Raw genomic sequence first — 144,179 nt, 5'->3', positions numbered from 1 at the left:
AAGGAAAAATGTAAAGGAAAAAGTGTCCAATCAAAAGTCAGAGATTGGCAGAATGGATTAAAAAAATCAAGTCCCAAATATATGTCATTTACTTGTAAACTGAAAGACACAAGTAGGTTCAAATTAAAAGGATTGGAAAAAATACAATGCAATAGTAACAGCACACACACACACACACACACACACACACAATGCTGAAATAGCTATACTAATGTCAAATAAAATAGACCTTAAGTAAAAAACAAGGAAAAACTTTAAGTAAAGGCAAGGAAGGACATCATATGCTGATAAAAATTCAATTCAACAAGAAGACACAACCATTATAAATATATATGTCCCTAACAGTACATTTCCAAAAATATGAAGCAAATATTGACAAGATTTGAAGGGAGAAGGGGGCGGCTCTACATTAATAGTGGGAGACATCAGTACACCACTTTCAATAATGGATGGAACATCTAGACAGTAGATAAATATTGCCATGCAATGGAGAGGTAACTATCACAGGGGCTATGATACTTTGGAATTGCCAATTTAAGACTTATGCTCTTCTGACTTTTCTCCAACCACATAGACAGGGACTTCACAAGATCCCGTGGAGAAGAGGCACATAAAGACTTATTCCTGAAATCTCCCTGACACTGAGGGCACATGTACTAGAATCTAACACAAGTGATGGTAAGGGGCAGCAAATACTTTTCCTGATTTAGAAGTAAATATGGAAAACAATGGATTACAGAGAGGGGAAGGGGAATCGGGGTGTGAGAAGCAAGTGATACTAGTTCATATCATGGTAACAGCATTGAACTTGTCAACATACAAAGAATAAGCATGAAAGAATACTAAAGACTTTGGCATTTTCAAGTGAGACAGAAATGGACTCTGAAACTATATGGTAACTCAAAGACTCTTATCCTGTTAGGAATTAATTCAGCCTAGAGTGAGAAAAAGATGACACAAATGTGGTGGCCAGGAGATCTACATTTAGGAGCGCACAGGAGCCCTTTGAGAATGTCATCACATAAGCAGTGCTTGATCAAGGCTGGGTTTCTATCAGTCTGGATAGCAGGGGGTAGGGTGGTATGATGAGGAAGCAAGAGATGGTCTTGTGACTTGTTGTTTGCTCTATTTTCAAGCTGGTGTGGATTAGCAAAATACAAGACACATAAGAAAATAATAAAATAAATTACCCTAAATATAACCCAAAATATCTCCATGCTTTACACTTTGCAGAAAGAGAAGAGTTCCATTAATATTAACACTTGAATTTCAGTAGTTTGGAGTCCCCCATCTTGCTGTTACAGGATTTCAGGTCTTTCTCAGAGTTCTCTATTTACATCTGGGGAATCCTCTGAAGTTTTCTTTTTCTCTTAGAAGCCAAGGCCAACAAGCAGCTTTTTGGGAATAAATGACCACACCCACCATGCTAGTTCCCCATGGGTAAGTTGTTTGTTTAGCCAGATATCATGATATTCCCATGATTCCATGGAGCAAAGTGGATAGCAAAGGTGACAGGTACTCAGAGCATCAGGTTGGCAAACTCTGTGATAAACTCTGGTAGGATGGAGAGAATAGCCCACTTCTCAACTGTCTTAAACATTCTCACCTGTATTCTAGAAAGTAGCACTCCAATATATGTGTGTTCCATTTCCTTTGTCAAACTCCTTTAGTGTTAGGCAATATATATTTTTCCTATAATAGCTCATGCCAAGACTCTTGAGTTAGATGGTAAACATAAAACCATCCTTTTCTTCTTTTCCAGTCATCTTCCCAGGATGCCTAAGGAGAAAAGCTTTTATGCTTTCTAAATAAGAAGAACATCAACATTATCATCAGCAACAACCTCCACCCCCAACTCCCTCTCCACACACGTTTTAAAGAAATCCAAAGAAAAACAAGTAAAAATGAAACAGGTCTTCTCCATTACAACTCATAAACAAAACAAAACAAAACAAAACAAAACAAAAAACAAAAACAAAAAACAAAAAGAACAAAAAACAGAAAACAAAACAAAACAAAAAAACCCACAAAAAACCTGTGGAGATGGGAGTTACATTCTTTCAAACCTAAACCCACCTCCGCTAAGGCTCAATCAAGTTTACCTTAGCTACCTAAAGTAATACTGAAAAACTGATTTTTCTCACAGTGTTTATAAACTAATTTTATAAACTTAGTCTTTGATTTCCTTGATTTCAATTCCTTTCCTGGTTGTCTTATCCTGCTACATATTCTACTTAACTTAAGTTCTCTCTTTCTCATTTTCAATGTATTGTTCTCTCTTGCGTGAGTACTTAAGAACAACTTTAATACGTGTGCCTATAGAATAAAGGATTCATGTTTATGAGGAATGTAAACAATTCAAGAATTCTTGGAATAAAAAGAGATGAGGCTGGAAAAGCAGGCAGGAAATGAAGCTGTAGAGTGTTGGGCAGCGGGGCCAGTAACCAAGTTCAAGCTGCAGGAAATGTCTAAATTAATATGAATTTCTCCTGTGATGAACATGATCTCCAATCACTCTTGCTGTTACATAGTCTATTCAAGTCTCAAAGTCCAGAAGAAAGCCTGTGGTTGGCCTAGCCTCAGTTATATGTCTGCCACCCGACAGCACCAGGGTATGAAAAAGTTGTAGCAGCCTTGCCCCTCCATCTTTCTATTGTAAAATACTATAAACCTATCAAATACTGTCCGGCGCCGCCCCGCTCGACCCCTGTTCCCCGGCCGGCGAGGGGAGAAACAAGGGATGAGAGAGAGAGAGATGCAGACCACGCAAACTGACCTGGCTGGAAGTCACGACTCGAGCCACACGGCGGTTGCGAGAGCAAGTCTTTTACTGAAGCTAGATAAGCATTCTCTGTTACAGGTTTCCACGCGGGGCAGAGTGCCTCGCGGGAGAGCAGCCTCGATGTGGCCGTCAGGTACGGCTCCTAGTGGGCTGTCTCCCCGAGGCTAGCCCGGGTAATCTCTTATATACAATAGTCACAACCAATAAGCTGGCACTACGTAAGCGTGTACAATAGGCTAGCAGCAACCGCTGCCTCATGCGTCATATGCGGAAGCAGGATGTGAGCGCCATCTTGGCTCACTCGATGGGAGGGGTGTACTCTAGAGCAGGCTGCAGCGTGTCCACTAGGCCCTAACCCGGAAAGCGGCTCCCCACATCTCCCCCTTTTTATTTATTTCAACCCAGTGTCTCCATTGATGAGTGTACTCCCGTGGGCCTGAGTGACCCACTACATGTTTTGGTGCTTTGGGGAGTCTGGACTAGGCCCCTGCCATTTTACGGCGGAACCTCTGGCACCGACCAGAATGCTTACCTCATATAGAGACCGGAGAGCCCGTGAGCTGGAAACAACGTGACTCTCCGTGCAGTACTTTACCTCGCAACTGGGGAAAGACGGTTGGGGCAGGAGAGTGGCAATCAGCGTCAAGGACGTCACTAGGCGTCTCTGTGCAATGGCCAGAGTCCAGTCTGGCCACAACTGGAACTCCACCTAAGAGACTCGCCTGAGACAAAATTTAAGACTGCTGGAGTCATATGCTATATCCGGGATACGGCCATGGACTTTGCTGTGAACCTAGCCCCAGAGCGCCCCACCCCGAGTGGTTGGGATGGGGATTGATCAATATAGAAGCTACTGTCAGGAGTATTATGGGTTGAAGACATAGCCATCATAGCGGTAACGCGCAGTCGCTGCTGTGCTTGAAACAAACGTTCTAACAGGCATTTAACGATTACTAAACCCACCAACAATCCTATAGCGAGGAGAACCCAAGAAGTCAGATTGGGCCATGAAAACCAAGAGGTGACTTGGTCCCACAGATTTTTTACAGTCTCGCCCAGTGTGGAAAGGTCGAAACTAACAGGCTTCAATTTCCTAATGTTCTCAAGTCCCTGAAGGTCGGATTTCACTTGGTCGGAGAGATTGGTGAAGTTGGGGAGATAAGTGTCCTTGAGCCACTCGGCGACATCTTGCTGCTCCTCTGTCAAGTTCACCCTAACCGGGGTGACACAAAGCCTCCCGAATAACCATCGGGTATCACACGTCTGCTGGAGAACTCTCCAGAGTCCATCTATTTCTAGTCCAAGTTCATCTATCTCCGCTAGGAGTTTCTGAATGGCCTGGAAATTTAAGTTCAGCATCTGATTGTGGCGGCGTAGCACGTCTCGGGTAAGGTATGCCTCTTGGACGCCTAGACTTAGAGAAGGGGATATTGTTAAGTGAAACAACTTGAGAAACAGGGCCAACCCAGTCGGTTGCCTTGACGGGGAGCCAGACATAACTTGGGCGATACACTAGGATAGCGGGGCGGCGAGGCATCCGGGTCTTTGGAACGGTTGCAGACTGTAGGAGCAAACCCCGGAAGGAAAAGGCACCTTTGAGTCTCATTTTTACTCAAGATCCCTTCACAAGACTGGCGGCTCTTCCCTGTAACGTTAAGAAATTCAAGCAAGACTCCCTTACTTAACTCGCCATTACCAGTTTCACAAGTAGCATTCGCCGCAACTGTGGTGTTGACAACCTTGACAGAGAGGTTAGCAAAAGAGAGGATCAGTGTGTCATTGGTGAGGGGGAAGGACTCGTTGAAGCTTGTGGAGGAAATATTTCTGTCAGAAGGCAGGTGGTGGAGACCTAGAGACAGGGTACGAGTGAAAAACACAGGAGAGGCGGGAGACCCAGCAGAGAATGGGGCCAGGGTCGGGGGATGATGCCACAGGCCCCAAAGACCACTCTCCTGCGCTACCACAGTTCCACTAAAAAAAGAAAAAGGCAGCCTCTTTTTGGGCAACCGCGGGGTGGTCAGTCCTACTATTATCGTCTTGTCGGTCGTCGCCATCATCAGCAGGGTCGGAGGCTTGGTCTAATGGTTCAGGTTGTATATTCGTTGGCGTTTCTGACAGCTGTTCCTTGGCTTCTTCAGGTGATGTCACGGTTCTCACCAGTCTTTCCGGAACCCACACTGGTTGACGTCCTGGTTCCTGGGGAAAAACACAAACAGAGCCTCTGGCCCAGCTGAGCACCGGGTCAGGGCCTTTGTACTCGGGCGGGGGGTACGGCAAAGGTTGCCCCTCCCCTGACCGGCCCATCGGGGTTTCCGGGTCTGGCAGCAAAGGATAATTACATTTACTGGGCATGGCCACTAGAGGGAGCTCTCGGCGAGGTCCTTTGGTGGGACCGCCCAAGGCGTCAGTTGGGAGCTGGGGTGTCCCTGGGGGTGCAGCGGTAGACATTGGCGGGGCGGAAGGCTGCACGGGTGTGGCGGGAGGCTCCTCCCACTCAAGTAGCGGGGATGCTTCCGCCTCCTCGCCAGTATCGCTATCTGACTCTGAGTCAGAGTCACTGGACTCCGGCGGTTTGCCCTTATAGGAGCCGTCCGCTGACGAAACTGACTGGGTTTCTTGGAGCGCGCACCGTGCTTCTTGCAAGGCAGAGGACGGGCTTAGGCCGGCAGCCGATTCTAGTTCAAGGACCGCACGGACGGTCTCCCATATGGGTACTAGAATCGGGTCCATACACACGCCCGTCTGGCGCGCTCGGTCTATGTCGCGACCGAGCTTCATCCAAGAGGGTAGGCTAAGGCTGCCGGTGCAGGCAAACCAAGGGGCAAAAGTATCAACATCATCAAGAAAACGCTGAAGGGAGCTTTTCCTGACCGAGATACCCCGTTGTTTCAAAAGGTTCTTTAAGGGAGCTAAGAGAGGTGAACTTCCGGACTGCCCCATGATTGCAGTCGGCACTATACTTCAGTCACTCGGAGAGCTCTTCCGAGTCCCCCGGGGTCACCTGAAAACCCACGGGCCCTAACTATCATGTAATAAGACGCACTCACCTTCTCGCGTTGATCAGGCGCGGGAAGTCCGCCGTAAGCTCGATGCGCAGCGCTGCTCTCCTCACAGAGGGACCGTCGAGAGCGAGGCAGGAGGAGGAGCGTTCCCCGTACGGGCCACCACTTGTCCGGCGCCGCCCCGCTCGACCCCTGTTCCCCGGCCGGCGAGGGGAGAAACAAGGGATGAGAGAGAGAGAGATGCAGACCACGCAAACTGACCTGGCTGGAAGTCACGACTCGAGCCACACGGCGGTTGCGAGAGCAAGTCTTTTACTGAAGCTAGATAAGCATTCTCTGTTACAGGTTTCCACGCGGGGCAGAGTGCCTCGCGGGAGAGCAGCCTCGATGTGGCCGTCAGGTACGGCTCCTAGTGGGCTGTCTCCCCGAGGCTAGCCCGGGTAATCTCTTATATACAATAGTCACAACCAATAAGCTGGCACTACGTAAGCGTGTACAATAGGCTAGCAGCAACCGCTGCCTCATGCGTCATATGCGGAAGCAGGATGTGAGCGCCATCTTGGCTCACTCGATGGGAGGGGTGTACTCTAGAGCAGGCTGCAGCGTGTCCACTAGGCCCTAACCCGGAAAGCGGCTCCCCACAAAATACTAATTACTTAAGAAAATGTTGGTCAATTTCTCTGTCATTAAAGCACTAGATTTTATAAGACTACATTTATCTACATGGACTAAATAAGGTTATGCATGACTATTATTAGACTAAGCAAAATCACATTATAAGCTCCTATATATATATATATATATATATATATATAGGAGCTCTTCATTTATTCTTCATTTTAATTAATTTAATGGTTACATTATTTCATCAAATAGATAAGTCCTGCTTTATTTATGACCCCCTTCTCTTCCCTCCACACACTATTGGACATTTAGGCTATTTCCATTTTATCAGCTAATATAGGTAATACCATAATGGATGCCTTTACATATGTAGTCCTTTTTATGCTTTTGAATTATTTTAAGATAAAATCCCAGAAAAGAATTTTAAGTTAAATGTTATAAACATGATAACATATCTTGATCCACATTAGCATATATAGTCCATACAGTCTACTTTTTCAAAGGTTGTTTTGAATAACTCAGTGGAACATAAGATTAGCAAAACTTGCATTAAGAAACTAGAGGTAATATAGAAGAATTTAAAGAGAGAAGTTAACAGCCCTATACTCTATATAGGTGTCAAACTATTTGCTTTGACTTTGTTAATGCCAAGCATCCTACACAGAAACTCACACATCCACACATAAACACACACATTAAAAAGCAAGATATATATGTATATATTGCATTAAAATTATTATATATATAATATATTACATATATATTACTCAATTAGGAAATAACAATATACTTTGTATATTTATTACTTTATAAAGAAAAATTACCTGACTCTGATGTATGGCATAGCTCTGCAAAAATCTAGACAAAATCTGGCCTCAAAGCTCAGAAGTAGTAGCAGGCTAGCCTGCTCATTCATTACCTATTATTGTCTGTCACTCATATTTGCTGCAAAACCCTTTCCAGAATCATCTGCAACTGAAGAAAATACTCAATCTGTGCATTGGGAAAACTATAAACAGTAACTGCATGAAATTAAAGAAACATCTGAGCTTGCGGGATTGCTTATCACGTTTAAAGTTGAAAGTATGCATTTTAGCATTTTAGATGGCAGGAGAGAGCTTAGGGTAAAACACTGCAACGAGTGACGGAATTTAAATGCCAAAGATCATTTTAGCAAACAAAGAGGTAGACAGGGTAGCTGAAACTAAAGGCTATCGCTCCCACTTAGGGCCTTGTTACTTCAAAGCAGCTTCCATTCTTAATATTTCTAAAAGTAACTACTCTATAACAATCAGTAGATTGTTCTATAGGTTATTCAATTGTGCTAAAATTATTTTCAGTCTCTCTCTGCACTCAAAATAGTTGGATGTGTCCACATAGGATAGGGCAGAGAGAATTTCAAGTCAGTTTGTTGAGAGTTAATTGTTCCTTTTAACTCCAGAGTTTGCCTTTCTGATTATGAAAATGGAGTGAGACTATGGGGTCCTTGAAAACAGGGTCTCTGCCTTAATCATTCTGGTTCTCCATATATAGTTTCAGACACAATAAAACATGCCTAATAAATATTTTTTAATGAATTAATTATTAGATATCTAAAGGTATGAATGTAAAAATATGGTTTTCTTTTCAACACCAGCAAATTGTCACTGCAATCTACAATGGTAGATTATTCATGCCATTTGCTGTTCTTAATCACTGTTAGAGAGAGATCATTGCAGTCCAGTCATATTGCTAATATGTTTTGGTCTTCTTTACCAACCCTGTAATGAGATGGGAAATTTATGCAACTGGGATTAACTAGATGGTGTCAAAATAGTATTTTCAAAATATAAAAGCTTATTTTCACTAACAATATTTATTAAAAACATCACAACTAATTCATTGACCTCCCTAAAAAAAAAAACAAAGAAAAAAAATAGCTCTTCATTTTACAAACAAATTCTAAAACTAATGGTTGTAATAATTTCACGTTCTGTATAATTTTTTAATCTCTGTCAATGTTATTCCTTATTATTTTTAAAAGATATAAAACATTTATTTTTTACTATTTTGGCATGTGTCCTCTTGGACACCTTAACCTGGCCAAATTGATACATGGACTTAATCATCACACATGGTAAAGGAAGTGACATGGTAAAAAATGGTTATTATGATTATCAAATACAATGATGATGTGCAAGTTGATTTGACTTTGAGAATTAAGAGATCTTATACTTTCTACATGTGAATTCATCAGAGCTGGATCCAGGATGAATTCATGGAAAATGTGAAGAAAGGGTTAAACAGTGGAGATGTTATTAATGAACTTGATTTGGTGGTGTCTTAGTTAATACAAATAGAGGGGAGTAGAGTCAATTACGACTTCCACATTTTCTGCCTGAAGTGTGGGGTTTCCAGTAATGAAGTGAGAAAATGGGGAAGGAACTGCCAAGAAGGAAGGATACTGAAGTCAGTGTCTGAGCTAATGAGATGTAATTAGGGGATAGCTGAGGGAAAATGTTATAAAAACAATTGTAAATACAAATCAGAATGAAGTTAGGATGGAAATATTGATTTGGGAAAGGGTTTCAAGAGGAAATATTTAAGTGAATAAGCTCATCAAGGAGTACAGCACAGAGTAAAGAAGAGAGCAATCAATGAATGTGTTAGTCCTGTCCACCATCTGTAGGATAATACATAAAAGGGAAGATGGGTGGAGAAGTGGGAAATGTTCCAAAATAATGTCATGGATGTCAAAGTGGGAAAGAGTTTGGGGAAGGTGTTTGGTTAAAAGTATTGGCCTTTTGATACAAAGTCAAATAAAAAAGAGAAAGAAAAGTCCCTTGAGTGAAACAGAGTGATACCACTTGATATTTAATAAGAGTTATTGAATATAATTGTGGTAACAGAATAATTGTTTCATGGTGTATAGTAACAAAGGCAAAGTAAGGAGATGGAGGTACTAGAGGAAACATATTTGAAGGGGTCTATTAAAGACGTGGAACAATTACTAGAGACTATATAAGATAATGAGTAGACTTTTTTTCCCTAAAATGATAAAATTTCTTTACATGTTTGAAAGTAACAATTGAAAGAACCTCTGAGAAGTTGAAGGATTTAAAGCACAGGCAGTGGGATGGGTTATATCTGTTCCTCTTTGCCAGTTTAACCTTTTTATCTGAGGCCTTCAGTGCAACATTCTCCATGTCTTCCCAAACTTTTTCTCATCAGTTATTGCCTTTGAGGCTTGCATCCTCAAGCAAGCTTCTGCGCCGGCTCTTTGACTGTGTCTGCAAAAATATTCTGGTCTCCCCGTCTAAAAGCCAGTGTCTCTTACTCGTGCTACCCTTCAGCTACAGGCTATTTGTCTTCTCCTCTTCAAACCAAACTTCAAGAGATTTTTGTCTCGGCTCTTTCTGCATCTTCGTTTCTATTCCGAGTTCCGCATCCTTTACTATAATGCCACTCCACGGACACTGCTCTTGGCAGATTACTAATGCCCTCTTTGTTAGCAAATCAAATTGCTGACATTTCTTTCCTTATTATAACATTCTTTCAGTTTGGCTTTTAAGATACCATGCCCCAAGGCTTTCTTCTTATCTCTCGGTTCCCTTTGCTCACTCCCTTTCTGCCCTCTCCTCTTCTCGTTCAGTCTATACTTCTGTGCTTCCCTCCAGTATCTTTAGTTATTGTTCTTATTCATGTGTGGTGGTTTGAAGCTGCATGTACCCTAGAAAAAACATGTTCTTAAGTCTAATTCATTCCTGTGGATGTAAACTCATTGTAAGATTGTAAGTAGGATCTTTTGATGAGGCTACTTCGGTTAACATGGGACCCTTCTCATTCAGGATGGGACTTAATCCTATTACTGGAATCCTTTATAAACAGAATGAATACAGAGAGAAAGAGAAAGCCAAGGAAGCAAGAAGCTGAACACAATGAACCTGGAAGAGAAGGAAGAGACTAGCAGACATTGCTATGTGCCCTTCCATATGGCGGAGGAGCCAAGGATCACCGGCAGCTGATCCTCAAGAAAAAAGCATCACCTTGATGGTGGCTTGATTTGGACATTTTTTTCAGCCTCCAAAGGGTAAGCTAATATATTCCTATTGTTCAAGCCAAACCACTTCATGGTATATTTGCTTGTAGCAGCTTAGGAAATTAAATCAGCATGTGAATCTCAATTCTGGAAGATGGCCAAGCTCTCTCTCCTGACATTCAGACTGTATAGCCACTGCCTACAGATGTCCACAGAAGTCTCAAACTCAACATGTCTGTGGCTAAAGTCATTTTGTTCCAACATCCTCAAACTTGCTCTTTTTCCAGTGTTCTGTTTCTCAGTAACAGCCCACCTCTGCCAAGGAATGCAAGCCAGAATTTCAGTTTTCATCCTTGCTCCTTCATTTTCCCTGTCTCTCATGTCCCATCATTAGCAAATCCTCTTGGTTTTATTCCCTAAATATCTATTAAATCTATGCATGTCTTCCTACCTCTACTTCCACTTGACTTATTCAGGCCACTACAATCTTTGCCCAGATTGTTGCAGATAGTCCCACGACTGATGACCTTGATAATGGTTTTCACCTCTTTCCAGCTCGTTCCTTACATACCTCCTTCAACCCACAAGGCAGCCCTAAAACATGAATCTTAGGTCAGGTTATTTATTCCCTTGGATAAAATATTTCCAGCGCTCCCTACTATCCTCTGTATAGCAGGCAAAGTTCTTAACGTGGCTTATAGTAACTTTTTTTTTTTTTTTAATCATTTTATTGAGATATATTCACATACCACGCAGTCATACAAAACAAATCGTACTTTCGATTGTTTACAGTACCATTACATAGTTGTACATTCATCACCTAAATCAATCCCTGACACCTTCATTAGCACACACACAAAAATAACAAGAATAATAATTAGAGTGAAAAAGAGCAATTGAAGTAAAAAAGAACACTGGGTACCTTTGTCTGTTTGTTTCCTTCCCCTATTTTTCTACTCATCCATCCATAAACTAGACAAAGTGGAGTGTGGTCCTTATGGCTTTCCCAATCCCATTGTCACCCCTCATAAGCTACATTTTTATACAACTGTCTTCGAGATTCATGGGTTCTGGGTTGTAGTTTGATAGTTTCAGGTATCCACCACCAGCTACCCCAATTCTTTAGAACCTAAAAAGGGTTGTCTAAAGTGTGCGTAAGAGTGCCCACCAGAGTGACCTCTCGGCTCGTTTTGGAATCTCTCTGCCACTGAAGCTTATTTCATTTCCTTTCACATCCCCCTTTTGGTCAAGAAGATGTTCTCCGTCCCACGATGCCGGGTCTACATTCCTCCCTGGGAGTCATATTCCACGTTGCCAGGGAGATTCACTCCCCTGGGTGTCTGATCCCACGTAGGGGGGAGGGCAGTGATTTCACCTTTCAAGTTGGCTTAGCCAGAGAGAGAGGGCCACATCTGAGCAACAAAGAGGCATTCAGGAGGAGACTCTTAGGCACAAATATAGGGAGGCCTAGCCTCTCCTTTGCAGCAACCGTCTTCCCAAGGGTAAAACTTATGGTAGAGGGCTCAACCCATCAAACCACCAGTCCCCTATGTCTGTAGTCATGTTAGCAACCATGGAGGTGGGGTAGGCGAATACCCCTGCATTCTCCACAGGCTCCTCAAGGGGGCACTACATCATTTTCTTTTCCTTGTTTTTCTTTCTTTCTTTTTTTTTTTTTTAACTTTCCCTTCTTTTTTAAATCAACTGTATGAAAAAAAAAGTTAAAAAGAAAACAAACATACAATAAAAGAACATTTCAAAGAGACCATAACAAGGGAGTAAGAAAAAGACAACTAACCTAAGATAACTGCTTAACTTCCAACATGTTCCTACTTTACCCCAAGAAAGTTACATAATATAGCAAACTTTCTGTGAACTTGTTCCTACTATATCCATCAGAAATTAACAGACCATAGTCATTACTGGGCATCCCCAGAACATTAAAAAGCTTATCTGTTCTTCTTGGATTATTGTTCCCCCTTCCTTAATTACTCTCTACTGCTAGTTCTCCTACATTCTACATTATAAACCATTTGTTTTACATTTTTGAAAGTTCACATTAGTGGTAGCATATAATATTTCTCTTTTTGTGCCTGGCTTATTTCACTCAGCATTATGTCTTCAAGGTTCATCCATGTTGTCATATGTTTCACGAGATCGTTCCTTCTTACTGACGCGTAGTATTCCATCGTGTGTATATACCACATTTTATTTATCCACTCATCTGTTGAAGGACATTTGGGTTGTTTCCATCTCTTGGCAATTGTGAATAATGCTGCTATGAACATTGGCGTGCAGATATCTGTTCGTGTCACTGCTTTCCGATCTTCCGGGTATATACCGAGAAGTGCAATCGCCGGATCGAATGGTAGCTCTATATCTAGTTTTCTAAGGAACTGCCAGACTGACTTCCAGAGTGGCTGAACCATTATACAGTCCCACCAACAGTGAATAAGAGTTCCAATTTCTCCACATCCCCTCCAGCATTTGTAGTTTCCTGTTTGTTTAATGGCAGCCATTCTAACCGGTGTTAGATGGTATCTCATTGTGGTTTTAATTTGCATCTCTCTAATAGCTAGTGAAGCTGAACATTTTTTCATGTGTTTCTTGGCCATTTGTATTTCCTCTTCAGAGAACTGTCTTTTCATATCTTTTGCCCATTTTATAATTGGGCTGTCTGTACTATTGTCATTGAGTTGTAGGATTTCTTTGTATATGCAAGATATCAGTCTTTTGTCAGATACATGGTTTCCAAAAATTTTTTCCCATTGAGTTGGCTGCCTCTTTACCTTTTTGAGAAATTCCTTTGAGGTGCAGAAACTTCTAAGCTTGAGGAGTTCCCATTTATCTATTTTCTCTTTTGTTGCTTGTGCTTTGGGTGTAAAGTCTAGGAAGTGGCTGCCTAATACAAGGTCTTGAAGATGTTTTCCTACATTATCTTCTAGGAGTTTTATGGTACTTTCTTTTATATTGAGATCTTTGGTCCATTTTGAGTTAATTTTTGTGTAGGGGGTGAGGTAGAGGTCCTCTTTCATTCTTTTGGATATGGATATCCAACTCTCCCAGCCCCATTTGTTGAAAAGACCATTATGACTCAGTTCAGTGACTTTGGGGGCCTTATCAAAGATCAGTCGGCCATAGATCTGAGGGTCTATCTCTGAATTCTCAATTCGATTCCATTGATCTATATGTCTATCTTTGTGCCAGTACCATGCTGTTTTGGCAACTGTGGCTTTCTAACAAGCTTGAAAGTCAGGGAGTGTAAGTCCTCCCACTTCGTTTTTCTGTTTTAGAGTGTCTTTAGCAATTCGAGGCATCTTCCCTTTCCAAATAAATTTGATAACTAGCTTTTCCAAGTCTGCAAAGTAGGTTGTTGGAATTTTGATTGGGATTGCATTGAATCTGTAGATGAGTTTGGGTAGAATTGACATCTTAATGACATTTAGCCTTCCTATCCATGAACATGGAATATTTTTCCATCTTTTAAGGTCCCCTTCTATTTCTTTTAGTAGAGTTATGTAGTTTTCTTTGCATAGGTCTTTTACATCTTTGGTTAAGTTGATTCCTAGGTACTTGATTTTTTTAGTTGCTATTGAAAATGGTATCTTTTTCTTGAGTGTCTCTTCAATTCATTCATTTCTAGCATATAGAAACATTACTGACTTATGTGCATTAATCTTGTATCCCGCTACTTTGCTAAATTTGTTTATTAGCTCTAGTAGCTGTATCGTCGATTTCTCAGGGTTTTCTAGATATAAGATCATATAGTCTGCAAACAATGACAGTTTTACTTCTTCTTTTCCAATTTGGATGCCTTTTATTTCTTTGTCTTGCCGGATTGCCCTGGCTAGCACTTCCAGCACAATGTTGAATAACAGTGGTGACAGCGGGCATCCTTGTCTTGTTCCTGATCTTAGAGGGAAGGCTTTCAGTCTCTCACCATTGAGTACTATGCTGGCTGTGGGTTTTTCATATATGCTCTTTATCATGTTGAGGAAGTTTCCTTCAATTCCTACCTTTTGAAGTGTTTTTATCAAAAAGGGATGTTGGATTTTGTCAAATGCTTTTTCAGCATCTATTGAGATGATCAATTGATTTTTCCCTTTCGAGTTTTTAATGTGTTGTAATACATTGATTGTTTTTCTTATGTTGAACCATCCTTGCATGCCTGGAATGAACCCCACTTGGTCATGGTGTATGATTTTTTTAATGTGTCTTTGGATTCGAATTGCAAGTATTTTGTTGAGGATTTTTGCATCTATATTCATTAGGGAGATTGGCCGGTAGTTTTCCTTTTTTGTAGCATCTTTGCCTGGTTTTGGTATTAGATTGATGTTAGCTTCATAAAATGAGTTAGGTAGTGTTCCATTTTCTTCAATGTTTTGAAAGAGTTTGAGTAAGATTGGTGTCAGTTCTTTCTGGAAAGTTTGGTAGAATTCCCCTGTGAAGCCATCTGGCCCTGGGCATTTATTTGTGGGAAGATTTTTATGACTGATTGGATCTCTTTGCTTGTGATGGGTTGGTTGAGTTCTTCTATTTCTTCTCTGGTCAGTCTAGGTTGTTCATATGTTTCCAGGAAATTGTCCATTTCTTCTACATTGTCCAGTTTATTGCCATACAGTTGTTCATAATATCCTCTTATAATTTTTTTAATTTCTTCAGGATCTGCAGTTATGTCACCTTTTTCATTCATTATTTTGTTTATATGGGTCTTCTCTCTTTTTGATTTTGTCAGTCTAGCTAGGGGCTTGTCAATCTTGTTGATCTTCTCAAAGAACCAACTTTTGGTGATATTTATCCTCTCTATTGTTTTTTTGTTCTCTATGTCATTTATTTCTGCTTTAATCCTTGTTATTTCTTTTCTTGTACTTGGTTTAGGATTGGTTTGCTGTTCATTTTCTAGCTTCTTCAGTTGATCCATTAGCTCTTTGATTTGGGCTCTTTCTTCCTTTTTAATATATGCGTTTAGTGCTATAAATTTCCCCCTTAGCACTGCTTTTGCTGCATCCCATAGGTTTTGGTATGTTGTGTTCTCATTTTCGTTCGTCTCTATATATTTAGCAATTTCTCTTGCTATTTCTTCTTTAACCCACTGATTGTTTAGGAGTGTGTTGTTTAACCTCCAGGTATTTGTGAATTTTCTAAGTCTCTGATGGTTATTGACTTCTAATTGTATTCCATTGTGGTCAGAGAATGTGCTTTGAATAATTTCAATCTTTTTAAATTTATTGAGGCTTGTTTTATGTCCCAGCATATGATCTATTCTGGAGAAAGTTCCGTGAGCACTAGAAAAGTATGTGTATCCTGGTGATTTGGGATGTAATGTCCTGTATATGTCTGTTAAATATAATTCATTTATCAGATTGTTTAGGTTTTCAATTTCCTTATTGGTCTTCTGTCTGGTTGATCTATCTATAGGAGAGAGTGATGTGTTGAAGTCTCCCACAATTATTGTGGAAACATCAATTGCTTCCTTTAGTTTTGCCAGTGTTTCTCTCATGTATTTTGTGGCACCTTGATTGGGTGCATAGACATTTACGATTGTTTTATTTCTTCTTGCTGAATTGCCCCTTTTATTAGTATGTAGTGGCCTTCTTTGTCTCTCAAAACATCCCTGCATTTAAAGTCTATTTTATCTGAGATTAATATTGCTACACCTGCTTTCTTTTGGCTGTAGCTTGCATGAAATATTTTTTCCATCCTTTCACTTTCAGTTTCTTTGTGTCCCTATGTCTAAGATGAGTCTCTTGTATGCAACATATTGACGGTTCATTTTTTTTGATCCATTCTGCGAATCTATATCTTTTAATTGGGGAGTTTAATCCATTTACATTCAACGTTATAACCGTGAAGGCATTTCTTGAATCAGCCATCTTATCCTTTGGTTTATGTTTGCCATATTTTTCCCCTCTGTCTATTAATATCCTTTATTGTACCCATACCGAATCTCTTTAGTACTGAACCTTTCTCCAAGTCTCTCTGTCCTGTCTTTGTTTCTCTGTCTGTAGGGCTCCCTTTAGTATCTCCAGTAAGGCAGGTCTCTTGTTAGCAAATTCTCTCAGCATTTGTTTGTCTGTGAAAAATTTAAGCTCTCCCTCAAATTTGAAGGAGAGCTTTGCTGGATAAAGTATTCTTGGCTGGAAATTTTTCTCACTCAGAATTTTAAATATATCGTGCCACTGCCTTCTCGCCTCCATGGTGGCTGCTGAGTAGTCACTACTTAGTCTTATGCTGTTTCCTTTGTATGTGGTGAATTGCTTTTCTCTTGGTGCTTTCAGAACTTGCTCCTTCTCTTCTGTGTTTGACAGTGTGATCAGTATATGTCTTGGAGTGGGTTTATTTGGATTTATTCTATTTGGAGTTCGCTGAGCATTTATGATTTGTGTATTTATGTTGTTTAGAAGATTTGGGAAGTTTTCCCCAACAATTTCTTTGAATACTCTTCCTAGACCTTTACCCTTTTCTTCCCCTTCTGGGACACCAATGAGTCTTATATTTGGACGTTTCATATTATCTACCATATCCCTGAGGTCCATTTCGATTTTTTCAATTTTTTTCCCCATTCTTTCTTTTATGCTTTCATTTTCCATTCTGTCATCTTCCAGGTCACTGATTCGTTGTTCAACTTCCTCTAGTCTTGTACTATGAGTGTCCAGAATCTTTTTAATTTGGTCAACAGTTTCTTTAATTTCCATAAGATCATCCATTTTTTTATTTAGTCTTGCAATGTCTTCTTTATGCTCTTCTAGGGTCTTCTTGATTTCCTTCATATTCCGTACTATGGTCTCATTGTTCATCTTTAGTTCTTTGAGTAGCTGCTCTAGGTGCTGTGTCTCTTCTGGTCTTTTGATTTGGGTGCTTGGGCTTGGGTTATCCATATCGTCTGGTTTTTTCATATGCTTTATAATTTTCCGTTGTTTTTGGCCTCGTGGCATTTGCTGAACTTGATAGGGTTCTTTTAGGGTTTGTAGACCTATTGAAGTCCTTATCTCTAATTTATCAGATCTACAGCTTCGTGGAGTACACTTTCTCTAACTAACCAGTAGGTGGCGTCCACGAGCCACCTGTTCTCCACAAGCCAGTTCTCCCCTGTTTAGCCTCTTTGGTGAGTGGGGGAGTGAGTCTTGTGGGGCCCAATTGGTGTACCAAGCTTGCGTGTGTAGTTGGTGTTGCCTGCCCTGTATGTGGGGCGTGTTTCTGGGCAGTCGGGGAGGGGGGGTGGCCCTAACAATCAAATCTCCCTGGTGATCCTAGAGTTTTAAAGCTGGTGCAATAGTCTAATCCTTCAGTTCAGTCCTGCCACAGTTTGTCTCTGCCACTGACCCACAAGTCCTTGGTATTGGCGTATGGCTCCTGAGACTTGCAAGTGGGCCCCTCTTCCAGGCTGTGCACCCCGGGTCCTCTGTTGAGGGATGACTGTGCTATGTCACAGGTGAGTGCTGTCCCCTCAGGGCAGTTCTGGGCTGCTGAGCTGTGTAGGGAGGCTCCCAGTCTGCTCAAATGATGGCTGAATGGGGCTTTGTTAATTCACACTGCTCCACCTTCCCAACTCTGGGACAATCAGCTGAGGTTGCAGGGAAGGCTAATGTCCACGCCCAGTTTTGTGGTGTGTGCCTGTTATTTGAAGCCCTTCCGTCACACTGGGTTGTCTGGGGCAGCTCTGGGCTATGGGGCTGGCGATGGGCAGGAGTGTTTCCTGTCCACCAGGATGGTGGCTGTGAGCGGACACCCCCGTTTACTTGGGAAGTTGTGGTGTTTAGTGAATTTTCTCAGCCACTGAATTATTGCCTTTTGTCTCAGAGCTCTCTTAGTTCTGCTCTTGACTTGACGTGCCCAAATTGAAAGTCTTTGAAGCTTTCTGTATTGGGCTTCTTAGAGTAATTGTTTTAGAAAAAGAAAAAAGGTTTAAAAAAAAAAAAAAAAAAAAAATGGGTCCTCCTCAGAGATCTAATGGGTTATTGAAATGCTAAGAGACAAAGCAACCAGGGCCATTAAGGAAAGATCCACAGGGCAGAGAGATCGGCTTTTCTTCGGGATTTGCATATGCGCCTTAGGGCCTGAGCTCCGCCCTTCCCCTTTCTGTGTTCATCAGAACTCTAAAAATCCTCTGCTTTTATTTTGGAGTTTTTCGTGTTGTTTTTTTTTTTCTATGCCTGTCTCCTCTCTGCTTTGCTGGCTGCTCACAGATTCTCTGGTGTCTGGTCTCAGTCTATCTATGGTTGGAGTCTAGATCAGTAGAATGAGTTTCCGATAAGAGCAGCCACTGCAGTTCTCCCTTCTCCTTCCCGGAGCTGACAGCCCCTCCTCCCATGGGACTGAGCCTGGTAGGGAGGGGCGCGGGTCCCCTGGCCGCAAAAACTTACAGATTTCGCTGATCTCACCAGTTCCACGTTTTCATGAGTGTTGTATGAAGTATGCTCAAAGTCAGATTGCTCTGTGGTGTCCAGTCCACGCAGTTCCTGGCTTTCTACCTACTTTCCTGGAGGAGTAACTAAAACATACAGCTCACCAGTCCACCATCTTGCCCCGCCTCCTATAGTAACTTTTTATAAGTATCAAATACCTATGTGCCAGATATTATCTCACTTAATCCTTAGGATAACCCTATGGATGATTTGAACCAGATCTCTGTGATTCCAGGGTCACTTAAAAACTGTGAGTTTTACTACTTTCCATGATCTTTACAGCAGACCTGTGCTGATATCTTCAGACACATTTCCTATCACTCCACCTTCATGTATTGTGCCTCAGGCAGATTGAATCTCTTGTCATTCTCTGTACATGTTCTCTCTTGTGAACATTGATTTTCCTTACGCCTGGAACCCATCTCACATCACATCTCACCTTCTTTGCTGGAAAAATACTTAATTTTCAGATCTTAATTTGGATGTCACTTACTCCAGCAAGCTATCACTAGCATGCCACAGCTTCCAAGCTGGGTACAAATACTATGTGCTTTCACACCATCCTTTATAGTCAACTCATGGCGTTTATGATACTTCAATGTAATCACTTTTGCATCCCATTGGAAGGGGGTTCTATGAGGGTGTTACTTATCTTGTTCAGCATTATATCTCCCCAAACAGTGTCCAATACAGGATAAGTGCTCAGAGAATGCTCATGGAATGAGTGAATGAATAAATTATATAAATGCAGATTTACATCAAGATATATGAAGGGAAATAAAGAAATTCATGTGGAAATGCTCTTCACAGAAATATAAGTTAACAGAATCTCTTCAGAATAAAAGTTTGACCACTGTTAAGTGTTAACAAATTGGAGGAAAAGGAAAGCTCTGGATGGCCTTAATGATCATAGAGAAGAAATATGATTGTTAAAAAAGGTAAAGAGGGGCAAATTAAAATTGGTTAGCAAAGACCAAACAGTGATTTCTGCATCCTTCTCTGCATCTTCGTATAGCTGTTTGTGTTGTAAAGAAAAAGTGAGAAGTTGGATGATAGAAGCCCAAAGTTGAGAATCCACTCAATGCTTTGGTGGCATATTGTGAGGTGGAGGCGAATATCTGTGAGTTAGGGGTTAGGATGGGGGTGTAGGTGGTTGTGGAGTTAGCACCTACCTAATCAATCCTAGAATTTGTGCTAAAACAAATGTAATATACTGGGACAAAATAAGTGGTCTGTGTGAACCAGAGTTTTGGAGTGAATAGAAGTTTTGGTGAAGGCAGAGGAGGTGGAGTGGAGGAATTTAGGAGGAGGCAAACATAGCAACAGTAAAAAAAAATTATTAAATTCAGTATTTCTGAGTTGAGTCCATTGCCTGTAAAGATAAGAATCTAATTTTCACAAATATATACATTGCTATCAAGAACAAAACTGACCATAAGTTATGGCAATGAGAAAAAGTTGATGATTCATTTGGAAATTGTAATCAATATGATGGTTAGAGTTTCTTCAAAAGGCAAAATGTATCAACTGAGAAGCACCTTCCTATATTCTCTTCCTTGATTTCAGTCATTGTGGAAAACTAACAGTGGGAGACACTTTCCCTATGGCAACTAATTAGCCACCTAATTCGCTTTTCTGGGGATGGATCAATCACTCTCCAAGCATTTTCTTGATCTCCTATTGTGTGCTCAACAGGATGCCAAGTGCTGGGAGTAAACAAGAAAAATATAAAGCTTGATCTTTACCCTGCCAATCTGCCAGTGTGCCTCTGTGTCAGTCAATCTGCCCTGAAATCATTGTTGTTTCATTCTTTTACATTAGTGGTAGTTGCAGTGACATAATGACCTTTATTGATAATTCCTATTTAGCTGTTCTTTTACAATTCTTTTTTGGGTCACCCATAACTCTTGGCTCTTTTAGGTAACCAGCTCTCATCATTTTTTCTCCAGTAAAATGCTTATTTGGCCTTATTTCTCAAATTAAGTAAACTTCTTGTGTACTTGTGTATTCTAATATCCCTTACGTTTCTGAGTTAAGGAAACATCTGTAGTTTTTCTTTCCTGAATTTGAATTTTGATCTATCGTAGCTTTTGTTTCACTGTTTTTCCAAACTACCTCTTTAGTCTTTCCTTTTTTCCCTTCTGATAGTTCTACAATTACATTATCATTATTTATCATTAATTTATGTAATTTCTCCTTAAACAATTTGCTTTCTCTTCCACCTTAAATGCAGACATCACATTCATGATTTAGAAATATTTTCCCCAAATTTTACCAAGATCTTCCTACTTTTAATGTAGCACAATTTCAAAATAAGTCCATTGAATGACATTTTCTTGAATTCATAATTAAAAAATATAGCCGGAGGACCATGACACTGCCTTTCATTTATGAGCTGATATAAGGTCTTAATGAGTCTAGACTGAGAAGTGCAACTTCCATAATCAGTAATAGAATTTGTATGGAAATATTTCTTTTGATCCATGGACCAATGTCACAAGCCACAGAAGATAAATGACAGATACATTTGTTGCAAAACTCTATTAGGGACTCAGATGACCAGTGCTGTAGTTAATCTGTGAAAGAGTGAAAATAAAACAGATTAAAAATACCCCAGTATAATTTCTGCATTAATAATATTTTGCACTCCTGCTCTTAATAGATAATGCACTGCACATCTTTTCTCATAGTCGAAGTATCATCTCTGTGGATGTCTCCCCATGGAATTGTAGAAATCTGTAGTACTAATATGGATTGCTCAGAAGCCAATGTTATTCTGTCTGTGAAAAATATGCTACCTGTACACCCATTTGTGTACACAAGGTTACGTGAGATTTAAGTAGAATTTTTGGACTCTGCAATGTTTCTGGAAATGTCCTTATTTGTCTCCTGTGTTCTTCAATATTTGGAAGAACACTGAATATGAATTCTTAGGATCAAACTTTATGTCTTCCCTTTCCTTGACTATTCTGTTTTGATGGCTAAATAAGAGATAACTCCCTATTGCTCTTGGTGACCAACACAATAGAAAAATCATTGGTGATCCCATTCAGAAATTTGTAACATGTAATCTTCCAGAAGTATTCAAAACGGCCACATTCACTGATTATTCTCTGCAACACCTGCCTTAATTTGAAACTTTTTACCATCTGAAGTCATGCAGCCATGTAGTTGGAAGCAGCTCCCATCAGTCCCTTGCAAAGCAGGGAACTTAGGCTGAATATTCAATAGGAATACCCCATGGAAATACAATTAAGGATGTGAACAATGGATACACTTTTGAAGTCTGGCTGATGTATCTATTTTTATTTTATACAATAGCCCATACATACTTATATGTGCCATACATTTTCTGTTTACTTTCAACACTTTACACTTATTTCCCCGCTTTGCATAGTGGTTCAACAGTTTGTACTCAGCATTGCACAGCTATATAATTATAAATGCTGGGCAAGGTTTGTAGATTTATATGCTCTGCCCCACAGGACAGCATAACAAATTAGAGATTATAAATCAATTTAGCTATCTTGAGTTGGAGACTTTTAAAAACGCATTTATCTATGCAATAGAATTTTATGTGAATATTTTAATCCTTTTCCTTTGGTAAATTTATTTTTCAGGAAATATATGGAGGTATTCAGGGAAAGGAAATGCTTATTTGGTGTTCAATGGTTTTGATTTTTTATACTTAGAGCATCATCTGGAAATGAAGTGTAAATGTTTTTAATGAATAAACATTGTTTTCAATCTGTCAATCAAATAATCTTTGAATAGAAGAAAAATGTTAATTTAGCCATCATCTTTGACACATGACAATTTTGTGCAATTTTAACTTCCAGTAAGACAAAGTCCAGAAATTAAGGAGCTATATCTAAAACATGGATTTAGAAATCCTAATGGAATTATCAATTATGCAAACAAACAGAAGACTTTCTGATTGTCAAAAGACACAGGGCTCCATATTAAAAATCATTTTTTGCCTAGTAAGTACTGTAGCAAATTATAATAGTCACTTCAGATATGATCTTTGAGGTTCTAGGCACGTCCTTTTGGGCACATTTTCTGGTCTATGCAAATAAGAGCACTTTTAACTATGTCTCATTTTCAGAAACAAGTTCTGAACATCAAACACACTGATGAATTTCCTAATTAGAATTTGTGGTTTGTGGGTGTGGAATAAACAATCCGATGTTACATTAGCCACTTCCAGGCTCCAGCAATAATGATGGGTAGGTTTGTTTCATTTTTAAGTCTCATATTTTTTGAGGATGTTAAACTCTTGTAGAGATTAGTTGTTCAACTCATCAGTCATTCACAAAATCAATTTATTGTGAACAACCATATTTAAATTTATAAAGTAGATTGCAATAATATAAATATAATATAGAGTGTACAGCAACGAGTATTAATAGTGTGTTTTTTGAAACTTTTAGTTACACTGGTTGAGTATGTGTGTTGCACTAGTTGCAATTTAAAATATATACATATATTTAGATAAGTATATAATACACACAAATATACATACTCCTCTTTTTAACTGTGGATAAGCATTAAAAAGTTCATAAGCAATTGTTTCAGTTATTTCTTCTTTTAGTATCAATATCTAACTGATATTGCACAATATTATAAATTGTATGAAGTTAAGTGAATGATTATCTACTGAGTAACAACTACTCAATGTGTACTGTGTGAGTGCTTTCCAATTTGTTTCTGTTTTTCAGAATTGATAACTCTATGAGATGATAGGTAGAAATAAGTCCTTGTGATAAATTAAGAAATAAAACATAGAAACACAACTGATTAAAACTTGGAATACTGCAGCAAATACACCAATACCAAAGTTTCCTGTGTTTTTAAAAGATGCTATTTCAAATAGCTGAGTTCCATGGTTGTATGGATTTTGGAAATGTTGAGTTAAACCAAGTAACTTTACTGCAGCAAGTCTTTGGAGCTTGACATTAATATTATTGCTATTGGACAGCTTGAATTACCAAGAGAGAAGAGATGGAGGTAGCATGCATTTCTCAAACTTATTAAACCATAGAACCATTTATAATGCAATTTCTTCAGAATATTGTTGACTAGGACACACTTTGGGAATTGCTGAATTAAATCATGTGAACTAAAGTAAATGAATAGAGTCAAGCCTTTGTAAATGAAGCTGGAATAGTGTAATGATATCAGATACTGTTACCATGAAATCAGACTGAACTCTAATTTTCTTATTAGCAAGAATTTGAAAATGAGAGGGTTTGGTATTTTCCAAGACCAATATTCAACTTAAATGTATATACTCTGGTCCACTCTGTGGGAATTTATTTTAGTGAATTTAGCAATAGTAAAGGTGTTGTGTTTATTTGCCCTTGTTATAATTAATTAATCATCTAAGTTAATCTTGACTATTTGTATTTTGGGGAATCCAAGATCATCTCAGTGCACCAATCGCCAAAGGGGGAAGTCCTTCTCCCTACCACTTTACTGCAAACATTATACCCTCTTTTACTTCCACCTCTGTTTTAATATACATGAGAAGATTCTACCAAATGAGTTTCTGCATTGGTGAGGTTTGGGTAGGGCCCCAAATCTGTTTTTTCTGAAGAGTTGTGTTTATACCGGAAGGAGGACCATAAAAGCTCTCTCCCAGTGACCAGGCTCACCGACTTGACCACTGGGACTCATAGTCCCTGCTCCTTCCACCCTTCTGTCATGTTGTGTACCGTGCTATTCTTCTGTGGTTAATGTTTCAGGGTCTCTCCAATGAGGTTTCATATGAGCTGACCTTAACTTCAGTCCCGTTTGTGTGCAGCATTTCTAAAGTGACATGTCTACATTCATAGAGGCATTGAGTGGACAGCTGTCTGATTTCCACTGTTTCTTTCTTATAAACCTCTCTCCCTAGGGATTGGATGAATGCCCATCACTGGGAATGAGACCCCGGTAGGCTACAGTGGCTAAAAATTGTTCTTTCCCTTAAGAGAGCAGCTCTTGTCTTTGGACAAAGACTATGAGGCTTTGAGGCCCATTCTTGCTGATTGTCCTGTGGCAGGCCAGAGCAGTTCATCTTGTAGACATTTCTGGATGTGCCTGCTTCTGTGGTTTTCACAACCCTTAGGATACAGCACCGAAATCCTAGATAAAACAAAAAGTATCCGTTAAAATGCTACTACTGCTTCTGCTCTCTCTACTGTTACAACTAACATTGAAATTTGCTTCACAAAATTATTTCACTTGAGCTTAACAGCACATCTTTAAGATAGGTATCTGTATGCTCATTTTTCAAATCAGCCAAGTGGGACACAGAGGAATTAAAGAATTTTCACAGAGCTACTCAACCTAAATTCGAAGCAAGAGATATATAATTCTTGGATTTTGGTATAGAATGAAGCTAATTTAGTTCCTAGGAACTCCCACTCAAAGCCTCACTAGGTCAATGCTCTAGCCATGTGACAGCCTTATATGTTCTCTCATTTCAAAGAAACAGCTCTAATGTCATCTTTAGAGTCCTGTTGGGGTCAGGGAACAGGGCAAGGTTGGCCAACTCATCTAATTGACTAATAATTCATGTTGGGATATCAACAAAGGTGAAGGAAGTGGAATACAAATCTGAGGGAGAAGAAATTAAGGGAGGGTTTGCATTTTGGGGAGGGTTTTAAGTATTATGTGAGTATTATGTATGACACAGGGAGGAAGAGTCTAATTAAACAGGAAGGAAAATGAATCAGTTTGGTATTGAAGAGAATAAGATTAGAAGATAAAAAGGGGAAATGAGAAGGAGAAACTGTAGGCTAAATGCAGATATTTTGATAAGACCCTGAATTTTTTTCTGAAATTCTGGAGTTCATTTATATTTATATATTCAGTTACCTTTATAAAAATACCAAATTAATCACAGGAATTATTCTACTATTATCAGTACCACACATGCAACACATTTATTTAGCATATATTTTTGAGCACTTACTATATAAAAAGTACTGAACCAGTGTGGGACAAAACAACACACATATACACACACAATAAACAAAGATTTCACTTCTGACAGCTAAAAATCAAGAAAAAAAGAAAGTTCATACATAAACATACACTCACCATATAATTCTAGACCATTGAAGAAATTATTAATTGTTGATCCTAAACTTCCTATCTATATAAAAATATACACATATAAATGTATATTCTGACAGGTGCTGGCTTAAGGATAACAAACAAAATGCTCTGATAGGGTAGTCTAAGGAACAACTCCTTCAGGAAAACTTGAAGGTATAGGTGGAACTTGTTCTTGATCTTCAAATGACAATTAGTTTTGGGGACAATGAATAATTCCATTTAAATATAAGTCATATATTGGTTAGAAGTAAAAGCATAGGAAGATACATCATGAAAACATTAATTATAGGAAAGATGAAGTGGCTTATATTAGTATCCCGCAAAGTGGACTAAAATACAAACCATCACCAGAAATAAAGAGGGTCATTTTAAAACGATAAAAAGGTCAAATCATCAAGAAGACATAACAGTACTGAATGTGTAGGTATCTATAAACAGAGTTTCAAAATAAACAAAGTAGAAAGTAAGAGAAATAAGTTAGAAATAGAAAAATCCACAAATGAACAGATAATTTTAACACTTCTTTCTCAGTAATTGATAGAACAGATACACTAAAAATCAGTATCAGCATAGAAGATTTGGATAATATCATCAACCAACATGATCTGATTGAATAATTTAAGTATTTATTTATATAATGCTACAACCAACAACAAATGCAAAATACATAATTTTCTCAAGGTTGCATGAAAACATTGATCGATAGACCATACATTCGGTCATAAAACAACTTTCAAAAATTTATTAGCATCAAATCTTGTAGAATATTTTCACTAACCTAGATGAAACTAAATTTGAAATCCAAAAAATCTACAAGAATGGCCACTTTAAAAAAAACAGAAAACTGCAAGTGTTGGAGAGGATGTGGAAAAATAGGAACAAATATTTCACTACTGGTGGGAATGTAAACTTGTGCCACTGCTATGGAAGATGCTTTAGTGGTTCCTCAGGAAACTAGCAATAGAATTGCCCTTCTATTTGGCAATCCCTCGAGTTAATTATATGTACAAAAGAACTGAGAACAGTGACTTGAACAGACATTTTCCCACCAGTGTTCATAGCAGCATCATTCACAATTGCCAAAAGATGGAGGCAACTCAAATGCTCATCAACCAGGAAATGGATAAACAAAATGTGTTATACATATATACATATATATGTGTGTGTGTATATATATACATATATGTATATATATAATGGAATATTATTCACTTGTGAGAAGCAATGAAGTCCTGAGGAATGCAACAACATGGATGGGTCTTGAGGATGTTATATGGACTGAAATAAGAATAGAATTCCTCAATTTGATAAAGGAATTTATAAATAAAAACCTATATGTAACATCATTCTTAATGGTGAAACCCAAATGCTTTTTCTTTTTAAATGCAGCAAGGGTAAGAATGCTGTCTCTCATCAATTCCATTCAACCTTGCACTGGAAGTTTCAACTCGTTCAATAAAGCAAGGAAAGAAACACAAGTCCTAAAGTTAGAGAAGAGGAAATAGCATTGTCTTTATTCATAGACTACATGATTGTATTTATGGAAAATTCTAGGGATTCTACATTAAAAAAAAAATCTTCTTCAATATGAACAAAGAGAAGCAGATAATTGGAGGCCCTGCCCAACATCCAATATCCAGCGAGTCAATAACAGAGCTGTGACCAGAAAACAGTTCCCTTTGGGCCCACTGCCTGCTCTAGCTAAGGACAGTCACCGCATTAAGATGACATGCCTTTATCAGAGACATTGTGAGAGCTTCAGGACACGAGTCATCTCAGCATCTCTGCTGCCAAGTGATCCCAAGGCAGGACAATAGGAAGGAGGATGGACATGCCTAGCTACAGCATTCCTCCTTTGCTTTTGCATTCTCAGTTTTAGCTTTAATTCATTTAATTCTGCATTTTATGTACTTTCTTTGATAGTTGGTATTTTTCCCAGAGTGATCCCTTCCTATGTGTCTACCCTTTCCTTCATGTCCTAATTTAAATGTTGTAGTCCATTCCAAAGTCTTTCCAATGCATTCTTCTTTCTACCAGCCCTGAACTTTTTATTAAAAGCATATACCATGCATGTCTAAACTCCTCCACCGAATTAAAAGCTCTGTGGGAGAAGGCACCAGTACTTTGTGACTGTTGCCTAACTTGTTATTCAATAACTGCTTCTTATATGAATGTGTTAAGTGAACTTTGAATGCTATCCTTTGTAGTTCATAGCTTCAAGTTACTTGTGCAGACATGTTTTACAAAGTGTTTCACATGTGGCCTACATATTTTACAAAGACGTGCTAAGAAAAACTGAGTTGATAATTTGGATGAAATTTGTTCTGAAGGTAACATTTAATTAACAAAATTCAAGTGGGATCTTGAACCAGGGAGAGTGGAATTTAAAATGCTCGCAAGGGAAGCATTTCTTCAAAACTGTGTTTCAAACTTAGTTTCCACACTAGTATCATCACATTTTACATTAAAAAGTCACTGATACAGTTTTCTTTCATGCAAAGCTTAGGACTCTGTTTTTAGATGGTTTCTATTCTTTTCTCATGAAAGAAACACTTGACTAAAAGTCAGGAGTTTGGGATTGTAGTATCAAGTTAATGAATAAAGAATTGTGAGAATTGTGTCATCATAATGCTCTGAGATTTAATTTCTTCCCCTGTAAAATGAGAAGTTACACTAAATGTCACCGAAGGCCCCTTCTAGCTCTAATATTCTTGTTCTTATATAGTTTAGATTAGAGCCTTGCATTTGATGCACTGTCACAGACCAACAACACTGGCATCATCTGGGAGTTGTGGGAAATACAGCATCTCATTGAAGACACTAGCCCAGACCTAGTGCATTAGAATTTGCATCTTAACAAGCTTCTCGGTGATTGGTATGCATACTACAATTTGAAAAGCACTGTTCTAGAGGATATAAGCTAAATTGCATCAAGGCAAAGCTAAATGTGTTGCATATTTTTCTTTCAAGTTACGAGAGTTAGTCCTGGGCACAAACATCTTGTCCTTCTTTCCTATATCCTCACTGGCACCCCAGAAAGTGACATGTCAGAAGGGGCGCATTATTCATGGAGTTTATAATTATCAGCTTGATTTTTTCTCTTTTCATTTTATGCATGGGGAAGTACAGCATATTACTCTTCCAGGCTTAGAAAAGAGAAATCCCTTCATTTGCCTATTGCAGATCCTGGGATTCTTTGGGGAATTTTACTCTTGAAAGGACACAAGCACTACATAGAGATGGCAATATTTTATAGTGTCAATCCAACAAAGGCTGTCATCTCTAATTCTTCTTCACATCCTAAACGAATAATAGACTAATATTATAATGACATGTCTTTCTGAACTGAACAAAATATTTGGTTTAATTAGTTTTTCCTGTTGCATTTCTTTACAATAGCTTAAATTAATGCATTAAGCTAAATGTTACTTTTTGGAGTTTCTTAATAAACAACAGACTTGAAACTCAACCTTTTTTTTCCTTTCTTCTAAGACAGAATGCTTTGTTAGGTACTTAATGTTGTTGGTGATTTTCATCATGTTATGTTAATTCCCACCCTATATGACATTTAGAAATATAGTCTACAGATTTCTTGAAGGATGTACTGCATGACATTTAAAAAGAAAGGAATTTAATTACACATTTATTGATTGCACTGTTAAAAAGGGATATTCTTAAATGAGTTATTTATTTCATTGATTGAAACAGCAAATTGATTGATGAAATATTTTGACATTAAATTGACACAGGCTTTGAAAGTTAATTTCTTCTTTACCACTATCACAAAATAAAGTGAGAAAACTGTGCTTCATCCTGGCTATATTTTTATCTTTAAATTTTTCATGTTTGTCAATTTGTTGACATTTTCATTATTCTTCAGTTTATACCACATTGTTGCTATGCAGTCAAGTGAGTTAACATGTTTCTACTACTAAGATCTTCCTCTTTCACCAAGTCCCCCTTCTATCAGTTCAAGTGCAAATGAATTTGTTACAAGGCACAGTTTTCTGTGATAGACAACTGTGAACATTGTAGTTTAAAATGCTGGGAAAATTAGATTTAGCTAGTTCCTGTACCATATACCTTCTCATAGAAACAAAAGGCTAGGATCAGTGGGCCACTGTTCCCAAATAATCCGTATATGTAGAATTTCTTTGGCTTTGGAATGAGCCTCTTTTTCTTTCTTTCTTTTCCTTCCTTCCTTCCTTCCTTCCTTCCTTCCTTCCCTCCCTCCCTGCCTCCCTCCCTCTTTTCTTCTTTCTTTTTTTCATGTCTAGAAAGGAAATTGTAGTCTTCCATTTCATTAGGTATAGCAGGCTAAACAGTCACTTTTATTATCCACTCCATCACTATGTAAATTAAATTGACATCACTCACTCAATGTATATTATGTCCACTTGGACTTTGGAGACAATGTTTCACATCACAGGAAGTGAAAGAAAAGAACTCCAAGTACTGTCTCTACTTGAGTGGCCAGTCATTTCTACGTTCACAGGTAATAACTATAATGAATGGGTCTTGTCCCCATTTTATGAACAGGCTTATAAATAAACATAAAATAAACTCATTCTAATTAACAAACAGAGATAAAATTTAGTTCCAAACTTATGCAATAGAGGTGCAGAGAGATGGAACCCTCAAAATACAGAATAATAGCATCATCTTTCTCCTCTGTTACAAGGTAAAAACCACAACTATATGATGATACAGTTATATACAATTGTTGTATACATTGGATGTTTGTATGATATGCGACTATATTTCAATACAATTGCATTATAAGTAAAAATTTTTAAAAACGTTAAAAAGCATAAGAGATTGATGATAGAGGTCAGTGGTTTCAAATCCTGAAAAGAACCAGCTGGTAAGAGAGGCTTACTCAACATTTGGGAATTGATAAATGAGGTGATAATTCTAGCGGCAATTGTCTTCAGTTGGATCCATTTTCGGTGTCCTATTTTCATCCTAATTTAGATTTATAGTGGCAGCTGGCTACAGGCTTTTCCTTTGCAGAGTTGTCATATTTTCCCATGTGGTTCCACCCAAATTAAAGCCCATCATTATTAGTATCAGATAGTGGGCTTGACATATAAAAGAACTGATCATATCCTTTAAATGCTTTATTTGAGGTATATGGACATTTCTGAGAATAGTACAGTGGGAAAAAATCCATTTTCTAACTTATAGATTTTGAAGTATATGGAATTTTTAATATATCCTGGAGAAGAATCCAGCTATGTATATAAGGTACATTCAATTTTACGCATTTTTTAAATCACGTAGGCACTTAGATGAGATACCTCATGATCAAAACCTTGAGTATGAAATACAAGATTTTATTATCATTACTTGGAAGCCAAATTAAAATAAATAGTGTTGAATGGGAAATACAGAATTTGAAAATTATAATTGCATTGTTTTACATGGTGTAATTTTGTGCAGCTCACAGAATATTTCTCTCCAGAGCATCATCTGCAACAGCAGTGGTTAATATCATCGTTAAAGAATTCTCCCTTTCTATAAATCCTCAAACTATATACAACTCCTCCATTTCAATAACTCTCACCCTCCATTCCATTTTATTGTCTTCTGTGTACAGTCATTGCATAGACTTCACCATCACTTGAACTGTTTTCATATCTTGTACCACAATATTCTTCTATGCTAACAGTATCATAAACATAATTTACTCTCTTTCCCCCCAAAACAAGGATTCCCGTCTCATTGTGATCTTCACTTCTTTTATAAGTGTTTTCCTCCAATGTTTTAGGTCCTTTCTGAATTTACTTCTCAATATCCTGGATGTCATAATCAATCATTTCAGCAATTATTTTACCAGGGATTTAGAATCCCCTATGTCCTAACTTTCTGCAATATCTTACATGTATGTGTACAATCTTGGGTAACTATTCTTTCATATTGTAAAACTGTCAAGCATTCCTGTAAATAAAACAATGAAAGTAAATAAATAAACCATCAATAAGCCACTGACAATGTCAATAATCATGACTTTTTAAAAAGTTAGCAAGAGTCTTCAGGTTTTCTCAGTAATTCCATTGAATCCCTGTGACAATTAGATGATTTGTTACTCTGTTTGCCTCAGAAACACATAACCCCAAACATTACTGATTTAAAATGACAAATTCTACAGGTCTCACGTTAGTTCATGTGGGTAGGGGGTAGCTCTGCTGACCCAAATGATGGAGTCTTTGCCCTTTAATGGTGATTTCATCACAACAAGTCTTCAGAGTTCTCTACCTCAGGGGTGGTGAGCCATAGAGATGTGAGCCAGGAGGAGAACTGCAAATGTTGGCAGTTGCTAGAAATATCTTTCCCAATGTTCTGACTTTTCCCATTCTCTCTAAACTCCACCCCAATTTCCATTCTTCTCCCTCTTAGCAGAAAATGTTGTTCCTCACTTTATTTGACAAGCAGATGCCAAGCAGCATGTCACCCAATTTCTTTCCATTCCACATTCTTCTAATTACTTCAATTAAAAATATTTAGAACCAAGGGTATGAATGATTGATATTGGAACATAGTGACTGGCTTATAGCATAATAGGACTAGTCCATAAATCAACAAGGGAAAAGAACAAATACAGTGTACTATAATGATGTCACTAATAAAACCATTTAAGTGACATGTAAAAGCTGTGATCTGTAACAGGAGTAAATAAATGTCAGGGACTGAGACATCTCATTAATGTAATTAGAGGCAGGGACAGGGGGAAAGTAAGCACTGTAATATCACCTTTGCAATAGTAAGCAGTGGCACAGAAATGGTGTTAAAATTTGTAACAAATTCTTGAATTGACTCTGCCAATATGCATTCTAACCCTTTATAGAATGTACAAGATAGAAGATAAAATAAAAAGCTCCTTTTATCACTTGTAGCTAGCTAGGATTTGAAATCAGGTTTTGATACCACCTTACAGATGGACTTACATGAGACTTAGAGTAGGAAATGAATCACAGAGACAAGCATGGAATGAAGTTTCATTTGGTTGGGTCAGATCAAGGCAGAGATGACATGTTTAGCAATTTTGTGATTTATCAGCTTATTGAAGCTGCAACAGCTTTGCCAAACATCATAGACATAATGTGGTTTAACATTTAGCAGAAGAGGCAGCTTCCTGATTGTCAGCTTCCCACAGTGGAGATGGAAACTTCAGCAGAATATGAATGAACTGGAGGTGTTTGGGTTTTTTTTTTGTTTCTTTTTTTTGTTTTGTTTTGTTTTAGCTCTACCTAATGACTCCTCTAGCTTTCCAACAACTTTGTAAATTCTTGAATATCCATATCAAACACACATTTGTTTAAACCAGCTAAAGTAGATTCTATTGTCAGAAGCTAAACACTGATCAACAGACGAATTGACAGAAGAATAGATTGAAAACAATAGCCCTTCAGCAAAATGGATATTTGGAACTGGCTACATTAACTCTTTGGATCTGAAGGCAGTGATATACCACTTGCTCTTAGAACACAGGACTTTGGAATCCTAAGACAATGATATGAGAGACCTAATAAAGGCAAGTCTTTGGAGGACTACTAGGACAGATAATTATTGTGGTCACAAGGAGTTGGGGATTGAATCATATCCACCATAAAAGACATATTCAAGTTTTAATCTATGTTCCTAGAGGTATTAACCCATTTGTAAATAGGACCTTTGAAAGTGTGGACTCTGTGAATAGGATCCTTGAAGACTGTTTTTGACGAAGCCAAATTGAATCAGGGCAGCCTTAATCCGTATGACTGATATTGAGATATTCTTTAATCCAAATGGCTGAAGTCTCTATAAGGAGAGGAAATCTAGATGGAGACACAGATGACTGAGCAGAAGTAGAAGCCAGAAGGAGAAGCCAAGTGATTGAGGCAGAGATGCCAGCCAAGGAACTCCAAGGATTGTGGCAAGCTAGCGCCAGAATGCTATGCTGCTGGGAGAAAAAGCTTGGCCTACTAAGACCTTAACTTTCAACTTCTAGCCCCCAAAACTGTGATACAGTAAGACTTGTTATTTAAGCCAACTCATTATGTGGTATTTTTTATAGCAACCCTGGAAAACCAAGACACAAGGCATAGGACTGTGGGCTGGGACAGAGTTTCAAGATAGAAAATGACAAAGTCAACATTTTAAATTCTTGACCCAAGGAATTATTAGAGAACTTAAAAATTTCTAAGACTGATTTAAAGAATTGAGTTAGGAAATATGAATATTCCTTTCTATATAAATTCTCTATGTTCCCTATTCCCAAACATTCCTCATAGGAATTCAGGAACTTTCCTTATCTGATCTTATTTTTTAATCTTCAGGTGATTCCCTTACTAACTGAACTCTTGCTACTCACTAGACAAAACTCATGAGACTATTCCTTCTATCCAAATTCAGGAATTAAATATTTTTGAGGGATACTTATAAATTACATGTTAGATTTCAATAAATGCTTTGTTGATAAAGTACAATAGGAGTCAATGACTTTTGGGGAAGGAATCACAATTGATATTTCATACAGGGTGTAAAAAGGGTATAAATTAAGGTGACATTTGAGAATGTGACATTTGAGTAAAGGAACTGGAAGAGTGATCTATAAAGATATCTGGGTGGGGGTAGGGAAATCACATTACAAGCTGTGTGAACAAGTGTAAAATTCTTGAGTCAAGCATGATTTATATGTTATAGGAAGCAAGAATTTAATGTAGGTCCAATATTATAATCAAATAAAATTAGTAGCAGGTGATGTCAGAGAGATTTGAAAGGACTGAGATTATGAAAGACCTGAGAAACCATTGTAGAATAAAAGTAAATGAAGAACTTGGGACAGAGAAGTAATATAGTTTTTTTTTTTTTTTTAATTTATTAAGCTAACCTTTATATACCTGACATTTATACTAAGCTCTTTACATATATAAAGTAATTTATTCCTCATTATAACTCCACATATTTATAATACTTTTATTCCTGTTTTATAGATAAGGGAATAGAAGCCCAGAAACTAAGTGACTCATCCAAGGTTATATAGCTGGTGTGGCAGAACCCAAAAACTCAGCCTCCAGAGTTAATGCTTTTAGGCACAAGGCTATGCAACTTCTCTGATTTGACTTAGGCTTTAGAATGTTTACTCTGGCTTCTGAGTTGAGAATAACATGTAGGGGAGCATGTATAGAAGCTGGGAGTCCATTTAAAATGTCACTGACAAAATGTAGTCAAGGAAAACTGGTAGTGTGGATAATGTGGTGGTGGAGACAGGGAATCATGGTGGCCAGATTTCAAAGGTGTTTTAAAGATGGAGCCAACAGAAATTGCTCAAGTACTGGATGGGAGAGAAAGAGCATTTAAGAATGATTTCATGGTTTTTGAGCTGAGTGAGCAGAATGGAATTGCCATATGCTGAAATGAGACTGGAGGAAGAAAAAGCTTGTAGAAAAGGGAGAAGTAGGAAAATCAAGGGTTGGATTTGGAAATGTTAATTGTGAGATGCATATTAAGTATTTGATAGAAGGCAGTTTTCTATGTAAGTCTGGAGCTCAGGGGAGAGGTCTGTCTGGAAATATATGTTGAGGTATTCACAGGATTGATGATAATTGAAAACCATGGGAAAGGAGAAGAATGCTTTAAAATATAGTAAATGAAGAAACTAGAAGTCTCTAGAACTCCAATATTTAGAAGATTAGCATATGAGGAGGAACAAAATAAAAATGAACCAAGAGACTAAGATGGAACAACTTAGCAGACAGGAGGAAAGCCAAAATAGAGTGGTATCTGGGAAGCCAAATGAAGAAATGCTTAAAGTTAGTGAGAATGAGTGACCGAGTCACACCTGCTGATAGATCAAGTGAGATATGGACTGAGAATTGTTCCCTGGAATAGCAGGTCTTTACAAAGAGATTTTATGAAGTGGTGGAAACAAAATCCTAGAGTGGGTTCAAAAGGGAATTATAGAAGTGGAATTGGAGGTGGAAGGTATAAAAAATATTTTCAGGTATTTGCAGATAAATGGATAGGAAGCTGGAAAGTGATACCAGAATCAAAAGAAGCTGTGTTCTAAATGATTTTTTTATATTTGTTTTAACATTTTTAAATGGAAGATACAGTATATTTGTACACTGATGGGAATGCTGTAATGGAGAAGGTAAACATGATAATGTAAAAGAAACAGAGGGAAATTTCTTGAAGCATTTTCTTAATTAGGCAAGAGTGGATAAGATATAGAATGCAAATGGAGGGGCTTCTAGCAAAATGGACAGTTTATCAAAAGCACAGAAGAAAGCTCATATGCAGGAAGATGGTAATTGTTTTGAGGAACTCCTGGAGATTATTTTCTGATTATTTTTCCTTGAGCCAGACTCTCAACTAAGACTGGAGAGGAGAAGGTAGAGATTTGAGGGGAAAAGAGGTGGGGAATAGTCATCCAGGAAAGTGAGAGAGAAAAGGACTAGGGAAATGCAGGAGGGGTTCTGACAGCAGTAGAGCCCACCTGAGGTCATGAACCAAAAGTCAGACCAGTCAGTGTGTTTAGAGTGTTTATATGTCTTCCTCAGCCTTGTTCAGGGGCAAGGACAGGTAGAAAGCAGGTGGAGAGTTGAATTTAATTACACTGGGACTTATCCAAATGATAATAATGAAGCAAGGGAGTGGCAAATTATTTAAAGGTATGTGTAATAGAGTGATTATAGAGAAGGATTAGGGATAAGCAAGAAAGTGAAACAATGAAGGAGATGGGTACAGTAAAAATACAGATGATCAATATATAGATAATTGTGGTGCTATCAAATAATTGTTTGAGTTAGGGAATCATAAGGAATGAGCTGGAATAATAGATGATAGTGATTAGAGGATGGAATTCTTAAAATTGAGAATGCAATTAATGGTAATGGTAGGTTCATGGTGTGACCATGAGAGTCAATGTCAGAGATTTGGCAGAGGACAAGATAACCAATTAAGATGAGATTAAAAATCAACAACAACAACTGAGAAACTGAAGTATTATATAGGTATCTGTGCTAATATTGAAATCAAAGAGAATTATGAGAGCAGGAAAGTTGAGAATAACGACAGTGAACAGGAGATACAAATTTTCTAAGAATGCGTATGAGTGACTCAGGGGTTTTTAGATGACTACAAGGTGAGGGAATTGGTGATATAATCTGAACATGAGCTTTGGAGTGAGGGTTTTCTGAAATGATGAAGGGATGATGGTCTGGTTGGCATATCGGGGCAAGGAGGCCACCTATGGAACTTGCAAGGTGGTGGTACAAAGGGTGTGAGAAAGAAAGCAAATTTTACTTGACAGACTGCAGAGAAGTCAATGTTTTATAGGTAGAGCTTCATTTTAGTTAGAGCAAGAAGGTAGAGGGAAATTTAGAGAAAAGAGTAAATATAAAGTATAAAGGTTTGAGAAGTTTGGAGAGATGGAGATGTTTGCAACTGAATAGGGTCACAGGAGGATATGGGCTCGGTAAGCATGGAGGCCTGGAAATAATAGGCTTCTTGAGGTGCCTGATGTACACAGAGGAAAGGTGATCTGGTGGCTTGTCCCAATAGACTCCATGGTCAGTTGCATTTGTATGACTTGGAGTGATGGGTGGATGTGAGGGTCATTACCAAGATACAGAGTTCTGTAGCCCCAACTTGATTCTCAGAGGTGGAGATCTCAAGGCCAAGTTTAGAGTGGTCTTACATAAAGACCACTACTTCTTTCTTGCTTTGTTTATATTTGTTCATATCAGCTGATTTAAAAAAAAAAAATTCCCTTTTTCCTCAACTATAATCTTTGAGTTGTATTGGTGATAATTATTTAAAAACAATTTACTTCTTAGGTTATGGAAGACCAAGGTAGTATTGTGATGTAATTAAAAAGGAATAAATGCCATCAAAATATGGAGGCAGCATGTCTGCGTCTTCCATTGTGATGGTAGGGCAAATGCCTAGTTGCATTACATTAAGTGAGAACATGTTGTTGTTGGCTGGAGTAAAAAGTTCATAGCAGGTAGTCTTAAGAAATTAAGTTGGAAAGGTAAGCATATGCCAGATAACTAAGAGCTTACTGTCATTTGACAAGTAGTTTGGACTTTACTGTGATCTCAGGGAGGAACTTTGGAAGATCTTAAGCTGGGTGATGACATGATTAAATTTTTATTTTTAAAAGAAAAGCTATTTAACCTATAGTGTGGATAAAAGATTTAAAAGAGAGAAGGTTGGAATCAAAGAGACGAATTGAAATGATAACGTAATAGTGCACAGGATATATTCCAAAGACCCAACTGAGGGAGTGGCAGTGGAATTAGAGGCAGAAATGGTTTCAAGACATATGTAGGGTGAAGACTTGACAGGGATTGTTGATTGATTGAATTGGTGAGTGTGAGAGTGGGAGGAATCAAGGAAGTTCTTGATGTCTGTCATGTGTGATTCAGTAGAAGGTGGTGTCATGCAACAAGTTAGGGGATAGAGTAAGAGGAGCAAGGTGGAGGATACAAACAACTATTTCAGTTATGCGCAGGTTGAGTTGATAGTGCATGAAGGATATCTAGATGGATGCGTCTAGCGGGCATATAGAAATATCACTCTGAAGCTCAGGAAAATAATCTGTGCATTGAAAGGGATTTGGGAATGATTAGACCACTGGTGCATTTGAAGTAATTGGTGTAGATGAAATGCCTAGAGACAGAAAGTAGAAAGAGAAGGGGGGTCCCCACCCCCAAAATTTTGGTGAACACATTAAAAGGCTGTGGGAAGGAAAGAAGCCAACTAAAGGAAACAAAAGGAATGTGAGAAAGGTCAAAGAAGATCCAAGAGGTATTTCGGGGGTGAATTTTTATTCAACAGTATCAAATGCTGTCTCACAATGGCGCAAAATAAAGATGGAAAGGTGTTCTTTGGATTTGATAATCTTACTGTCAGTAGTTTCACTGGCACAGTAGAGGGTAGAAGTCAGATTACAATAGACAGAAAAGGGAATGGGAAGGCAAGAAGAATAAAGAGCCACAGAAAAGTTAGAATAGTTTTGGCTATGAAGGGGAAAAATGTTGGGAGAAATGAACAGAGATTTTTTTTTTTTTTTAGTTATGGAAGAGGATTGAGTATATGTATATGCTCATAAAGAAAGGAGAGGGAGAAATTAAAGTTCCATGGTACAAGGAGTATAATTAATGAATGGGGACTTGGCAAAGTCTGGAGGAGGTGAGATCTGTGATATTTGTGGAGATGTTAGCCATGAATGAGATGTGATTCTCTTTCTTTGAGATAAGAAGTGAAGGGTAAGAATAGATATCAAAGGACTTTAGGTAGAGGGAGAAAGTTGTGAATGCTGGCAAAAGAATAGTAAAGAAGGAGGTAAAAGCAGTCTAATAGTCTGGGGGTAAAGGGAGAGGTCAGGAAACTGGATGAGCAAAAAAACTAGGGGTAGTAGAGTCAGCAAGTAATTGAGCTGCAACAATAGAGTTTTTACATGTAAGCCACAGTTTTCCTCTCTGTGTAAATTTATCATTCTGATGTTTCTAATTTAACTGTTATTGGCCCATAAGCACCTACCATCATATGACATTATTCTCTTTGAATGCAATAACCTTTACTATAGATAGAGGTGATGGTGGTGAATACATAAATATGTGACTATACAGGGAACCAATGATTCTTTACTTAGGGTGGAATGTATCGTGTATGAACAAAAGTGTCCTAAAAAAAACATGTGTTGATGAAGAAACCATGAGGGCACTATATTGAGTGAAATAAGACAGATACATAAGAACAAATATTGAGCAGTCCCATTGACATGAACTAATTATAATATATAAACTCATAGACATGAAATATAAGTTTCCAGGATATAGAATGAGACTAAAGAATGGGGTGCGGTTGCTTATTATGAGCAGAATGTTCAACTAGGGTGAACTTAAACGTTTGGAAATGGACAGAGGTGATGGTAGTACATCGTGAGAATAACTAACAGTGCTGAATGGTATGTCAGTGTGGTGGAAAGGGTAAGTTCAGAGTTACGTATGTCACCAGAAGGAAAGTTGGTTGTTAAAAGATGGGAATGTATAAAACAGTGAATCTTGTGGTGGACAATGTCCATGATTAACTGTACAAATATTAGAAATCTCTCTCATGAACCAGAACAAATGTATGACACTATAATCAGAAGTTAATAATAGAGGGGCATATAGGAAAAAAATATATACCTATTGCAAACTATATACTACAGTTAGTAGTATTTTAACTTTCTTTCATCAACAGTAACAAATGTACTATACTAAAACTATGAATCAATAATAGAGGGGGGTGGTTAGGGGTATGAGAGGATTTGAATTCCCTACTTTTGTCTTTATTTCTTTTCTGGAGTAATGAAAATGTTTTAAAAATTGAAAAAAAAATTATTTGTGGTGATGGATGCACAGCTGTATGATGGTGCCGTAGGCAATTGATTGTACAGTTTGGATCTTTGGATAATTGTATGGTATGTGAACAATCTCAATTAAAAAAACATAAAAATAATAATAATAATAAACTTAATTTCCTCTCAACCAGAGCAGGCCTAATCTGTGTGCCTTGTTGGTCTTTGTCACCCCAGATTAACTCAGTGTGTGACATGCGTAAGCTCCTCTCTCTCTCTATATATATGTTATATATATATATATATATAATGAATTAAATATATATATGACTATATATATGTTATCTATCTATCTATCTATCTATCTATCTATCTATATATATATAATGAATTAAATATATATATGATGATTTAATGAATGAAAAAATGTGACAGAAAAGTCAAGGACCAAGGAATGCCAGTAGTCAGCCCCAGAATACCACGGTCCAATGGAAGAAAGTATTTCCTTGCTAATGCCTGGATGTTGGACTTTTCATAACCTCAAAACAGTGAGCCTATAAATTCCCATTGTGTAGGGAAACCCACTGAGTAGTGTTTGTTTTAGCAGCTGGGAAACTAAAACAGGTATATTCAATTAACTGGAATAAGGGAAGTCAAAATACAGGTCAGTAATTAAAACTATTGTGCCAAAGGTGGCCACAGAGCTACCTGATGGCATTGGAATCATAGTGACGTTGGTGTGGCCAATGGGGTCTACAAATTCAAAATATGCAGATGAGAGAACTGCTCCTGCATAAATGACAGGGATGGGGAAAGGCAAGGTGGAATTCTTAAAATATCATGAGTCTCAAGAAAGGTGACTTTATTTGTCTGAAAGTCAAAAGATTTGAAACGAGCAATGGGAAAGGAGAACCATGGAGTTTAGGAGAGTGGACAGCCACCTAAAATCTCCAACACAATGACTCGACAGGAAATCTGGTAACTGATAAAGAGAGGGGGTGAATTTGGGACCATTTCAGGAAGAAGCTAAAGGTTTGGATTTTAAAAGTGCAGTGAAATGTGTTGAAAGGAAAAACAGTGGATCATGGACGTGTATGGAGATAAGGCGACAAGAGAAAGAAAAATGACTGGAGGGGCTTGCTTTTTGGTTAGTGGTTATAGATGGTGGGGATACAAGGTACAGCGAAGGTTAGCTGGCCTAGAAGTTCTGAATTTCCTCTGAAGCAGAATTGCTTCAGTCTGGATGACACATGGATAATTCCACATGGACTGGTGAGATCTGAATGGTTTTAGTGGCCTGGATCTCAGTTACCATCCAAGACCATGGCATATGTTCTAAATAGCTGTTAGGCTAATTCTTACAAGTTCCTTCTTTGGGTGGTTTGAGCAAAGCATTAAAAATCCAGGGTGGACTAAGAAGAGGTGTCATAAAAGAATGCTGATTTTTTTTTTTTTTTTTAATAAAGTCTCTTTCACTCTATTTTTGCAGGACAGGTCCCAGAATTTTAAAACATCTTGTCCTTAATTCAATATTTCCACCAACTACTTGGTAATTCTTTTTTTTTAAATTAAATTATGTTTTTTGATCAAGGATTACACGAGCTGATCTGACGTATTAGATGCTTCAATGGTATAATTGCTGTAATACGGTTTTGCTTTTGCAATAAGCAAACATAAATTAAGTTTATATTTTATAATTTTCATTCATTGAAAATATCAAAAAATGTGTCTCTGAATGAGTAAGAAGGAATATTACTCTACTTCATTTATTAATAATTCTTGGCATAATTTTCAGCTGTATAAATTCAAATACTGCTAATCTTTCAAAATATTTAGGTAAAATATTAGAAAGTTGATAAAAACCTATGAAAAGTAGTTATGTCAAATGCAAGGCTCTCTGTTGGTTTAAAGCTCTTTATCACTTCCCCTGTTTTAAGCACAACTTGTTTTGGTCTGTTTATTTCCTTTGACAAAAAAGGAAACTGTTTCTGTGAACATGTATAACATGTCATTAGACATGAAATGGTCTCAGACTCAAACCTGATAAATGTAAATAAATGAGATACTTACCTTAAAATATGCACTATTGTGCATATTTTATTGTGCATATTTAAAATATCCACTATTCCTAAGTGGGAAATTACCAAAAAGATAGCTTGACAGGCAAAGACAATTCTGAATAGTAAAAACTGAGACAATGAGTAAATTATCCTGGAATGTTTGAAAACACCTGGCTGGGAATGCTTCTTTTCTCTGGCTCTCTGCCTTCCGCAAAAGTCAATTATCTATTAAGTCATCTGTGTTCATTTCCCAGGTTAACCAGGAAACCAGGATTGCCTGGGGAACTGCTTGCATCATGCATACCAGGAAGTTTGAACTGTAGCCAGCCATACAATTAAGATGTTCTAGTGTAGTTATTATTCTTGGTTTAGGCAAATTCCACTGACACAAGTATTCTATAGGTGGAACACACCAAATAGTTCATGTGTTAACTCACAGTTACTGTTTTCACTGTTCATGTTTTTGCTCATAGTTTTTGTCAACTACTTTGTGTTTTGGCTCACAGTTTTCTCTTAGTGTTTTGAATTTAGAAGCCTGGGGTGATGATAAAGGAAAGTTATGTCCTGTGTTATAAAGTTATTATTTTCATGAAGTTTAATTAGCAAAGAAAATAATCTTATTTATGGGGTTTGCTACAATTGTTCTGTTTTTATCTAGGTCAAATTCCCATGAAGTCTAGTTTGTAAATAAAGAAATGCTTACATTGTTACTTCAGCAGCTCAATTGTCAGTATGGCTTATTGAGAAAACCTCCAATTTCTGTTCTGAAAGCCACCTGGAAACTAGCAAAAACACAGTAAAGTTAAAAAAAAAAAAAAAAAGAAAATATTCTGAATACCCTGTGGTAATAAACAGCACCTCCATTCTAACACTACCTGCCTGAGTTAAGAACACAGGGGATGGAGCTACTAAGGACTCCACAGAAGTACTTGGTGCAGCTTCTGCATAGATTTTCTGAGGGATCTGATTGGCATTCTCTGCCAATCAAGATGATGTTAAGATTTGGGGCATTGCTTATTAATTACCAAATCTTTCATTCATACTAGTTCTGTCATGCTTGTTAAAACTATTCAGGTAATGAAAAGAGAGTGACTCTGAGGATCTCACCATAAAAAGAATCACTTCTCTAAAGCAAAGGAAACTTTGAAATATTTTATATTGCAGAAACACTCCAATAATTTATGAAGAGAAAATGAATGTCCATTTTATTTACATACTAGTTAACTAAAATGCATTTGGCTGCAATGTTTAGACATGTAAAGAACTAGATTATGACCAGAAAAAAATATAATGAAAGAGTACAGAAAGGACCAAAAAAAGATTATAGTAGACCGAAATAAGAATTGCTTTTGACTGCCATATGTATTTTGTAACTTCTGTTGCTTGCCCTCCATGCTTTAACCATAGGATAGTGTGATGGTTTTTCATGGCTAGGTTATGTTGTCCAGTTGTTTGGCCAAACACTGGCCTAGATGTTGCTGTGGGGGTGTTGTGTAGATGGGATTAGCATCTACAATCAGTTGACTTTAAGTAAAAGTTTTCACTCAATAACGTGGGAAGGCCTCATTCAATCAATTGGAGGCCTTAAATGCAAAGAATTGAGGGTACTAGAAAGAAAAGGATATTCTTTGTTAAGACTACACTCCCTACTTCTCTCTGAGTTTCCAGTCTGCTGGCCTATGCTAAGTGTTTCCGACTCAAGACTTTAGCATCAACTCTTACTGCAATTTCCCTGCCCTATATGGAACTTGCCCTACAGAATATGGTCTTGCTGACCCTCACAATTGCATGAACCAAATCCTTAAAGTAAATCTCTTAAATATGTTTATAAATTTACTATATATTATATGTAAATGTATACATTAACATGTGTGTTAATGCATACACACATACATGCACATATCCTGTTGGTTTTGTTTCTCTGGAGAACCCTGATTGATACAGATGGCTACATGGATCAAGTCCAGTCATCATATTTTTTCCCACTCCCCTTGGCATGATTACTGGTTCAGAGGTGGGCATTTGAGCCAGGCTAGATTAATAGGTTCAGATTTACTGTACCAAAACTTTAGGTTGTATGGGCTTTTCTTATGGAGCTACAGGGCTAGCTGGGTGAGAACTTAGGGCCATATTGAGAAGACTTGTCTGAAATTGTGTAGAATAGAAATAAGCAGAGGCATGCCAAAATGAGAGCAGCATAAAGAGAGTACTGCAGCCTAGAGGCCCAGTCTGGTTCCTGAGGCCCTGGTTTATTGCAGCACTTTCCTGAATTCTATCAGCTCCCTCAGAAGCTTTCTCAGCTATTGTTCCAGTTTGCTAAAGCTGCTGGAATGCAATAAACCAGAAATGGATTGGCTTTTAACAATGGGGATTTATTAAGATACAAGTTACAATTCTAAGGCCATGAAAATGTCCAAATTAAGGCATCAACAAGAGGATACCTTATCTGAGGAAGGGCAATGGCATCCAGGGTTCCTGTGTCACATGGGAGGGCACATGGCGATATCTGCCTGTTCTTTTTCTCCTGGGTTCTGGTTTCAGAATGGCTTTCTCCTGGGGAATTTTCTTCCTAAGAAGCTCTTGGCTTCCTGATATTCATCTGCCTTTTATCCTCTCATAAAGGACTCCAGCAAGGAGATTAAGTTCCACCTTGAATCCGCTGGGTTACATCTCCATGGAAACAACCTAATAGAAAGGTGTCACCCACAAAAGTTCTGCCCCCACAGGGATGGATTAAGAGAACATGTCCTTGTATGGGGTACACAACAACTTCAAATCAGCACAGCTGCAGAAGCCGATATAGAGCTAGTCCAGGAAAAGCAGGGGTGGGAGAGGACTTAACATCTTCATAAATTTGAGGAATTGCATTAGTCAGGGTTTTCCAGAGAAGCAGAATAGACAGGATATGTAATAGTTACAAATATATAGTTACACAGATAATTATAATATATGAAATATATGATTATAACACATAATTATAATATGTAAAGTTATATATTATATAATGTAAATTTAGTTATGTGTATTTATGTGTGTGTATGAGAGAGGGAGAAAGAGAAAGAAAGATTTCCATGAAGATACAGTTGAATCCGCCAGGAGAAGCTGGCTGGCTGAAGCTGAGGCAGTATTCTTCTTTCTGATTTCTGAAAAACTCCGTTCTTGCTTTTAAGATCTCCAACTGATTAGATGAGGACTCATTGTTGACTGTAGATGCCAACTGACTATAGATGCAAATCCATCTACTAAATACCCTTACAATGATAATCAGGCCAGTGTTTTCTTGATCAAACAACTAGAAAACATAATCTAAGTTGGCACATTAAATTAAGAATCATAGGAATATCATCAATGAAATAATGCGAGAGCATTTTCTAAGGATTGTTCTGATGTGTGTATTACTAGTCCATTAATCAATTTTACTAAAATATTGATCATTGAGTCAATACAATTACATTCATACTTTTGATGAATGATGTGTTATTTCAGGTCCAAATGGAAGATGTCCAGTAAGAAGTCAGTGAACCTCTCTGTTTATACATCTTTAGTGACAGAAACTCATGCTCTAAAAGGTGGACTTTTAGTTTTTCAGGAATGGCATAAATTTCTTACTTATGTTGAACTGAAAAGTGTTGCATTGTAACTTAGAAGTAATTCTATTCCTGGGGCACCAGTAGAACCATTTATTTCTTCTGGCACACAATTGTTTTGAGATATGTGAAAACAGCTCTCATATCCTCAAGTCATCTCTTCTCCAATGTAAATATCCCCAATTGGTCCAAACATTTCTTGAATACACAGGCCTTAAAACTAGACTTCAGGTATTCCATTTGGGTAAAGTCCATCATAGACTACTGAATTACTCGTTTCCAATTATTAGCTACAGGGATGTTGGATAACTAAGATTTTTGATGATTTAAATGCTTGAGTAAGTTAAACAAATAAATAAAAAGTTATGTTTTCTGATTATTTTAATGTGGGCTCATTGGAGAAAGCTTCGAAAATCAAGAAAAGCATTCCAAGGCACTTAAATTGACAGTGCTAGTTAAACTTCATTTAACTACCTTAAAGTTATATAAGGGAACACTCAAAGTTATATCTCAGACTCCCGCTCTAGTGCAGAGAATTATAGCTCAGTCGAAACCTCCTCCACTCTTAAACTTTATTACAGCCACACACATGTGGCCAAAATTTTTACTGCACCTAGGCCATCTCTTTGCGTCCCCGTTTTTCTTTGAATCATCTAATCTCTTCCTGTCTCACTTTTTGGCATTTATAAATATCCTGTGATTAAGATTCTGTAGGGGATATTTTAGGATACTGGCTTACAGATAGACAATGTACCAAATATATCAGATTTGATACTAATATCAATTATCTGTTATTGCAGAAAAAATTACTCTAAAACATTGCAGCTGAAAACAACAAAATGTGCAATCACACAGCTTCTGAGGGTCAGGAATCTATTAGAAGTTAGCCGAGTGGTTCTGACTCAGAGTCTCTTGGCTTACAGTTAAGCTGTGCCAGCCAGGGCTGCAGTTTCACCTTAATCCTCAATTTGTGCTAGAGAATCCGTGTCCAAGCTCACTCACATCGTGGCTCGGAAACCTCAGTTTCTTCATGGCTTTGGCCAGAAGAAGCTTCATTTTTCCCACAAAATGGTAGTGTGCTTTTCCCAAAGCATCCAAAACAGATCCTTTGAAGTGAAAGGCTATCACTTGTGCCATCCATTATTGGTGACACAGACCAATGTTGGCACCATATGGGAGAGGACTAGGAAGGGTGCACATATATATGTCAGGATGGGGAGCAGTGAAGGCCGTCTCAGTATCAGGCTGCTCGCATACTGAATAAAACACTGATTTTTTAAACTATGCCAGGAGACCAGAAATCCATTTAAAGTTATGGCTTTCACATGAAAAAGTTAATTATTAATCAGTATTTATCTTTTCTCTGATTTAAATAGTCAAATTATACTCCTCCTCACAAAACTGTGGTCCCCAAACCATAACTTGAAAACTAATGAATAATTAATCTTTAAAAAATAAATACATGGAACACCATTACATGTTATCAAAAAGATACATGTTTCCTTTGTAATTATATATATATCTATATATATATATACATATATGGCAATGCTCTGAGAAAAACAAAACCATTTATTTATGAAATTTTAAATAATTTAAAAGCCAGAAATGCAATGGGCAAATCTTCAAAAGTGAATTCCTTTCTGAGCCTGGATGTTTTACACTTAGTCTGTATTAAAAACTAATTTATTTTGTTGGTCTCTTTAAATATGGTGTCCAGCATTTACTGAGTGCTTGTGCTTTGCAAGACACTTGCTCTGCTAAGCTTCTCAGTGGCTCATCATTTCCTTTAATCACCAGGCATACTAGAAGTAAGGCAGGTGATTCTAGAATAAAGCCAACTCCTTGCACCACATCAACCAGTGGCAGAACTGGCAAATACACCTTTTATCCCTGCTCTCATTTCCTGTGATTGACAATATATAGCCTTAGATTTGATCAGTCTTAGTTATCAAAAAATGGGTCTTATTATTCATCTTTTACAGGGAGAAAGAACCACAAGGACAGATTTCAAAGTTTCCCATGGTGTGTTAAAAAAAATAGGAGGTCAGCCGCTAGAGCTAGTGTGTAAGGAACAAAGAGAACTTGGGAGATGAAACTGGGGACGTAGTCAAGGAATAGATCAGTGGGAAAATGTTGATCAGGAGGTTGATAAATCTGATCTTCATTTTAAAAAATGAAAAAATATAAAAACAAAAATCTTTCTTGACTACACTATGGGCAGAAGGGGCCAGAATGAAAACCATGGTGTCAGAGCTATAATCAACTCGTGTATGTCATTCAGGAAGACAATGGAGGAAATTCTTAACTCATCTGGGAAGGTCCAGGAATTATCTGAGAGAGGAAACATTTGTGTTGAACATTGATGGATAAGAAGACAATGCTGGGGATGGCAGAAGGAATAACTTGTACAAAGGGCTGAAAGCTTCAGTCAAATTTCAATAATTGTGAGTAATTCAGCATGCTTAAGTTCAGGGTGTGTTTCAGTTCACCAGGAGATGACATTAAAATAAAAAATAGATAAGGTGGAACTCATAAAGACCCATGGATGCTGAAATCGGGAACTCAGGCTTTATTCTGTAAAGGATGGATAACTGTGTGAATAGTTGAAAGTAGGGACATAATCAGATTTCAGTCTTAGAAACATAATTGTCATTAAAGTGAAGACTTTGAATTGTGAGGGATTAAGACTGGGTGTGGGGTGGGAGTGAAGGATGGGAAGGGGAAAAAATATCCAGAGGCTATTTATTTGTCCAGTCAAAAAGATAATGAAGGTCTGGTAGCCATGTAGCATAGGAGATGGATTCCAAAGTTATTTAGGAGGAAGAATGGACAGGAATGGAAAATTCATTAGAATATGAGATTCATAAGGGGCAGAGATTCCATTTTATTCCCTGCTGTATCTCTAGAGCCTTGAAAAGTGCCTATCACTTAGAAGAAGCTTAATAAAATATTTGTTGAATGAATGAATGGATGAATGAATTATAAACCAATTAGGGGGCTGCATTTTGTATTAAATTAACAAATATTTATTGACCGCTTACTATGTGCCAAGCAGTGTTCCAAGTACTAGAAATACAGTGCTGCAAAGGTATGAATCTAGCTAGCTAGCTGGGTTATATCCATCTTCTGTTTCATTCTACCCATCTATACATCCATCCACCCATCCATCCATCTACCATCCAACAGAGCATCCATTTATTCATCTCTGTTTTTATTCACTTTTCTAGGTATCAACCCATTTATCTCTATTGTGGTAAAACAGTTATTTAAAATCAAAACTGTTTCTCACTTGCAAAGGCTGGAGAGAGGAGATGGAAGGAATTTTTGGAAATGCAAAGTGAAGCCTAGAACTGAGGAGTAAAATCTCACTGTGAAGCAAAATCCCCAAGAAATGAGGGGAGATCTTGGAAATTGAAAATCCCCACAGATCATGTGAGTCATAGGATAGGGGTGAATGTGGAAGGTTGGAAGCAGGAAAGAAAATTGGCTGGTGAGACATTTCTGCTTTTCAAGTAGTTGCAGTGCTTCTACCATGGAGGGGTAGCTGATATTAATTTTTTTAAGGCTGGTTGTTTGCTTCTATTTTTGTTACCCAGAGCCTGTGTTCTAAAATCTTCTGTATGCGATTTTTTTTTTTTTTTAGTGATTCAGATGGAGGTGAGGGATTAAGGAAAATGAGTTGTAATCTACATCTGAGTTAGTGGAGAACAGAGAGAAGGGAATCAGCCAAAAGAGGTGAGATGTAGAATGCAGCTATTGATCAAAGAAAAAGAAAAAACAAAAATAACTCAAATTTGCAGATATCTTATGGAGGATAATCAGCTTTCCAAGAAAAACACATAATAGGAATTTCTTTCCAATTATATTTAATTCTCAACAGACAAAGTAATATCAGCAAATAGTTGAGTTACATATCTTGGTTGTTCCAGAAGCTAAATGATTATGTCTTGCTGGAATGTATGATACTGTAGGTGTTTGTATATATGTGTCAAATGGTGTCAGTGGTGATATGATAAAGGGATGTGGCTTTCCAGTAGGTTCCAGTGGTTCTTACTCATTAACAATATATATGCATACTGGCTGCCAAAAATGCAGGAAGAATTACAACTCTGCAGTTAGTAAGATTCCACCAAACCAGCCATGATTCAGGAATCCAGTGCTGTTCAAGCACAATCCAGAGCTAAGTGCTAAAGTTCCTGTCCCAGAGACCCATGTGTTTGAACCACTCCCCTAAATTACGGCTCCCACAGCAGTGATGCAATAGCAGACTTTATGGATAGATATCTGCAAACATCAGTCTAAAGTCTCTCTCCTAATGGCTATAAGTGGATGGTGAAGGTATTGTCAAGTGTAGTTTTGCACCTGAGACCGTGTTTAAAATACAGTAACAATTTCACCAACAGCACGGGGCAGCAATAACAAAGATGGTTCAAAGGAATTCCCTGAAATTCAAAGTGGTCATTAGACTGATACCTTTGACAACACACAGGACCTATTTCATCTGCTTATAGATCATTACTAAATGAGAAAGAACTCAGGTTTACACATCCTATTGCCTGCGGAAAGGCTTCTCAAACTCTAAGTTATATACAAAAGATTACTCTGGGAGTGCGTATAAAATACAGGATCCTGGACCCCACACCAGATAATCTAATTCACTACATCTAGAGCGAGGTGCAGGAATGTGCATTTTTAACAAGTATCCCAGATGTTTCTGATACAGTCGGTTCAGGGAAACACAGGTGATCAGTGAGATTTCAGAAACTTAACTGGTAGACTTATTCCATCTCTTTCAAAAGTGCTTCCTCTGTCAACCCACAAATGCTTGAAATTCCTTTAAGGGGAGGCAGCTCCTTTCAATTCACAAGTAAAGATGAAACTCGGTCTAGTAATTTCCAGATCTAATGAGATATAAATGTCTCATAGTATACTGTTCTAGGCCTATGTCTTAAGAGTTGTGGAGAATATGTGTGCTCTGAAAGAAAGAAGCCTTCTTGTAAACAGCGGGCACTAAACTCCCTAAAACCATGATGCTGAGGACACAGGAAGAATGTGAGAAGAGCATGCATTTTAATAGAACATATGAAGAACATAATAGAACAATTGTATCATGTAATTCGCTCCAGCAGTCAAATAGAGTTTCCTAATACGTGTTCCCTTGTGCTTCACACTCTGAATAGACCATCAGAAATATGCACAAACATTTATTACATGCAGAAGATTGATTGAAATTTTAAAAATAAAATGAAAGTTACAACTTTTATCATCAATAGCTATCTTTTTATTATAGGCTATATCTCTGGAGATCTAGCTGGACTGTACATTTCTTGAAGAGCAGGTGTTTATTTTTGGTTACAAGTGGTTTCGTTTATAAATGCCTCACAACCTCTAACTTAACTCCTTGACTACTGCATGCTCACTAATATGTCATTGTTAATATACTGATGGCTTGAGGTGCTTACTAATCAATGAAGCAGACAGAGTACCATTTTAATATTTACATATCAGAAATAAGAAAATGTATTGTGGGTGTAGAATCAAAAAGTCAATTAAAATGCCAGAGAAATCTTCCTAAGAACAACTATGACATTATGATTCTGTTGTGCAAATTCCTTTGAGAGCTCACAAAAGAAAGTAAGAACTCTAAATCCTAGTTTTCATGGTCCTCTGTGTTATGAACACTTAACATTCCCAACCATATCTCATTTTGCTCCCTGTTATGTATGCCTGGTGCTCTTGATCACATTTCCTTGGACATCCCTAGAGTGTTTCCCCATTTGTATGTCCAATTGTGCCTTATTTTAAAAATCTTCTTTCACTTATTCTTACCTGTGGGAAATCCATTCTTCTTCAAGGTCAGTCTTCAATCACTGTCACCGACAGAAGTGTTCCTTGCTCACATTCTGAATCCGTGTTATCTCTCTCCTCTCTGCAGTCCCAAAGCACTTTGCTCTCCTGATAGTGGTTATTACAGATGGCACTGTATTATTTTGTGTCTTTGATTTATTTTGTTCATATGGTTTGTCGGAGTGACTTCTCTAGGATACAGGAGACCTTACAGTCCTAATAGTACACTATCAAGAAAGATTTATTGCACAAATTATTGAAATAACAAAATGAATTATTTCAATTTTGATATAAATTATTTATAGATAGAAAATGTTTATTCTAATTACTTAATATCCTTAATGATAAGAATCCTTATCCATAAAATGAAAATCAAAACACCTACCTTTGCAAGATTTGTGCAAGGATTAAGTGAGAACTTCCATGCAAAGCATTTGTGTACCCTTAAAAAATTTCAAAGACATCTCTGCAGGTACAAAGAAATAGGGAGAGTATAAAGCAAAACAAATTATATTGACATAGATAATAATATTAGAGGAATGACTGAAGGAAAATCAAGTGAGATAGATTTGAAAAAGCTTAATGCATCACTCATTTGCTCACAATTCTGTGGATTGGGGGTTTGGAATGGGATCAGCTGGGATGACTCTTCTCTGCTCCACATGTTTGGGTGGGCCTCACCCATATATCTGGGGGTTGGAGGAATTGCTGAATGACTGGGATGGCTCAGAAGGCTAGACCTCTATTTCCCCCTGCCTGCCTTCTCATTCTTCCAATATCCTGGGCTAATAACATGGTGGGAGCAATCCGAGAGAGCAAGACTGCAAGCTGCAAGGCTTCATGAGGCCTAGGCTCACAGCATGCAGTGTCACTTCCACTGTATTCTGTTGGTCAGAACAAGTCACAAGTCCTGCCCTGTTTCCAGGGGTAGAGAGGTAGACTCCATCTCTTGATGGGGTCAACTGCAAATGTTTGGGGTACGTTGCAAAATACTAAAACAAAGGAGATAGTGGGGAGGAGGGCAGGACTTGAAGAGGCAACAGTGCACCCCAGACTTGGAGTACATAAGCATATGTATAATTAATGGAAAGTGGGGCAGGTTGAACCAGTTACATGTACTGTAAATAGTAATCATAGCTGTAAAGAGAAAGCACTGAAATAAGAAAAGTAAAAGAGAAAAGGTATAGTTGAAAGTAGACATTCAAGTTTAAGATCAAGAATTTAAAAGTTCTATGAAAGCTAATGAATGGAGTGAAACAATGATAACCATAGCTGGAGATGAAAATCCATGTTTCTCTATGTATGGAATATGAAAGTAAACCATTCATCACATGAAGAAAGGAGTATGGGGTCTATCTCAGCAATAAGAGCAAGAAAGCAATTGAATTAGCATTAAGAAATCTAAATGGGGGAGAGTTAGGATATTTAGTAATGTTTTGAATAAGAAGTGAAGAAAATTGGGAACATAGCATGAGGCATCTGAAGAGGTCTTAGGTGACTACATAATTTATCATTCAAACCAGGGTGTATGAGATTAAAAAAAAATGGGTGCTAGTAATTATTATACCAGGAGAACAGGAGTTAAACCAGGATGTACACTCTGTCATATCTTAGGGGACTAATGGATCATGGCACTTAGAAAGGAAAGTTGGTGAAACGTGAAGCTTAGGAAAACATAATGAATGTTATTTTTGCCTTGGTTTAAGGCCATCAGGGCATACAAGTGAAATGCTTTATGGATAGAGAAAGCAAGAGAACTACAAAGAGTTTAAGACTTGTGCTGCTGGGAGACAATAACAATAATTACATATTAAATTTACAAAATGCTTTATGATTAAAATGCTTTCACAGGTGCTGCCTCATTTTATCCTCACAGTAATCCTTCCAGGTAGAGAGGGTGGTTATTATCCTCATTTGTATAGGAAGGACATTAGATGGAAGAGAGCATGCTCTTTCAAAATGTGTTGAAATGACAGAGGGACAGTGACCCAGCTGTGTGCCTTTGAAAAGTGTATGCAATCTCTTTGAACATTAATTTTCTAGCATGTGAAAGAAAACTAGGATGACATATATGTGTGTGTATGTACATATATACAGAAACGCACACATAAATATTATGCATAACTATAAATAGTTTTATGCATATAATACATATTGAAAAATTTCTTCTCCACATTTTGCAGATAAGAAAACTAAAGATTAGATTTGATGGACTCTCCAGGTGACAGACTCATATCTCCTAATCCAGTGCTATTTCTATGCAGCCATCTGTTTTTTACTGGCAGTTGAAACAATAGACATGAATGGATTCTCAAAGAAGTAATGTATATGGAATTTAGTGAGGAAAATAGCATGTCTATAAATAATCTAAAAGAGAGAGTTAGTCAAGATAATAAAAAGAATTGTGAAGGCAGGGAAGATTAAACATCAATGAAAAGACTATTGAAACAAATACCTTGCAATCTTAATGAGTTCAACTTCATTGGGATGGTAAAAATAAGGGACATTTTGGGGGCATGAAGTGCCCAATGAATGGTTGCACAAAGCTAGAGTGAGACTGATCTGAGTCCGAGTTCAGAATGGTGGACTAGGCAAGGAGGAGTCAGAGTTCATGTCAGAGAAGGTGGGTGCCAAGTTGACAGGCAGGTCTTTCCTAAGGTGTGCAATTTAAGACTGAAGAATAACTCACGGAGTGTAACAAGGACCTGAGTCAGACCAGACTGAGGTGAGGAGAGGTGACTTGGAAAAGCTTACCATTCTTGGCCTCAAAAATCCTCCATGATTCTTTTCAACCTTACAATTCTGTGATTCTCTCAGTTGTAATTGATCAGCTCTGAGGAGGAGAAGATGGAGAGGAGCTTTATAAATAGAAGTAGTGTCTCCACTGTTTATGAGAATATGCATCACCAGTTGAGTGTCACTGCTTTGAGAATTGTTTCCCCACAGAGAACTGCATGTTCCTTTTATTCCCCGCTCTGTACAGATTGAAATTTTCCCTTCCAATCACCACATCCTCTTCTTTTTTATTTGACCTGTTTTCTAGTTGTAGCTCTCTTTGCTCCCACTTGTCTTTTATACTTTTACTTCTTCTTTATTATATCATTTCCTTTTCCAAGAAGCTATTAAAAAAAATCTATTTCCATCAAATCCATGTCCAGAATCAACTTTGTTATGCAGAATGTGTTTGGCAGAGCAGGGGGTTGTGGGAATGGTATATATTTGTTCCCCAATGAAAGCTTTCTAGTCACTTTGCTTTAGTCATGTCCACTTTCAGATTTGCTGCTTAAGTCTTAAATATTTTCTTACTCATTTCTACCAGCAAATTCTGAGCTTCACCATATCACATTCTAAACCTTTTGCTCATCTTAAAGATATTTTCTTTGCCTCACCATTTTGTTTGCAACAATTCCTTAATGAGCATTATTGATTTATTAAATAAATAATCCTTTGGAAAGAATCCTGCTAAACAATACCCAGAACAGAAAATTCCTCTAGACCCATTTAGGAATTCAACCCTTGATTATCTCTAGATAAAGGACCTTATATCATGGTTTGCTTACAACAGTCTTCCTTCATTCATTTACCATTCATTCATTTTCTTGGCAAACATTTGCCATCTCCTGTGTGCCAGGTGTTTAACATGAAAAATATCTATATATGTATATATGCCTCCAAGGTATGTACAGACATTGGTCTATGAAAATTAGAGTTGCTTTGTAGTTTCTTGAAAGATTTTCAATTTACATCTGATTCAAAATAAGGATCTTATCCTTAACACCCTCAATTCTCACCTTGGATTCTGCTGAGATGCCCCCATTTCAGGATGTTTTCCAGTTGTTGTATCTGTCATGACCATCCCATCACCTTCCTGACAGAGTGGTTGGTTTAGCTTCATCCAGGGATCAATCATATAGCAGTTTTGTTTAAAATTAGCACAATTTTTTTTTACATTTTTTTTTGGCACGGGCATTTGAATCTGTGAAGTCTAGAACTGCTGTGATTTCCCACTATGAGAGGAGATAATTTAAGAATGAAGCTTGTGCACAAAGGAGGCATGAATCAAGAACTACCACAAAGAAATGGATTTGAAACTTGATCAAACTATGCCTGAAGTCCATCCTGCTTCTAGATTTCTAGATTCTTAAGACAGTAAGTTTTGTTTGATCTTTAAGTCTATTTGAATTCTTTTTGTTTTTATTGTTCATGTTGATTTGGTTGCTTCTATTATTTGGGATCCAATACATCCTACTTGTTCAGGAAGAAAGATTCTTAATTTTTCCAGAATAAAATAAACAGTACAAAATATACTGGAAATTTTCCCTTGAAAACATAAATAATAACATTATCCTAAACATCTTATCTAAAATGGGACATGCCATTAAAATATTTCAAATTGATTCATTTGGCATTTCTTCAAATGCATATAAAATCACGGATATGACTGATCTTAAACTCCAGGGTACAATAAAGATCCCTATTTTTCAAAACTGAACTTAATTTTTGTTTCAAGCCCCCACAGAATGCGAATTTCATCTTATCCAGTGAGGGTCTCTAGTTTCCTCAGGACTGTATCCAAGCTCTGTACACTCATACAGAGCCAAATCATTGATCAACACAGGCAGTTGTTCATCTTGGGTCCTATTGAGATACCATCTCAGGATGACTTTCATTTGTGATATCTGTGAGGTACAACTGGCAAAATTGAAATCATTCTAAAAATTCAGATTAGTGGAATTTTATAGACAGCTCATTACAGAGATCATGGGGAGAGTTGAGAAAACAAAGAGAGGACAATGGGGCCTTCTGGATACTAACAACAGCAGACAGCTGCTACAACTTCAAGGATGGAGAATAAAAAGAAAAGCAGTATTACTGGATCCCATGGATAAGGTCATTGGCAGGAGTGGGAACTAAGGTGGGCCCTTCTGGCAGAGCTAGGGAAAAGTCACAGTCACCAAGGGAGACATCACTGGAGACAAAAGAGAAGGGGAGACATACCCTGCCCTCCAATTGCCTCCTGTGAGTAAAATCAAGCTGGAAGTAGCTAAACACAGGAGACTGGAAAGACAGCCTCAGTGGCCCATCTAGCATATTTGACACTCAAAGCAGACCATATTTTTTAAAATATACCACTTCTCTCTAAGAGGAATTGACTTAGGTAATAAACTTCAAGTTAGGACATTTTTATAGTTTATTATTTAATAAACATCTTATTTATAGACATTACTCTGGAAGAATTCCAGTAGGTTCATAACAAGTTAGAATCATTCCAGCTAGCTATTATATGGTTGGTACCACCAATTCCTGTAGCACAGAGATTATGAGGACACAGTAGGAGAACATGAGTTACTTCAATTCTTCCATTTCATAGTGACTGGGAGTTTTTATTTGGATTTAAAAATTAAAACAATAAAGCATTGTGCCTGGAGAGTGATTATTTAAAAACCATGACTTCCTGATTCTGAATCTAGGGGAAAGCTCCCACAATTACTCTTGAAATAAATCCATGTAGTCAAGTCCATGTGTTTCGGGGCTCACTGTAACATAGACAATGTCCCTCTATAACCTATCATCTATCTATCTATCTATCTATCTATCTATCTATCTATCTACCAATATATCATTTATCAATCATTTATCTGGCATCTATCTGGCATCTTTCCTCTATCTCCATGTATCCATCATCTACCTACCAATCAATTTTAATACAATTTTATTGAAATATACTCACATACCATACAATCATCCAAAGTATACAATCAATTGTTCACAGTATCATCAAATTAGTTATGTGTTCATCACCACAATTTTTGAACCTTTTCATTTCTCAAAAACAAGAATAAAAAATTGAAATAAAAGTAAACATGAACACCCAAAACTTCCTATACCCTGAATCCCCCCATTATTCATTTACTTCTTATCCCCATTTTTCTACTCATCTGTCCATACACTGGCTAAAGGGAGTGTGAGACACAAGGTTTTCACAATCACATGGTTACAACTTATAAGCTATATAATTATACAGTCATCTTCAAGAATCAAGGCTACTGTATTGCAGTTCAACAGTTTCAGGTATTTCCTTCTAGCTATACTAATACACTAAAAACTAAAAAGGGATATCTAAATAATGCATAAATATAAGCTCCAGAGTGACCTCTCAACTCCTTTGAAATCTCTCAGCCACTGAGACTCTATTTTGTTTCATTTGTCTTCACCCTTTTGATCAAGAAGTCATTCTCAATCCCATGATGCCAGGGCCATGCTCATTCCCAGGAGTCATGTCCCACATTGCCAGAGAGATTTACCCTCCTGGGAGTCATGTCCCACATCGGAGTGGGGGGGGGGGGGCTATCAATCAATTTATCTAGCATCATCTTCCATAGCTATTATCAATCTACATATCATCTATCTATTTCTCTCTCTCTCTATCTACCTATCATCTAGACAGCTATCAACAGTAACAACAACAATTGTTTAAAACTTAGACCAGTAAAATATTTTGTTTAGGATGTTGTGCTGATTTGAGGCTATGTATCCCAGAAAAACATGTTCTTAAATCTAATCCATTCCTGTGGGTGTGAACCCATTGTAAGTAGGACCTGTTAATGAGGCTACTTCAGTTAAGGTGTGACCCACCTCATTCGTGATGGGACTTAATCCTATTATTGGATTTAATCCTTTTGCTGGAGTCTTTATACATGGCATGAACACAGAACACACACAGAGAAAGCCATTGAAGCAAGGAGCTGAAATCAACGGACTCCCAGTAAGAGGAAAGAGACCAGCACAAGCTGCCTGTGCCTTGCCATGTGGCAGAGGAGCCAAGGATCACCAGCAGCCAGTCTTCAGGAAAAAAGCATCACCTTCATGGTGACTTGATTTGGACATTTTCATGTCCTCAAACCTGTAAGCTTATAAGCTAATAAATTCCCATTTTTTAAGCTGACCGTTTCATGGTATACACTTTGAGCAGCCTAGGAAACTAAAACAGAAGGCTAATGCATAATGATAATAAAGAGCAGACCCAATATTTAGCTGTTTTTCTTGTTGCTTTCACATCCTCTACAGTTTCCCCTCTTACTGCTAGTACATTGCAAGGACTACCCACACCACTCCGCTCTTGGCATACCACTGCACAGCCCGTGGGAATCAACCTCCACAGGGTACAGATTGGAGCAGAGGAAGGTCAAGGACTGGATCTGAGGGAAACAGGCCATAAGCAGCCCCACTGACTGTCCATGTGTGCCTCTGCTGTGATCTCACTTTTTCCCAATCATTAGGCTTTTTGAGACTGCCAATGCTCTATTCCCATCTCGGGTGAGTAGGAAATATTATTTTGCTCTCATGGTATTCTAAGTGTAATATTTGGCAAGATTATCTCCGGTACTGTCAGTTTCAATACATCCCAGATGTCTCTCTTTGCATAGTACTGTGAGGGCACCAGGAAAACTCTGTCAACCTCCTGGGCCCTACTCTGGATCAGGACACAAATCATTTCTGCCCTTGGATTCCCAAAAGCATCTGAGAATTTGTTATTTCTCTCTGTGCCATTCCCTAGGACCTGTGCTAGGGAGAGGCAGACCACAGGGTCCCTTGTGCTCATTTAATTAAATTTGTAAACTACAGTGTGTTATTCTTTAAAGCATCTTCACCCATACATGACTGGATAACTTTATGCAATGTTAACTATTTTTTTTCCTCCTTATATTTTCTCTTTCCCTGGTCCCCATTCCAGAAGGTGGGCAGCAATGTATTTCACTGCCACAGTAGACTATGAAGCAAAATTGTAGCATAGGTAGACTCAAAGTTTCTGTCTTTAGTTATGCATGTTTTTATTCTGAAAGCCTAGGACTCTATGAAATCATATAAAGTTTTTTTTACAAAGGAAAAGAAGTAGGGGTTTGTGGAGATGACAAAAAAGTCTTACACAGTAAGGAGTAATTTCCTCCACTCCTCTAGATGACCAGGGACCAGTTCAGCAGGTCGGGTTTTTGGCCACAACTCTGGAAAGTGGTGACACTGGTCATCCAGACCAGTGGGTCTCAGCACTGGCTGTATTGGCATTTTCAAGTGTTCTCCAAGCAATTCTAATATGCATCAGGGCTGCACTCCACTGATTCAAGCAATTCATGGTAAATGAGTCTCAAAAATATGGCCCAAGTATGGCAAAGAATTGACAGAGCTGAGCAGTCTAAAAGGGGCATGTGGGCAGGGGCAACATTCCTCTTCACAGTAACTTGTGGACTGATGATCTTGGATCTACCAGCACTACCTTCCCATCTCCTGAACCCACCACCCTGAACAGTGCTTAACTCTGCATAAGACCCCAAATATCTGCAACATGATGAAATGTACCTAAAAAGTTGTATTTAAATTAAATTATAGAAAATAAAAAAACATTTCTTGAACACCTGGGTTTGTGCTATGAGATTTACATCCTGAAATTGATTAAAAATATTAAAATGTATTTTAGGTGCCCTAGGGATAATATTGAAATAGGGTGGGGGAGGTAGAAATATTTTATCCAAGAGTATACATTGAATAATGAGAGGGCCAATGACAGAATTCTTCATTCCTGAAATCTTGCCCTATCTTCTCTATAGGTAATGTCATCTCCAATAATCTCATGATTCCATCCATTATTACAACTTTTTATTATTTGATCCATTGGCTAGCAAAAATATGTCACATTTATTGAGAAATCCATCTTTCTAAGGCTCATTACTTTTTCTAATGTGACAAAAGTTAGGACAAATTGTTCCATGACAATCCTTTAAGCACACAACTTGCTTGGCTTGACTTCTTTCTTATTTTCCTGCATAAGATAAATGACTCCTTCTGTACACACTTGATGTTAGGCCTTTTTAAATTCAGTCTGAAATAGAAAATTGTAGTACAAAATCAGTCTAAATCATTGATTTTCTTACTTTAATTGTTATTTGGAGTTATTTATGTGGCACTTTTCATTTGTATATTACAAATATTTGTATTCTGTTTAATATTAACCAAGGGTTTGAATTACTGAAAACTTGCATGTGGTTTGTCGGGTGGAACAAGGGTTGATATTAAGATCTAGTCTTGACTTACTGTGATTCAATATCTCAGAGTAACTGAATGACTTTTTAGGCTAGAACTTCATCTCAAATTTATCCCACAGTTAAATATATCAGCATCACTGAACTACGTGGCTTAACTTTTACTATAACAGGGATGAACAAGCAATAAATGTTTGTTGAACACATTTAATATTTCCATTACAATTACATACTGTTTTACAAAATACTTTTTATTACAAAATGGACAATATTTGATAGCTAAAAGTGAACATGCAAATGTTGCTTTGTCGCAAGATATTTAAGATACATAGAAGCAATCCACAGGAGTAGGCTTATTCCACAAATTCTCTCGACATGACCCCTGCTCTACCCCAATACACATTTTTAACCCTGATATTGGTGCATACACATTGGAAATTAAGATTTGAGAAAATGATGCATATAATAAAAGGAAAACAAAATGCCTTGGCTATAATTACTAGATTATAGAGAGAAAAAAAGAGGTATTTATTTTGACCTGACTAATTGCCTGAATCATGACCCCATTTTTGCATTTTACTCTGCGTGTCTAGACCTGACAAATGACTAAAGAAAAAAACAAGGAACAGAAACCATTCCCTTCAACACCCAAACCTCAATTCCCTAATCTGAACCATATTTCCTTCCTGTAAGAAATGAGGATTCATATCCTTCTTTTGATATGTCTTATTAACAGATATTTCAATTTGCTGCTATGTGAAAATCATAGGTTATGAAAGCATATTATTGTTTATTAATAAATAATTGACCAGGTATTTCAGTTTTCTGTTACATGAAAACCATAGGCTATAAAAGAATATTATTGTTTATTAATAAATAATTTTCCATTAAATATAATTTTAATTAGTTTATTATGTCAGTTAGATACTTAAATCAATCTTCTTAAATGCTCTAAGATAAATCAGATTTTCTTTTTTCTCTAAAAAGTATCTAATTTTTAGTGCATTTGGGTGTCTCAGAGGAATGCCAAATGCTTTTGATGGGCATTTCCATCTTTTGACAAATTCAATTAAAAATAACTTATTTAATGCCTACAGTTTCTAAGCTAAGTGCTAAAACAAGAAAAAAAATCACCATGTATTTTTTACTATGTTTCATCTTAGAAACAATTTGGAGGAAATATAACTAAACAGGTTGTATTTTGGCATTTGTTTTAATGCTATGGATTATCAACATCAATATTATTTCTATTTCTTAACAGATACCGTATGATTGTCAAATAAGAGTAGTCAGTCATATGCATCTGCAAAGGATCACAGGCATGCTTGATTTTTACACCATATAAATTGGAGTGAGGATTATTTGAGTCCAACGGTGTCAAATGTGTTTCACACACATAAAGACAGATGTTGAAATTGTCATTTCCATTCCTACCACAGGTGATGAATTACAATCCATGTAGCATTTATAAATTGCATATCAGTTCAAATCTGGTAATAAAGAAAGATCTTCTGTTTGATATACTTACAGTTTCTGGCAGGACTTTATAAAATCATATTGACCATAATCCATAATCTTGGCTGAAAGCAGGCATTAGACATAACTGGTGGAGGTCTTACTAATCATTGTCATGTTCCTTCGTTTATCCGTGTGTGGCACACAGTAGCCTGGGGATGGATATCTGTACCTTTGCTTCTTTCTGTTGCAAAAGCAGTACCCACAAAGCAGACACCCTCCAATGAAGAGGACAGCTGCACTCACCCACCCGAGGAAAAGTGCTCCTCCCAGCTCACGTTTCTGACCTACATTGATGGCTGGGTTGTAGAAATCCCTGATGATGATATTGGCTGTCCAGCACACTGGAATCAGAACACAGATGCCGGTCAGGATGAAAAGGACTCCAGATGTTCCCAGAAGGTACGCTTTGGCCCTCTCATTAGAGCCTGTACACTGGATTTGCTTCATGCCACAGATGCCAATAACCAGGGCAATCAAGGAGAGAGCCACGGCCACACACATGAGTGCCCGAGATGCTTCTAGAGCAGGTGGGAGAGCCAACAAAGAGCCATAGAACTTGCACTGCAGCCTGACCTTGGCTTGTCGGATGCAGTTCATCCAGAGCCCTTCCCAAAGCCTCTCAAAAACAATAATGTTGCTGCCAATAAAAGCTGATACTCGCCATTGAGGCAGAAGGGTTGTGGCAAGAGTCCCAACCATGCCAAAGAATCCAAGAACCAGTCCAGCAATTTGCAGGGGATAAAATGCCATCTTCTTTACCTTGAAGACAAATGCAATCCAGAATGGTAGAAGATGCTGGAGATTCAGAATGCAGTGTGCTCTCCTTGAATCTATAGCAGTCTCTGATGATGATCTCCACTTTGGCTGCCCATAACATTTCAGTCCAAATCAGCAGCAGTGACTGAACTTAGCCTAACTAGAAGTACCTGTTGTAAATGCATACTGCCTTTGTACATACACATTCATTTTTGTATGGATTATTTACTACTCATATATAATTGCTTCCCAGCCAATAAGAAGGCAACCAGAGGTGTGTCAAGAAATGCTGCATTCAACTTTAGTATTTCTCATATTATTATTGTCTTAGCAATGCTGTAATTAAGTGCCAAAGCTTCCATTGTGAATTGCTAATTACAGAGCTGAAAACTTCCTGCCTAAAAATCACTCTGATATAAAAGTGTAAATATACGTGTTAAGCTACAATTGAAGACAACATCAAAATGTTGCCAGTTCTTTGGAGAGCAATTAAAAAACACTTTGGGCTTTAGATGATCTATTACTTTCTTCTAGTCCAAGCCACTTTTCTTTTATATGGCATGTCAACTCTAGCTTAAATGAAGACTTCTAGATAAGGAGAAATGTCTAGGTATTAAACTAGTTTCAAGACTTCTACTAAAACTACAGATACTTAGCAAAGGAGGAATCCTAAGCATAATATTTAGATTTCAGTTATTATTAAGATTCAAAAAGGAAGATAAAAATAAACACTCCTTATAATTGATTTGAATTTATTGGTAACTACACATTACCTGTCAAAAAAACACCTCTTTCTGGTGAAAAGATGTTTAAAAAGTGAACTCTAATTTTTTTTTAATGACCACTTGAAATATAACACATTTATCAAAGCCAGGGCTTGAATTGATTTTTATGGCACAATATAAAAGTGGTTCTTGGAATTAATTAGGCAATTGTTTTAAATTCAGATAACAGTAAACTTTTCAGAGCTGGAAGTTGTCTTTGAAGTCCTCAGGCTTAGGTCCTTTATTTTCCAGATGTGGAAAGTGAGGCTTACAGAGTGTTTTGCCAAAGCTAGCCACATAGATCCAGGAACAAACCAAACCCAAGTCCCTCACTCACCTGCTGGCTCTGTCTATTGTGACTCAAAAACAGGAGGGGTGGGGGGAGATCCTTGGCAAATCTTTTTAAAATTATTGAGACTAAACTTGAAATTTAACACTACATTTTCCAACATTTTCAAAGCAAGCTATATTCTACTGAGACTGTTTCAACATTCAAGAGTTAAGGTGACATCTTTGTCTACACTTCCCTGCCATCACCCAGACACTGAAGGGCATAATCTGGGAAGTGTGGCCCTTTCTCCTTTTTCTTTGGCAGCCCTCAGTGGGGCAACCATTTTGAGGTAGATAACTACTCAAAAGCAACATAGTAAGCATATTCCAGCTGGGAGACCTTATTTGTAAATGTCCCTTTTAGTCAAGCACAGGCCAAAGAGCTGATGGTGGTTTAACACCACCCATATTTAAAAGCCCATCAATCCCATTAACTGAATTAGGGAATATGAAAAACATTGGGCTTTAAAAATGGTTTGTCTCTAGAGATCATGTAGTTTAGGTTTATTTTCTGACTATAATTTTTTGTTTCTTTATTAGCACTATTCTAGACAAAATGAAAACTCCCTCTCTATGGAATGTGAATCATTGAGGAAATAGATGACTTTGTGTAGTACACATTTCCCTAACACCAGCTAAGGATGAAGGGTTTTCTCAGCCCTTTGTTCTGGGTCCCTGAGGCACCCATTTAACAATTCCCACCCAGACAGGAATTGCCAATATCACTGACTTGTTACTCCTAGCACCTCTTACTCATTCTACTTCCTCTTCCTCATTCTACTGATTTTTACCCTACCTTCATTTCATCCTGGAAGTTTCCAACTTGTTCTTTTCCAATTGTTTAATTTTTCACCAGCTAGAGCATGTGGCCTGCATTACAAATAATCAGAAATATGTGTACTTAGAATATGTGTACTTAGAATATGGAGGTGCATCTGAAGAAAAGAATAACCTGAGAAACATAAATAATTCAGGAGATTTTGTTTCTTTCCCCTCACAGCCAAAGCCAATATTCAAAGCTATCTTTTCTTCTCCTTCACATTTACAGGGAGATTATATCTTTCTTCTCCATAATTCCTCTGTTATTTCCTTCAATATCCTCAGGGACCTTTGCTCCATTGATCATTCCCTCCCTTAATTGTAGCTATACCTTCTCCTCTATGAGTTTTCCTTTAGAACATGAGTATAAGCAATTCTCCTCCATTTTAAAATTCTATTTTTCCAGACCACTCTTCCCTGCTATTTATCCTTGTATGTCTGTTGGTCCACATTTCCACGGCAGCACACATTGAAATCTACCTTTCATTACCATTACACTCTCGAATCCTGGCTAGACATATGACAGACTGCCTTGCTTACTTGATATTTCTATGGATTCATCAAGGGAACCACCATCTCCTTATCGAGGCAGTGTAACTTAGTTGCAAAGAGCATGCTCTTTGGAGAGACACATATTTTAGTACTGGCTTAATACCTTAACCATCAATCATGGGCAATTTTTGGATCCTCTCAAAATTGCTTGTACTGAAAAATCAGGATGGTAATCACATCAATTTCAGAGAGTTGTTTCTAAGATTAAATGTACAGAATGCATGTGCACAATCTGGTCCAGAACATCACCCAGGGAAGGTATTATGGATTGAATCATGCCCCCAACCCCAGAAAAACATGTTCAATTCCTAACCCCAGTTCTGTGGTTGTGAACCCATGTCTAAACAGAACTTTTAGAGATGTTGTTAGGGTGAGGCCAAATTGAATCAGTGTGGGCTTTAATCCAGTATGACAGGAGTCCTTATAAGCAGAGGAAATTTGAACACAGGAGTAGGACACAGAAAGAGACAGATGGCCATGTGACAGAGAAAGAGATTGAATTATAGATTGCCCACAAGCCACAACCTGAAAGTTACAGACTTCAGAAAAAAAGCATGATCTTGCTGACATCTTGATTTTAGTCTTCTGGCTTCCAAAATTATAAGTCAATACATTTTTGTTGTTTAAACCAACCATTATGTGGTATTTGTTACAGCAGCCCTGGCAAATGAAGCCAAAATGTTTGCTGTTAATATTTTGCCTCATTTGCCTTTGCTATAGTATCATGCTTACTACTTCCCTACCTGCTCATTCTAAGTCTCCTCTTCCTGTAGGGGCCCTTCACCATTATTTTAGTTGTTGTTTCAGGCTTCCTTATACACCTCAAGTTTCTTCTCACTAGACATACTTTCTCTAGGGAGTCTTATCCATGGCCACAACTTCTACTCCTTTTGTCAGACTACAAATTCTGAATCTGTTATCTTCCACCAGGCCCCTTTCTGTTAATCACCCTGGGGTCTTTTTTTTCCCTCTGTGTCAGATCCTTCAGTTAATAGGACCTATAATAGACAGTGTGATCCTCCACCTAGATGCCCCATTGGGAATGAAGGATTGTTGCCCCAGCTGCTGGGAGAGAGCCCTCAGCTGTCAACCCCTTTCAGGTTTTGCTTGAAAACAGCCATCTAAACCAGCCCATGTCAATTCCTGGGGACAACTCATATCCAGTGACTGACCAACTTGGGGATATAAAGGCCCAACCCCCTAGCCTCAACTGTAAGTTAACTCTGAGGGTTTATCCCAGTTCCAGGGCTCACCAGAAGGTCAGTTGAGGTCTTCATAGAGTCTGAACCTCAGCTTGACTTCTCCCCATGACCAATATTCTTCTGTCCTACTTTTCCTCGGGTATTGATCCCATAAGCACTCCATGTTAAACGTAATTCACATGAATCTCCACTTCAGAGTCTGCTTCCCAGGAATCCAACCATTGATTGACACCACATTCTAATTTATTGAATACATTTCTTCTTCTAACATGGTTGGTCTTACTTCATCCTTTCAATATTTCTCACCTAAATCACTTCAAATAATATCTCACCTAGTCTCCCTGCTCTGATCATGCTCCTCTTCAATCTATATTCTGTTTGGGAGCTGGAAAGAACTTTCTAAATTGCTATCTGAACATGCTTCTGCCTTGCTTAAAGTTTTCAATAGTTCCATCTCCTTCAAACCTCCTAGCATGGCAAAAAGACCAATGCTTGAATTGGTCATTTATTAAACTTTAAAACATCTTCTAACTGTAATTCCATCCCTAGTCCTCACAGAACTTATATTCTAGTGACAGTAATGAATATTAAACAAAGAAATGCCAAAAAAAACCTAAAAATTGTGAAAGAGAAATGAAGAAAAAATAAGGGTATAAAAATATAGGTTATAAAAGAATGCAAACAGTAAAGACCTTAATTTTAACTATGGAACTAAGGAAGGCTTCTCTGAGGAAATACTATTTAAACTATAACCTGAAGCTTGAGTAGGAATTAGCCCTATAATCAGGCAATGAGTGAGATAAAGAACCGCCCAGGCCTGGAGTCTGTCTGGGTGAAGGAACTGAGGCCACAGAGAGCTTGGATATAATGTGAACAAAGACCTTGAGCAAAAGGGGAGTGAGAAGGAAGATGAGAAGCACTAGATGAGGTTGCAAATGTAGGCAAGGCCCTGAAGTGCAGGGCCATGTGAACCATTAAATCATATCCTAAGATTAATGCAAAGCCAGTAAAAAATGTTGAAGCATAGAACTGACATGATCAAATCTGCATTTCAAAAAAAACACAGCATTCTATTTTAGAGGGAATGGATTGGAAGGGAAAATTTGAAAGTGAAGAAACCACTTAGGGGATTATTGCAATAATCCAAATGAGAGATGACAGAGGCTCAGTTAGAAGGCAGTAAGGAGATGGAGTGGAGTGGAAGGATTCATGCTATGTGTGTGAGTTAGGGCTGGAGAAGGTGGGTGGTGGACTAGAAGCAAGGAAAGGAACTGGGCATGTCATAGATGACAGGCATAGATGATGGCACAAACATCATTATGCAGTGAGGTGCTATGGTGATTTGAAGCTGTTATGTACCCCAGAAGAGGCCATGTTCTTTTAATCCATTCCTGTAGGTGAAGACCTGTTGTTGGTGGGACACTTCGGTTAGGTTATTTCAATTGAGATGCGACACCCCCCCATTCAAAATAGGCCTTTGTCCTTTTATTGGAGTCCTTTATGAGAGGATAAAACACATACAGAAGCAGAGAGATGAAATTAAGAGAAGCTTATAAAGAAAAGCCCCAGAGAAGCTAAGAGAGGAAACACAGAAGCTCAAAGAGGAAGCCACTGAAGCCAGAAACTGAAAGCAACGAAACCTGGAAGCAAAGGACCAGTGGATGCCTTCCCATGTGACAGAGGTGTCTTGGATACCAGCAGCCTGTCTTCAGAATCCAGATATTGTCCTGTTGATGCCTTGAGTTGGACTTTTTCACAGCTAAAGAACATAAATTGTAAGCTAATAGATCCCCATTGTAAAAGCCAGTCCATTTCTGGTATATTGCATTCTGGCAGCTTTAGCAAACCAAAACAGGTGCATTGGCTGAGGTATGAGACACTTACGGTAGAGAAACCTTCCAAAAAAAAGTTTGTGTTGCCTGTGGTAAAGAACATAAGAAGTCAGGTGTTTCTGAGCTCAAAGAAACAGAATGGACTGCACACCTATGTAAAAACCCATAAGCACCATCCTATCCATAAATTATCTATGATTGGATCACAGTCAGTGAGAGAAATCTGCTTGTATGGACTTCTGATTTATTCTACCATCATTTCCTCCCAAAACTTTTACTGAAGTCTTAGAGAAATCTAATTAGTTTGAGAGCCCTTTTTGAAAGCTCTCTGTAAAATATGTCAGTTTTACTTGCAAACATCAGCTTCAAGTGAATATGAATGGAGTTTATAATGTCAGAATGGAAAAGTCAAAGAAATCTTCATCTTGTCATATTTCTCTCCCCTTTAAGAAGTTCCCACAATTGAAAAGGTATCCAATACCCTTCAAATCTTTTCATATGTCTATTTTGAAAGATAATGTCTTTGTCTTCCTCAGTGGCCATTTCAAGTTTTACTAAGTATGAATGAATCAAAAAAGTTTTAACTGGATGCCCAATAGAATGATTTGAAGCTGTATGTATATGTGTGTATGCATATATTCATTGTAAATATTTATATTGTATAAATTGTGCAAATTGTATAAATATTATACAAATATTTATATGTGCATATGTTCATATATGTGCACATTTCTACTTTATTATTGCTTGTTTTTATATTCATTCATGCTGTTGCATCTAACTAAAAGACCTTTCCTAATTCCCTTTAACCCACTTCAAACCTACACATTACCTATTTAATTAATTATTCATTGTCTTTTGGATTTTGATCCCAGCTCTAGACACAAAGAAAAACCTTTACTGAATTCTCAGATCTTGTCAGCCTCAATCTTGCACCATCCTGCCATTATTTAGGCGTTTCATAGTAATATGAAATGTTCTCCATAGCATTTTTTACAAGTTATAAGTAACACATTTATAATTGTGTCACTTAAGCCTATTTCCTATCTAGAGAGTAGATCTGATGAGAACAGAGGCTATGTCTATTTCATTTCCCATTAGATTCCCAGTGCATAGCAAACAGCTTGACTCTTCTTTCTGCAGAGTACAATCAGATGACCAAGAAATATAATTTGAATGAATGATGAATTAATTAATAATCATTAATCATAAATTAATTACAGTTTTTCATTTATTAGGCCATCCTCTACTTTAAGATTCAGCATTTTATTTTATCTTCCTAAGTTTTAAATTCATAGATTGAATACTTTTCTACAGAGTTAAAGACTAGATTTATGTAATGGATAACTCTACGTAACAGTTTAAACTTATCTTATTGGTTTAAGCAAAATGCTGTTTTCAAATCTAGGAATGCATTAATGGGTAGTCTAAAACATCTAACTTAAGTTTAGTACCGTTGTCTAGTCAATTAAATTTGTTCTATTGTCTTGCATTACTGCCTCAACTTTCAGCTATTTGAAGGCTACTTACATAGCCTTCAAGTACTGAACGTGAACTACTCTCTGAAACCAAACAGGGAAATCTCAGAGTCTACTCCAAGTATCCACACCTATATTAAATATGTGCTTTCTTGCTTCTGCAAAAAAAGTTGTGTATATGCTATGGAAATATTTGAATTTATCTTCTCTCCCTTCTCTTTTACTCCTTTTGTTTCTTACCTCATATGGCCACCAGAAATAATTTAAGAAGACTTGGAAGAAAATTAAAGAAGTCTTGTGATTAATGAAAGGAAAATAAAGATTTGGGGGGCAAGTTAAAACAAAAGTAGCAAATAGATGAAAATGGCATGAGCTTGACCACAAAATATGTGCCACATTTGCTAAATATTGGCCATGAACTTGACACTAAGTATTTTAAGAGCAATGCAGAGTGTCCGTACAATAAAAGCAAACCCAGCTTTTCATGAACAGTGTAACTCTTCTTGCTGCTGAGCTACATCCTTACAGTAAATACAGTAGACAAATTTGCCCAGGTGTTTCTTATTTTACAGGAGCCAAAATAATGTGGTCCAGGTGTTCAGGTCGTAAACTTTTATATACGTGGATGTCAGCCTTAGCTTCACTTTAGAATTACCTGTGAGAGCTTTGAACAAATACCAGCACATAGTACTCCACCCCAGACCGATTAAACCAGAATCTCTGGGGGAGGTGCCGTGGCATGAGTATTTTTGTTTTTGGTCTGTTTTACTATGGTTGCATCAGTATTTTAAAAGCACCTCGTATGATACTAACATGCAGGCTGGGATCAGGAGCACTGCTTAGAGTTTCCATTCCAGTGGTTCTCAGGTTCAGTGTTTTAATTAGAATCACATGTGGAATTTATTACACCTATCATAAAAAAATTAAATCAAAATAGCTCAAGGTGAGACCCAGGCATCATTTTTTTTTTTTTTGTTAAGTGTCTTCAGGTGTATCTGGTATGCAACTGGGGTTGAGAGCTGCTGATCTGTAATGAATGGATCCCATATCCTTTAGGCAATTTTACATTACTATTATTTCTCCCAATAGAGCTTTTGAGACTTGATAGTGAATTTGAGGTTATGCTCTTTGACAAGAACCTAGAGTGTAAATCTTTTACATTCTGGTTAAACTCATGTTTTATGTGAATAGGTGGTGAAAAGTTTTAAAATAAAAATGATGAATAATTTATTCATCATTTTGCATTTAAACCATGTTATTTTAAAAAATCAGAGGGCATGATATCGATCAACTATAATTGAAATCATCTCATCTGGGGCAGAAGGACAGTGATTCTCAACTGTTACTTAAGTTCAAATACCTCTGAAAAACAAATTTAAGTTTCATTTTAAATACTTATTATATTACTTCAGTTATGTTCAAGTGTAAAGCATGATATAAATTTTTATGCTTATAATTCTTACAAAAAACATAAAACCAAATAATGACAGACTTAATACAAACAAAACTGCACAAATGATAAAACTCAAACTGTCAGCATTACTTTGATTTGGTAGATAATATTGTATTTTTGAAACTAAATTATGGATTGAGATTTACTAGCAGAGAGATAAACATTCATAATTTGTGTTCTGCTTGTCATTTTTTATTTGTTGGACTTCGGGCAGGATGCACCATAATTTGTAGTGTCCATTTATCACTGTCATTTTTTTTTCCCTTTTTAACGATTATATTATTCTTAATCACTGATCCAGTGTTCCAGTGGGCCAAAACATTTGAGAGCATGCCCGTAAGGAAAATACTGGCAGATTTTTAAATACTGTGTTTATTGTATATTTACTTCTGCATATTTACATTATTATAAATGAACTTGTTTTTGTTCTGTTTTATTATGATTGCATCAGTATTTTAAAAGCACTTCCTGTGATACTAACATCTAAATATGAGAAAAATACAGAAATTTATTTTTGTTTGTTTGATATCACATAACTATCTCTGTAAATCAAGAGGGCTAATTATCCTACTGTTCTATATTCTATATTCTGAAGACTGAATTCTGCAGATGTACAATATGCCATTACCACATTTGACCTTTAAAATTTAGAAGATTATTCTGTAGTATATTGTTATTTTCATGATGGCATATCAATGTCTCAGTTTATTGTATGATTTAAAAAACTAAAAACTGACTGAATTTCTCTACATTGAAGATGCTTATTGCAAAAAATGATCTTATCTTCCAACTTGTAAAAATAATTTAGCCAGTAACCACATTAAGCAGACTAAATATGCTTATTTTAAAATTTGAACAAGCTGACCTAAAAGGTAAAAGAAAGCAGACATTTGTTAAATATTTGCATGTGCACACTCCCAGTTTTGGTAATCTCTTGGGTTGATGTGATCATCCACACAATTGCCAATCAAGGACACAAAATCATAGGGCAGCACACAAATATAGATTGTCATCCAGATGTTCCAAGCACAAGTACATCTCTAAATATGTTGTGAACACCCAGGTTCCTATGGATCTCAGTTTAAACGGTACCAATGTACGCCTCTAAACCTCTGTTTCCTCATCTGAATAAACGGGATAGTCAACGGCTACTGCACACAGTTAGGATGAGGGTTAAATGACATAATCACGGTAAATTATTTAACTTGCTGCCTGGCATATAGTAAATACGTTATATTTATGTTAATTTTATAGAAAAAAATTGTTAAAATATGTCCATTTAATAATTATTTTATGACATTCCTATGAGATAGCCTAAACAAATTTATTATTTTTAAGAGACTTTATTTTTAGAACAGTTTTAGATTTACAGAGAAATTGGGAAGATATTAAGGAGAATTCCCATATAACCTTCCACCCCCAAACACACACACACACACACACACACACACACACATGCACATTTTCCCCTATTACATTGGTATGGGACATCTGCTACAACTGATGAATCAATACTGCTACATTATTGTTAACTAAAGTTCATAGATGATTCAGATTCCATTAGTTTTAATTTAACATATTTTTTCTCCCATGGTCATCACATCATATCGAGTGCATATTATCAACATGAGTGCATATTATCAACATGATTTATGATTGCTTGATCACATGGTTGAGATAGAGTTTGTCAGATTTCCACACTGTAAATTTACTTTATCCCTGTGCCAGTTTGGATATATTTATTATGTTCCCCCAAAAGCCATATTCTTTAATACAGTCTTGTGGGTACAGATGGATTTATCTTTTTGATTGGGGTGTGACCTCTTGACTGAATGTTTCCATGGAGATGTGACTCATCCAAATGCGGGTAATACCTTTGATCAGATTATTTCCATGGAGATGTTACCAGCCCATTCAGTATGGGTCTTAATTAAATCGCTGGAGCCATATAAGAGCTCAAACAGAAGGAGCTCAGTGTTGCAACTGACAGAGACATTTTGGAGACAGCCGTTGAAAGCAGATTTTTGCTGACACTTTGGAGATACTAGCCCAGAGTTTGCTCCAGAGAAAATAAGAGAGAACAAAATGCCCAAGAGCAACATTTTTGAGAGCACCATGTTGAAACGCAACCTGGGAGCAAAGAACCAGCAGATGCCAGCCACATGCCTTCCCAGCTGACAGAGGTGTTGCAGACGTCATTGGCCATTCTTAAGTGAAGGTACCCTATTGTTGATGCCTTAGTTTGGACACTTTTATGACCTTAGGATTATAACTTTGTAACCAGATAAAACCCTGTTTATGAAAGCCAATCCATTTCTGGTGTTTGCATAATGGCAGCATTAGCAAACCAGAACACCCCCTTTCCTTCTTTCCATACTCTACTCTTTGGGAAGAAGTCACTATTCACAAACTACCTTTCAGAAGTGAGGAGTTATGCACACCTGCTTTGAGGGTGGAGTATCTATATAAATTATTTGGAATTATTCTGCATTGGAGATTTGCCTCTTTTTGCCATTTATTAATGCATTCAGTAATTTATTTTTACCAATGGACTCATGGTTATTTATTTTATACTTTTGATTATAATTTAAAACAATTTTATTTATTTTTTGCTGAAATTGTCTCAGGTTTGGCCATTGGGAGCTCTTTTTGTTGATTCCTGTGCCCCTTTAAAATACCATCAATATTTTGTTTTGTTTTTTTTTAGTTTGTTTCTTTTAGCTCTTCCTTACTTTCTGGCATAGCAAGATGCTACAGGTTCATCTTGCAGATTTCCTGCCCGCGTCTTAGAATCAACCATTTTTCCATGAAGCACTGGCTTCTTTTGTTGAAGAATGGTATTAAGAATCAAGATCTGGGTTTTGGGTGTATTTGCTGCTACTGCAGTGTTATTTATTTTAGGACCTTTCAGCTAACATAGCAAAGAAATATATATGTATGTTAAATCATGTATACACAGACCCACAACACAGATACACACACACACACACACGTATTTCTATATGTATCCATGTATATCTATATTAACCTAAGCATGAAATCAAACTGATGTATCCAACTCTAATTCATCACCAGATTACCACATGGATCATTCTAGGGTCCTCGCCTGGCTTATCTGTAAATTCCCATTCCATCAGTGAGAAACCAGGATCCAATCATCTGCCATCCATTTACTTATTTGTTCACTTCCAGTATACACTTGCAGTTGTATCTGAATTAACCCTGACCCTCATGGGAAACAGTTCCTCAACTTGAGTACAGTGTTTATGTGCAATTCCTTTTGCTTCTAATATTACAGGCTTTACTCAAAGTTACCTAAATCAACAGATTTTCTCCCCCTCCCTGCAGGCAGGTTATTCTGTACATTTGTAATACAATTAGATCTCTTGTCACAGTGTGCATTCTTTCCTCATATCCCCCAACTTCCTTTATTTGTTACTGTTATTTCTTATGTCTTTCCAGATAACCTAAAAATCAATATTATTTTCACTAATAATTAAACAAACAAACAGGAGCTCTTTTTGTAAATAGAAAGAGATTTAATGGCTTGTCAAAGGTGGTATATTTGGTCTAATGTAAGATCACCACCCAGAATTTCTAAGGCAGGTGTTTCTAATGTAGAATATTCAATAGACAGTTTCAAAAAGTAACTTGGAGATATATAAGGCTTTTAAGCTGTCTTTATTTTCCTTCCATATTAACTTCATTAGGAAGTTGAATTTCCTTTCTTTAATGGTGGTGTTCCTTGTGGTAGTCTCCTTGTGACAGACGAGTTTCCCACTGAAAGAAGTTCTGGCTATGGTAGCGTGTCAGCCGTGTCGGAGTGCCACGACCTCATCCTTCTGTGCTTATAACACAAGAACATTGTACTCCGTGACTATATTTTCCTATATTTTCAATGCCCTAGCTCCATTTTAAGTATAACTCAGCAATCCAGGTATTCATTTCCAATCCGCTGGTCTATATGGCAGAAATTAGAAGTGGATTTAAGATAAGAACAGTGGATTTAAGATAAAACATCTCCAAGTGATTAAAAAAAAACTTTAAGTGATTCAATAATATATAGTCATTGTAAAACATTTAAAAAAGACAAATAATTATGAATAAGATTATAAAAATCACCCATATTCATCACTGCATATAGCACATATTTCCATCTTGTATTTATGCCTAAATATATTTTTAAAAATAAAAAATGTGTTAATACACTAAACACAAATTAATATTTAGCTCCCTTATATGCAAGTTCTTATAACATTTCATACTTTTTATACACACATATATGCCTTAAGTCCTCAAAGCATTGCAATTATTTATTTATTTTCTGAATACATTCAATGAGGGTAGGGACCTATTATCTTATTACGTGCTGTCTTTCAAGCAACAAGCAAAATATCTGTCATGAAAGTTAGTGCAAAACAAATATATATTGAAAGAAAAAATGAATGAATGGCCTGATTATTTCAATTAATAATATATTAAAGTGTCTTTTAATTTCATTAAATATCTTTCAATGAAATCATTTTTAAAATTGAATAGCAATCTTTTTTATGACTCATGTATATAGATTGTTATGGCTTAAAGTTAAAGTATATACAGCTGTGCCAGTTTGGATGTATTATGTCCCCTAAAACACCATTATCTTTGATGTAATCTTATGAGGGCAGACGTATTAGTGTTGATTAGATTGGAATCCTTTGATTGAGTGTTTCCATGGAGATGTGACTCAGTCAACTGTGAGTGAAATGTTTGATTGGATAATTTCCATGGAGTTGTTACCCTGCCCATTCAGGGTGGGTGCTAATTGGATCACTGGAGTCATACAAAGGATTTCACAGACAGAGGGTCCTCAGAGCAACTGAGAGTGACATCTTGAAGAGGAGCTTCAGCTAAGATAGAACAAAATGCCTCAAGAGCAACATTTTGGAGAACGCCATTTTGAAACACAACCTGGGAGCAAGCAGACACCAGCTATGTGCCTTCCCAGCTAACGGGTTTTCCGGACACCACTGGCCATCGTCCAGTGAAGGTACCTGATTGTTGATGCCTTTATGGACACTTTATGGACTTAAGACTATAACGGTGTAACCAAATAAACCCCCTTTATAAAAGCCAATCCATTTCTGGTATTCTGCAAAAAAGGCAACATTAGAAAACAGGAACAACAGCTTAAAGGTAAACTATATAACACAGCTGATATGATACTTAATATATAGCAAACATTCAAGAACATATGTTAACCAATCTCCTTTAATTTGCTTCCAATTTTAAAATTCCTTAATTATCCTTTTGAGTATCTCTGATAATTTTCTTAGACTTGTAATTATCAGATCAAATAATACTAGTATTGGGCAAGTTTTGGGGCCATATTTTAAAATTAATTTCCACCATCAGTGTTTGGAAGTACCCGTTACCATATTTCTTTACCACTACTAGGTTATCCTAAGAAAAAGTTTAAATTATCATGTGAAGTAAAGTATGTTGACTCTTTGAATTCACATTCCTTTGATGACTGGTGAATTTAAACTGTTATTGTCATGCATCTCTTCGCCATTTTAAAAATTTTACTAATTTTTCATTTTCTTTGCTCATTTTTTATTTTGTGCATATACTTTAAAATTATTGATAGTAAATGTTTGCATATTAGAAATAACAATATTAAATCTACATTGATGTTCTAAATAGTTGTATTTGTTGTCCACTTTTAATTTTACTTATTTTTATGTACATATTTAACTGTCCTGATTATTACAGTTAAATCAGTTAATATATTCCTTTACGCTTTCCACTTTCATTGAATTCTAAGTTAAATTTTTCCATAACTATTCCATAACTGTTAAGAAGGCTCTTATTTTTGTATGGAACTTTTAATTCATTGATCATTAAATTTAGTGTACGGTGTGGGATGAGGATTTCATTCTGATTCTTTTTCCACATGGTTAGCTTACTGTGTCTACATGTTTTATTGAATAAGCCATTATTTTTTCATTGTTTTAAATACACTGCCTTTATCCTATACTGTGGTACGCAAAATAATGGTACCTCAAAGATATCACATCCTAATCCCCAGAATCTGTGAAAATGTTAAGTTACATAGCAAAGAGGAATTAAGGTTGTAGATGGATGACCTCAAAATAGGGAGAGTGTGCTGGATTATGTGGACTGTTCTTAAAAGTGGAACAGAGGCAGAATAGGAAGGACCAGGGAGATGGCAGTGTGGAAAGAACATATTGACATTGCTGGCTTTGAAGATGGAGGAAGGGGTCACATTCCAAGGAATGCAGACAACCTCTAGGAGCTGAAAAGGCCAAAGGAACAGATTGTCCCCTAGAGACCCTAAAAGGAATGGTGCCTTGCCAATGCTTTGATTTGAGCCCAGTGAGACTCATTTTGGACCTCTGACCTCCAGAACTGTAGGATAGTAAACTTGTATTGTTTAAGACACTTAATTTGGGGTGATTTGTTGCAGCAGCTATAGGAAATTAACGTACTTCCTGTGTCAAATTTCCCAGTGCTTGAAGCACCCAGTACCTTGCAAGTTTTTCAACTTCATGCATCCTCTTGGTGACCTCTCCATCTGTATGGTTTTAAAACCATCTCTAAATCTGCATCTTTAGGTGCAGCTACTTCACTGAACTCTGGACTCCTTTACCTAACTTTCCTCCAGAGACAGATACAATAGACATCTCAAACATAATTTGACCATAATCAAACCATTGATTACCCAAACTTCCCCCAAATCATCCCTTCCCTGTCTCAGTAAAGACAATCCCTGCATGCTCTATTGCACCATAAACAACAACAAAAAAAATGGAGGCATCCTTAACTCACCTCTTTGTGTTACGTGCTACCTCCAACACATCAACAATGCTTATCAGTTCTACCTTCAAATCATAATCTCACCATTTCTCACTGCTGCCACCCTACCTCCCAAGTCCAAACCATCTAACTACTGAAATTGTTTTATAATCAGTCTTACTGCTGCCATTTTGTCCATTACTATTTATTCTCCACGTATCATTTCTACCTCCTGCTCCTTCTCATGGCTTTGCATCACACTTAGAATTAAATCCAGCATCTCTACAGTATTTGGTCCCTAGTTACTCCTTCAACTCATCTCCCACTTCTCTGGCCCCAAAGATGTCTATGTTCTTCCTTCAGATTTTTATGGGGCATCCTCTGTGTTTTTTGAAAGATGTTCAAATGTTATCACTTAAAAGATTTCCCTGACTAGTGACAAAACTGTCTAAAGAGGAAGTCCTCCCTCCATCATTCTCAATTACTTTACCCTCTTTTATTTGTTTTGAAATTACTTATCACTATCAGACAATATATTGTGAATCTGTGTGTTGATTTTGTATTATCATTCTGCCATTCTAAGTGTGTTCTAAGAGATCAAGGACATAGTCTCTTTTATGTAGGGATACATTTCCAGTATTTAGATGAGTTCCTGAAAGATTGTATGGATTCAACAAATAGTTTTGTAATTATTTAATTAATGAAAAACTGTTTTATCTGTCTCTTGGTCACTCCATTGGTGAGAGAGGTATTTTCACCTTAGGGATTTGGGATGCCACAACCCACAACATCTGACACTGGAAAAATGAGATTGACAGCAGTTTATTAGTCACGTACACTCACAATCAGGGGTAAGAGGACACCACATGCCATGCAGGGTGACATGGGATTTGTACCCAGCAACAGAATGAAGAGGCAGGAGCTATGGGAGCCAGGCTTTTTAGTATCAAGAGGGTTTCCGCAGGAAGATGTTTTTAGTGTGTTTGAATAATTCCACGAGCTGGCAGAGAACGAAAGCCAGTCTCTCAGGGATAAGCAAACCCTGTGCCTTGTCCCTGTGATAAGGAATGTTGTTGGGCCAGAGGATCTCATCCACAGGAGCAGGGTGGGCAGGCTATTCAAGACCCTCCTGGGTTTCAGGTGTCAAGGCAGCACACAACAACAATTTTAGGACTTACACTGCAAAAAACATACTTGAACTATTTCTGGATTTTATACAGACATCTTCACAGATACTTATATATTTTAATTTGCCAGGGACCCATTCACATTCTTTGTCTGCCTTTATAATTAGATTGGGCTGAATTTCTTTTTAGTCTATTTTCACATTAATAGCACAATGTTTTAATTATTGCAATTTTATAAAAACAGTTTTTAAAAGGATCTCTACACTATTCTACTTTAACATTATTCTTGGCTTTTTTTGAACCTTGTTAAACTAACAACAAAAAATGACATTGGTTTCCGATAGGAAATATATAAATGGAAGGATCATGTTGGGGATGATCCACAATTTTAAAATATTAAATGCTCGTATCAGTTTCTTAATTTCTACCACTTAGTAATTAATTATTTTGGATAGTTTGCATTTTGTTGTTTTTTGGTTTATTATTTTATCCCTAGGTATTTTACATACTGGTTACTATTATGAATTGAGTCTTTATCTACTATAATTTTAAAATTTAAAATAAGAAAAAATAGTTTTTATGCACTTATTTTGCTACTAGCTAAGTTTCTTAACTTTCTGCTTAATTCCATTATCTACATTTTACAGATGATGGAATGAGGCAAATAGAGACTAAATTTTTTAACACCATATAGCTGACAATGTTCAGAGCCTGGACTCAAACTCATCTCACTTTAACTTCTACACTTTCAATATTTCCTGCTCCAGTAAGAGGTCTCCAGGGACTGTGTCATTTCGTAGTTGTCCTCCATAGAATCTGTTACAATGTACAACAGTGGTTCTCAATCAGGTAAGATTCTGTATTCCAAGAGACATCTGGCAGTATCTAAAGACATTTTTCGTTGTCACGACTGGGCAATTCTACTGGCAGAGATAATGGCATATTCAGAGATAATTATCTAGTGGATAGAGGCTGGGGATACTGTGAAACATCCTCCATTACTCAAAACAGGCCCCCACAAGAAAGTGACCAACAGTTAACTAAGCCTTCAAATGCGCCATGCAGATATGTACTGTAATTATCCATGTGTTCTTTGCATTATGAGTCATCACTAAGGCTCAGAATAGTCCTATGGGGTCGGTATTATCTGAAATTATGTTTTAATTTCAGAAGAGGATGCTGAAGATGGAAAGTTAGATATAGTGTTACCCAATGAATAGGTAAAGCCGAGATTCAATCTCAGCCAGTGTGACTCCAGAGCCACAGTTTACAATACTGTACACTACCTTAATTTGTTGCATTTAATTACACTGAAGCTCAGGTGTCCTTCAGCTCTAAAAGTTTATGAATGCATCTTACAAGAACAAATTAAAAACCAATAATAATTGGAATTTAATTATTAATTTAATTGCATAGAGATAGAAAAACTTCCATCTCCTGGGTCGCTTCGTTCCATTTTTAATTTGAAAGTTAATATTTCACAATGAAAGATTACAATATAATACAATTCTCTACCATCTGAGTTCAGTGATTTCACCTTTTTATGGGGATCATAAAAGCTGTTCGTGAGGACACTTGAAGCTTTATGTAATTCTGCCCAACTGTATAATAATATAATGCATATTTTACATTGTTACATGGATAAGAAAAAAAGAGACAGACACACCTTCTTCTAGGAGAGAAAACCCATAAAAGGATGTGATTCACTGAGATCCTTTATTATGCATGATGTCACAGTACAGATAAATTTTAATAAGAGGACACATAATTGTATAATGACCTGAGGAACAAAGGCTTTATACAGGTTATCTGACCTTACAACATTCTCAAGAGAGAGGGAAGGAGCAGGTGCTAGATCTATACTTGTGGTGGGAAAAAATGAAAATATAGAGCAGCTCAGTGTCTTGGCCAAAGGCACCCTGTAAATCAGTAACAAGAAAAATGTTTTTATTTTCTCTGCTCTTGAGCACTCTTCCTTGAACTAGTAATTCCTTTGTGTGAAAGAACAACTAATACTCTTTGCAATTCTAACACTTATATTTTCAAGTGTCTTGTTATAAGAATAGTTATATTCTTATATATTCTCCAATGGCTGAAAGTAAATTTATTTAACAGATATATATATATACATGAATGTATGTATAAATTAGTAACAATCTATTCAGTCCCATGAAAATTGCCTGCCTTCAAGGAGCTTATCTACCTGAAGAAACAGGACAAGCATTACATTTGACATGATCAACTGATTGATAATAAGAATAGCTTTATATATTAAGATATCTCTTCAACCTTGCAGTTGATGTGAATTGTCTCATCACAACAACCAGGGAGTTAGGTAACATTCCCATTCCCTTTATACAGATGAAAAAACAAACATACAGAAGTTAGATGAGCTGCCTAAGGACATAACAGGTACCTGGAATAGGAACTCAGACAAGGAGACTCCAAAGCACACTCAATCACTACACTGTCCATATAGACTTTGAAACTGTCAAGTATTGGAGAAAATGAAAGATTAATGTCCACAGGAATCACTGGCAAATACTCATTAAGTTTGAGGGCGCAAGCTGGTTCTTTAAAAATAAGTAAGATATGCCTCATTCTGTGGTCCCCACCTGGGGAAATACCATCTTAGGAATATTTGAAAATGTTTGTGTGTGTTTGGCAAGGTGGATTTTGTTAGCCACAATGATTGGGTGACATTGCTAACATTTAATAGATGGAGGACTGCTAGTTAGCCTTCCACAAAAGGCAGTTCTTCCTGCACAAAGAAGCACTGTCCTGCCTGCAACTTTTGAGTGATCTTTTGGAGAGTAGCTGAAAAGCTTTTTATGATTGTAAGTGTAGAACTCAACTCCATTCTGTATTTAAATCCAAACTATATTTTTATTTTAATGCATAGTCCAGGAATGCAATAACCAGTAAATCAAGGGTAGGTTGAATTTTGTCTTATTTGGAACTTATATAAAGAGTTAATCATAATTAAAAATATCATATTACCCATGGCAATGGCATTCATGAAATTTAAGTCAAAATCTAACATCTATACTAACCTGTCTTTGTAACTCTCACGTCATCAGTGAATCCACATATTAATGCATGCATCTGACTAATTTTTACATCTTTTAGAGCAGATGTTCCTATTAAACTATATAATGAAATGCATATTCTGTTTAATAAAAATTACTCTGTTTTAATGCCCCCCTTATATCCATTATAATAGAGTAGCACATGATACTGGCACTTTAAATTGATTATTTTCTATCACCTGCGACTTCCATTCTAGAACAATCAAGGGGCGTTGCAAAATATTTGTTATAAAAGGAGGCCTTCAGTTTGATAGAGCTGAATATACAATCCCAAATTCCAAAACACATAAAGAAACACATCACAATATGTGAGAACTGGAAAAAGGAAAAAAAAAAAAAAAATGCAGAACTGGGTCTCCAAAATCTTGACGTTGATACCATTGGGAACAGAATATAAAAATAGACTTATTTATAAAGGAAAGAAATGTAAACTCAAATTAAGGGGCAACAGTTTATCAAAAATGACCAGGTGTATTTGAACTGAAACAAAAACAAATAGAACTTGAAGATAAATTAATACTGAATATTTGGGAAATGGGTTTTATAGCAGAGTAAAGGAATTAGCCCACAGGAAGATATATTTGTAGTATTATTCACATATAGCAAAGAAAGAAAGAATATGGAGAATATGAAAGAAAGTTTGAACATTATGGAAGATAGAAATAGAAAGTCTGATGTAAATGTAATTGGAATTGTAGAGAAGATAATACACAGAATGGGGGAAAGGACATATTCAGAGATAATGGCTAAGAATTTTCCAGAAAGTGATTTCAAATGCAAGTAAAATATAGCCCCAGATTTACAGGGTGATAGAATAATTGCCCTACAATATTTGCACTTCTTATCTCCGGAGTCCATGAATATGTTACCTAACATGGCAAAGGGGGCTTTGCAGATGTGATTAAGTTAAGGATTTTGGGATAGGTAAATTATACTGTATTATCTTGGTGGGCCATTGTAATCACAAGAGTCCTTAAAAGCGGTAGGCAAGAGGGACAAAATTAGCAAAAGGAAATGTGGAATGGCAGCAGAGTTTGGAGTGATGTGATGGGGCTACAAGCCAAGGAATACTAGAAGCTGGAAAAGGTACAGACGCAGAATCTACCCTGGAGCCTCCAGAAGGACATGTGATCCCTCCTGAGGTTTCAAGGAAACAAGGGTGGTTAGATTTTATTGTTAGTGCAAGTCAAGAGGAAATGGGATTAGAAAGGTAGATCTCACCTATTGCTGGATAACAGCATAATAGGGCAGCTCTGATCATTTAGTTCTTTTGATCCAAAGGTTTTGATACTACTAGCGTGGCTTAGGGAAGTGTCTTCTTTGGCATTCATTGTCCCAGGTCCACATTATGTATCCAAACCAACTTTCTGATCTAAATTGCTTTTATAACCCTTCATTTAGACTCAATAAAATTAATGCATCCTGTGCTTTTCCAGCTCCATGCTTTTGAAAAGGTCTTCAATCATTCATCTTTACCCGAAAATTTCCAAATCATCATGCTGCCATATCTCCAAATGTTTATCCTCCAGCCCTCATCTCAATTCCATCAAATTCATGAAAACTTTCCTGCTTTTCTCTCCTACTCATCCCCAAATATGATCTATTTTCTCTCTCTCCAGCAAACTTGCAAGCACTTTGTCCTTCTCTAATGTCAGTATGCCCCTTTGGATAACAGTCCAATCCTTATCCCTTGAGTTAAACATCTTCGATATAGTATCTTATTCATTCATTCAACTTTGTCTCTTCCTTAATACCTAAGTTAAATTTAATACAAGAATATATTGAATTAAGTTTCTTTTGAAAGTAACACTAATATAAAACAAAGTATGATAAGAAGTTCAGTAGAAATACAACGTGTTATTTTGTATATCCCTCCATTGTTACATCTCAGGCATAGTAAATAATGCCCCAAAAGTTTATGGCTAAATTTACCAGTCCTACAAAATCACATCCATAGTCCAAGATAAGTTTTTCCACCTATCAGACAAAATGGAAATTAATTTTAAGGTATTTCAAGCGCTGTTCTTTTGGAGAAACACAGGTGAGCCTTATTCTCCCAGGCAAGCTGGCACCATGCCTAAAAACAAGCAGCCAGCAACATAAATCAGCTGTATTTTTTCCTATGATTATTAGAGAAATGTACAAAATGTCATAGAAATAAAACACTGAAAGCCTAAGAAAAGTACTGATCACAAAAGATTTCACTTTACTTATTATTTTAGATGCAACCACTTGATCAGTAACAATGGCTTTTATTATTGTTCTTGTTGTACTTGCGTGATTCAGGTCCAAGGCAACACAATGTCAAATCTTCATTCACCTGAATGGAAAGGCCTTCAAAAATCAATCAAGCTGTGACCTCTGGAGTATAGCATTTTCTAAAGAATATCCAAAAGCTTCCAGCCTTAAAAAAATTAAAAAAAACAGAAACAAAAACAAAAACCCCAAAACATGCAGTTCTTAGCTGTAAACATACTGATTAGTGATGTTTGGGGGAAATGCATCAACTCTGTGGACATTTTTGATATGTATCATGGCTCTTGCCCAAATGATGTGAAGGGTTTTAAAATAAGTTTTAGGTTCCCCATGTACTTTGTGAGTTGAGTTTGTATAAACAGCTTCATTGAACCATGTTACACTTTACACTGAGTGCCCTTCTGGCTTTAAACACGTGTTTCTGGATAGAAGTGCTAATTTTTTATCCTACTGCTCTTTACACTTTCCTTTTTATCCTCTCATTAAATGTATAGCAATTAAAGAGCATTTAAAAAACATGAACACACAGTGTTGCCTGGAGTATGTCAAATGTGAATTTAGAAGACAAATTATGAAAGGATTTTTGACTGTAAATAAGTGGGTTCAACATTGAAAATAATTGGCAATTCAAGGTCTTCTGAGCTCTAAAAAAATTACCAAATAGAGAGCCCCTAAACATTATTTAATGGATTTAAGAAACATGTAATAAAAGCTATCAATAATTGATCACCCTAAATACAAGTAAAATATTTTTAAAATGTTATATCTTAGCATAAAATTCACTACTTCATAAAAACAGAAAAAAATGATATAATTTGAATGTTTTCTTAAACTTGGCTTCTTGAGACTTTTCAAGAATTTACAACCCTCTACAGTGGCATAAGGTAGGTAAAGATATGTTGCTGTCCCTCATTTAGATGCAGCCACCCATGCTAGATTATTGTCTTTTTAGCATCATCTCCCCCTTAGTTCACCCTTTGCTGGGACCCTGCCTTCCCAGAACCACATCTTTTAAAAATAGATGAAATTTTGGTGAAAATAAATCTGATCAACACCTACTCTACATTGCTGTTTTGGTAGCTGCTCTTTTTTCCCACTTAATACTCTATCATGAAATTTTTAATGCCATTATATATTTGTCAATCCAATCCTATTCATGATGACACTGTGTTGCATAGTATGAATGGGCATAAATCTGATTTATACATATTTATTTAATTTAGTGATTAAATATGTCTGATTTTTTAATTTATGGTGGATAAAGTAAGGCATTTTTTTAATTCACAGAAGGAAAGTATATTTGTTAACTGTTATACCTGACTTCAGGTAACAGACATCTTGCTAATGTTGCTTAAACAAATAAGTGGTTTACGTTTCTTTCTTAAAAAAAAAAAAAAATGCTTAGAGTTGGACAGCTTAGGGCTGATGCTGCTGCTCCATTGAATCCTCGAGGACGTAGGCTCTGTCTAATTTCCTGTTCACGGCAACCAAGCATGTGGTGTTTGTCCTCAGAGTCTGGTTCACCTCTAAAGGAAAGGGTTATGGGCAACAGGCCAAAAACCCATGCCACCTGAGCCTGTCCTTATAGGGAAAAACAAAACTTTCCCTTAAGCCCCAACTAGGAGTCATGCATTTATGTCTCACTAGCCAGATGTGAGCAATATGGCAGCTCCTAGACCCACAAAGTATTGGGAGAGGTGTATTCGAACAAAATTGGAGTTCTCTTTGTAAAAAAGAAGGAAAAATAGATGTTGAGTACATAACTAGCAGTCTTGCACAGAAGTATATGCATAAGAGTTACATCGTGCTCAGTGGTTGAAAGTGATTCTTCAATTTAGCACAGGAATATCTTAGGTTTGATCTTGGCATGAGGCTTTATATCCTTAAACACCACTATTGTTGCACATAACTTCTAACTTAGCTTACATATATGTCAAATATTTTAAATTGGAATTCCATAAACATTTTCCGTATGTAGTGGGGAAGGCAGAGGTGGAGAGGAACTTATCGATTTCTTTCTTACTCCTTTAACAACAGACAAGCAACACCCTGCCCCAAGATGTCCTAGAAAACTATTTAATTCAATTGTCCTTGTGCTAATAAAGGCTGAAACATAATTTATGATAATGATGAGAGTTTCTATGAACTATATCATAAAACAGCTGAAATTTCCTTATTGCTTTTCCTTCATTAAGGTCAATTCCAGCTCCCATGTTATCTCATTCATCTTTACAACATACTTATAATCTCCTGTGTCTTCCGGAGTGTGCTGTTCATAATCAATGAATTATAATCAATGAAATCACTTATCCCAAGTCTCTGTCCTGAACAGCCTTTATCCTCCTGTTCCAAAGGAAACCTGACGTGCTTCTTGAGACTATCCCTTTGCCTGCAGCACTCGGGGGTGTTGGAAGGCTGTTTCCTAACCCAAACCCTTCTACCCAACCTTGACTACACTCTTGTTAGATAGGTAGTATCCTTTTCCTCCTTATCAAGTTAGACACATGTTTCTCCCCCTTGCCTAAAACCTCCTGATATGAAGATCCTGCTATTGGGGTGTGCCGGTTTGGATACATTATGTCTCCCAAAACTTCATGTTCTATAATGCAGTCTTGTGGGGGTGGACGTATTAGTGTTGATTAGGATGGAAACTTTTGATTGAGTGTTTCCAAGGAGATGTGACTCAATCAACTGTGAGTGACACCTTTCTTTGGTGTGTGACCTGTTGATAGATTATTTCCATGGAGGTGTGGCCCTACCCACTCAGCTTGGGTCTTGATTAGTTTACTAGAGTCCTTTAAAAATGCTGGCCAGACCAAGATGATTGCTGGCTTAACTCAGAGATGCTTGGAGTTGCAAACCTCTGACCTTGGCTGATGCTTAGACATTTTGGAGAACACCGTTTTGAAATGCAACCTGGGAGCAAGCACACGCCAGCCACATGCCTTCCCAGCTAACAGAGGTTTATCAGAAGCCAATGGCCATCCTTCAGTGAAGGTACCCTATTGTTAATGCCTTAGTTTGGACACTTTTATACCCTTAGAACTGTAACTTTCTAACCAAATAAACCCCCTTTATGAAACCCAATCCATTTCTTGTATTTTGCATAATGGCAGCATTAGCAAACCGGTACATGGTATATATCATATACCTCTGCACTACCCACTTCTACTTGTTGCATCATTTATAGACCCATGGATCACTTTCCCTCATTCTTTGACAATATTAGCTCTCATCTTTTTGTCACTCTTTCCCACATCAATTTTGACTTAATCACAAGTGATTTCAGTACACACCATGATGATCTTTCTAATACCCTGGCCTCTCGGTTCCCTAATGTCATGTCCTCGAATGAGCATGTCCTCCACTCCACCTCAGCCACCTGCTAAGTGCAGTTCCCACCTCTTAGCTGCATATTAGAATCGCACGGGGAAATTGAAAGAAATGTCAATTACTGAGCTCCATCCCAGAAATGCTGATTTCATTCAGTTTCGATTAAAACTGCCCAGGCATTGCTGATATGCATCCATGGAGAAGTAGATTTTTTCCTTCTCAGTAACCACAACCCCTGTGTATATCACTCTCAAGTACTCTACTCTCTGAACCTCATTTCTTTGGATACCCTTCACCTCACCAAAGTCTACCGTTAAATGATTCACCACATTTTTAATGTAACTGACTTGCATCATGTCCTCCCTTCCTCCTTAAAGCACCAGATTCCTTCTCATGTACCTTTGATTTCTAACCCAATTCTCTCTGTTTTACTTCTCTTGCAAAACCTTAGCCCTGGTCAAATCCACTTCTCCATGGACTTTGTACTAAATTTAGGCAGCTAAATATGACTGGATTAAAAGAAAAACAAACAAACAAAAAAGACGTGGACAATTCTTGGCCACTAACCTCCATTTCTGCTATGTGATCATGTAACTCTTCCCTAGTCCATTCATCCTTAGTCCATTCTTTGTCCTCTTTCCTAAAGGATTATTATGTATGTTTTCCTGAACATCTCCTTTGCTTCCCCAAATTCAGCTGATGGTATTGATTTTTACTCTACTGTGAAAATTGAAAATTGAAGAAATTATAAGAAGTCTTCCACCACTGAACTTATCAACTGACTGCCACCAAATCTCTATACCCTGCCTTTGCTATGAATGATCTTCTATTGATGGCCACCTTGCTGTGAACCAGATCCCATGACACATAACAAGGATGTAGGTTCACAGACATCACTCCAGCTATTGCCCCCTCCTTGCATTATAACCTTTACCCCTCTTGACTAGATCATTCTTAATAGCATTCAAACCTGTTAAAATACAGCCAGCCATTTAAAAAAATCTCAATGTGATTAAATGGGGAAATGTTTGTATGTATGGCAAAAGAATAATTTTTTTTAAAATCCATGGAACTATAACACACAAACCTTAAGTTAAAGCATGGACTTTGATTAATAGTACAATTATAAAAATTGCCATCATCAATTATAACAAATGTTCCATACCAAAGCAAGGTGCTGGTTGTGTGTGGTGTATGGGAATCCTGTATTTTATGCATGATTGCTCTGTAAACTCACAACTTCTCTAATAAAGAAAAAAATTACAAATATATATTCCTTTCCACCATTACCCTCTCCAATGGCTATTTTTCAGCTCCTTTTTAAAATAAAAATTGATGGAAGAGTCATATATTCTTGCTATTTTTAGTTAATCCCTTCCCATTTGCTCTTTAATTCTTTTTCAGGAAGAATTTAGCCTTCACAAGTCCAGTAAAAAACTGTTTTCTAGTCATTGATCTCGTTAAATTCCATCTTCAATTTTAGCTCTCATCTTACAAGAACAAAAGCATCTGGCACCTTTGAAAACTCCCTTATTCTTGCAAAACTTACTTCATTTGGAATCTCACGTTTCTTTTCCAACCCCTCTGGTCATGTTTCTCATTCTCCATTATGGGTTCTTCCTCATTTTCCCAATTTCTAAACACCAGAGTATTCCAGGACCACCATATGAATAGTGTTAACTCAATATATGTCCAAAGAGATCCCAAATTTTATTCCCAGCCTGGCCCTCTTCTCTGAAATTCAGACATATGTGCATATGTCAACTGCTATTTCCCTTGAAAACCTTACAGGCATCTCTGATTTAACAGATTTCCGAATGCTACACACACACAACCACCCAAAGCAGCTTATCCTCTTCTCAGTGACAATTGTCCCCTGCAGGGTTTGCTCATTCAAAAGCCTTGTGTCATCTTTGTGTCCTCTTTTTAGTTCACCTTTCAGATGCTGTCTATCTATACCTTTGTCAGCTCTTCCCTAAAACATATCCAGATTCGAACCACATCTTATGCCTCCACCACCGTCACCCTGATCCAAACCATCATCTTCTTTTGTCTACAACCTTGCTGCCTGGGCTGCAAGCTTCTGCTCTGGCTCCCCTGCAGTCCATAATCAACAAAGTAGCTGGGATGATCTTGTTAAAATGAAGTTAGATCCTGTCATTCCTCTCCTTACAGTTCCACAATGCTTTCTCATCTTACTCAAAATAAAAGCCAAACCCTTAATATCGCTTGCTATTTCTCTGCCCTTGGATCTTTCCACTCTTTCCCTGCCTGTACTGCCCAAGCCTCGCTGAAATCCTTGCTATTATTCAGACATGCTCAAGCAGTCCTCCCCTTCAGGGCCCCTGCACTCACTGCCCCTCTTGGAGGGATGATTTTTCTCAGATATCCAAATGGCTCAGGACTTAGCTTCCTTTAGATCTTTGTCAAATAGCATCCTTTCAGCAATGTCTTTCTGGGTCATGCTACAAAAAATGACCAAATTCTCTCCCCTGTAGTTATCACTTATTCCCTCAATTTTGATTTATTTTTCTAAACAGTACTTATCCTAATGTGGCAGATTATATATTTGCCTGTTTGGATGTTTATTTATCATCTATCTCTCCCTACCATCATATAAGCTTCTTGGGGTAGACATGGCATCAGGTGAATGCTAGGGACCATGATTGGAGTTTATGAATTTCCTTATTCCCATGGCCTCACACGTAGTCCATGCTTAATTAATATTTGTGGAATGAATGAATATAAGTGGGGTAGGACAATGTTACCGAATTTCATGAATGGTTAAAGGAAGGATCAAGAACAAGGAGAAAATGGAGCTTGAATTACTTAGAATACTTTAAGAAGCCAAGATTCTGTACATTCTGTCTGTCTCCTCCATTTGTATTATGTAGATACAAAATGCATACATTCTATCTCTCACCTCGCATTTGTATTATATAGCTACAAAATTCATTGCCTGTGAATGACATGGAAATAATTTTAAATATATTGAGTCTCTAAAGAGTTTTTTTTTTTTTAAACACATGTTACAAGTCCTACTATGCAATATTGATCTTACTAATTAGAAATATTTTTTTTTCCCTTTCCCTTTGGGCTCAACATTGAAAGCCAAAGTAACAGTAAAAAAAAAAAAAAAAAAGAAGAAGAATAAAGTTGTGATGAATTCTAAATTCCACATAAACCACAATGGTAAATTGTTCTATAGATCTATGCCCAACCATTTAGCATGTTTTGACACATACCTTTCATCTTCCTTCAAGAGGATGATTCACTCTTGTTACTCTACCTAGAGTATGTTGGAGCGCCCCCTCGTGGTTGGGTAACATCACTGCTCTGTCTTGAGTTCGCAACTCAGAAAACTCGGGTTTTGCAGCTGGGTCTCTAGGTTACCATGAAGCAGTAGAAAAGGAAAGCCTCCTGATGTGAAGTTGTTCAAGAAAGAGATTTTGAGGTTATCCTCTCTGAAACTTAATACTGAATGCTGGGCACACTCAATTATATTATGACCATCTTAATTTTAGAGTATCATTGACCTACCTAAATTCCATCTGAGTTAAGGATTCTGAATGTTTTGGCTAAATATTCCCTTGTCTTCACCCAAAATGCCTAAACATCTATGTGTAATCTTTAAGTGGTAGAGAAGCCTCCACTAACCTTTCAAGAAGAACTTTAATTCAATACAATTGGAAATGCATTGTTCCAGACCTTGGGTAAGTAATATCTTGAGCATTATTATTATACTGAATCTTCACAACTCATTTGAAAGGTTCTGTTATTACTTACATTTTTCGAAAGATAAAACTGAAGCTCTAAGAGGATTAATAACTTGCCTAGATTTTCACAATAATGGGCAAAGCTGGGAATTGCAGCTGGGTCTATATAGATAAGCAACATGTATCACTTAACTAATCCACTATATGGCCTGATTCTTGCATGCTTTACTGTTTTAATTTGATTTATTAGTTAATTTCTGCTAAACCATCCCATTTTTGATAGGAAAATGGTTCACTTTCATTATTATGCAAGAGTTCAACTACACCCATTTCTGAAAAAAATAATCACTTCTATATTTAAGAATATAAAAGACACATTTTCTTGCATGACTGATTTTGATTTGTACAGACTCATCTTCATGAATAGAGCAGTCATTCTCACAAGTACGTATATATGGATCCCTTACTTTTTAAGAATAGCCCTGTGGTGCTCTTAATTGGAACTAAAGTTCCAGCACTAAAGGGAATATCTGCTCCTAGGCAAAATTATGAGACAGGCCAAGTATTTCGGTCCCAGGAAGCCTGCAATATTGGTCTAATCTTCCTTCATCAACTATTGCCTTATTTTAGCTTTTTCTCATATGATTCAAGTTTGATGCACTTTTGAGCATCACGGAATGCAGTAAGGATCTGCCTTACAATTAATTAAATAAAATAAATATTTAACTGTAAAAGGGCCTTCAAGATAAGCCAAGCCTTCTTAAAAGTAGAGATCTAGAAAGGTACAGATGGTAGGTGCTCTTTCATTATTTTTTTTAATAAGGGCATCATGCAAGAAAGCCATTCATTTACCCTTGTTGGAGGGGCATAGATGCTAATCAGAGTAGTCTTTGAAACCCCAGAAATTATGTAAAAACTTTAATGTGCAAGTTTCTGTTTGGTTACATGATATTGCTTTTTTTTTAAGTAAGATTTCATGGCTTTCATCAGATTCTATGATGGTTCTAGATTACAAAGAGCTTAAGGGACTGTGCCGGTTTGAATGTATTATGTCCCCCAGAAAAAGCCATATTCTTTGATGCAGTCTTGTGGGGCAGACATAATAGTAGGGATTAAGTTGGAATGTTTGGATTGGGTTGTTTGCATGGAGATGCACCCCACCCAACTGTGGATGATAACTGATGAAATATTTCCCTGGAGGCATGGCCCCACCCATTGAGGGTGGGCCTTGAGCAGTGGAGCCATATAAACATGCTGACTCAGAGATGGAACTCAGTGCAGCTGTGAGTGACATTTTGAAGAGGAGCAAGCTTGCTAGAGAGGAATGTCCTGGGAGAAAGCCATTTTGAAACCAGAACTTTGGAGCAGACGCCAGCCACGTGCCTTCCCAGCTAACAGAGGTTTCCCGGACGCCATTTACCATCCTCCAGTGAAGGTACCTGATTACTGAGGTATTACCTTGGATGCTTTGTGGCCTTAAGACTGTAACTGTGTAGCGAAATAAACCCCTGTTTTATAAAAGCCTATCCATCGCTGGTGTTTTGCATTCTGCAGCATTAGCAAACTAGAACAGATTTTGGTACCAGAGAAGTGGGGTGCTTTTGCTGCTGAGTTTGCAAATACCAAACATGTTGGAACGGCTTTTCAAATGGATAAGGGGAAGATTCTGGAAGAATTGTGAGGAGCTTGATAGAAAAGGCCAAAACTGCTTTGAAGAGACTGTTTGTGGAAATATGGACTCTAAAGATACTTCTGACAAGGCCTTGAACAGAGATGATCAATGTGTTGTTGCAAACTGGAAGAAAGGCGACATCTGTAGCATGGAAAAAAAAAAAAAAAAAAAAAAAAAACATCCTCCACAAAGAAAATCTCAGGACTAGATGATTTCACTGGTAAATTATAACAAGCATTTAAGAAAAGAATAACCAATCTTGGAAAGAATCTTTCAGAAAAGAGAAAACAGGCATACTTCCTGACTCATAGGAGGTCAGCATAACTCTGATACCAACACCTGAAAATATGTAACTAATAAAAAATTATAAACCAATATTAGCATATTGAGTCAAGCAGTATATTAAAGAGGTAAGATATGATGATGTTGGGTTTAAGCCAGTAATTTAGATTTGATTTACATTTAAAAAATCATAATATACCAATACTAATGTAAAGGTTATATATATTATAAATCTTGATAGTATATTTAAATTATAAAAATTATATATATAATTTCACACACATAAATAATTCAATATATATAGATACATTATGTATAAAATTTCATGTATACATATATAATTTAATAGATAGATACATATATTATATATATCTATATATATAATTTCATACCAAGAGAAATAGAAAAAGAAACCTAGCTAGATTTATGACGGAGTAGCTGGATGGCTGCTTGGGTGTCTATTTAGCAGGCACCAAAATATCACTGTAACAAACTGGTGAAATGAATATGAGGACTGGTCCTGAGAAATAGGCATCATCTTAGATTGGAAGGTTACAGAACACTTTTCACTGACAAACACCATCTCCACTCCATATTTTATCACACTTACCCACACTGTCCAATTCTGCTGAAATTCTGAAACTCATTAATGTGTTGAGTGGTGCTGCTTACTGGGAACGAGTAATAATTTTAACATCTAAATTTTAAGACCTATTAATGTGCCTCTTAAGAAGTGGTCTAGGTTGGAAAAGAACAAAAGGAGAAGGATTAAAAGAAGTAGAAAATGGTTTGCTAAACTTTTAAAGAACTTTGGCTTTGCTTTAGTCTCTGGAATTGAATCAGTAAATGAATTTGTTTCTATGTAAAATTTAAGTTGAACAGAAATAAATCAGCTTTTCTGCTCTCACTATATAACTGTTGAATGAATATTTCAAGAATATTAGCTTGAGGTGGGAAAATTGTCAACATGCCCAGGATGCAAACCAATCCTGTCTGCCAGAATTCTGCAAGATGCATGGAATGATAGGAAGAGTGTGGGCTTAGATTTGGCAATACTTACTTTTGTGTACTGCTCTTCCACTTACTAGCCATGTGCTTTGGGACTGTTCTTTTACCTTTCTGAAACTAATTTTTCCCAGGTGAAAGAGCTTTTTTATCAATGTTAATGTGAAATTTGTGAGCAATTTTTGCACATTCCAAGCACAGAGTGGGCGCCCTATAAAAGAGTAACTACCATAATATTCAATGTGTTCATTTTCCCTTTATGAACACTGACTATATTTGAAGAGAGTTAAAATTTCAAATTAAATACCAAAATGTACTGTTGCTTATCTCTTTGGAATAGTTTCAGGTGGTTTTACTTTTTGTGCATTTTTTGTTAAATCTTTGAGTATTACATAAAATAGTTTATATATATATATATATACACACACACATACATACATACATATGCACATAGACATACATATATACATACATATATGTCTGTATGTATATAATGTGTAATCAGAACAAATTGACACCTTGATTTTAATTATAAAACAATAAAAATAAAATTGGATTATTTAGGGCTCTGTAGATACAAGGTGCACCAACACAGAATTTTGAAACCAGTTCCAAGGCTTGCTTTTACATAGTGTATGGAAACTCCTCAATTATTCATTATTAAGGAATTTGGCATTTGTTTATTAGACCCGAGGCCGTGTACATCTGAGTTGACAGAGCATTTTCTTTTCATCCACAGTGATTTATAGAGATATCACAGTTACTCCAGTATTTTGGGGTATATTGAAGACATGGCAACCATAAATAGATTCTTCTTACTAGCTTCTTAGCTCATCAGGTTCCAAAATGGTTTACTCTTCCAAGAATATTAGTTGTGTAATAGGTTTTCAATAAACACTTGCTTGCTGGATTTATCCACATGACTGCTTAACCTAACTGAACAAAATCCAGCAATTTCTACTATCATTCATGAACTTGGTTCTTGTGTAAATATTCTCCAGATACCTGAAAACATTCTTCAGGTACCCAAGAAGGGGAAACAATCAGAAAAGATCACTGCCACAGGTTCATGTATCTTAAAATACTGAGTATGGTACAGCAACAGATACATATCTGTCTATAAGCCTTGGCAAAGCTAGTGGAAATTTATTCTTGGGTGAAGTCTCAGATTTTCCTTGTGGGAAAGCATAAAGGAGAGTAACTGGCATGGAAAGATTCTGGTTCAAAAACGCATTAACAATCTCCTATTTAGGGCAGAGGACAAAAATAGAGTGAGACCTTTAACTTGATCATTGTGTACAACTGAATGTTCAAAATCACACAGTGAGATGGGAAGAGCATTGGAATCCTGGCTTCCTAAATGAGGTTCCATAGTTTTCTACACTGGGCCTGGTCAATTTTTGGTAGAAAACGTTCTGATCAAACCTTGATTCATAGAAGCCCTCTGCCTTTGTGCTGTAGCTCTGATTTTGAAATTTTGTAAGAATAGATTGGTTGAAGATAATAACGAAGTATGCCAGAAACAGTTACTCAAATAAAAAAAAAAAATAAACATTCAATCTCAATCTCTTTATTACTAATGCAATTTTTTTCCCCTTCTCCGTTTTCATTCGGCAGTGACTTGGGGCAAACACTGTGGAAGTATTTCCATTATGGAAGTCAGTAGAATATTAAGTGTATACAAAACAAGTATCCAAAGATTTGATTAAATCACCATCTTATACATCAATTAGTTATAATCTAATTTTAAAAGATCCAGAGATCAATGAAACAGAATAAATAGCTCAGAAATAGACAGTGAAATATATATGCATTTACTTTTTGATAAATAATGCATCAGCAAAGAAAAGGGGATGGATTATTTAGCAAATGGAGCTGAAAAACTAGCTATGTGGAAAATTAAAAGTTTATATTTATCTTTTTCCATATTAAATAAAAAGAGTTCTCAATTGAATAACATGACTTAAAGTGTTAAAGGTAAAAATCAAAGTCAAAGGGCAAAATGAAGCATAAAATATTGTTCCACTCTTACTGTTTAAGGGTAGAATTCAAACATAAAATTTATATTTGTTCAATTGAACATAACATTTTCCAGGTGGATATTTCCAGAATTCTTTATATAAACCTAAAATGTAGAATGTTAGCCAAATTTAGCCTTCATTTAAGCTTGTTAGTTTTGCTTGAAATACATTAAATCAGCTGCCTTTCAACCACACATCTTTATTTCCCCAGATCTGAAAAATGAGTTTTGATTCTTTTTTTTTTTCTTACTTACCTGTCATTTGTTATCCTGTTTTGCTATTTCTCATTGCCTTTTCCCATAGTTTTATTATTTTCCTCAGAATTGAATAAACTTTTCTCATCCTTTTCCTCTGCAGACCTGATTTGATTTTCTGCCAAGTCTACTATCTACTGTCTTTTATACACTTCTATTCCTAAAGTACACTCCTTTATGAGTGTATTGATTTTTCTCACTTATGAAAATATATCTGTTCATTACTAAAAAATGAAAGTACAGACAATTGTTTAAAAGATGCAACAAGCACTAGTATTTTTCTTCTCAGAAATTTCCTTTCATGCATGTGTGCATGTATATGTGTGAGAATTAGTCATAATCATGGATTATGCAATTTTTAAACTTTATAATTCTGTTTTCATAACGTATCAAGAATACTATTTATGTCATTAAGGACTCCTCAATAAGGAAAATACTGAACTGAATGGACACACTATCATTTATTCAACCTTTCTCTGTGGGACAGTTAGATTGTTTCCAAATTTTCTTCATTATAAGCAGCAATCAGATAATATGCATTTATAAAACCTTGATGAAAATCTCTGGTTATGTCTAAGCATAAATTTCTAGACAATGGAACACTTTTCTCATTTGTCTTTTTCCTTATCATGGCCTGCTTTTGTTTAATAGAAAACATAAGTCTTCTCTTATCTCATTTAAAATACAAACCACACTTTTTAAAATATGATTTTGCTTCACGAAGTCTATTTGAGAGAAAAAAATTCCTTTAAGTTCTTAAAACCCTACTTTGTGTTTGGAGTGGATTAAAGATGGTTCCAGATTCTTCACCGGCCCTCCCAAAAAGAAGTAAGGTTTATTTCTCATCTCCTTGAATCTGGGCTGCTTTGACCAATTGCATATGGCAGAAGCAGCACCAGTGGATCTAAAATGATTGCTCTTTTTCCTTGGGTCCTTAGAGCTTCAGTCACCATGCTAGAGGTATGATGACCAAGTTTTCACATTTTCCTGTTTCTTACCTTCTTCTTTGCCTTGACCAAACTTTCGTCAGGCTTTTCTTCTCCCCACGTGAACCTCAACTTTGGCTTGCCCTCAGATTTAAATAAGTGCTAAGGTGCAGACCACTGTCCCACCCCCAGCCCTTAAGATACAGTATTAAGAACTGGCCAGCAACAGAGAAAAATACATTCTATTGAAGTGCCTTGATTTGCCACCTGCTTACCCCTACCTCCTGCAAACCCTTCTCACCCTTCTCTATCAAAGAAAACCTTTTTTTTTTTTTTTTTTTCTGTTTGATTTTGAGATGCTGGTATAGTTCTAAGATTAGAGCATTCTCCCTTTTCTAATAGTCTTTTTGAATAAAGTTTCTCTTCACCTAAGTCAAGTTTTGTTTTTATTTGGCACTGATTGCCTTGCTGGAAAGACAAGGAGACCACGTGGAGAGGGAGATGGACACATCTAAACCCAGCTTTCCAGATGTCATTGCCGTGGCACCAGGTGGTGAGAAAAGTTCTTGTTCTAGACCCTTAAGTTCAGCTGAAGTTGATGTTACAGGTCAGCTGAGCCCTGTGTGAAATCTTGACCCAAAAATAGTGAGTATAAAAGGGTGGTTGTTTTAAGTTATCAAGTTTTGAGATTGCTTGTTACACAACAATAAATAGACAGAACAAGGCCTGATGCTGAATATTGTTTTTTTTTGTTTTTGTTTTTGTTTTTGTTTTTGTTTTCCTCTTCAATCTTACTTGATAAAAGTAAAAGAGCATTGTTTCAAGATTTAGTGTTGGATCACAGTCAGGCTGTGATGGTGATCTATATTTCCCTCGGAGGCTCTCTGGGCTCTTAAACTGGACTGGAGGGCAATTTGATTTCTAAAGCAATTCTACAATTTAGCATATAAATAAATTTTAGTTCCTTCTTCAAAGAGGATTTCCATATAGCTGTGAAGAGACACCTACCCAGATCTCTACTTTCAAAAACAAGCATATAAAAGTTAGCCCATTCAGGAAAAAAACTGCAGACACTTGTCCCAACTCTGGTCCTACTACCGTTGAGGAAATATAATTAAAAACAAAATCTTCTCCTAACCCAGACAATCTCTCCACAAAGGTAGAAGAGAAAATAAATCATTTTTCTTACTGAAAAAATACTTATCCAGAATGTGATGCATCCCAAAAAAATCTGCTGAAGAGACTACAAAGACAAAAAGAAAGCTTATGCTTTTGTTATGTAGCTAACTGGATTAAAAACCCTTAGGTACATGTTCTGAAAATATTTCTCATATCTTTATGACTGCACGTAGGTTTGCAATTTGGCAACAACTCCCCCCTGAAGTTATGCTCCTCTTCCTAGGGAACTAGGAAGATTGGGAGCGCTATCTTCTTGATGACTATATTACAAAGAAATGGCTTCTATCTCCACTCCAGAGGGGCTTATTTAGCATTTGACTTTACCCTACTTCCTTATGTTTATTGTAAGAATCACAGCTCACATTGATTCCCTTCCCTTCAATCTTCCTCTTCCTTATAGTCTCTTTAGTGATTCATTTCCTTGGTATTTTCTTCACATGAGGTATGTGAGCTGCATGGTTGCTGAAGCCTGGCCTAGATATAAAATGCCTTTCTTTCCCACTGACCAATGAAGGCAATCTTTGTTGGGAATAGGTATTTTGAGTTAGGGACTTTTCTCTATTTCATTAATCTTTAGATGTTAATCCACCAACTTTTAGTGTCTAAGGTTGTGGTTGAAATATCTGATGGCAATATGAATTTTTTAAGTAATTTTTTTTTTTTTTTTTTTTTTTTTTTTGTATTTGGTGGAAGTGTGAATAATTCCTTTTGGCACTTAGAATTTGAGAATTTGACTAGAAGCTTCTTTTAGTTTTCCCTGGACCTCAACAAGTCTGCTTCATCTGAACTTTGGAGGCTTCTTTCTTTCTTTATTTTTGTAACTAGGTGTTGAGGATTGAAATCACATCCCCCACACTAGGCACATGCATATCCCAAACCCTAGTCCTGTGGGTGTGAACCATTTGTAAATAGGACCCTTGAAGACATTATTAATTAAGGTGTATCCAAACTGACCTAGGATGGGCCTTCATCCAACATGACATTATTAATTAAGGTGTATCCAAACTGACCTAGGATGGGCCTTCATCCAACATGACTGAAGTCCGTTTAAGCAAAGGAAATTGGGCACCAAAGAGGAAGCCACAGGGAGCAGCCAAAAGCTGGAAGTGACTGGAACTAAGAAGAGAAAGGAAAAGATGCTTTCCTGTACATTGACATGTGACAGAATAACCAAGGAGCCCAAAACACTGCTGGCAGCTAGAAGATACCAAATCTAGCCTTTGAAACTGTGAGCCCATAAATTTCTGTTGTTAAGCCAACCCATTGTATGGTTTTAGTAGTCAAGAAATGAATACACAAGGAAATATATTTTTTACATGATTGCCTCTGCTTCATCTGTTCTTTATCCTTCTCTGAATTTTCCTCTTGACTCTCTAGAGCTATCCCCTATGTCACTTATATTTTTCTTCATTTACTACATCTTTATATACATTTGCTCTGTGCTCTGAGCTATCTCTTCTACTTGATCTTCTAGACACGTAGCTTGTACCTCAGTAGTGACCTTCCTTACTCTCAGTTCCCTGCAGGCCTTTTAAATGTGAAAATCATATTATTTTATTCCAAAGAAGATTAAAAAAATCATATAGTTAGATCTACTTTAGTCTCTTATATATATTTAAGATGCCCTCTCTCTTTCCCAGCAGATTCATTTCTTCAAAGGTTGCAGTTGTCAGTGTTCAACTGTACTTCATTTTTCTGGCTGTTGAGTCCCATTGGGCATTTCCTAAGTGATTCTAGGGTCTTTTTTTTTTTTCCTTGTAAGGATCAAGTAGTTGCATTTAGCAGTAATAGCAAGCTATGGGGTGGTAGGAATCCTCACTGTTGGCTGGCAATTTAGCAACCAGAAACTCTCTCAGCTCCCCTGTGTCCTCACTTTCATGATTGGTGCTCTCCAAAGCCTGGGATGAGGAGACCTCAACCCATGCAGAGGCCTCCCACAGTTTTTGTGGCAGAGAGAATGTCCCCCTAAGACCTCATGGTGGCCAGGAGTGTCACCTCCCCTTTTGCAGGACTGTTTGTGAAGCAGGTGGGCCCATTCGTCACCCCACCCCACCCCACCCCACAGCATAGAGCTTCAGCTCTGACCTCAGCCCTTGGCACCAAAACCTCTGCTTCTCCTTATACTCAGGGGTGAACTCAGTGCTGTTCTTTCCTCCTGGAATGTGGCAGAGCAAGAAGCTTTTCAGAAACCCTCCAGGCTCTGCCTGTTGGCTGGGTCCCAGCTCCCACTGTGCATTGGATTAGTAGTTGGATCAGAGATGAAAGCAGGGGCTTACGGGGATACTCATCAGGCAGGCTTCTCTGAAAATACTTCTCAGGACACTGAGAGAAGGCTTGTGAATTTGTGATGGAGTCTAAGAAAATAGAACATTATTCCAAGGAAATTTCAGTGAGGAACTGAAAGCAGAAATCATCCTAACAATTTCTCAAGGTCGGGAGGGAGGTGGAAAGGGGCAGGTGAAAGAGTAGCAAAGACAGATGAAGAGGCCTCTCTGTGGCTCAGGGGAAAGCAGGCTGTAGCAGTGAGGGGAAGACTTAGAGAAGGTGCTGTGCCCACATACGCCTTGTGCCATTCCTGACATAAAGGCTTTTAAGCCAGGAGGTAAGATGGCATTTTTGTTCAAAAAATTAACTCTGAGAGGGATTTTCTGAGACCATATTGCTGTAGGAGGATCACAGGCTTTTGAATCAGAGGATAAAATATACAAATATAAATGTTTATTAAAAATACACACCCATATGTATTCAACCTCTTTGAGACTCAGTGTTTTCATAATTTAAATGAGGTTAATCTCTAAGTCATAGAAACAACGAGGTCAGAAAGAAAAGCAACTTGCTCATGGTAAGCATGCTGGAAAGGCCAAGTTTTTCACTCTTGTCTCTTCTCGTTAGATTGTAATTCTTTGAAAGCAAAAACAGCATCTTATCCATCAATCTAGCCCTAATGCTTAGCATACGGTAACTTAGTAAGTGCTTTTGCAATGCCTGAAGGAGTCATTTTGGATATAGAATCAGCAGAAGCTTGTCATGGCAGAAGCAGCCAGTGGTAGAAAACAGAAGAGAAAACAGATTGATATTCTATTTGGGGTGAAAAAGTAGATAGAAGAGCCAATATTGATATGTAATTTATTTTATGCCCAGTATTGTGCTAAGGCCTTTACATATATTAACTCAATTCATCTTCACGACAACCCTAGGAGTCATGCACTCTTGTTGTCTCCTTTTTACTGATAAGATCTATGAAGCATAATGTGATTAGTTAACTGGCCTAAAACCTCACATTTATGAGTAGCAGAGCCAGATTCAAGCACAGTTTTTTAGACTTCAGGACCTGAATTTCTTGCTACTACAATATATTGTTTCTGCCGAGATGGTGATATGTTTACCTGAAGCGGGAAAGTTTTGGCAACATTAAAATATTAGTGAAATGCAAAGGGCTCTTTCCCATCTCAGTAGATGGCAGGTGAAAAGGCTGAGAAGCCAGCTACTATGGAGAAGAAACCTGAAGCCAAGAAGGCTAATGCCAGTGGTAAGGTTCAGAAGAGTAGTCTCAAGACCAAAAAGCCCAAAAAAGGGAGGCTTCACTGCAGCCAAAACCCGGTTCTTGTCAGAGGAATTGGCAGATATTCCCAATCTGCAATGTATTCCAGAAAGGCCATGTACAAGAGGAAGTATTCAGCAGCTAAATCCAGGATTGAAAAGAAAAAGAAGGAGAAAATTCTTGCCAATGTCATAAAACCCAATGGTGGTGACAAAAATGGAGGTACCACAGTGGTTAAACTTCACAAAATGCCTAGATATTATCCTACTGAAGATGTGCCTCAGAAACTGTTGAGTCATGGCAAAAAAACCTTGAGTCAGCATGTGAGAGAGCTGAGATCTAGCATTACTCCCAGGACCTTTCTGATCATCCTCATTGGTCATCACAGGGGCAAGAATGTGGTTTTCCTGAAGCAGCTGGGCAGTGGCTTGCTACTTATGACTGGATCCCTGGTCCTCAATTGAGTTCCTCTGTGTAGGACACACCAGAAATTTGTCATTGTCACCTCCACCAAAATTGACATGAGTGGTGTGAAAATCCTAAAACATCTCATTAAATTAATATAAAAGAGCACAGTTTATTAATACAAGTGACATAAAACAAATAAAACTCAATTATTTATGCTAGATAAATTTAGATATAATATAAATTTTGACATTGAATTATCCATTGCATCCCTTATGGGGATAATACAAAGATACAGTATTTCTGTGTTAGTAAAACTGAACAAGAATGTAACAATAAGTAGGAAATTCAACATTAGACAGACAAAATGACAATTTGGACTTAGATATCCGCACATCCACACAGGAGCAGGTGGAATCCATGAAGGAGAACTTTTTTTTTTTTTGGAAAGCAAATTAAAACTAAGCATTTTTCTGTCCTTTTGGTATTTAAATTGAGAAAAGGCCAATGTCTGTAACTCAAAGTGTTATTAAAAAATTCACGTACATAGATGATTCTCTGTCAAAAGGCATACTTCTCCAACTATAAAAACTCAAGAGGGAAAAAAGCACTTTCTTGAAGTCTTTAGTGTTTTTTAGTCTCTGGATTTATCTTTCTTCTGAATAAAGCCCAACTGGCCAGGAAAAGTAGTTTGAATGCAAAGCCCCTTGACAAAATATCTGCCTCTTAAAAGTTGTTAATTTAATATACAAGAAAAAGACGAGCTCTGGGGAAAGAGGATAAAGGAGTTAGGATTTCTAACTCCTAAGCTGAAAAATGGGATAGCAAAAAGTCATTTAGTTTCCTTTACACTGCTGATTAAAGCCTTCATTTTAACCTTCATTATAAATGGAGACCATTAATTTCTAAACTGTTTTTAAACAATTAATATTAACCTTATTCAATCTTATCCCTGATTCCCCCAAAAAGCAGTAGCTGAGTTCTATTTACTCAGTGTAATAGATCGGTATTTCATTTTAAATAGAACCCTATAAGCCCACCTCTATTTATGTGAGATGCAAGTGTCACGCTCATCTACATACACAGTGCTATGTCATAGCAAAATCACAAGTGTAAAATAACACAGTTTTTAACAATGTCCTTTGAAGTAACTGATAAAAAGAATAGATGCACGTACCACTTTAGAAACAAATGACTGTACTTCTAAGAACAATCAAAGAAGTGTGTGTTATCTCATTCTGCTGAAATAGCTTATAGAATTGCAAATAGCCAATGCATAGTTCCTGAAATTGTCAGGCAATTAAGAATGGCAAATCAACGTTTCTTTAGATTATAGTGAACATTTTAGTTACTTGCATGGCTTTACAGGTAAAGTAAAAAAAAAAGTTCATAACTACACATACTGACTTTTGGAGTACACGCTCGGTGACTTCTTTTCCATGTGATAGCTTTTCTGGGTTGTGCGATGGGAAGGTATTGAGTATCTGTAGCTACCACTGCTCTTTTCATCACAACAAATTACACAACAGAACAGCGCTCCTCCAACAATCAGCACCAGTGCCGTGGTCCAGCCTATGTAGAGGGCATCTCCAAGCTCACGTTTCTGTGCAACATTCACTACTGGGTTGTAGAAATCTCTGATGATGGAATTGGCCACCCAGCTCACAGGAATGAGCACAACAAAACCTGTGACAATGAAGATGATCCCAGACGTCAGCAGGATGTAAGCCTTCACCTTCTCGTCTTCCCCAATGCACCTGGTGCACTTCATGCCGAGGACTGCTGTCAGGAAAGCCAGGAGGGACAGCACTGAAGCAGCACACATCAGTCCTCTTGAGGCTTGTAGGTCTGGGGGAAGAGCCAGCAGGGAATCATAGATTTTGCATTGCATCCTGATGTTGGCATGCCTCATGCAATTCATCCACAGTCCTTCCCAGAGGTTTTCAAAAACCACAATGTTGCTTTCAATGAAGGCAGACACTCTCCACTGAGGCATGACAGTGACAGCCACTGTTCCCACCATGCCAACACCACCAAGCACCAGTCCAGCAATTTGCAGGGCATAGCTTGCCATGATCCTCTGGAGATTTTATCTGACTGGAGTGCCGATTCTGGGGGGCTGTTCTGAAGCAAGTTTGTCTGTTCACCAGGAGAAAATAGTTTTCTTCTGGTAATGAACTCAGGAACCCAGTGGTTTTTCAAATAAGAGCTGCTTGGCTACTCCTAGCTAGATTAAATCTACTGTTGGCAGGCTGAGGTGCCCCCTCTATTGGCTAGAACAGGTGAACTTACAAATCAGGTGTGGCAACTTTCTCAGCCAATAAGAGGGGGATGGTAACCCAGGTGTGTCTAAATCGAGAAGAGAAACTTGTAACCGCTGGACCTGCATATAAACATTCTTTGTACTTCTTATTTTCCCGTGAAGACAGTGGTATGTTTACCTGTAGGCAAAATTATGGTCATCTGCACAATCATCAAGAAATATGCCAATCCCTTGGGGCAGGAAAAGTACACTTTGTACTGGCAATTCTGAAACTCTTAGTCTGAGCAGCTGTGACCTGGGTATAAAATAAAATATCTGCCCAAGAGATCGCCTGAACTGTCCAAATGCCAAAGTGAAAGGAGAGTAGGGGCTCAATAGGTTGCTCAAGGGAAACCACATTCTTTGGGAAACATGTGATCCAAGTGGTTGATTTACTTTGTCTACAACCTCAAAGCGAGCACCACTGGGGTGAAATCAAGGAAAAGATAGTGCCAAAAGACAAAATAAGGTAAAAACAATTAAAATATACAAGGTTACCCTCCTTCTTGGCACAAAAAAGCATGTTGTTTCTTTTGATCCAGAAAAACTACTGATTGGTATATTTCTGATAATCTGGATTTACAGGGGAAAAATTGGCAAAAAAGAAAGTCAGTTGATTTCCTTATGTTGCAAACACTATAAAACTTAAATGATGAAGTGATTCACAGCTTGCTAGTTTATTTTGTGGCTCTGTTCCTGCTGCCCTGCCTTACTAGGCCGATGGAACTAGAATTCTGCAGATTGTTGAGAGTCCTGAGTCTATGCAAATAGCTGGTATTTCTAAATAAAATACCTACGAGACAAGGCAATTATATTCTTTGAACTGAATTACATTGGGTGTTAATCATAAAATAGTCTTCCTACCTTTTAAAACCAAGTCTGGTTTGTTCAAAGAGCCTTAGGTGAAGAGATAGAAGACCCTAAATGTAATGAAATTTGATCTGTCTCTTCTGAAAGTAAGGATGATGAAATCAGTGGTGCTAAAACAAACAGCACACCTTTATTTGGGAAAACTCCAGTAGCAATTTTCTTCTGGAGATCACCTTGAGCTCTCTGTGCTTCCTTTCCAAACTTAAAGCTGCACTTTAATTTCCTTTCTTCGTAATGTCACAAAAATGATCTTTTCTTAACAATATTGCTTTCTCTCTGTTTCCTTGTACAACTTTAAATCTGAATGTGGGAGAAGGTTATTTCTGATCACTTATTAAACCTTGAATAATGGTCCAAAAAATCTAAGTGGTTTATGGAGATTATTGAAACAAAAAAGGTAAATGTTATGAAAGAGAAGAGGAAGATTTCAAAGTAAACTACCTTCTAAAAATAAAAATAAAAATGGAATGTGTTGTAGTCAAGTTTGTGTTATTTATTAGACCAGGCATCCCAAAAGTAAGAATAACTTAAAGCTTTATTTTTGTTATTGTTGTTTTATAATTTGTTCACCTATAAGTGTTAAACTACAGTGTGTTCCTTATGCTGACTTAGAAAATACCTAGCATTTTCTTCATTACAGCTTTATCAGTTATACAGATTTGTAGTAGAGAGAGAAAAATGGTTAACATTGAAAAATAATCTGCATATCCTCAAAAATGTTGAAACCTGAACAGCAGCAGATATTTCTTATCTTTAACTGCCAACCTGAGAAATGGGAATGACAGAATTGTAAAATGAAAAAGGCCTAACTGGTGGAAACAATGGAAAAATGGAAAAAAAAAATAATTTCAGGAATGTTGGGACATATCTTGGCCTTCAACATTTCTTTCCTAAAGTCCTGTATGACATATTTTTTTAGAAACTGTTTATATGTTGCTGAACACCTGCATAAAAGTAGGAAAAACAAGACAGAAACAAATACCTATTTATGTGTAGGCCTCTGCCTTCACAGGAGCTTCTCTTAGGTGTGCCTTGATATGTCCTGGGCTTTGTACATGACCCAACTTCTTTTCTCTTAAGCATTGAACTTTACCTGGAACTTATTTCACCCAAAAATATTTTTCTCATTTCAAAAAAATTAGGGATATAACTACACACATATTCCTAGCCAAAAGATCAGTATCTGAATGGGAAATCAGCCTTCATTCACATTAGAATAATTATACAGTTAACTGCCCTAGCCCAGTGTATCAGGATGGGTTTCTTGTCAGACAAGGTTCCAGTCAACCCCATGATATTTTGAAATAACCGTGCCTTAAAGGTCATAGAAAATCAGGAACGACAGAGGGAAACTGCTGATACCAAGCGTTCTAGGGACAGAGAAAATTAAATTCAGAGATATACATAAGTCAAGATGAATTGTTTAACTCCTTTTCTGTCTTACTGGGATGAATAGCTGCAAAATTCAGGTAGCAACAGTGGACCGAGAATTAGTAGATTAACAGCTTTCTCACTATTCTTCAGTTTAGAATTACAGAGCAGCCTCCATAAATTATTCTATAATCTATACTTCCAGTTCCATGAAAGAACTGTAATACTACCATATATTCAAGAAAGAAACGAGTGCTGATGTTGACCCATTATGTTCCCTCCATCACAGTCTCACTGTTGTCCACATCAGCACAAGCACGATTTAAGTTTATCAATTAAATTTACAAAATTAAATTCAGTCCTGAGAACTCCATAGCACATGCAAATTCATCTTCTTCATAAATGATAACAAGCAATGTCACTATCAGACTGCCCTTTTTTTGTCCTTATTCTTACCCTGATTAAGCCTCAATTAAACATAAGTTCTCAGTCTTCAGTTCCTATTAAATCTTATAAGTTTGAATCCATGCTTGTGTTCATGGAGCAACTGACAATTTCTATTGTTGTCTCAGTTTATTTGTGTACTTTTCTCTGTTGTTTTGATAGTTTGTAACCTGTATTTGTTTTTAATTATCTTTCACTGTCAATTTTCCCTACTTGGCTGGTTCACTTTCCCTGGGAAAACAAGTGAACTTACCAACAGATCGCTTTGTTTGCTGTTGCCAAAATAGTTTTGTGCATTGCTACATGTTCTCTTGAACAATCATCCTATTTGTCCTTTAATATGGCCAGCTTCCCTTCATGTTTTCTATTCTCAAAGTTCCATCAGCAGTCCTCCGTAGTCGCTACTTTTCTATGATAGATTCTCCATTACTCTGCTTAAAAAAATGAACTACAAATTTTTGCCACTCCTTCCTACACAGAAATTGTCAAGCTACTAACAAATCCAAGTGATTTAATTTAATTCTTAAAGGTCTATTCTTACTGCTTCAGTGGTTCACCCATATCTCTTTTTATCAGGATCCCCCCAGAAATGATAACCATAAATAAAAAATAAACAATGAAAATAGCCATTACTGAAATGTGTTTGCTTTCCTTCAATTTTTCATTGCAGTTTTAAAAATTAAAATCTGAGTGTGGGGTGAATCCTGATATGTTTTGGGAGAGAGCTGTGTGCTTTAATGAGTGTAGTTTGTTTGAAATCCGTATTAAAATATTGGAAATCCAAGGAAACATTTTTTTAAATCAACTGTATATTAGGGATTTTTTCCCCACTAAATAAATGAGTAATTTCTATGGACAGAATTAATATGAACCACCCTAATTCTAATGTTTCAGAAAGATTTTAAAAAGGAGATGGAATTTCCTTTTAATAACAGTAGCTACTGAGTATTGAATGTCTTCTTTGTGACAGTTTCCTTACATGCACCTTATATTCAAATACCGCTAGAAGACAGGGGCTATTACTCCTTTTTATAACTGAATAAATTAAAATTCAAGGGAGACTGAGTGTTTTCTAAGGTCCCACAGCTTTTGCTTCCTAAATCCACAGAAGATGAACTAGAATTTGAACATAAAGCCTGTGCTTTTTCCTATAACAGCCTACTATCTCTTTAAAGGAAAGTAGAGAAAGGGAATTTATTATACTAAGACATATGGTTGCAGTTAATGAAGAAGCAAAATTGTATTCAACACATTTTTTTCCTTCCCTAGCACATTGTTAAAAACTATTCATATGGCCATACTTTGTAATTCTTTGCTAAATGTCCTATTCACTGAAATTTGAAAAATATTTCTTTATAGACTATTCAGAAAAGATTCTACTAGGGAAATCTTAAAGATCCCACCATCATTACTCCATATTTAAAGTTCAAGAGTTTACCCCTCTGAAGTCACCATAGACACCCCCTTTTCATCAGTCTCTGTTTCTCTTCTCCTCTTGATAGTTACTTAATTATAGACTAAATCATGATGTTTAATGATCTAACCACCACTGAAAATGTTTTTGGCTAAAATAGAAACTAAATAAATGTAGCGTAATGAAGTGAACAACTTCATGAATCAGTGCTCTCAGCTTATTGTAATATAGGAAAACTTGGCTTTGTATTTTGTAGGGACTTATTACTGACCAACAGAGGTATGGTGTCACAGTTTCCTTTACTAGTCCATTAGGATTGTTCTTTTCAGTGACTCACTGGCCATTTTTTCCACCTTTCACCAATGGCTGAAATAAAAGTATTTTTTAACTTATAAAACTGCCCTCTACACAGTTATTTTTGGGATTGTTTGAAAAACAAATAAGAAAAAAAGGAATCCCTTAATCTCATGCAATAATCCCTTCCACTAAAATGTCAATGATGTTATGCAGCCTTGAGTGAGGAGAACAAAGGGGCCAAGAGATAATTTAGATTCAGTTATCATCTCTTAAGAAAACAGACAAACTTCTGGCCAGGCAGAACCACTAATTAGTGCTAAAAATGTTAACCCCAATTAATGAATAGGATCCCAAAAGAGCACTTCTCATAATTTCACTTTGAAAGCTCGGCGATTCATATCAAGTTTAAGTCAACTTGATTATAAAAAAAAGCCAAGAGAAACAGCATATAGGATATTTTCAATATAGCTATATATGTTTAATATAATAAATTTTCATTAATATTTCTTAATAATATCATTCTAATCATAAAAATACTCATAATTATTATTTTATATTAATAGTTTAAATTATTAATTTATGTCATAATAACTAATTAGCTACCTGATTAATTAATTATATGTTTTGATCATCCCAACCAACTTCTTGGCCAGTATAATTATTACATCAATTTTACTGGAGGAAACTGAGACATAGGAAGTTTAAATAACCAGTCTAAGAGCTCAGGATTAATATGTAGAAAGGCCAGTGTAGGAACCCGAGTCTGCCTGAATCCTAAGGCCATACTCTTGACCCACTATGCCCTATAGATCATTGGAGACTTAGCAACCGATTTCCTGCATCATTTTATAGCTTTATCTCTTGTAGCACTTACACATTGGTAGAGCAGAAAGTGTTTTGTGGAACAGGACAAATCTCTATTTCCTGTGCAAAAAGCATTGCACAAAATGAGATATCATAAGCAGAAATTTGTGAGTGAAAAGGCCACACTAACATAGAGTACAAATGAACGTACACATGAGTCCTTCTGAGCAAACAAGGAGTATGTGATCACGAGAAATGATTTTCCCTTGTAAAGTTGGAGTTAACAGGACAGGGAAAAGTAATTAACGGAGCAAATAGAACTAAGCCATGTTACTGATTAATTTACAAAACAATTAACTTTACACTTAAAATTCAAATTAAGATTCTGTCTGCCTTAGGCAAATCAATGTTTGCAAATTTTAATAGGGTTAAACATTAAGTGCCTTACTTGAAACCAACTTCAGGCCACATTGGATAAGAATATTATTGGAACAAGAGATACATGGCATTCTTGGATTTCAGTTATTAAAAAAAGAAAGAAAATGGTACACTATATTATGATAATGCAACATGCTAGATCCGTTACCTAGTCAATGAGACTACGAGGAAAAGTAGAAGTTGTGCAAATTCTCATCTCAAATATTTATATTTTGTAATTTTTATAAAATTTTCTGGAATGTGTTTCATAAAATATCTTCTGAACTCTACTTTCCCAAAATTTCAACATGTATTCTGTGGACCAGGCACCATTATAGACTCTGGGAACTGAGAAATATGAGACCTAGTCTCGGCTCTTTAAGAATATATATATACAGACCACTGATGTGGCAATGGGGAAAGGAACTGCTGGGTCAATTAATTTCATCATATTAGGCTAGGTCATTGCAAAGCATAAGCATATAAGTATATGAATATACAATTTAAAAGGTACCAGATTTATTGATTGAGCATAATAAACAAAAGCTGATCCCCTAACCCTCTCTAGATGGTCCATTGGAAGGAGTTCCAAGATACGAAAAACACTAGCAGATACTCATTCTGAGAACCTTTTTGATATAGCACCTATGGGATTTTATATTCTTATGGTGTTACTGGAACGCTTCAGACTTCATTGCCTCAAGTGTAGGAACGTCGCCACGTCTTTACATTCCCGGAGTCTGCCCAGCTCTCAGGCCATAGAACAGTGAGTAATGTTATGTGCTAAACTGAGTCAGGGCTTTGATTGGGTGTTGATCTGCTCTGTAGGTCTTTTGTTCAAGGTCAATGATCCAAACCTTTGTTTTCACCTCAAAAAAGTACACCATTTACTGCACAGACAGGTGAGAACAGCCTATTTTTTTCACCCGTTAAAAAAATAAAAAATCAAATCAAACAACCCAGGGAAAGAACTGCCAGGAGTGAGTAAACATTCATCAGAACAGTCTGCTGTCCCTGGTGTTCACATGCAGTTACTTCCTCGTGCTACTTGATGTCTCCTTATCTTCCTTCCTCTCTGACCCTTGCTATTGATATCTTCTTTAGGCTTCCTGCCATGGAGACCTCCTGTGTGGGAATATCTGACAGACTTCTGGAAGTTTCTCTCAGTCCTAATCTCTTACTAGCCCTCTGGTGTCTCAGACCTGCCAACAGCATTTTATTTCATTCCTGTGTTACCAAAACTGGTTGGGCCTGCCCGGCCAGGCCTCCCTCCAGGTAAGGAATTAGGAACAAGGAAGGGTGCATGTCCTCTGTACATGGCAGCCTGTTGGAACGTTAGACCAGGAAGGAGTCTGAACAGTCGTTTGCTGCAAACCTCATTCCATAGATGAGGGGCCAACAGCTCTTATGGTAGGAGCTCATCCAAAGAATTTGCATAACGCTTGACTCGTTGAAAGTGCTCAATATTTATCTAATGCCACACAGGTAGTGCTGAAGACTCTGTGCCCCAGTTCTTGACATCTCTGGGTAACTAGGATATTGTAGCCAAGAAAACCAAATATGCATATTTATGTATTTGTCTACTTTTTATTTATTTATTACTATTTTTAAAATTTTTGCCTGCCTTATTAGAGTGTAAGCATTATGGGCAAAGCAACTTTGTCTTTCCACTAACGTATTTCCAGCTACTAGAACATTACCTTTACATAGTGAGGATTCAGGAAAGATTTGAAAAGTACTGAAAAGTATATAATAAATAAATGTAAATAAATGAATGAATAATTTAATTTAAGAAAAACACTGAGCATGCAATTTTTTTTTTTTTAACTGATCCCGATGTGTGAATTATATAACTTTCTCAGTACTTTTCAGGTCAATACCTGAGAAGAGAAGAGCTTAAAATAATACTTGACTTTGGCTCTATTAGTCCCATCACTAGAAATTTGATAGCCCCTGTAGGAGGTAAATGCGCCAGAGGGCTCATGTATTTTGCTCCAGCTTTCTTCAAGTTTCCTAAGTATTCCCTGAAAATATCCTTATTTTTTGGGATCTACTTTATCTCCCTTCTCTCTTCCCAGTATGCCAATACCCATTTTTCTAATACTTACTACCATTAGTTTAATACTCTTCCAATTATTGTGTTAAATATTGGTACACTTGGAGTTTATACTCCCATTTTTTTTAATGTATGGTTTTAATATATTGGGTAATTATCAATTATAATTATTATTCTCTAAATATGTTAATGGAAATTTCAAAAAAAGATATAATATAGGATATTAAGTAACAAAAATAACATTCGTATATCCATGTATATATAGTCGATTTTAGAAAGAACTTGTATATATATTTTATGCATGCTCTCATTGAATAAGTAAGATTTATTCCTCTGTCACTTCTTTCAAACTTTTTAGATGTCTTGAGGAAAGTTAGTTTTCTGGAGCATCTTCAAATTGGATTTCTTATGAGTTAACCATGTTGCCAGGAATAACATTTCATTTAGAAGGAGCATTAAGCAACTTAAATAGTAGTCTCAACCTGCATCAGCCTACCGTTATCAATTTGCCTTGTGGTGATTTATTCTGAGCTCAGAAAGGAAAGGGAGAGAACTTCGGCTACAAATGAGTTAACGGGAAATCCTTCCGTGAGTTGTTATTGGAGGCTTATTCAGTTCCCAATGAACAAACTAACTTCAGTGGAACACTTGGAGCAGTGATTTTATTTGGAAATAATTAGAAAAGATCATGGATTAACATTTGTATGTGCATTTTCCTTGGTTTTCAATCAGTTTTGTTCCAAATTTCATTTATCTTGAGCAACTATTTTTAGAATGAAGAGAATAGAAAAACTTATTTAAAAATATCTTTAGTATATCAAATTGTCAATGGTGGCTGTCTCTGGAGACAGTAAATCAGATGTGTTTGTGTGTACAAGGGAAGAAGCCTGAGAAGTGAGGGTGTCATAAAGAAATGCTTTTCAGATTTTACTTTGTATACTTTTTATACTGTTCGAATATTGTGTGTGAGAATATATTATGTATTCCTTTTGTAATAAAAAGTAACAATTTTTCATGACATCTGTTTAAATAAAATAATAACCATGTAATCTCTTCAAATACAATTCTTCCTTACCCATCACTTGATATTGAGATTCACATTCATATAGTATTTATTGATCCTCTATCACATGCCAGAAACATTACAGAAACTATTGTAATTGAATTAGGTGATTCTTTAATTTGGAAATGACAAATCCCCTTTGACATTAATCCTCATCCTAAAAATGGTTCCTGATGAAAATTTCACAGAGGAAGGTATCTTTTCACCAAACAATTCACAAGTCACTCTCTGGAGTTATAGCAGAAAACATCCCAAATAGAAAAGAGGCTTATAGTGAGTATACTACAGTAAGACAGCAGCCCATGAGTAATTTGTCATCCCCAAGCCCTGCTCTCAGACTCTTGCCTAACTTTACACCTTACCATGCTTCACCCATATCCATGTTTGTTATGTTGTATGGCCACACCTCCATCCTTGATTCTAGGGGTGAAATCCCAATGACAATGGACCCTTTGTATCAGGCACTCACTCGTCATTATAGAAAATGTAAAATCAATCAACAGAATTCAATTCTGGGAACCCTCTCAAGTCCATTTTCCATTTAAAGATAACAGTAGCTGACAGCTTGAGTCAAGTGTCATTTTAAGTCATTCATTTGTCTCTTCCTTCATTAATTCATCAAATGTTGATAACACAGTGGCTACAGGGCAGGCACTGTCCTACCGAGTGGAGACTAAACAATGAGGATGACACAATTCCTACCTTAAAGAGCTTATAGGCTAATTAGGAGAGAGCGTCTGTGAGCATGACTCCTATTTAGAACCACTCTTTCAGTTGATTCTAAGATTACAATATTTTTGACAAGGCACCTCTAACACATATGCTTGCAGGGGCCATAGAGGAAAAGCAAAGAATGAAGCAGGATGGGTGAGAACGTGCATTCTCCTCTAAAGGAGCAAAGGCCACCCATATCCAGCTGATTTGTGTCATATGGGAGTAGAGCCAACTGCTGCTAGAAATTTCCATTTATAGAAAGAAGTCAAAAGTTGGGGTTTTTTAATGAAACCCTCCAGTCTTCAATGTTGCCAGCACTGTGGCTGTTGAGCAAAATGTGTGGGACAAATTGGGCTCAACGGCTGCCAGTTTCCAACCTCTTGTCAAGACCCAGTGACCATGAGGTATCAACTGACATCAAGAAATATTCTTACCTGAGTGGTCACTGAACACACCCATGTTTCTTTTTCTATGTCAACACCAGGAGAGCAGCACCTGCTAGCTGCCTCCATGGAATGTTATAAGAATTAATGATCCTTTGAGGAACTTGAGATCTTCTTGGATAAAGGAACTGTACAAATAAACATTGCGATCCTAATATTATGTTTCACCCTGAAGAGTTCCACTCACTAGTTGTACCAAACCATGCCAATTCAGTTCTGCATGCCGTACAAACACAGTGAAGGACAAAATACTTTATACTTTTCAATACCAACTTCTAGATCTTTCCTTTAAATAACACATCTACAATGTATTTGTTATCTGTAAACCACTTAAGGCAGCTTCAAAGGCTCTTGAGAAAACTGCTAAATTGACTTTCTAAAACAGTCTTTATTTTAAAAGGCAATCTTAGTAATTTTCAAGCTGCTTGTACTACACTATCTATGTGGATGAAATTGTGGGGACTTGAAACACAGTCTGAAATATGAGATTTGCTAGAATTTGCTTATGTTTGCCTATGGAACACAAGCATACCAAGTTTTTCCACTCCAGTATGACACTTTATCTGCCTGTGGAAATGACAGTGATTGAGAACCCTTCTGCAGATCTTGTCACTGCTAACCAATCCTCAGAGCAAGGGTGTGGACAAAGCAAAAGCAGCCTCCATAGATTCACTTTTCCTCTAACAGAAATTCTGTTTTGACAACACCATTGCTCAGACAAAACCCATATTGTGCCATGCTTTCTCTGGTTTCTCTGGTTCTACCAGTGCTTGGGAAGCAGCCAGTTTCATGTGATGGCCATGATGGTAGCTTGAGATACATTCTGTTACTCAGCTTCATCTCCCTTTTGCTCTTTTGAGTATTACATGGCTGCTCATGACAAAGATATATCCCAAAGAGGTCAAGACTACACAGTTTTTTTTTTAATTTAATTTTATTGAGATTGTTCAAATACCATACAATTATCCAAAGATTCAAAGTTCACAATCAATTGCCCACAGTTTCTTCATACACCTGTGTATCCATCACCACAATTAATTTTTTTTCCAATTTTTAGAACATTTTCATTACTCCAGAATATAAATAAAGACAAAAAAGAAAACTCAATTCCTTCTCTACTCCTACCCACCCCTCTCCATTACTGACTCATAGTATTGGTATAGCACATTTGTTACTATTGATGAAAGAATGTTAAAATGCTGTTAACTGTACTACATAGTTTGCAATACACATATTTTTTCCCTATATACCCCTCTATTATTAGCTTCTAGTTAGAGTGTCATACATTTGTTCTAGTGCATGAAAGAGATTTATTATATTTGTACAGTTAATTACAAACATTGTCCACCACAAGATTCACTGTTTTATACATTCCCATCTTTTCACCTCCAACTTTCCTTCTGGTGACATATATGACTCTAAGCTTCCCCTTTCCACTACATTCACACACCATTCAGCACTGTTAGTTATTCCCAAAATAAAGTGCTACTGTCACCTCTGTCCACTTCCAAACACTTAGGTTAAACCTAGCTGAATATTCTGCCCATAACAAGCAACCAATCCCCATTCTTTAGCCTTGTTCTATACTCTGTTAACTTATATTTCATGTCTATGTGTTTATATATTATAATTAGTTCATATCAGTGAGATCATGCAATATTTGTCCTTATGTGCCTCACTTATTTCACTCAGTGAAGTGCCCTCAATGTTTCTTCATCAACCCATTTTTTTTAGATGATTTTGTTCACCTACCATAATTTCCATCCTAAGTAAACAATCAGTGGTTCCCTGTATAGTTACATATTTATGTGTTCACCACCATCACCACTATCTATATAAGGACATCTCCATTTCTTCCAAAAGAAGGAGGAAGAGTCAAAGAAAGTAGAGAGGCAAAAGAGAAAGTAAAAGAAAGAAAAAAATGTGACAGCTAAAAAGTAATGAAAGGAAAGATAGAATTAAACTAAAGTAGAACAGAAGAGTCAGACAACATCACCAATGCCAGGAGTCCCATACCCATCCCTTATGTCCCTCTCTTAAAGGCATTTAGCTTTGATATATTGCCTTTTGTTATATTAAAGGAAGCATAATACAAAGTTTCTGTTAACTGTAGTCTCTAGTTTGCATTGATTGTGTTTTTCCCCAATACTGCCTTATTTTTAACACCTTGCAAGGCTGACATACATTTGTTCTCTGTCATGTAAAAACATGCTTGTACATTTTATCACAATTGTTGAGCACTCTAGGTTTCACTGAATTATACAGTCCCAGTCTTTATCTTTCCTCTTTCCTTCTGGTGTCCCACATGCTCCTAACCTTCCTCCTTCAACCATACTCACAGTCATCTTTGTTCAGTGTACTTACATTGCTGCACTACTATCACCCAAAACTGTGCTCCAAACCTCTTGCTCTCATCTTTTCCTAACTGTCTGTAGTGCTCCCTTTAGTATTTCCTGTAGTGCAGGTTTCTTACTCACAAACTCTCTCATTGTCTGTCAGAGAATATTTTAAACTCTCTCTCATATTTGAAGGACAGTTTTGCTGGATATAGGATTCTTGGTTGGCACTTTTCTCTTTCAGTATCTTAAATATATCACACCACTTCCTTCTTGCCTCCATGGTTTCTACTGAGAAATCCACACATAGTCTTATCAAGCTTCCTTTGTATGTGATGGATCACTTTTCTCTTGCTGCTTTCAGGATTCTGTCTTTGTGTGTGATGTTTGATAGTCTGACTATTAAGTGTCTCGGCATAGGTCTATTCAGTTCTATTCTGTTTGGGGTACACTGTGCTTCCTGGATCTGTAATTTTATGTCTTTCATAAGAAATGGGAAATTTTCATTGATTATTTCCTCTATTATTGCGTCTGCCCTGTTTCCCTTTTCCCTATCTGTTCTTTTTTTTCTTTTCTTTTTTTTTCTTTTTTTTGCTTAGGAACTTCAATAATTTTTTTTTTTTTTTTTTGGTTGTGGGGGCGGTTTGTAAAACTCTATAGGTTCTTTTTTTTTTTTTCATTTTTATTGAGATTGTTCAGATACCATACAATTATCCAAAGATCTGAAGTGTACAATCACTTGCCCCTGGGTACCCTCATACAGCTGCGCATCCATCACACTTAATTTTTGTTCAATTTTTAGAAACTTTTCATTACTCCAGACAAGAAATAAAGTGAAAGATGAAAAAACAAAAAAGGAAACTCTAATCCTCCCCTATCCCTAACCAACCCCCCTCAATTGTTGACTTGTAGTATTGATATAGTACATTTGTTACTGTTTATGAAAAAATGTTGAAATACTACTAACTGTAGTATATAGTTTGCAATAGGTATATATTTCTTCCCTATATGCCCCTCTATTATTAACTTCTAATTGTATTGTCATACATTTGTTCTGGTTCATGGAAGCGATTTCTAGTATTTGTACAGTTGAAAATGGACATTGCCCACCATAGGATTCAGTTTTATACATTTCCATCTTTTGACCTCCAACTTTCCTTCTGGTGACATACATGACTTTGAGCTTCCGCTTTCCACCTCATTCACACACCATTCAGCGCTGTTAGTTATTCTCACATCTTGCTACCAACACCCCTGTTCATTTCCAAACATTTAAATTCATCCTAATTGAACATTCTGCTCATTCTAAACAACCACTCCCCATTCTTAAGCCTCGTCCTATATCTTGGTACCTTATATTTCATGTCTATGAGTTTACATATTATAATTAATTCCTATCAGTGAGACCCTGCAATAGTTGTCCTTATGTGTCTGGCTTATTTCACTCAGTATATTGCCCTCGAGGTTTTGTCATCAACCCTTTTTTTTTAAATATGGTTTGGTCACTCACCATACATTCCATCCCAAGTAAATAATCGATGGTTCTCTGCATGGTCATACATTTATGTGTTCACCACCTTCACCACTATCTATATAAGGGCATCTACATTTCTTCTACAAGGCAGGAGGGAGACTTAAAGAAGGTAGAGAGGCAAAAGAAAGATGAAAAAAAAATGACAGCTAGGAAGCAGCAAAAGGAAAAATAACCTTAAATCAAAGTAGAATAAAGAATCAGACAATATCACCAATGTCAAGTGTCTAACATGCCTCCCCTATCCCCCCCTCTTATCTGCATTCACCTTGGTATATCACCTTTGTTATAATAAAGGAAGCATAATACAATGATTCTATTAGTTACAGTCTCTAGTTTATGCTGATTGCATCCCTCCCCCAATGCCTCCCCATTTTTAACACATTGCAAAGTTGACATTTGCTTGTTCTCCCTTGTAAAAGAACATATTTGTACATTTTATCACAATTGTTGAACACTCTAGATTTCACCAAGTTACACAGTCCCAGTCTTTATCTTTCCTCCTTTCTTATGGTGTCTCACATGCTCCCCACCTTCCTCTCTCAACCGTATTCATAGTTACCTTTGTTCAGTGTACTTACATTGTTGTGCTACCATCTCCCCAAATTGTGTTCCAAACCACGCACTCCTGTCTTCTATGACCCTGTAGTGCTCCCTTTAGTAGTTCCTGTAGGACAGGTGTCTTGTTCACAAAGTCTCTCATTGTCTGTTTGTCAGAAAATATTTTGAGCTCTCTCTCACATTTGAAGGACAGCTTTGCTGGATATAAGATTCTTGGTTGGTGGTTTTTCTCTTTCAGTATCTTAAATATATCACACCACTTCCTTCTTGCCTCCATGGTTTCTGCTGAGAGATCCGCACATAGTCTTATTAAGCTTCCTTTGTATGTAAGGGATCGGTTTTCTCTTGCTGCTTTCAGGATTCTCTCTTTGTCTTTGACATTTGATAATCTGATTATTAAGTGTCTTGGAGTAGGCCTATTCAGATCTCTTCTGTTTGGAGTACGCTGCGCTTCTTGGATCTGTAATTTTATGTCTTTCATAAGAGATGGGAACTTTTCATTCATTATTTCCTCTATTATTGCTTCTGCCCCCTTTCCCTTATCTTCTCCTTCTGGGACACCAATGATACATACATTATTGTACTTTGTTTCATCCTTGAGTTCCCGGAGACATTGCTCATATTTTTTCATTCTTTTCTCCATCTGCTCCTTTGCGTGTAGGCTTTCAGGTGTTTTGTTCTCCAGTTCCTGAGTGTTTTCTTCTGCCTCTTGAGATCTGCTGTTGTATGTTTCCATTGTATCTTTCATCTCTTGTGTTGTGCCTTTCATTTCCATAGATTCTACTAGTTGTTTTTTTGAACTTTTGATTTCTGCCGTATATAGGCCCAGTGTTTCCTTTACAGCCTCTATCTCTTTTGAAATATCTTCTCTAAACTTTTTGATTTGATTTAGCATTAGTTGTTTAAATTCCTGTATCTCAGTTGAAGTGTACGTTTGTTCCTTTGACTGGGCCATAACTTTGTTTTTCTTAGTGTAGGTTGTAATTTTCTGTTGTCTAGGCATGGTTTCCTTGGTTATCCAAATCAGGTTTTCCCAGACCAGAACAGGCTCAGGTCCCAGAGGGAAGAAATATTCAGTATCTGGTTTCCCTGTGGGTGTGACTTAGAAAATTGCTCCACCCTTTGATGCCTCAGGTCACTGTGCTTTTCTGCCCAGCAGGTGACGCCTGTTAGCCTATAATTCTTGACTGGTGTGAGGAGGTATGGCTGTGTTCCCCCAGGCTCTGGGGTCTGGTTCTGAATGGAGAAGACAGACCTCTCAGGTGGAGGTCATTAGCATTTCAATGGTCTGGGTCTCGCTCTCTCCTTGTGCTGTCTCCACCCTTCCCCAACTCACAGCTCTGGAAGAATATGACTGGGGCTTTCTCCACTGAGCTGAAAAAGAAACAGATAGTCCCCTTCAGACCCAGTCCAAGGCGACCCTCCAGCTCTCCCAGGTCAGTCATCACCCAAAGCCTCTGTCTGTTTTTGGGGATTCGTACCTGTAGTGAGCAGTTCACACTCCTTAAAACCCCAGTTCGATCTCAGCTGAGCTATATTCGCTTGCTGGGAGAGAGCTTCTCTCTGGCACCACGAGGCTTTGCAGCTCGGGCTATGGGGGAGGGGGTCTCATGACTTGGATCCGCAGGTTTTACTTACAGATTTTATGCTGTGTTCTCAGGCATTCCTCCCAATTCAGGTTGGTGTATGATGAGTGGATGGTCTCGTTTGTCCCCCCGCAGTTATTCTGGATTATTTACTAGTCGTTTCTGGTTTTTTGTAGTTGTTCCAGGGGGATTACTTAGCTTCCACTGCTCTCTATGCCGCCATCTTGCCCCACCTCCAATAATTTATTTTTATGGCATCACTCATCTTATTAATTCTGCTTTTATATGTCTGCCCAATCACAGATAAAAATTCAGTTATAATTTTAACTTATTTTTTCTTCTAGTTCTGTGTCAGTTTCCATATTTGTATATGCTGTCCATCTAAAATTCATTTTAGTAAGTAGGTAAGAAACTAATTTTTATTTTCCATATAGTCATCCAACTTTTCCAAAATTATTTGTTAAAATATCCATCAGCCCCACCCCAGGTTTAATGAATTAGTTCTAAGAAATGCTTAATATTTATATATATATGTAGATTTGTTTCTGGAAATTCTACTATAGTCCATTCTTCTGCTTGATTAGTCCTGCAACATGCCACAGGGTTTTTTTCTTTTTTTAATCTTTATTGGGATTGTTCAGGTACCATACAATTATCCAAAGATCCAAAGTGTACAATCAGTTTCCCCTGGTACCCTCATACAACTATGCATTCATCACTACATTTAATTTTTGGTCAATTTTTAGAAACTTTTCATTACTCCAGACAAGAAATAAAGTGAAAGATGGAAAAAAAAAAGAAAAAAAAAAAAAGAAAGAAAGAAAGAAGAAGAAAAGAAACTTGAATCCTCCCATATCCCTAACCAGCCCCCTCAATTGTTGACTCATAGTGTTGGTATAGTACATTTGTTACTGTTTATGAAAGAATGTTGAAATACTACTAACTGTAGTATATAGTTTGCAATAGGTATATATTTCTTCCCTATATGCCCCTCTATTATTAACTTCTACTTGTATTGTCATACATTTGTTCTGGTTCATGGAAGAGTTTTCTAATATTTGTACATTTAGTCATGGACATTACCCACCATAGGATTCAGTTTTATGCATTCCCATCTTTTGACCTCCAACTTTCCTTCTGGTGACATATATGACTCTGAGCTTCCCGTTTCCACCTCATTCACGTGCCATTCAGCACTGTTAGTTGTTCTCACATCTTGCTACCGACACCTCTGTTCATTTCCAAACATTTAAGTTCATTCTAGTTGAACATTCTGCCCATACTAAGCAACCATTCCCCATTCTTAAGCTTCGTCCCATATCTTGGTACCTTATATTTCATGTCTATGAGTTTACATATTATAATTAGTTCTTATCAGTGAGACCCTGCAATATTTGTCCTTATGTGTCTGTCTTATTTCACTCAGTATATTGCCCTTGAGGTTTTGACATCAACCCATTTTTTCTTTTTTTTAAGATGGTTTTGTTCACATCCCATACATTCTATCCTAAGCAAACAATCGATGGTTCTCTGTATGGTCACATATTTATGTGTTCACCACCTTCACCACTATCTATATAAGGGCATCTACATTTCTTCCACAAGGCAAGAGGGAGCGTCAAAGCAGGTAGAGAGTGAAAAAAAGAGGAAAAAAATGACAGCTAGGAAGTAACAAAAGGAAAAGTAACCTTAAATCAAAGGAGGGTAAATAGTCAGACAACACCACCAATGTCAATTGTCTAACATGCCTTCCCTATCCCCTCCTCTTACCTGCATTTACCTTGGTATATCACCTTTGTTATATTAAAGGAAGCATAATACAATGATTCTGTTAGTTACAATCTCTAGTTTATATTGATTGCATCCCTCCCCCAATACCTCCCCATTTTTAACACATTGCAAAGTTGACATTTGCTTGTTCACACTTGTAAAAGATCATATTTGTACATTTTATCACAATTGTTGAACACTCTAGATTTCACCAAGTTACACAGTCCCAGTCTTTATCTTTCCTCCTTTCTTCTGGTGTCTCACATGTTCCCAACCTTTCTCTCTCAACCATATACATAGCTATCTTTGTTCAGTGTACTTACATAGCTGTGCTACCATCTCCCAAAATTCTGTTCCAAACCACACACTCTCATCTTCTGCTATCACTCGGCAGTGTTCCCTTTAGTATTTCCTGTAGGATGGATGTCTTGTTCACAAAGTCTCTCATTGTCTGTTTGTCAGAAAATATTTTGAGCTCTCCCTCATATTTGAAGGACAGCTTTGCTGGATATAGGATTCTTGGTTGGTGGTTTTTCTCTTTCAGTATCTTAAATATATCACACCACTTCCTTCTTGCCTCTATGGTTTCTGCTGAGAGATCTGCACATAGTCTTATTAAGCTTCCTTTGTATGTGATGGATTGCTTTTCTCTTGCTGCTTTCAAGACTCTCTCTTTGTCTTTGACATTTGATAATCTGATTATTAAGTGTCTTGGCGTAGGCCTATTCAGATTTATTCTGTTTGGAGTACTCCGTGCTTCTTGTATCTGTAATTTTATGTCTTTCATAAGAGATGGGAAATTTTCATTGATTATTTCTTCTATTATTGCCTCTACCCCTTTTCCCTTCTCTTCTCCTTCTGGGACACCAATGATATGTAGATTCTTGTACTTTGTTTCATCTTTAAGTTGCCAGAGATGTTGCTCATATTTTTTCATTCTTTTCTCCATCTGCTCCTTTGCGTGTAGGCTTTCAGGTGTTTTGTTCTCCAGTTCCTGAGTGTTTTCTTCTTCCTCTTGAGATCTGCTGTTGTATGTTTCCATTGTGTCGTTCATCTCTTTTGTTGTGCCTTTCATTTCCATATATTCTACTGGTTGTTTTTTTGAGCTTTCAATTTCTGCCTTACATATGCCTTGTATATGTGAAATATTCTCTAAACTTTTTGAATTGATTTAACATTTAACATTAGTTGTTTAAATTCCTGTATCTCAGTTGAAGTGTTCGTTTGTTCCTTTGACTGGGTCATAGCTTTGTTTTTTTTTAGTGTAGGTTGTAGTTTTCTGTTGTCTAGGCATCTGGCCTCCTAGGCCACCCCAATCAGGTTTTCCCAGATGAGAAAAGGCTCAGGTCACAGAAGGAGGTAATATTTCAGTATCTGGTTTCCCTGATGGCTTTTCTTAGAGGATTGAGACACCTGTGCTTTTCTGCCCAGCAGATGCATCTGTCAGCCTGTCACTGCCTGTGTAAGAGGGTGCGGCCTGTGGCTCTCCTCCCCCAGGCTTTGGGGTCTGGTTCCAGAAAAACTGAAAGACAGGGGGTAGAGCTGGGCCCCTCCCTTTCCTCTTGGGAAGCTATGCCCCCTCCAGAGATGTCATCTGAATATCAATAAGTTCTTTGTTTCTGTGACTCTGCTGATCAAAGTGTTTTGATTTTAAAATGGCTAAGGCTGTCCTTACTGCAAAGTGCTGCAGGCTGAGAATGGCTGAGGTTTTCTCCACAGAGAGAGAAAGGGACAGAAAAACTCCCAGGTCCTGAGACAAATATGTCCCCTGACTCTCCCAAGGTCAGTTGTCACCAAAAGCCTCTGTCTGCTTGTTGAGGATTCGCTGTCTGTATTGAGCAGTTAACATTATAACCCCACTTGGAGCTGGGCTGAGAGAGTGTACCGTGCAGCTTCTGTGAGGGAGGGGCTCTTGGCTCTCAGCTCTTGGCTCTCAGCACAGGTCTGCAGTTTTACTTACAGATTTTATGCTGTGATCTCGGGAATTTCTCCCAATTCAGGTTGGTGGATGATGAGTGGACAGTCATGTTTGTCTCCCCACTGTTATTCCAGGTTATTTACTAGTTTTTGGTCATTTATGAATTGTTCCGGGGGGGACTAACAGTCTTCCACTCCTCTCTATGCCTCCATCTTAGCTCCTCCATCCTATCTGTTCTTTTATGTGTAGGATTTCAGCTGTCTTGTTATCCAGCTCCTGAGTGTTTTCTTCTGCCTCTTGAGATCTGCTTTTGTATGTTTCCATTGTGTTTTTCATCTCTTGTGTTGTGCCTTTCATTTGCATAGTTTCTGCCAGGTTTTTTTTTCAAACTTTCGATTTCTACCTTATGTTTGCCCAGTGTTTTTTAATAGCCTTCATCTCTTTTGTTATATATTCCCTGAACTCGTTGATTTGGTTTTTTATTTGATATAGCATATTTCTCTGAAAATCTTTAATAGATTGTTTCATTAAAGTGAAACAATAGCTCAACTGTGTCTTGATTGAGGTGTAAGTTTGTTCCTTTGACTGGGCCATATCTTAGTTTTTCCTAGTATAGATTGTAGTTTTCTGTTGTCTAAGCATTTGGTTTCCTTGGTTACCCCAGTCAGATTTTCCCAGACCAGAACAGGTTCAGGTCTCAGAATGGGGTTATATTTAGGATGTATGTAAGAGGAATGACAGACTTTCCTGTGAGGTTTCCAGTCATTGTGCTTTTCCTACCCTGTCCAGCAAGTGGCATCTGTCAGCCTGACATTCCCAACTGGTGTAAGGAGGTGTGGCACCCTTAGTCCTTAGTTTCTGTTTTGGCTGTTTTCCCCCAGGCTCTGGGGTCTGGTTCTGAAGGGAAAGCTGGGCCCCACCTCCTTACTTTTAGGGAAGATGCACCCCCTATGGAGTTATCACCTGCATTTGAATAGTCTCTCTGACTCTATTATCTCTATCCCTGTCTGGGTCAGAGTATTGCGAACTTAAATGGCTGTAGCTCTCTCTTCTGAGCCCATAAGGTTGAGAGAGAGAAAAAGGGACAGAAAGCCCCCTTTTGAAGCCAGTACATGGCTGCCCAGTTTCAGTCATTGGCCAGAGGTAACACCCGGTCTTCTGGGCTCCCCCTCCTGGGGCAGATGAGCCTTCTGGTTCTTTAAGGTCAGTCGTCACTAAAAGCCTCTGTCTGCTTTTTGGGGGTTTGTAGCCTGTATTCAGCAGTCAACATTTGTTAATTAAAACCTCAGCTGGAGCTCAGCTGAGCTATATTCACTCCTTCGGAGAGTGCTGCTAGTTCCTACCACAGCAAGGTTTTGTAGCAAAGCCTGCCATGTGGGGAGGGGGCCCTTGGCACAGTTCCACAGCTTAGACTTACAGATTCTGTGCTGCAATCTCAGGCATTCCTCCCAATCCAGGTTGGTGAATGATGTGTGGACAGTCACAGTTGTCCCCCAGCATTTATCACAAATTATTTACTAGTTGTTCCTTGTTGTTTATTAGTTGTTCCAGGGGATTGACTTAACTGCACTCCTCTCTATGCTGCCATCTTGCCCCTCCTCCCCAGATTACCCAGTTTTGAACAGGAAAAATTAGTACATATGGGATAAATGATACAATTCAACACTCACACAATCCAGTGATTTTTTTTTGTTTGTTTGTTTTCTCTAAAAAATTGAGTATGAGGAAATAAAATTAAATAAGGCTACCTTTCCTTCAAGAAATATCGACAGATATCTGACTGACTTCGTATCTGGCTCCAGGGGGTTGCTTGGAATCTCTGCCCTGATTGGAAAGAATTTTGTCTGTGCCCCAAGTTAGACCACTGGAGTGAATAGAAGATGCTGTCCCTGCTCTTGAGTCAGACAAACACAGGATTTTTAAGCTTTTCATCAAGTTCCCTGTGTAGCATTGTTCCCCCAGGTATATCAACTTGATAAATAAAGGTTCTGCCCCAAGTGCAAGAAATTTCAACTCCTGGGGTGAAATTGGCCTCTTAATAACACACACACTATATAGCTGCTTTCACTTTTATGGGGAAAAAATGCTCTGCTGGATACCAAAAAAAGTCATTAGCTCTTTTAGTGGAATTTGGGAATTGTTCATTAGCTCAACACATTAAATGACCAGTTATGTACATGATTTAAGAAGTATTTTTAAACATTGCCAAAAATGTATAATATTAAGATAATTCAAAATTCACAGGGCAAATAGAAATATTTTTGGTATCCTTCTACAATAAAATTGTGTAATATGGTAACACTGCTATATATGACATCTGAACTTAAGATATCATGTATATGAAATATAATTATTCTCACAATACTGATATAATTCTCTATATCCATGATGACCATCAAAAGGACAATATGAGCTCACAAATAAAATATAGAAGATAAAAGAGTATGCTAGGATTAGAGGAGCCAAGGGTCACTGGCAGCCAGCCCCAAGAATTCTGTTCTTTAGGGAGCAAGTATCACGGTGATGATGCCTTCATTTGGACTTTCTTTTAGCCTCAAAACCATAAACTAATAAATTCCCATTGTTTAAGCAGACCCATTTCATGATATTTGCTTGAGCAGTCTAGGAAACTAAACCATAGCCCAAGGGCGTATTCTTAGAAACTCTACTGTCCTCATGACATCCCCCCAATAATGTCTATCACATTCTTATTTTCTCTACTTTCTGCCTAAAGGATCTGAGGCCCTCACAAGTTAAGAACAATGTATGGCAGAGGTGGAACACAACTCAGACCTTTCTGCATCCAAAGTCCACATTCCTGCTACTTCAACATGTTTAGTCTTCAACTCCAGTTCATTATAAAAAAGGAACTTGTGGTGGTTTGAAGCTGTTATGTACCAGAAAAGGCCATGTTCTTTTAATCCATGCTTGTGGGTGCAGACTTATTACAGGTGGACCCTTTTGATTAGGTTATTTCAACTGATATGTGACCCATCTCATTAAAGGTGGGTCTTAATCCCCCTACTGGAGTCCTTTATAAGAGGATAAAGGATACACAGAAAAGGCCCAAAGAGCTCAGAGAAGCTAAGAGATGAAATTAAGAGATGCTCATAGAGAAAAGCCCAGGATAAGCTAAGAGAGGACCCACAGAAGCTCAGAATGGAAGTCACTGGAACCAGAAGCTGAAAGCAATGAAACCCAGGAGCGAAGAAGCAGTGGATGCTGGCTTTGTGCCTTCCCATGTGACAGAGGTGTTTCCCAGATGCCAGCAGCCTGTCTTCAAAGTCATCATCCTGTTGATGCCTTGAGTTGGACACTTTCACGGCCTAAGAACTGTGAATTGTAAGCTATTAAATCCCCATTGAATAAGCCAAGCCATTTCTGGTATATTGCATTCCAGCAGCTTTAGCAAACCCAAACAGACCCTGACTGAAATGTTTCCTTAAAGGAGTTTAAAACATTCAACTCATCATGTCTTAGATAAAGAATGAACTAATTAAAATAATTTTCAATAAGCATAAACGAATCTCTAAAATGTAAAGGAATTTTAAATTATGATCAGGTTTGGAGAAAAGAAAGAAAAAAAATCTGTTGGTAGAGTAAAATAAAAATATATATATAGAAACAGTGAGAGAAATGGGAGAAAACTGAGAGACTGAGAATAGAGATCACAAGGAGACTGAAAGGGAGCAAGGAAATGAGATGGAGGTAGAGGAGAAAGAACAGTGAGGCACAGAGTTCAAAAAGGAAGCTATTAAATACTCCCAACACCTTCCAACATTGTTGTAGCATGTCTGCCTGTACTGCAGAGGCTGGAGAAGGATGAACTCCCTTTTAGCTTATTCTGGATGACTACATTTTTTGATGTACTTGCATGAAACTTGTTTTGGGCCAGAGTTCCATGGGAAAAGAGTGAATGGTTGCAGCATATCCACTTTGTTGGTGTAGATACTGACAAATGAGGCACGTTCTGGGGCCAGAAACTGTGGTTGTGGCTTCCTGACTTGGAAAGAAGCTTTCTGATTTGGTAGGAAGTCTCCAAATACTTCAACTTTCAGATCATGGCAGAGGTTAGTATCTCTCTTGGTGACCTAGTTTTTCTTTGTGGTTTGGAGTCTCATTCCTGAAGGCTCAGGCTATATATGGTCTGGTGGTTCAATCTTCCCAACAATTCTATGAAATGAAGATCTATCCCTTAGGAAATACTTTTCTGTGGACACTAACTAGAATAGATTCTCAGGTTAGAATTCTGACAAATGCAGGAGAAAGTTGAGTTGGGTAGGATAAAAAGGCGAGGCATTCCTTATTTTTCAATTTTAGTGCTGTTCAACAGAGTTGTGAGCTTGCTTTCTGCTCATTTTTGCAATAACTGATTAATCTCTGTGAACAGAGACTCTTTAAACTATTTAAACTCATACTCAGATTCTGAATATGATAATACAAATATCCTATTACTAGGCAAATTTGTTAGGATTCATTGATGAGGTTCAAATCATAGTCACCATGAAGACTTCATAAACTCAAGCCAGCATGCCAGTTTTCCATTTCTGGTAGACACTGTAATATTGGAAATTGTTCTTTTTGTTGTTGTTGTTGTTGTTGTCATTGTTCATTTGTTTGTTTGTTTTTGAAGATTGTTACAAAAGCAACTGGTGTTTTGGGGGAATAGGATGTCAGAAAAGAGTGTGGCTCAGAATGGCACACCAATTTGAATGCACAGCCAATTAAATTGTGTAGGAAAGAGTTAAGGGCAATCAGAGGCAGAAATAATGAGTTTAAGCCAGCTACATGAGGTGGAGAGAATAAGAATGACTGTTAGCAATATGTCAAGACTTAGAAATATGCTCATTAATAAATGACTGAATAAAATGAGCACAACATATGCTGTATATCTTAATGTGAGCAGTTTCCATAGTGTCCCTTAAAGAAAAATAAACAAAGGAAGCTGAGAAATGCAGTGAAGTTAAGGACCAAGTAGAGCCAGTCTTTCAAAGTGAGCTCAAAAGGAGGATTCCAAGCAAAAGTTGTCTTGCTCTTCTCTGAGGCATTGTGCTTTTAGGAAAAAAAAAAATCACATGCAAAATCACAGGTTTCTTAGAAGAAGCAGAAATTCAAGATGTTCAATCACTGCTTGGATGGAAGGGAATCAAAGTAGATCTCAAATGGTCAGTTCCTGATAAAGCTGCACAGGTCCTTTCTGTTCTATATTTCTGATAATAGCTTCTGATGTGGGAGAGAATTCACCTCTGAGAAGATTAAACAATAACAAATAGTGCAAGAAAACGAGTCCACCCTTGGACTGATACAGAAACTTCAGGTAAAAGTCAATAGGCCTTGAAAGTGAGGTGATATGCCACAGAATTTGGCTTAAGGCTTTTATGGTGTGTGAATTCCTTCCATTGGAGAGAGGCAGGTGAGGGCCTGGGAGGGGAAAGAATGGGGAAAAGAATGCAAGTTTTGCAAAAAGGCACACCTGTCAGTTCAGGGTCCCTGTGACTTGTCTACAGCTGTTTTCTTTGACATGCTATGAAATATTAATGTTTCCTTTGGGTAAGCCAAACATATTACACATGGTGTGATTTAACACTAAAATTCAACCTGCTTTTCCCAAGGAGATAATTAATAATGCAATGTTTAAATTGTTATGACTCTGTGCAAATGAGGACACTTGATGCAATTCGCTTCCAAGGATAAAAGAGACTTTTCCCCAGCAAAGGGGTCTTATCCATCTCCACCCTCTTCTCCCTAACAGGAGTAGATGGATATTGATTCCTGCAGAGAATGTTGAAACATTAGTTGCTGTAGAGATTGGCTAAAGCTGCAGCAATCCATGGGAGAATCATCTTCTGTCATACATCTCCCCATGAATGAAGATGTGAGCAAGTGCATAAGCCAAAACCAACATTTAGCAATAAGGGTCCTGAGGAGCCGTAAAAACACCTAAGTGATTATGTGAAACAAGAATACTGTGGGATTCAGGCTGGAGGTTGGCTTAATTGCACTAGTTATGGATTCTTGCCAGTTCCTTAGGGACGAGGAAATGGAGAGTGATTCCATGTTCCTCTGGGTATCCTTTATAGAGCTATATTCTCTGTAAATATCTAAACTATATGTAGGTTTTATTGCAGACATCAAACAAATATGTCGCCATTTGGTTGGGGCCGCCTGCAGAGCAGAGGCTCTGTGCCATCATTCCTTGACCTTTGCTTGTGTCTTTACTACTTGTACAGTCTTTCCGTGTTGAGTTATTTCTATTTGATTTCTAGGAAAAAAAAAATCTCTGTTCCTCTGTAAAATACTGTAAATTTGGGCTGTGGATGCACAGTTCTGTAGCTTTATCACTCTACCCTCAACAGCATATTTCTCTATCCTATTAAATGTGATAGCTCAATTCTGTCCCTGGAATCCCACTCTTGAACAATTATGAGAATGACATTTCATTACTTTTATGAAAAAGAGGTTTTGTGGGTTTTTTTTGGCTTGGTTTCAGAGCATTTTTTAAAATGTTATTACTGAAAAACATAGACGTCATTTTCCTATTATTTTTGTTGCTACTATTCAATACCAACAGCTACTATTGATTAAGTAGTTGCTAAGTACTAGGCACTAAAAGCATTTGGTGCATATTTTCATAATTGATCAACATACCTTGGGGAGATAGTTTTGTTATTACTTCCATATTACTTATGAAAAAAGTGAAACCTAAGGAATGTAAGAAACTTGCTTAAGGCTACATAGCTTCTAAGTGGCACACATGGACATGCCTATTTTTTCCCCTGGAGGAAACAGTAACTTAGAAATACTTGAGAGGCATTATTGTTCAATCAATGACTGAAGCACACTTTACATATTAACAGAGAGAAATACATGTATCATTTCATATAAATGTATTTTAGGCTTGAAAAGGAATATAAATATCTCCTTCCATACTCATAATTATAATTAGGTGGATAGGAAAGGTTAAATCATTTAAAATTTATACTGGAGGTGCTGAAACTCAGAGTTATTACAGAATCTGCTAAAATCATAAACTAATAATTAGGAAAACTTTAGCCCTCTGATTTTAGACCTGTTTTTTTCTCAACTCACAAGTTCCACCGAAGATGTAGCTACCAGTCAAATCATACCCACTTTCTTGAATCCTGATGACCTACCCATCTGTGATGTTTCTAAAGCATAAGACACTTAAAAATACTTAGCTAATATTTATAAACTAGTGAAGACTAAACACCTGCAGGAAGGAATTTGAGAACTTTGTCTTAAAAATAGAAATGATTAGGTCATTTGCTATCAATGAGTTCCCTATAATGAAAAGGACATTTTAAAAAAATGAATATTTCAAATGTTTATTCAAGTCATAGAGAAGATTGATCTTTCCACATTTCATTGTCATTTTTAAAAGAAATTATGACCTGAACTTTGCAAATCAGGCTCAGTACCTGATGAAATGGAGGAAGTAATCAATGTGGAAACAGTCTTCATGCTTATACTATCACACAACAGAATTCATGGTTTTGTGTCTTAAAGAGCATACACATATGGCCAGAAGTACACAGTCATATCCTGGGGGTGGTGGATGGAGGAGAAGGGATAAATACTGGCTGGAAAAGACACAGGAACTATCCTCTCAAATTGTCAACTTTCTCAGAGATTTGGGGAAAATAAAATTAAATAACTTAACTGGTGATTTAAAATACTATTTAATATACTGAAATAAATATATGAATGATAGAGAACAAAAAATATTGTATTCATTGAAACAAATCAAAGCATGAGATTCCTGAGATTTAATGACCTCAACCAAGAGTGTACATATAGATTCACCTTCCTTCTTGCATTTTGGGGGTTATCACTAGAGAAGCTGAGAATCACTGATTTAGGGAAATATGGGAACATCTGAAACAGAGTTTGTAGCTTTGGTTTAATTTTAATGCAGTTAGTAGACCAGGGCATGAAATTGCTGGAGAGATTTAATAAGCAGCTCTCTCACACCAGGAACCTTCTGACATTGCAGTGCTCTCCAGGGCCCACATTTGTAGGGCTTCTAATGAGTCGTAAATGTTGTATCCTTTTAGCTAATATTACAAGAAACTGAAGACACAGCATTTAAACCTGAAAAAATAAGCAAGTAACAGCATGCCGCTCACCACTGATGTATTCATGAAGTTCATATTTTCACAACTTAACTGCATAGACCAGATGGCAAATGGTGGTTTCATTCATTTCCCACCATTGAACAATCAGAAGTTGAATGGAGTCATAACTTTTGAGGAACCACATGATTATTTTTCAGACCTAAACCCTCAACTTCAGAAGAGATTCACGGTCCTTCATGTTCACATAGCTAAGGATATATCTGGATTATAAAATATGTGTTTGATTATATTTCTAATGAAACTGAGCAGATTGCAAATTTTGACCAACAAGAATAATTATTGAGTTGTGTAAACGAAATGCAAAATTATCCTGAAACTTAAGGCAATGTTAACACTCCAGGTAGCTGCATGACGGTACATTGGCTTTCATGAACCTGCTTGTAAGAAAATAAGAATCTTTGTCAGTGGTGAACATCTCAGTCAGAACTGACTTAGACCCAGGTTGAATGCACCCCAAGGTGCTCAAAAATGACTCAGGTATATATTAGTAATTTCTCTGATTTGATCAATAATAAACAGTGACTAGACTAGGCCCCTATGTTCTTATATGAATGAAGATGACTGTATTTGCTTGGGGACAGCCCATAATTTTAATTTAAAAAAGGCTCTTATTGACCACATATGAAGGTAGTCACCTGACCCATGCAAATAAGATTTTCTAGTCATGTGACCTGCTGCTGCCTTTGGATAGAAGCATTTTGCCCTATGCTGTGCTGCTGTCTCTGCCAAAATGGAAGTATTAAGTTATGGATATCCTATAGAATGCTGAATACTTTTCAAATTATCACAGCTACATCATGAGGTTAATAGTATAATCATTTGAAAGGTGAGAAAACTGAGACTAAGTTTAAGTAGCCTGCCTCAGGTCCTTCAGCCTCAAAGAGATGATTAAAACTGGGGCCTTCTGGCTCCAAATGCATTGGACCATCTTTTTGTGGCTCTTCAACTGAAATGAACTTCAACTCTATGATGCTTAAAATATGAGTTTGAGGGCAAACCTCTATTCATCATTTATAATCACTCAGCCCTTTGCTTAGTTGAAGATGTATCTAATGGTTGTATATAATATACAATTTTGTATAGCTCCCAGTACATGAGTGCTTAATAAATATGCAATTATGAAAGCTTATTGTATGAAAGTATGAAATATACAGTTTATGCGTAGCTTTAATTAGAAGGGATTGGATACCTTCACATGCAAGTACTTAACAGCCACCTGTTGGTGCTTAAAAACTCCCTCATATTGTAAGAAGGAGAGATGTTGCTTTGAAGGAATTTGTATAGATGACTATATACTCTGAGTACTCATGTTTTATTTTCTGTGCTCCCAATTAAGATCAATTTATAGAAACTCTCTTAACTATGAAAGTAATTACTGAAACTAAGTGCCTTAATAATAACCAGTTAATTCTAAAATTTCTGAGGCAACATGCATAGGCCCATGTTTTTTATGAATATATGCAAAATTGTTCCAAATAATTCTCCATTATCTGTCTCATTGCATCTATGTATTAATATATTCTTAAAATATATATAGGTACAAGGGAGACATCTTCGGTCCTCAAGAACACTTTTCAGGATCACATTACTAAACATGCATTCAAAAAATAGCTTCAAAGAAAGCATGATGATGATTAAATATTCATATTATTCTCTTCCTGTCTAATATGATACTTTCTATTTTTCCTAATTAGGTAGTGAAGCCTGTCCTACTTAATCATCACAGAGCCTTTCCTTAATTAAACACTTACTTGTAAGCCACATTAAGAAGAGGTGTCTTCATAAAGGCTTCATTTTTATGTATTACATAATAAATATTAAAATGTATTTTACAAATATGCCTATTTTTTTCAGAACAGTAACAATAATTCATGTTTCAAACCATAACATATAAAGATGATTTTGGAAGAAAAAAACTAAAATTTAGAATTAAAGATTATTATAAAAATGAATATATGTACTTGGTTTAACTAAGTCCTTGTCATGATTGTTATAGAATGCTATAATGTCAATAGAAGACATGCCCAGGGTTTAAATACCTTATAGGTTTCCTACTAAGGCTTTATTAATTTACTTATTCTTTTAACTGCTACCTGCAGGGAAGGCAAATTGAAATTTTCATTTAAGTCATGCCAGAGGAGTAGGGCTCATGAAAAAGTCATCAATTAGCTTATTTCTGCAAATATCCAAATTTCCACACAATCATCTGTAACAGGCACTTCCCCTTCCCAATCTGGAAAAATATGTATTATATTATGTAAATAATATTAAGCTAAATCAAATAGAATACATTAGTCAGTTACTTTTCATTTTGATAAAACTTTTCTCAGCAAGTAGACTACTGAATTTAGTAAAATTGCAATGAACTTTTATTGCTCTTTGAGCATTTAGCTAAAATAAAAGAATAAATAGATAAATCACTATTGAACTTATACCACAGCTATGTCTTGCTCAAAAATTTGGTATTTGGATTACCAGTTTAAAATAACTGTACTTCTTTGACTCTAAATATTTGTTCATACATAAACTTATAGATTTGGGTTAAAAAATGTGTGTCATCCATGGTGTCACTTTCCCATCCTACATCCATAGCCAATTGATTCTGACCTCTGAGCCCAGATATACTCATAGGGTCCTTCCCAAAAGAGTAGTCCAAGCAGCAGTTGTTTTGTATTTTGAAATCTATTTGACATCATTGATCTAAACTGTACGAAGCTAAGAAAGCAAAGAATCACTGTTCATAGCTAGTTCAACCATATGACAAGTTAGGGCAAGTGCCTCGCTGCTGCAGAGTTTTGTACTGGGAAACACTTACAGGTGGCTGTGTGGGAGTAGAAGGTTACAATGGAGAACTGATTGAGTTATATCCAATAGTTTCAGAGTTTGGTCCTGAAAAGGAGACTGAGTTATATTTAATGAAGAAAGGAACCCATATTTTTTTTTCTTTGTCATTCCGATAGTGCTGTCCTCATGCATCTCAACATCAACTCTCCCACAATTCATCAGCATCTTCTTCTCATTACTGTTGTCATTTATTTAGTTCCCACTATAGAGCAGGCACCACTAGTCAACACCCAATTATTATCTGTATAATAACTATTACCTACATTTATATAATTCTATATAAAACTATAATCTACATTTATATAATAGCCATCATATTTGTAACAATGCCACAAGATGGTATATTTGTTTTGCACCTTTAATAGAAGGAGAAATGGAGTCTGTATACTGTTCTCCTTTTAACCGTACCAATCACTTTGTATTTATGAGTAACAAAAATAGCAAAACAAAATAGATATCAGTTACCTCTATTTATTGAGATGATTGTTATCTTTAACCTATATCTAGTTTGATCTATTTTGTCATATTAGTATTTCAGAAGATATTGTGCTTATTGGGCAGAGAATAAAACCTCTCACTTCACAGGGTTAAAGTGACCATCACACGTAGGTCCTCAAAGCCTCAACCACAGGCAGGAACTGACAATCCAGTCAAAACTGATCTTTCAGAGCAGATTTTTCATAAGATTAGGTCACCTAGCCCAGCTTAATTTGCCATATTTAAGCATCTTAAGGTCAGATCAAGAAGAAGGCAAGAACATTAATCCATTTTTAATTAATAGTTGCTAAAAATTAAGTTAGCCATGTTATGCTTCTATCAGCTTGTTTCCAGAGCCTATTATATTAAATCATATCTTCAAAATGATAAATTACACTCTGAAGTTGTATAAAAATTATAGGAAGTAGGGCAGATGAATTCTAAAAATGATTCTCATTTATAATCTGTGACTACTTTACTTCATTTCTCATGCTTCTTACCCACTTAAAAAAAAAAGACAAAAATCAGTTTTGCCCACAGCCAAAACAGTCCATGTTGAAGGAACTGGGTGTATCTGCATAAGCTCCTGAGCAGGGACACTGTTTTTTCTACACGTGAACCCTAAAGTCCCCCATAGGAGTCTTTTTTTCTCTCTTTTCTAAATCAAGTTCTTAACTATGACATTGTATTTATTTATCCTTGTCAATTCACATCAAAACACATAGCTACAGTCCTGGGTTTTAGAGCTTGGTAGAACATTCAATTCATGAGCTACCAAGCCTGATGGGTGGCCTTTCACATCCTGTCACATAATTAATGTCAAACAACTTTTTGCATCCTAGAGTGTGATTACCAGAATGTGATTTGGTGCACTCAATCAACCATCTTTGTTCATGGAAACAAATTAAACAATAAGGTTACTGAAAAGTGACTCAGCCTTTAGGTCTTTTGAATGGGTGTGTTTTCTGAATACACTCATTTGGCAGGTATTTTAGTTTCCTAGGGTTGCCATGACAACTTACCACAGACTAGGTGGCTTTCAACAACAAAATTTATTCTCTCATTGGCCAGGAGCCCAGCAGTCCAAATTCAAGGCATCAGCAGGGTTGATTCTTTCTGGAAGCTCTGAGGGAAGAAATACCGCATGCCTTCCTCCTAGTTTCTACGGTTGCTGGCAATCCTCGGTGCTCCTTGGCTTCTAGCTGCATAACTCCAGTCTCTGCCTCCATCTTCACATGGGGTTCTCCTCACTTTGTCTTTGCATCTCTTCTCCGCTTCTTAGAGAACACCAGTCATAGTGGATTGAGGGTCCACCCTAACCCAGTATGGCCTTATCTGTTTATATCTGCAAAGACCCTATTTCCAACTAAAGTCACATTCTGAGGTTTCAGGTGGACATGATATTTGGAGAAACACTATTCAACCCAGCGTAATAGGTAAGAGGCCAAGGTCAATAACAAGAGTGCTGTGGAAATAACACAAGACTAAGAAATCAGCCCCAGCTATTGCGTTGATTATTTCAGTTCTTCCTGAACCGGGTGTCAAAGGAACAGGGTGACCCGAAGGAAACACATGAGCTGCCTTACTGCATTGTCGAGACAGGAATTGTGTGAGATTATTTTATTTCCTTCTATCCCTGAGTAAACTTACGATGCAATGGGATGTCCTGGTTTAGACTGGATCCCAGTATTACTGACATTTTAATAGTCAGCAGTGGGAAAATTACCTTTTAAATTTGCAAGGATTAGGGTTGGGTTTTAAATATGTAAATGTTTTCCTGAAAGTGGAGAGTTGAATTTACCATTGAGGGTAGACTGTGCCTTTGTTTTGAGAGGGGCAGGGGGAACTATACAACTTTAGCAGCAGCTTAGGTTAGATAAAAGGCAAGACAGGCCCCCACAGTGAAACTGGGATCCCGGAAACAGCAGAGTGAAATCTCTCAGCATAATGAGGCTGTGGAGTAGGTTGGGTCAGGAAAACTGTTTTGTTCATGTCTGTAGTGCTGAGAGGAGTCAGGGAATAAAAGAGCTATATTCCAACGTGGGAAGGAGAGCTGGCTACTGCAACAGAGCTGCCGTTGGTGTGTAAAGACAAGATGGCTGAGGGGAGGTTCCAGAAGGCTATAGCATGTGGACTCTGGGATCTTTTATTTTGTTTGCTTTTTTATTGCTTTGTAATTCCTGATATCCTCAAACATACACAGACACGGGCACACACGCACTCTTCGTTGTTCAGAGGGGCTACGATACTGCCGGCTGTTACTGTGATTGTGGTGTCATGAAGGAAAGCTGAGCTCCACTCTGAAGCCAAACAGTGGGGAGGGAGTTTTGGTAAAAACCGGAATTTCTAGAGTCTGGCAGGAACAACTCCCAGATCATTCCGATGTAGGCCTGAAAGGCACATCTGATTCTCAAGGGGTAGTGAAGCCTGAGATTAAAAACCAGCAATTATAAACATAGAAGCAAAGGTTCAGGGGCAAGAACGTAGTTAATAAGTGACACAGCAGTGATGTTCTTATTTCAAATCTCAATTGTTAATTGTATTTGAAGCTATAATGGGCTAGTTTATAGCAGACCAATCCTCCTGCTATGAGCAACTTGAACAGCTGGATTAAAATAAAATCTGCTTAACGGCATCTGAATGCTACCAAGGAAGTCAGAACTTGAACAGGTAAGATCCAAAAAGAAGAGGCACTCATTAAGTGAGTTTACACATTTCCCTTCTAGACATTGTCCAGTTCATAAGGCAGGGGTGTTGTTGTCCAGTTCATAAGGCAGGGGTGTTGGGGGAGAGGAAGACTTAGAAGCCAAACTGAAGTTTGTGCTAAAAGGCAAAAAATTTAAGTACAGATTTTGAGTCTTTGGGATTCAGGAATCCAAATGATATTCAGAGCTTCCAAAGTGAGCAGTAAAAGAGAGCCCAAGATCCTGGAGAGAATGGAATCCCAGATAAGTGAGCCCAAGGGCCAGGCCACTTTCCCCTGGAGGCAGTCATCCATTCAAAAGTGGCTCAGGCCAAGAGACAGAAAATCTTAGCAAAACAGCAGCCATTACGAGGCTGAAAATCTATCCAAAGCTCTTGGCAATTGTCAGTAGAATAAATACTGGATGTTAGGGTGCAAGGTCCCTGGTAATCAAGCCAGAATTTCAGATGATATCCCTGAAGGACAACATTCTAGAAGTAAAGATATAACAGAGGCATGCCAGACAAAACAAAGACTGCAACCCACTCTTAACTCAGCTCAAACACTGAGAATATTGATGTAAATGTACAATCTACTTGCCTACCAGAAAGAAAAGGAAATCATCTAGAAGAAAATATCAACATGTAGAGCTTCTAAAAAGTCTTGTATTCAATTACAAACATCAGCATACCAAGAAATGTGACAAAGAAGAAAAAAATAGAAAGTTGAAACATTCTCAGGTGATCCAGATATAGATATGAAACTGGAAAATGACATTGCAAAATTGTAAAACAACAGACCATTCTCTCATTTGAATTTAGATGCAAAATTTTTAACCAAATCTTAATAAATTTAATCCTGCAATGTTTAAAAAGGATAATAGGATAATGTAACACATACAAGTGGGTTTTATTCAAGGAATATAAATTTGGATTAACATCTTTCAAAAAAACCACGACATTCTCCACACACACAAAAAAGTAGTACAGGATATTTTCAATAGATACAATAAAAGCATTTTTACAAAACTCAACCTTCATTTATGAAAGAAAAATCATACAAACTAGGAAAGATGAACAAAGGATTTCATTTAACCATTGAGCATGATGTTTACTATAAGTCTTTGTGGATACCCTCTTACTCAAAATGATATAACTGTTTGTAGATGATACAAAAGATCCTACATATAAACTAGGATTAATAAATGAACTCAGTCAGGTCACTGAATACACAGTTAAATACAATGACTAAAAATCAATATATTTCTTTATATCAGCAGTAAAGTATTAGAAAATGAAATACAAAAACAGCCTTCACAGTTTTTTTTTTTTCTTTTTAAAATAAGCAAATACCTACCTATAAATTTAATTTTAAAAGACCTAAATAAAAGGTGGTATTTACTTCATGTTTTGCCTGGAAGACTTAATAGTGTTAAAATGTCAATTCTCCCCATGAATCTATAGAGTCAATACTACCTTAATCAAAATCTCATCAAATTTGATTTTTAAAAATTGACAAGTTGATTTTTAAGTTTGTTTGGGAATGCAAAGGCCAAAAACTATCTAAGGCAATGTGGAGAAGAACCAAGCCAGAGGCCTTACAAAATAAGATATCTGTAATTTGTATGGTGTTACAGTATTTAGGGTAGATAACTTGAACTATGGAAAGAATAGAGAGCTCAGAAATAGATTCATGAGTATGGACATTTGTTTCATGACAAAGGTTTTGCTCCAGAGTAGTAGAGAAAGAGTAGTCTTTCAGTGAATGGTGTTGGTACAATTGGATATTCATAAGGGAAAAAAAAAAAAATTGGTGATTATCCACCTACACTATGCACAAAATTAAATTATCAGTATACCCTACCTCTAAATGCAAAAGGCAAAACACAAAAACTTCTAGAATATAAAATAGAGCAATACATTCATGACTTTAGGGGTAGGAAATGATTTCTTAAATAGGTCACAACAAACACTAATCATAAAGTAAGAAAATAAAAAAGTTGACTGTATTAAAATTAAGAACTCAAAGCATACTATTAAATTAGTGAAAATGCAAATCATGGAGTGGGGCAGAAGATATTTACTATACAGAAAGATAGATGCATATGTTTGTATGTGTATATATGTTTATGTACATATACATATGCATATACACATGGTCATGATAGAGAAAGAGACAGCACACTTAAAAAATCAGCCAAAACTTGAACAGACACTTCAGAAGAGAATATCCAAAATGGCCCAAAAGAAAAGGTACTCACCTCATTAGTCAATAATAGAACCACACTGACATACCACTTCACATACCCACCAGGATGGCTAAAATTAAATTGACTAAAAAAAGAGCAGGTTTTGATGAGTTTGTGATGTAGATAACTGGAGCTCTCATATATACTGCTAGTGGGAGTTTAACTTGACAACACTTTGCAAAACTATATAGCAGCATCTACTAAAGCTGGACACTAACATGGCCAATATCTCAGAACTTTTCCTCCTAAGTATATATTCCAAAGAAATTTGAAATATACGTACCTAAGGATACATACAGTAATGCTTAGCACAGCACTATTTGCAATACCCTCCCAAAAGTGGAAGCAGTCTAATTGCCCATCATACTAGAATACATAAATAAAGTTGTTATACATACAATGGTATGCTATTAAGCAGCGAAAATGATCAGACTGCTGTTACGTTCAGCCACATGCATGAATTTGACATAATTTTGAGCAAAATCTTGTTAGGCATCAAAGAAGATATACTCTATATAAAAATTTTAAAAAGGCAAAACTAATTTATGGTAAAAGTCAGGGTAGCATTTGCCTCTGGGAAGGAGAGACAGGTAGTGGCTGAAGGGGTGTTCTGGGATGCCAACAATATCCCATTTGCTGATATGAATGGTAGTTTTACATATGTGTTCACTTTTTGATGCTTTTTGATGATTCACCAATCTACATGCTTAAATTTTTTCTCTTTCCCCTGTGTATAAAATACTTGAAGAAATATATTTACTAAAAAAAAAAAAAATCAAACCACAATGTTGTAAGTTATAATGCTTCCCACAAAGACAAGCATTTATCACAGGGTCACTGAGCAATCTGTGATTAACTCTGCATGAGGATATCTGGGGGACCATCAGAGAATGCCTGAGGTAGGGCAGTGGAGCCAAGTAGGCAATTTCCAGGCACAAAGAGGGAAGGACTCTGGGAGACTCAAGGAAGAGCAGGAGCTGAGAAACTTTCCAAGACTATTAACTACAGGGAATGTAGCATCTTCTAGCAAATGCTGAATTAATTGCTAAAGGTTTGTCCTTGAAACCCTTTCTTGCATTCTATCAGTCTATGAAACAAAAATGCAGTGAAGGAGGAATATCTGCCCTGATGGGGCTGGTTTTCCATTTCTTCCTCCTGCTGCCTACCTACTAGACATGTGGCTACTCATTAGCCCCAGAGGGAGGGCTACAGAAAGGAAAAGGGGAAAAGTCAAATTAGTTAAGTAAGCAGCCCTGGACAAACATTTGGCTGGGAGAGGAGGTTGAAACTAATAGCTAAAATGAATCTGTTAGATTTAATGAAACCCTTAGTCTTGGCTTCCCCATGACTCTATAGAGAAACAAGGATTTGCTTTAATTTGCTTTTTAATAGTGCCCCATCTGACACAAGCTCTTGTACACTTAATTCAGCAATTAAAACTTTTAATGTATAGAAGATGATAAGGAAAATAGCTCCCATTTAAACTTTAGATAGTAAACATGGAAAATGCAAGACTATGAAAACAAAAACTCCATTGGAGTATTTTGTTTTCTTTTTTTAACGGACTATTTGCACTTACAAAGATTGCAAACAGAAAAGTGACCCTCATTTTAAGGAACCTATAGCAAATAATACCACAATTTAAAAAAAAACTTAAGTGTCATTAAGCTTTATTTTCAAGTGATGGGGCAGGTATCAGCTTTAAAATGATATCTTGTATTCATTAGAATTGCTCTCTGGATCATTCAACTTTAAACAATGCCCTGCAGATTGGAGAGCATTTCATTAGATTGGATGTGGTTCAAAGCTACCCAAAAAAGATATTTATTACATTTGAAGCAAATTCATTGACAAGTGAATACTGAGATGTTTCAGTCTCTTCCTTTTCACTTCCTTGGTGACAGAAGGATTCCCATCCTAGAGTGATTGGGATGGCTGAATTCCTAGACAGATGAACTGATAGCTATATACACTCCCAGTATTTATTAGTCACATTTATTAGTCATATATACTATAGTATAGATCTATATCTATTATATATCTATATATATATATATATATATTAGTCATATATAATAAATAGGAGTATTTATTAGTCATATATACTCCCAGTCCTGGGCCGGGGGATCTTTGTACACCCCACAGGGCCACATGGGTTTGCACTCTGGAAGAGGAGTGCAAACTCCTGGTTCCTGCAGGAGGATGTTATAGGCTTGTTTGAATAATTTAGTGGGATGGCAGGGAATTGAAGCCCACTGTCCCAGGATAAGCAGGCCCTATGCCTGGTCCCAGAATGAGGAGGATGTTTGGCTGGGGGACTTACCTGTGGGAGCAGAGCAGGTAGGGAACTTGTGGTTCATCCATTTGAGGCACTTCCAATTTTACCAGATATCAAAGCAGCACTTAGTACTGAATCTTTATTTCAGGCCTTACAAACCAGGAGGATTGAAAAGGATTAATTTAGTACTCTTCCAGTTGCTAAAGCTGCCATTATGCAAAAATACCAGAAATCAATTGGCTTTATAAAGGGGGTTTATTTGGTTACAAATTACAGTTCTAAGGCCATAAAAGGGTCCAAACTAAAGCATCAACAAGAGTACATCTTCACTGAAGAACGGTTATGGTGTCTGGAACACCTCTCTCAGCTGGGAAGGCACATGGCTGGCATCTACTGGTCCTTTGCTCTGGGTTCTGACCTCAAAACGGCTTTCTCCAAAATGTCTCTGGAAGTCTGTTGTAACTCCTCTCTGTCAGCTCCTCT

General features: G+C 37.2%; 3 protein-coding genes across 4 annotated transcripts; 1 reads left to right on the top strand and 2 right to left on the bottom strand.

Annotated features, from left to right (window-relative positions):
* Positions 1-62,398: 62,398 nt before the first annotated feature.
* On the bottom strand, positions 62,399-63,456 carry CLDN17 (claudin 17). Its single transcript, XM_037825818.1, has one exon. The coding sequence runs from the start codon at positions 63,071-63,073 to the stop codon at positions 62,399-62,401; it is 675 nt and encodes a 224-aa protein (XP_037681746.1). The 5' UTR covers positions 63,074-63,456.
* An 11,888-nt stretch (positions 63,457-75,344) lies between these two features.
* Positions 75,345-105,329, bottom strand: CLDN8 (claudin 8). Of its 2 annotated transcripts, XM_037825502.1 has the most exons (2): positions 104,517-105,329; positions 75,345-75,469 (listed from the first exon to the last, which is right to left on the bottom strand). In XM_037825502.1, the coding sequence occupies exons 1-2, from the start codon at positions 105,185-105,187 to the stop codon at positions 75,451-75,453; spliced, it is 690 nt and encodes a 229-aa protein (XP_037681430.1). In that variant the 5' UTR covers positions 105,188-105,329; the 3' UTR covers positions 75,345-75,450. The 2 variants fall into 2 exon arrangements, with proteins under 2 accessions (XP_037681430.1, XP_037681512.1); XM_037825584.1 differs by lacking the exon at positions 75,345-75,469 and having other exon boundaries at positions 103,283-105,328.
* LOC119526520 (60S ribosomal protein L6-like) lies at positions 102,624-103,172 on the top strand. The gene has a single exon (XM_037825699.1). The coding sequence runs from the start codon at positions 102,624-102,626 to the stop codon at positions 103,170-103,172; it is 549 nt and encodes a 182-aa protein (XP_037681627.1).
* Positions 105,330-144,179: the final 38,850 nt, after the last annotated feature.

This window comes from Choloepus didactylus, chromosome 1, assembly GCF_015220235.1.
Source record: "Choloepus didactylus isolate mChoDid1 chromosome 1, mChoDid1.pri, whole genome shotgun sequence".
In the NCBI taxonomy this organism is placed as follows: domain Eukaryota; kingdom Metazoa; phylum Chordata; class Mammalia; order Pilosa; family Megalonychidae; genus Choloepus; species Choloepus didactylus.
This window is presented reverse-complemented; position numbering and strand designations above follow the sequence as displayed.

What these genes read in the sequence shown, in the direction of transcription:
- CLDN17 (XM_037825818.1), bottom strand. Translation starts at nt 63,073, where the DNA reads ATGGCATTTTATCCCCTGCAAATTGCTGGACTGGTTCTTGGATTCTTT.
- LOC119526520 (XM_037825699.1), top strand. Translation starts at nt 102,624, where the DNA reads ATGGCAGGTGAAAAGGCTGAGAAGCCAGCTACTATGGAGAAGAAACCT.
- CLDN8 (XM_037825502.1), bottom strand. Translation starts at nt 105,187, where the DNA reads ATGGCAAGCTATGCCCTGCAAATTGCTGGACTGGTGCTTGGTGGTGTT.